The following is a 127982-nucleotide window of genomic DNA, read 5'->3' as shown; positions in this document are numbered from 1 at the left end:
ATAAATAACCTTCCTCATCACAGAATGCAGGGAAACTGACAGAAAAGAACCCAATCAGAACATGTGATCTTCTTAAAATATTCATTAAAATTGTAGTGTTCTGGAAGGCTTGACAGTCCTAGGACTAAGAAATTAATACTGCAATTGTCCCCTCCCTCTCATGCTCCACTATTTTGAACTCTTCTCATGGAGATGGTTGTAGGGAGTTGATGTTATGAATAGTTATGATCAGAATGCAATGCAAAATTTAAGGCTGATACTTTATGTTGTGCATCTCCAGTTGACATGAATGAAATCAGATGGCATTCAACACCTGTTTGAACTGAGACCTACAAGGACGGGTTTGGGGGTTGACTGCTGCTCAGCTACAGATCCAGCTGGTCCTCAAAGGCTTTAAATCTTCTTTTGGAAGGATGACCAGAACTTCTGGAAGCAGATCTAAGCAACACCCGTGAGTTGGCCTCTTCTCTCACAGAATATACGTGCTTCAGCACCATAAACTGTAATAATCTTCTTTCTGACATCACTGGGTATTGTGCATACATAGATATTTGTACTTTGAACTCACTACTAGTTGCTACTCAAGTGAAACTTCAGAATCTGATTTCAGAGAAAATAGTCCCAAACACGTACAGCCTAGTTTTTTTATTTGGTTTGATTTGTGCACTGCGTGTTTTGTATTTTTCCCTTTTTATCACTGTTGTTGATGTGCATTAGTTTAAAAACTTTCACAGACTCCTCAGTGGAACACAGCTGTGTCTGTATAAAAGGTAATTATCCCTGTACAGCTTGCTCTTGTATTTGCAAGAATAAGAAACCAAACACACTGTGAGGCATGTGAGCTCAAGGCTCCTTTCTACAGTCTTTATTGTTTCTTTGGAACTTCTGAGTCCTTTCCCAGAGCAGCACTTGCATGGACAGACCATGAAATGCTTTCTAATGCAGAGCCATTGGATCAGGGAATCTAGATTATTTCAAAGAACACTTTGCAAAAGGCACTTCTTTGGCCATATTCTTCTCAAAAGCAAGAATTTGAGATTCCCTCTAGCAATCCTCCTCATTGCCAATTCCCTGTTTCAGAGTAGCTGGTTGGGTAGCTTTGAGGAAGATAGAGGAGTGGAAGCATTCAGTTTGGGTTCAGTTACCTCAGCTGTACGCTGTACTTTTACATCCCAGTGGATCTGGCGTACCTTGCTTTTTGTTGTTGTTTATATTGAAATATAAATGATAGGAGTCATTTGTTTGAAAGTACATAAAATATTGCTTGGTATTCTGGTCCATAATATAGAATACTAAAACTCAGGTATTTGCAGACAGTTAATGTAGGTTATCTAGATTTTAGGGATTTCTGTCCCTAGCACTAACCAAGACTCAAGGTGCAAGAGGGTCTAGTTGTGGAGGTCAGCATGTGTTTGTAGGCTCATCTGCTAAATGGTGCTGAAGATTGCAGAGCTAAACATCTTCGCTCTGCCAGGGAGAAGAGTAAAACTTGATGGTTGAAACAAATCTGTCTATTCTTGTGCCTGCTCAGCATGAACAGATAATTTTAATCACTGAACTTGCAGGACATACGAGTTGGTATAACATCCAAAGTTACACTCCTGGTTATATTCCTGTTTATGAAATATGTAAGATCTCCTGCTCCCTGGTAAGCAACAGAGAAATAGCAGACGCGTTCCCGGTGTAACCATTTTTTCATTCTGTCATTGTGTGCTATGGGGCACGGTGTTTTCACACTGTTTATTTGTTCTTGCCAGGCATAACACAGAGCTGATTTAAAGCAAATAAACAAAACAGCACTCCAGCTTTGCACCTCAGGAGCCTCTTGTAGCCTCTCATCCTGCAATATTTCTCGTGTCATCACCTCATGCCTGGCATGGTGACCTGGGCTGTCTCCAGCTCTCTTGCTACCCGAAGGTGTGTTTTGTGTTTTCCTGAGAGAACACTGTGTGCACTTTGCTGATTCCAGCCTGGTATATGATTGCTGCCAGCTTAAAAGCAACCACTGATTTATTCAGAAACAACAGTGCTGCCACAGTCCTGGGGAGGGCTGCTGCTCCTCAGCAAACAAACTGAGTGGGGATGCAAGTCATCAAGCCAGCAGCTTGTGAAACAGGTGGGCAAACTGACCTCCTCTGTGGCACTACTCATTTTTAGGAATAAATGTCACTTGATAACAAAGGTAAATTCACTGTGTGTGAGCAGTGAACTGAAGTTCCAATGACTGAAGAGGAAGGTGTATGTGTATTGCAGCAGAGATCAAATGTCCCTGAAATTCACCCAGCCGTTTCAAAACTGATGTTTCTTATACCAACAGAGCAGCAAGCAATTGTTGGGTCACCATGCTGACCTGCATAAAGCAATTATTCTGGTTTTTTTCCAAGCTGAAATAGGAACAGTACTGAGAAATTAGGTCAAACCCTTCCATAATGGAAACACACAGCAGTGGCTGGAGGCATGGTGAGGCACGGAGAGACTAACTGTACCTTTGATCAATACGTTGCACTTGGGTGGTACTTTCCTGTAATCACTCAGTCCCCAGAAAAACTGAGCCGAACAGATGCTGAGTCCTTGACTTAAATTAATTCTGCTCAGACAAATGTACGGTACTCTACTTAAATCTGTGTCATTAAGCACCTTTGACAGCATTTTAGCAGGTGTTTAGCATGAAAAATAGATCAATTGAGGGAAGGGGAGAAACAAAGAGTAAATCCAGTGCAGTGTGTTTAATCTCTATCTGGTATAATTATATTTAAGACCAAAATGGCTTCATTTAGGAGCACTGCATGTGAAAGCAACACATCAATGTGCTCTGCTCTGACTCTCAGCTTCACTTACATCAAAACTAACGCAGGTGTACAACAGCTCTCATCTTAGTCCTAATGAAGTCAGCCACGAAACCCACACTGACGCTAAGAGAAGCCAGATGTGCACCCAAGTCTTCTGTAAAGCTAGCAAACAAAATGGGTAACCAGACTGATTCCTAGACCTGTAGGCTTTTTCTCCGCTAGGATGTGAGCTGCAAAATACATTGGCAGCTACCAACTAAACCTCTAGGTGGGCAAATTTTGCCGTTTTTCTTTTTTCTTTATTTTATCTGACTGCTAAACAAGATCTTTATTCCTGAGTTTACAAGGGGGTTGTTATGCCTGCGGAGTGAAATTAAATGCATATAAGTCTTTAGTATTATATGGTCATTGATAGTAGTTGCTTATAGATTCATGACAACCCACACTTTATTGGTTTGAGGGAGGGATATTAGTTACATTTCCATTTGTGATGGAATGGTTTTCATTGTAGCAAATGCAGTCAGAATATGAAGACTGATACAAGGTCCGACTTGGTGGGTTTTTGGTTTTTTTTTTTCTTTTTTGCACAAAATATCCTTAATTTAATTGTATGATTTATGGGAAATAAGATTACACATTGCTTCAAAGCAGTGCCATATGGCAGCCTATACCATTTATCTACGTAACTCAGTGATGCTTGGTGAAAAACCATTACGAATATATCTTTTCAGTGCCCACTCAAATAATATCTTGTTGCCAGCATAAGCACCACTTTTCTCTGCGCATTGATTTAGTGGCATTCTTAGGACTTGGATTTGGGATTTAAGATTTGGATTGAGCTTCTAAATTTGCAGCCTACCGATAATTCAGCAATTAACTTTATGCTATAGTTTAAATCATATATAATGAAAATAGTGACGTTATATTTAGCTATCTGTCTCTGGAGAGATCTGATTCATAGTGCTGATAAACAAAAAACCAACCAAACAAACAAAAAAAAACCCCACATTATTTCTGATGTGAAGAGAAGATTTTATTTTGTGAGAGGGTATTGGGCTTTTATATTATTATTTGCTGATTTATAGAGAAGCTGAGATGGAAGCATCTGGAACAGATTGCACCTGCTTTATACTTCAGTTAAGGCAGCCATGATTTTTGGTTTTGATAATAAACAGTGAATTTTGTATTCCTGTACATTTAAAAATCCTCCCCAAACCTTCTGTGCAGTGGCAGTTATCTAAAGGTTTTCTGAATGCATTCATGAATATTAATATGGAAATATGTATTTCTTCAGTGACTAAATAAGTGATAGCAATAGGAATTATGCTTCTGCTAGAAAATCATTTATGAGCTTTTGCAAGCATGTGTGTAAGCCAGACTGCCAGACCTGAAACTACTATCATGGCTACTTTGTATATGCTGCATATAATGTTTGATTCATGGACAAGCCTGTGAACTACCCAGGTCCTCTGTGGCAGTGAACTACTCCATGTACTCGTGTGAGTAGGAGCTTAGGCTGATAAGGAAGGACAATAATGTGAAGTTCTTTAACTCTTTGTGTGGGTACACACATACAGCCTGCTTACCCATTGCAGCAATGATGTACTAACAAAGCAGCCACGTTTCCTTGGCTTCCGTACTCAAAGCAAAACTCAGCATCTGAGGGACTTTGAGTTGGGACTTGTATGTGTGGCTCATGTATGGGAAACCCTAAAAGCCTTTTCCCCTCTGCTGTATCAACATGAGGATGTGTCTCCAATAAAGCTCTGTGAGGAGCTGAGCACCTTTCATTAAGGTAAAAACAGCTCTTTACTGTTTTCACTGTTTTCAGTATGATGTTCCTACATGTAAGGTCAAAAAATACTTCAGTCTTATGAACGCTTCAATCAATGTATTTTATTTTAGACCTCTGAACTGCCAGTTTAATTTAGTAGGAAGATTCACCTTGATCACTGGTGTATTCTGCAAGCAAGTTTCATATGTGTTGGTTTTGTTTTGTTTGGTCATTTGTTTCTTTTCTTGCTTTGTTGTTGTTGTTGCTTTAGCTTGTTTGTTTTAAATTTATAGTGAAGATACAGGATTGGACCCTTCCAAATGGAAGTTATCTGGACCCAAAATAGGATGTAAGTTGCTTGAAAGCTGCATAGTTTGCAACTAAGTGAAGTTCATTTACCAGGTTGAGACAAAAGTCTTTTGTGTTTTATTTTTTTCCTCAGCAATGTTGTGCTTGAAATAAGAGGATGTTCAAGTTTTCTATTATATTTAATTCAGAAAAGTGAAGATGCTTAAGCAACTTTATTGTTTCCTATTCTGAGATCGCACAGAAAATAGACTGTGTCCAAGCTTTTGAGTTCATTTCAAAGAAATAAAATACTGTGACAGTACTGCAGCTCAGCACCCGAGCACAGCAAGGAGTGCCTTTGCCTTCCCCAGCTTGAAGCAGCAATGAGCCATGCAAAACCAGGACACTGCACACTGTGCAGTGTGCAGGTCATGCAGCCTGTGACTGTAAGAGTTGTCTTAGTGTGAACAATCAGGCCCAGAGATTCAGCGTTAAGGTATATAAATGGCATTCTTTATTTATTTGGGCTCTTACTCATGCCTTAGGCAGGCAGCTGTAAATAAGGTTTTACCTTGTTGCTTTCAGGCTGTCGTCCTTGAGGAGCGGCTTGGGAATTCCTGGGCTGTCTGTTCACTTATGATTTTGGAAAGGCAAATTGTGTAATTGAGGAGCTGTCTTCCTCATGTCTAACCAATGCCTTCAGATCATGGGAAGGAAATCCTGCTTCCACTGAGATCAACTCCTTACTGGATGAGGACATGGTGAGCTTCAGAGCGTGGGAAATGCCTCTCATTTCACAGTGCAGGCTTCAACTGAGGGAAGGAGCTCGAAGGCATTTTGTTTAATTGATAACGACTGCGACGAGCCAACTGTTTGCTTTTACTATTCTCCTGCCTTCAGCATCTAACCTCTGTTTCACTAAGCAGGCAGTAAACCGCAGGAGTGAAAATAACCCCCCACCTCACTTCTAGCCACTTTTATTTGGGTCCGTGGCACGGTAGTGCTGTTGTGTCTGTGGGGAACCAGCTAGATAGAGCTGCAGCTTCCTATGGGCTTTCTGTCAGCTCTCACTGATGTTTCTGTCAGAGGCAAAATAGAGAATGATACCAGATCTTTCATTTCAATGCCTGAGTTTGTTGCTGTTTATTAAAGAGGACCACCTGACTGAGTGTTTTGCTTACCAGGTGCACATCATTCAGCAATTCTGTAATTTGTTTCAGTCAAAGCAGCGTTTCAGAAAGTTAAATATGCAGTAAAAGAAGCCTTCATCTAATCGGCCCAGATTCATGTAAAGGGATAAAGTGAGGAGAGACCACTTGAAACACTGGGGGAATTCATTTTTTCCTCTCAGGATGAACTGAAAATCTTGCTTGGTACTGCTCGAGTTGCACTCAGAAAAATCTGGGGTGTGAAACACGTAACAAATCACCACCATCCCAGCAAGAGAAATGATAAAAAAGCCCTTCCCCTCGAAGGGAGCAGCACAAAATTGGCCATAAAGTATGTAGATGGTTTGTGGTGGTGCAGACCGTGTACAAACACAGGGAGGTGCCTTCCTGCAACATCAACGCCGATGTTTCTCAGGCACCCCCCTCATCAGGTGATCCGAGAGCAGCTCCTTCAGCCCTTCGTTAGGCTGCGGGATCTACCTTTGTCCTGTCGGGGATGCTTTCTGCCGCCCCTCGCCGAGCACAGCAGGCAGCTTAAGCCACAAAGCGTGCTCCTGGGTCACATCCCGCTCTCTGTAGGGAGACAAACCCTCTCCCAATCGATCATCAACAGGTGCTGCGCGCACACGCGTGCCAAACTTTCCCCCAGCTGCCGCAAGTAGCCGCCCACGGGGAGAGTGAAGCCGCTTGGCTGCGGGGAACAAAGGCCCGAGTGGGGCACAGTCACAATGAGGCATGGGGGCTCGGCCGCGGCACGCCGACCCCTCGGAGGGAAGCCCCACCTGCGGCCGCACCCCCAAGAAGCCGGCGGGCTGCGGCTGAGCCCCACGCCCGACCCAGGGTCGGTGTGCGCGCTGAGGGGGAGGCGGCAGGGGCGGTTTTTAACCCCTTCCCCGCCCGGCGGCTCCGGAAGCGGCGGCCCCTCGAGGCGCGGCGCTGTGTCCTGTGCCCGGGCGGGGAGGGCTGGCTCAGGGTGGGGGCGAGAGCGGGGCGGGGGGGCCGCGGGAGCCGCTCCCTCCTCGCCCAGCCCGGCCCGGCAGCGGGAGGAGGGCGCAGAGCGCAGACATGGCGGCCAACATGTACCGAGTAGGAGGTAGGTAGCGGTGGGGCAGCGCCCGCACGGCGACCGCGGCTCCGCGCCCCGCAGAGCTCCTCACCCGCCGGGCTGAGGAGGGGCTGCCCGGTTCCCCTCGCCTTCCTTCTACGGCGCCGCGGCCCCGAGCGGTGCACCCGAGCCCTGCTGGGGGGAAGCGGAGGACGCAGGTTCCTCCCCGCAGCCCCGCGCGCAGGGTGGGAGGCCGCCCCGCGCCGAGCGGCACAAGGGCAGCGCCGCCCTCCGCAGGGAAGGAAGGAAAGAGGGAGCGGCGGCGCCGGCTTCTTCCCGGGCTGTGCATGGCCGCCCTTTGCGGCTCTCGCGGTGGCCGTGCGGGCTCGGGCGGCCTGGCGGGCGCTGCGCCCCCGGCCCTATGGCACAGACGGGCCCGGCCCTGCTGCGGCCTGGCGGGCCCGGGCGGCGTGGTGCGGGCGGGCGGCGTGGGGCTGTCTGTGCGCGCTGCGCTGCGGGCCGCGCCTCGGAGCCCTCCGAGTTCCTGCGCGCCTCCCTGCATCTCCTGGAGATGAATTACGCATCCGCACGGGTAGATGGAGGGGATCTGCCGGCCGGGCTAGGTCGTTGGTAGATGGCCGCTTGGCGTACGGCGGGAGCGAGGAGTCGCTTGGGAGCAAAACAAGCATTGGGTTTCCCACCCCCAACCCGTGGAAACCGACTCTGATAACTTTCCACCCCCTCCCTTCTCCCCCGCCGTGGAATGAACGTGGCTCCGTTCCGGTGCTGCCGCTCAGGTGCAGCGTAGAAGTTCGCTTTTCGCTCCTGGCTCCCGTTCCTTGCCAAGCACGATGCTAACAGGGAGCCATGCCCTCCCACCCATCTCTTCAGTCTCTTTTGTGTCAGTTTCAAGGTGTGCTGACATACCTACCGCTCGCCCTTCTGCACACTCCTTCATCCAGGCGTTGAGGCTGTAATCCCATCAGCCTTTACTCATAGCAGTAATCCCCTCCCAAGCAATGCTGTTGACGTCTTGGTTGGGTTTGTTTCTTAGGTCATCACTGAGTCTCCGTTTTTTTTTGCTGTGATCTGAAGGGTGAGCGATAACCAGAGAATCTTACTCTTCCTTCAGTGCTGTTTGAGCTTCCTGAGGCTCTGCTTGGCTTTAACCTCACGTCAAAGCATCGCAAAAGGTTTTATACATCCATATGGTTCCTCTCACTCCCTATTCTTTTTAAATAAAACTTGCGAGACACATCATGCAAAAGTCAGATACTGAGCGCAGTGTGTGATTGTCATTCAATGGCTACTTTTTTGTTTGACACAGGTTTTGAGAAACCTACAGTAGGGAATGTTTTGTGTGTTGTTTTTCTGTTTGCTTCTTACTTGGTAGTAGCTTTAAGGATATGAGCAGATTTCCATATATTCTGTGAGAATACTCTTATTGTAATGATCCTAGAAGAGGTTTTGGCACAGGAGAACATCACATCACAACTTGAGGCTCTGTTACTGTTGAATGTAGTTTACGTGTTACTGAGCAGAGATGACAACAAAACCAAGTATCATAAAATGCACCATTACTCATTCAGACAACTGTGTTGGTGCAGCATGTGATAATGGATGTGAGGTAACATATGTTACACAGGTATTATTCCTATAATCTAGAAACTCGCTAAGACCTATCTTCTTAAATCTCCCCTAACGACAGAATGGTTGAGGTTGGGAAGGACCTCTGCAGGTCACCTGGGGGTCACTCTAGCTTCAGAAAAACTTTTGCGCACAAAAAAAATATGTGTGTTTTTATCTGTATTATTTTTTGAAATAATACAATGTCTTTTTTTTTTTTTTAATTGCAGATTATGTTTATTTTGAAAATTCCTCCAGCAATCCGTATCTCATTAGGCGAATTGAAGAGCTTAACAAGGTATGCAAACATCCAAGTTTCCTGCTTAGTTTTCAGCAACTTTCAATGCGCTTTAACAGAACTGAGGGTGACTTAAACATCCCGAGAGATTTCAGTTGGTAGAATTTCCTGCATCTTTTTTTTCTTCTTTAGGATTTGTTATGCATTTGTTTGTATTTCAGGTATTAAAACCCTGCTGTGTGATAAGTTGCGATTCCACCCTGTTATCAAAAGAAACGCCCAGTTTATCATTCGCAGTGAACAGGAGTTCCCTGTTGTTAAAAGAAAAAAAAAGAAAGAAAAAAAAAAAAAGAAAAAAAAAAAAAAAGAAAATCCAAATCAATTGTGTGGATGATTGAGGAAGTTACTAAATTTAATTCTTTTCATGATGATGAGGCTGAATCCATCTGGAGTGATAGCAATAATGTAATGTGTCTGCTTCTGGATATGTAGGTAAAGACTTGTAGGTGTCAGTGAGACTTTTCAGTGATCCAGTAACAATACGCAGCTCCTGTGGATGTTTCTTACGTTGCTTTTTGTAGCTTTCAATGGAGGCTTGTGCATTGAAATTGAGACTGTATTCTCTGTCTTTATGCCGTGTGTATTTTTATATAGGGTGTGGAGCTTTTTCAGTGTGTGGGAAAGGCATGAATATTTCCTAGTTCTGATACTACTATAACTATTAAAAATAATAAAGCAGTGTAGTTTTTTTTTTTTCCTATTTCAATAAGCAGTGTAAGTAATTACTAATAAACTGTTATGTAAAAAGTTAAGCAAAATGCTTATCATGATGTAAATAAGGATGATATATATGTGTGTGTATATATACATATATGGCTAATTTATCTTGTAAGCTGAAGTTAATTTTTAAACACACCATGTCATATAAAATACGACTGGAAAAAAATGTTGAAGTACTCACTTGTTGATGTAGACACTTCAGTCTATAACTACATCGTATATATGTTATATATTTAAGTCTTCACAACGTTCTACTGCTTCTTATGTATTCTTATGTTAACATGCTATTGGTATTACGTTCCTTAGTAGCTGAGTAATATACGTTACCATATGACTAAATAGTTATAATCAATACAGTAATTTATATCAAATTGATTAGTCCACGTCAGGAAGCAATTTCTGCAATCCTATCTCAGTCCGGGTATTCATGTAAGAACGGCTTAATACAAGGAAAAAATGCAAGAGGGGGATGTGCAATCTGTGTTACTCAGCTGAGCAGGGACACACTCTGATTGAATTTATCTTCCATAGACTGCTAATGGAAATGTGGAAGCGAAAGTGGTGTGTTTCTACAGGAGAAGAGATATTTCCAACAGCCTCATAATGCTTGCAGATAAGCATGCTAGTAAGTAGACTGCATGGGCATTTTCTCTTTTTATCACAGCCTGTTCGCTGTTTGCACTTCAAATGTCTTTGGCATGAGTAATGTGTATTTATATTAAGAATTAATTAATATCCTGTTAGATTCTTATTGTTATCTGATATTGGCCCTGTTTCCAGTGGTTGTTTCTTGGAGTTTTAAACAGTACCTAAAATGAGAGGAACTCTCTTTTTCAGTGCATTTATTTATTTATTTTTTAATCTCAAATACATAACCGTATTTCTTTTTTATGTCAAACGTGCATATTGGGCGTAAGTCGTTTTAATCTTTAGAGCATTGACTGCAATTTGATTTGACTTGGTAAATGATGGGGTGATGGGACTCTTAAGGAAATACCTTACAACTGACCTAAGGTCAAATTCTGGTAATGTTACTTGTGTGTACCCACCATGAAGAGATACAGCAAGGTTTTGGCTTTAATTTGTTCTTTCACTAGTCTTATTTAAATCACCTCCAATTCATTATGTAGCATGAAGTTCTAGCTTGGTTTTAAAGCAAGAAGAAATCACATACAGAGTAATTTCTATTTCTTTTAAGAATGGCATTTTCTACATGCAGCACAATATTTCAGTGAAAGAGTTCTTTTGAAAATGATCTAGAAGGGTGATTTAAGTTCTTTTGCATACACTTTAGGATTATTGTTGACCTATTTATGATAGTCCACCTCCAGTCCTTTCAGTTCTTCTATGTGAAATGTGTAGAAATGTGGAGCTTAAAGTGAACCTCGCTAAACTTTCCCACACTTCTCTTTTCTGTATGGGGGAAGGGAAGGATGAAAAAGAAAGGTATTGTATTGGAAATATAAGTTTTGAGTTTGATTTTTGAAACAGAAATCTTCAATTTCTGTTTTAAAGGAAAAAAAATAAGTAAAAGAAATGTTAGTTTTCTTGGCATCATTCAATCCGAAAAAGTGAAGAATGATTTTGTCTCCTCTGTGAGGCATAGATTGCCATTTTGTCAGCACTTCAGCACAAAGGACTTGCTGACGGTCTGTTCCTCTTTCTCTGCAGTATGCTAGCACTGCTGTGGGGTCAGTAGAAGCATGAGGGAGTGTTCTGCTGTGCTTTCCATATTGAGACTCCCTTGCTGTTTTTATGTGAGAAAATAAAGATGTGATTTCTATCTGATCCAACAAGCCTCTATAGAATGCCTCTATGTTTTACAGGTAGTAATTCTTAGAACCATTATTCTTAACGTTTAATTTTCTCCATGGGTGCTTTCTCAGTACATGATGCTTTTCCTTCTGACCAATCTGCACAGCTAGATTGTCTTATGAGATCTTTTTTTCATTGTAGAGGATGGCACGTAGTGTAAAATTGCTGGACTGGATCTTCATGCAACTCGCACAACAGATGTATTTAAATGTCAAATCAATTTAAATGTTTTGTTTCTGAAATATCAGTGTTCTGCTTAAAAAATACGATGTACGTAAACAAAATATTTGGATATTTATGGACAGAATGTTTGTATGACTGAACATGCTGGTGCTTCAACATTCCTACCTGGATTTGTTTAAAAATGAAGGTTGAAAGACAGGGGTTTCTGATGAAATGGAAGTTCTTGTTCAACCACTGGTTACTCCAGTATGCATGTCCAGAGAAGTCTCAAGTATATGCTCTGCTTGAACTTTTCTAATGGCGTTTTTCTCTTACAAGTGATTGTTACTTTTCCTTACTGAATGTTGAAAACTATCCTGAGTAAAACATGTTTTGAGATCTTTAGTTGGGTGAGGGGTTGGCTTTTTTGAGCAACACCGCAGTTTACAAAGGTTAAATTTGGTAATGTAGACATAGGTTCTATCTAATAAGCTAAAATGCCTTCATAAGAAAATAATTAGGAACTTCAGTCACTTTTTTTTCAGTAACTTGAAAACGTTTCAAACCTATTTTAAACAATATTTGGGAAAATTGAGTGAATTAGGTCTGTGGAATGGTCACAGGTAGGGAATTCAGCATACTTCAAATCTTTAAAAAGATTTGGGATATATATATGTCTATAGAAAAACTGAAGGGCAGAATAGTTGACCTGATACTCAGGTATAGAGGAGTTCCCTTAATTTGAAATCATCTACCACTAACGTATGGGGAAGTTGCTTTCCTTCCTTTTTTTTTTTTTTTAACCTGGTGTTTCTGGTGAAACTTAAGAGGTAGCATTTTTATTTCTCTACTAGCATTGTGTTTGCCGTTCTTGATCTGGAAGTAATTTCATTAGCAAACTGTAGGAACTTGAATCTAGGGGAAGGTGTTCAGTGTTTTATGAGCCCTTGAAAGTAGTACATTTTCCCCTTTGACTTCTGCTGACACACTGATAAAACTGTCTGATAAGGCCAGCTTGAAAGCCTACACAAAATATTGGCAAGATGTACTTCTTGATCCTCAACAGTCTTCTAAATAGAGAAGCTGAGTTCCATCAAGGTGCAGTGCCCAGCAGCTCTTACCTGGTAACTGCTGCTGTGGGGTCATAGGGAAGGGGGTCTTTCCTTCCTCATGCAGAGTTAAGGCTGGCTTTGCAGGGAGAAGAGAGCAGGCAAGAGCTATTGCAACAGATGACCAAAGTGCATAAGAAATTAACTTGGAGAGATTGAACAAAAACACAGCTCATTAAAATGGGAGAAGCAAACACAAATGGGTGGCATAACAATGTTTTCTTACCAGTGTGGGAAGTTGTAAAAAAATTGCCAAATGTAGTTTGATCTTTGAGATGTAATTGATTCTTTAGATAAAGTGGGGTTGTTATAAACATTTTAGGGAACGGTTTTGATAGCTGGGCTTTGCTGAGCACGAATTTTGGGTTACAGTGAAGTGCTTAACTTGTTTCCTTTCTTTGTTTTTTTTAAGTGCTGTTATCTTTATTTCCATTTTATAACTCCATATGCTCTTTGTTGAGATCGCTTACTGTCTGTGCGTCTTATAGTTGCACTTTTTAAAGGTCTTTTTTAATGCTTTCTCTCTTAAATGGTCAGGTTCCTTGTCTCATTGCTATACAACGTGGTATTTCTCCTCCAGGATTTTGTTTATGCTGTAGAGATTTCTAGGAACAAAGAACCAGTGAGACTAGTGATCAGGTGGGTTCTGTGGGACGTTTGAAATCTCTGCTCAATTCTTGGTCTGACTCTGATGTCTCATGATGATAAATCACACGTTCTCTCTATGCTTTTCTTTATCTGCAAAATAGTACTTATGATGAAAGTTCTTATGTGGTCTGAACTGATAAAAGTAAATTAAATGTAGCTACACTTGTACATTTTTTTTTGTCATCAGGTTTCTGAGTATGTGGTTGCTGCTGCATAGTGCTCAGCTTTAGGTGGAGCACATGAGAATTCTTTAATCCTCTCCAACCATTCATGAAACACAGCTTAAAGATTTGCTTTTCAGTATTTTTATCAAGAGTAAGTGAAACTAAAATAGGAATAAGGCAATTCATATATTCAATTCATAGAATAATTGTATGTGTGTAGAAACCCTGGGGTTTTACTAAGGGACTCGTAAGCAAAGTGCCTAAAATGCTTTGTGCTGTTGTTTTTTCTGGGATATGTATTTGGTAGGATGTAATTCAAAACTTTAATAATCCGGTATTTCTGGATTAGTTTTGTCCAATCAGGTGATAACGGCCAGAAAGGTTTTTTTTTTGGTGGTTGTTGTTAGTGTTGTTTATATCCTGGTTTGTTTCCAGTACAGTACTTTTTGTACATAAAGCTATAGAGCTGCTAGTAAAATGATAAAATGAAATAAAGGATAAAATGACTCTTAAATCAAAATCCCTGCTGAAAAATCATTTCATAGTGTGAGACTTCTTGTTACTAACTTTGTTTTAATACATTAAATGATTTAAATTGTCTTTTGAAGTCTTATATGACAACTTAAAATTGGCTATTTTTGTCCTCTTAGTTCCCTTGAACACCTATTTTTTTTTCCCAGCATAAGTTTACTTAGAAGTGTGTTTTGTCGAATGAATGCCAGAGATGAACGTTAATTCTTGCATTGCATGTGACCCATTTTATCCACCTTTGTGGATCCACCCAAATCCTTTTGGGTCTTACTTATGGTTGCGATGTGAGGGAAAATGGGTATTCAGAGTTCAGGTGTTCTGTTGGTTTGTTACTTTTGCAGTAGTGTGTAACTGTTCTTTTTCCACAAGATTTAGTAATCTACATTATGTTTTCTGTGAGGGTGCATCTTATATTTTTAATTACACTAGGTGAGAAGGCTTATCTCTTGTTGCTGCTAAGAAAATAAATCTGTTGGTGTTACCTTATGATGAAGTATACCATTTTTCTGAGTGTTAGGAGGAAGATGAGCTCAAGACTGGGAGGGCAAAGTTGGAAATCAAGGATAAGGAACATTTCTCGAGGAGGAGGGTTGGCTGCTAGATATGCCTGAGGAGTGGGTGTGCAGACTTGTGTAACTGGTACAGTGAGATGCTGCCTTTATAATTTGAAGGCTTCTGTAAGCGTAACTGCTGTTTGTTTGCAGATTAGATGTTTTCTCCTTCTCTAGTACCAGAGAAGGAAGAGAAAATGATTTTTTTCAGCCTAGAGTTTCTGCCCTCTTTTCTTTGAGAAGAAGGCAATTTTTTTGCTAGTGTGTCTGAGCCAGCCATCAGAAGACTCAGGCCTTTGCTTAGAAGATGAAATGGCAAGCGGGTACAAAACAAATGTGGTAGGCTAGGAAAGCCTGGGAGAATGAGCTCCAGTGGATCTCTTGCTTGAGACTGGAATTTTACATGTTATGCTTGGTTTACATGTCTCCATAAGTTGACTGTAAATAAACGCTAGCTAAGTTAAGTATGTGATGTTGCTTCTGGGTATCCTCAAGTCTGTGATGTGGTAAGACACGCCTTAGGAGGACTATTTAAGAACGATACCAATAACAAATTCTTAAATCAGTGGCAGTGTAGCTTTTATGCTAAGGTATTTTTGTATTAGTTTAACTATCGCTTTCACTAAAAATTAGTTTGAGGGAAAGTTATTTCAAAGGAAGACGTGACCTTTTTGATCTCCAGAAAAAAGGGAATGTGAAGTTTTCCTTCATTTACCCAAGAGAATTACTTCAGGTTTAATTTATTGGGGAGGAAGTGCAGAACTCGCTTAAATAAAGCAAGCCTTGTCCAAAAATCACGTCCTTGTCGCCAAGGAGAAACTTGTCCCAAGGCTCCCAATTATCTTTTTCAAGGGTGCTTTGGATATTCTCATAAATAATGTGGTTTTTTTCCTTCCATTTTTGTGCAAGAACTGTGTACTTGCCTTTTTTTGGTTTGTTTGCTTTTTGTTTTTCCTCAGCGATAAAAACAATAACGGAACAGTAATAAGGAGCTCTTTGCTTCTGACAGTCTTCTTTCTGTGAATGACATTTTGGAATTAGTAGTTAACTGTACTGAATACTGTCTCATTAGCCAGCTTACTGTCAGCTCTAAGTATAGTGTGGAATTACTGACTTCTGTGGCTGTTCAGTCAGTTCCTTTGGTGCAGAATGTTTCATTAGATTGTGAATGTTCATATTCTCTTAATGGAGTGAATGGGTTATTGACCAAGTCTGTAGTTGCAGGAGATTGTAGCTCTGACAGTAGACTTGCAAGAATGTGTATTTTTTTTTCACTTGAGTATGTTGGATCTCCACTTGAGTACATAGGACATTGTGTGTTAAAATTATTGTATGTCCACTATGTGTACTTTGTGTGGCTGATCTAGAAACTAGCTGCTAGCTTTAGGTGTTAATCTCTTACAAATAGACTCATAATTTCAGACAGCCATACTTAGAAGTGTTTGGTTTTTCTTTTAACTGTAAATTTCAAACTCTTGTTTTCAGCACACGCAGTTTAAAGGGCTTAAACACGTTGCTACCAATCTCTATGCATGTAAAAACAAACAAAAACCAAAATCTGGATTAACTTTGTGAATTTGCTGCGAAGAGTAGAAAGCTGCAAATTACCAACTTCCGTGTATTTGTACTGAAAAAAACTTCCTGTATTTATTCCTTGTTTACTGAAGTTATTTATTTAGTAGGGAGTGGCTCGCTTGGTCACAAAAGAAGGAGGCACTTCTTTAGCTCTACCCACAAAATAAATTCTTCATGTTTGAGTTGTTGGAGGGGAGGCAGCGTTCACAGAGAGCAGTCTGAGCATTGTGCGTTCTCTATATCCCAGCTTCTTTTAGTATTTGTTCCCATTTGGCCAAGCTTACATGTGTGCATCAGTATTGCCAGACTTACTGTTTTTTGCTTTTTCTTTGATTTGTGAACTGTTGTCTTTCAGATATTGACTTCTTTTTACCACCTTAATGTTAATGTTGCCGGCCAGTGTGTGATCCTACAGTTTTCTTAATGACCTACAAAATATAGTTAGTTTAAATTGTTATTATTAGTCATAATTGTTTGTCTCCCAAAGGTAAAGAGTGTTTCACACCTTCTAGAAACATTCAAGATTGTGGAAATCTACTGTTCCCATCTTTTCCCCAGTGAGAAAAAGCACTCAAGGCATAAATTTTAGTCTAAAAAAATTCCACATTGCTAGGTTATCTGTATCTTTAAAGCTCCAATTAGGGACGCATTTTACATCTTCAAAGAGTTCTCTGATCATCTATTTGAATCAGTAGTGTGTTCCTTACAGATCCAAGCGGTGTAAACTCACTAGTGATATAAAATGACTTTTTTCCCATCTGACAGTGGCAATTAGGTGTATGAATCATGGGTGAGGTCTGGTGGTTTAAAGGCTTCTCAGCAGTAATTCTTGCATATGCCTACATTGCACAGTGAAATGAAGTCTGTGATAGCTGTCCTCAGTCGTACTCATGCATGCCTTTAAATTCACACGGGATGATAAAGACAGGACTTATTAGCTTGGGAAAGCTCTGTGTGAGAAAGGACATGGTGCTTCCTACTCAAGCTGACAGCTGAATTTGTGCAGCACTGAATAGTTTGGTGTGAGGTATTACAGAAAAGGTAAAGATAGCAGATAAGATTAATATGTAAAGTAATTCTGTGGTTTGCATTTTTTTACTTTCTTTTTTTTTAATTTTATTTTTTAGGTTTTTTTGGTTAAATGTAGCCTGCATGAATAACAGGATATGGGCTCAAAGTTACCTTGTATGTTGAGTTTGATGTGCCCTGGACCGCATGGAGTGGCAGAGTGGGTGTCTGGAATAGCTGTGCTATTTAGAGACGTGATTTGCCTGTCTGATCGATACTCTGTTTTTCCCCTCACTGTTTGTAGCCCTGCCTTCGCAGGGGAGGCTTTGTTGTGTGAACCTGTTTATATGTGCTATGCAAGTGCTTCTGTGAGGATCCTGGCAGAGAGATGTTTTATTCTAATGTGGAATGTATCACGCCCATGAGCAAAACAAGTTTGACTGGTGAAAAGTGCAGTTTTACCAGTAAAAGCCTGTTTTACATTAAGAAATTCTTTAAAGAGTTCGGAGAGCTGAGTAGTTCATTTTGGCTGTCGCAGGCTGTCTGAATCCAAAACTTGTTTGCAGATTTACCATCTTTGTGCAGATTGCATCGCTGATGGGATATGCATAAAGTGCTATGTACTCATACATCCGGAGGTTATGTAAATACATGTGTTTTGCTACTCGTATAGCAGGTTAAGCATCTATCAAAAACTAAGTTAGCTGTCTTCCCATTTTGATGTGCCAAGTGATGGACTTGAATTTTCATTTGTGTTCTTGGTTCCATTAGGGATTGTGAACAGTGTACAGTGTTGAAGATGGTGACTTGTTGCAGCTTCCTGTATTAAAAGTCCAGCCTTGTTTTGGTTTAAATCAGTGCCGAAATGCAGTGTTGGCAGGGTTGGTGGCCTATGGTCTGGTCCTACAGGTCACTGTACAGGCCCTGTGCTGTGTGACAGTTCCTTTGGGCTGGGTCCTTTGTTGCTGCCCTCAAGATTAAAATACTGATGTTATTGTTCTCTATAAAGCTTCAAGGGGCCAAGAATCATAAAGAAAAAGGGCTGTGACAAATGGACAGCAGTTGTAAATTCCTAAACGTGAAATTTTAGTGTGTCTTGATTAACTTTACTCAGGAACCGGATACACAAATCCCTTTCTTTCCTTTTTTTTTAGTTTTTATTTTTTGTTTTATTTTTTGCTATACTTTCTTTTTCCCCCTGAAAAATCAAACAAAAATTCAGCCCTTCTGGAAGGAGGCAGTGTAGAAGATAAATAATTTGTGTTTTATAAGCAGAATCATATGCCATCCTGAGTAGGGGGAGGAAAGTGCTTCTACAATCTGTGCCTTTCCTCTGCCAATAGATTTTGAAAAGCTGTTCATACCTGCTACTGCGGATATAAATCAGCTGTTGGAAAAACAGTTTAAGTCTCTGAAACTCTGCGGTTATTATCCTAACTTGATAAAAGAAAACACCTGTATAGATCTTAGATATGAACTCTGAGTTGGTTCTTGCAGAACACTTAAACGTTTTTGTTGCGAGTAGTTCTCTATGTGATATGTGTTGGGTGTTTTGTTTTTTTTTTAAATGTATTTATTCTGTGTTTTGTTAAGGAGAAGCAATTATACCACTTGGTAACTGGTTCAGTCAGGCGATCTTTAGCTGTTTTTAAAGGAAAGGCCATCTAAAATGGTCTTGCGAGCAGGTGGTTTGTGTAGACAAGTTTAACTGGTGGGAAAAATTGCTAATAGGATTGGTCTCATAGAAATGGAAGATAGAAATTTCTCCCACTCAGTATCTAATAATTAGTCATAAAGGTGAAGATTTGATACGTGTCCCATGACTACCTTGGTATCAAATGATTTGTATAGTGTTTGTGCTGCTCTGGAGGGATTATTGGGTTGAAAAGAGCAGAATCCTACCTACGTGATGACATTGCTGCAGTTGGCCTTCATATTTCTTGAGCCAGATGCTAGACTTGTATTTTTGTTCTTCTTGAAGAGCATCAAATTGCCTGCACTTTGTGGGTAGTTTGTCAGCCTGGATATGAAGGCAGAACAGAAACTTTTCACTTGCCTTGCTGCCACAGCCCTAGACATACTCTTACACTTCAGAAAATTTACCAATTGGCCTCTGATTCAGTTGATGAGTCTGATCCAGTAAATGGTCACTGGAAATGTTAATCATAATGCATGTAGCTTTGTCTATGGCGCAATGTTGAGTGTGCTGTTTTGCAAGGAACTGCTAAAGGGAATGCCCTGCGCAGAACTGTTGCCAGCACATGCTGCAACAGGTTGTTGCAGTTTATAAAGGTGTATACATGACAAGACACTTTTTGATTTCTGTAATAGCATATTTTCCTCTTTTGAAGTAGTTACTATTTGAATAAATGAAACAGAAACCAGGTAGGCGGGGGGAGGGGTTAAAAAGTCTACCTTTAGGTTTTTGATGCTCTGTTGCCAACTTTATTTCATCACTTCCTGCATATTACCATTTTCACACTTCTTTGAAACCTTTCCATTTTGAGGTGTAGTCATAAGCTATTTTGCAGCACCGAATAGCGCTGTTAAACCATAGCATGCTTACTCCTGCATTTATTCATGTAGCATTTAACTTATCATTATATATTTCTTCACGTAGCACATTGTGATTCATACTGCTTGTAAAGGTAATCCTTCTCTGCCTTCCACCTACAAGGTCCTTGCTCTCAAAACCTCCATCCATCAAGTTTTGGAATGGGGAGTTTTCTACTAATGAGAATAGCCACGGTTTTCATTATGCTGGAGGACTAAGATAAACATGAAATAGTTACATGTGACTTTAATCCTGGGAATTGCTACGGTAGTTACTATGTAACATAACACTTAGAGATATTGAAACAATCTTGTCCTTGGGTTTAGAAATATTTTTCTACTGGGGAGTAGGTGTGGCATCCTAGTTCTTAATGGTTGTGGAACGCAATTATTTCTGACCTCCTTTAGAAAAGTGATGATATCGTTGTGTGGGAGGATCACTTGGTTCATTGTGTAAGAAAAATGGAAAACCCCGTATAGACAATGAGTGTATATCTGTGCTATCCAGCAGGAATTAAAAGTACACCTGCTCCTTGTAAGCACAACCAGCCAGTGTTTGTTTTTTCTACCTGCTAAATTGCTAAGATGCACACATGAGGTAGTAGTATGCTATCAAAATGATTCCCAGTCCATACACATTGTGTTTGAGATTTCGAATCCTACCTGACAGTAGCAGCAAATACCAAGTGGATGTCACATACAGTCTGAGGGCTGCACTAGCAGGCATGGTGTAAGCAGAGCTGATTAATTCAGCTTTGGTAAACACTTTCTCAGTCAAACTGACTGTATAACTGTGCATCGTCTAGCTCCCAAAGTTGATTAAACTGCTTCACTCCAGCACTAGGGGGCTAAATATCACAACCAAGTTAGTACAGCACAGCATGTGGTAAGAAACCTCATGCAGACTGAGCAAATTGGCCAACTGCTCACTTAAGAGAGCACTTCATTCACTGTAGAAATGGACTCGTTCATAAAGTTAGTCTTAATTTTTGTCTTTTGTATTCATTTTAACAGGAAACAAAACTACACTCTATTCTCTCAAATCTCTACTTATATTCCTTTCTCCTGTAGCGTCCAACTGCCAAATGCATGCTTGATGCTTTTGCTGCAACAGGCTGAGACTCTCACACTGCTATCTTTCCTTTGATATGTGCAGTAAACTTGCTGCTGTTCAGCATTCTCAACCTTTTATCTATAGGTTTCAAAATATGTTGGTGATACCTATCATGTATATAGATTTTGCTCTACTTACACCATGCTTATAATACAGCCTATGCAAAGAGAAAAAGGTGTATTGGAAATCATGGAATTTTAGAAGCTGTTATTGAAGTCCAGCTGAACGGCACTCTGAACTGAATTTTACACTGATTTAATACATTTTTAAAAGTATTTTAAACTTGGTGAAGCTGTTGTAACACTATAAATTGCTTAAAGTGATTGTTAATGCCAAGTCTGGCTCATGGGAAGGAAGAGGCCCTGATTGCAATACAGGATGGAGATGGATAGGCTGGGAGGAGCAGCTCTGCAGGAGAGGCCCTGGGAGTGCCAGCAAACAACCGGGCACTATCAATATAGGTGGCATACCAGTTCTCTATACTGTATTGCCAGGCACATAGCCAATAGATGGAAGGAAGTGGCTAGAAGTGACTTTCCCCTGTGATAACTCAGCACTCCAGTTCACTCAATTTTGGGTTCCTGATATAGGAAATTTAATGATCTATTGGAGGAAGTTCAGCAGAGGCCACCACAGTGATGGAAAGGAGGCTGGAATGCTTTCCCTGGCAGGATAGATTAAGGAAATTGAGCTTGTTCCACCTGGAGAAGTGCTCTGCTAATATGTGTGAGGAGGTTTTAGGGGTGATGAAGTTGGGCTCTTTGCAGTAACTAAATTGTAACAAGTGCAGTTCAGATTCAGTACAAGGAAAACCATTTACACCATGAGCAATTTGCCAAAGAGACTTTGTGGTCTGTGTTGTGTATCCTGGGCTGACCTCACAGCCTGTGCCTGCTTTGTGGAGAAGTTTGCGCTGGAGACATCCTGAAGCCCTTCCAGCCTGAATTATTTGTGTTTCTGTAATTCTGTAGTTCAGCTAATCTCTAGCTGAAACTAACAGCAGTTTGCTGGCAACAGAGAGAGAACTTCTTCCTCTTGAAACTAAAGACTTGCTCCTGATGATAACGTCCAGTGTTCAATATGATGTCTTATTTTCTGTTGCAGAAGACAAGTGGAGTGTCTTCTGGGTGTGTTTTATCTTAAGTTAGGAGTAATAGGTTAGGTGAAAGTAATGTTTTCAAGTTCAATTTTAATCACGGAACATTTTGACTTGCACTTAAACCTTTTTAGGTATCTTTAAGAATTTTAAGTCATTTTTTAAAAAAACATTTTATATTAAATGGGTTTGTTGTATTTCTAGAGGCTTGCCCTGAATTTGATTTGATTTCAGTTGTAAAAAAAAGCAGTTCTTGATGGCAAGCTTGAGTCACCACACTAGCAATAAACAAAGACACCTACAAAGTTTCAGGTGGCATGAAAAAGTGTCTTCTAAAGTTTACCAAGAACACTGTTTTCTAATGTTTTCGTCCAAGAACTGAAGTGGGTTATGTTGTTTTCAAGATCTGACTGTATTTGTCTTCGTACTCATACCTAAGACTTTAAGTATACTTCTATATATTTTCAGCTGAATGGCTTCAGAGAAAACAATTCATTTTTCTCTTGGAGTGATGAGGCCTATGTGTGTCATTGTCATAGTTTTCCATTAAAATGCTTGTTCACTTTGAGCCTTCTTCAGCTCTCTTCCTTAACACTGGAAGTGTGCTCAACTTTAGCACTGCTTTATGATTTCATAGAATCATAGAATTACCCAGGTTGGAAAAGACCTTGAAGATCATCAAGTCCAACTGCAGCCTAACCAATACCCTAACTCTAAACACCCTCCACTAAATCATATCCCTGAGCACCGCATCCAAACGGCTCATTGCTATCAAGTATATTGTTTAAATACTCAGTTTTCTCACTCTTTTGTCCAGTGTTCACTTTTTTCTTCTTATTACAAGAGAGTTGTAAAATTGTCTTGGTGATAAATAGTGCAGTACGAGGTTGAGCTATGCGGTGTCTGGAGTGTCTGGCTGCTATTTGTCCTGCTTTTGGAGCTTCTCAGATTTTCATGAGCAAGACAAAAAATGAAACTACACATCATGTATTTTTTTCATGTTTGGGCTTGGAATATTTTAGAAGCTGCGTCTAAGATTTTATTTCAACTACAGGCTCTGGTATCAACGCAGTCTAGCCTTATGTAGCATGAGTACAATAAACACACAGTCTTATTTCTTAATGTAAAGTTTCTCTCTAAGGGAGCTATTATGCTACTTGAGCACAGGTATCTAAAAAGCTATTTTAAGCTCTCCTTGATACCATTCCTGGCTTTTTGCTGACACTTCAAATTGGCATACATTCTCCTGTGTTTTGTACCATGCTGATGGTGAGATGTTTTGGATGTGTCGAGCTAAAATGGTCCTGGGTGCCTGTGTTTGAGTGTCTAACTTGCTTTCTAATGGACTATTTATTGCCAGTAGTTTTCAAATGGTTACAACACTGGATTACTTTGTGCTTTTGATACCTTTTAGGAAGGAGAGGAAGTAAATAGCCAAATGAGAACTTTGGACCTCTAAAATATAAGCAGGGCATATATTGAAATAAACAAATGAAGAACCAACAATGGAAAAAAAAAGAAACAAACTAACGACAAAGACCCAGCAGAACCATAATCCCAAAAACCTAAACACTGACACACCTGGGTATTTTAAGAAATATTCATGCTTGAACTTTGAAATACAAACATAGCTCACATGACAATAATCATTTATTGTAGGAAGCAGTCATAGTTATTTTTTTTTTGCTTGAAACATAAACCTTTTCACATTAGTTCCTATGTTTTTCTTTCTTTACTTGCTTGATTTAATAATGCTTTGCATTTGCACAGGATTTTTAAGCTTTATTTATAGTCAACATGACAGATTTTGAGGTAACTCTGAACTTAGTTGTGGTGCGAGTTGCACTTGTAGATTTGTTAGGTGAGACTGTCAGGCTTTGTTTTTGCTGAAACTGTCCCTACAGTGCATGCCAAAACAGGGATGGTGAATGGTGCCCTACAAGCCAAATAGATTTATGGTGGATGGAACTCAATTTGAAGAATTGGCTATGAGATCATGCTGTTTTATCACTGCTGTGGGAAGAAGTGAAATAACCTACAGGAAGGGTGTGATTTAAACAAACAAACAAACAAAAACCCTGGAGTAGTGTTGCATTTGGATAGAACTGGGTTGCCATGAGGATACAGGCAGGCTTTGTTTTGAGGTACTGTGTAGGTTGTTTGAGAAAATGTTTCTTCTAAAAAGCAGATGAGATGATTTGTTCTAAGGCTGCTTTATGAAATGCTAGCTAAGGCTGAGGTTTTGCTGTTTAATTTCTTAAGACATACTGTCTTAATACATTTGTTTTGCAGTTGATGGTTAATACAGCAGGTAGAAAATTGCTAAATCTTTTTACAATTTATTCAAGTATCTATGTTTTTTGCATGCTGCGTTTCTAAGACTATGTCCACTCTGGGAAGTTAGAGTAGGAGTTCTGCATGACTCTCAGAAGGCATATTTCAGCCTTGAAGTTCCCAAGTAGAGTGTGTGCTTGTCCATATTAATATATTAGCACCCACTGTGAACACTGCTTTTTAACTCTATGTGGGATGCTTTCTAGTATCTGCTTTTATTTCTTCCTTTGTGTTGGTATATTATAGATGGTTTAAAACTTTAAAAGGAGGGTTTATTTTGTTTATTTTTTTTCCCTTTGGTTTTATCATATTCAGTGTAATATTGAACAATTTCAGATTAGAACAACTATAAAAGATAGATTTCAACTGCAAAAATCCCCCAAAAATATATCTTAAGACTTGCTGGTTTTTAGACACCAGCTTCCTTTAGACAAAACAGTGCTGTATTGCTTTAAAGAGGAATAGTTTCAAATCTTGTGTAAATATGCCAATAAACTGTATTTGCAGTTAGTCTCTATTAAGGTTAATATAATGGAAGATGGTTTTCCCAGACAATGATTTGCCAGTCTGCTACATTTCATAAATTTCTGTTTCATAAAGTGCTTTTCACTAGGACACTTGTAGTAATGTGAGTATCGGTAACAGAATGTACTGGTAAGCAAGGAAGAAGCATACCTAGAGGAAAAAAAGGCAGAAGATGGTGAACAAAGAATGAGTAATTTTGTTAGGATTGTCTTTCACACAGCTGTAAGAACATCAGTGCATGGTACAGTAAGAGAGGAACTTGTAAAAGGGTATAAGTAGAAGGTACAGAATTCAAAATACTTAATATTCTGTCAACTTGCATAAACTAGTCTTGTTGAACTCATCTTTTATTTCAAATACTAAAGGAAGTTGCTGAGGGGTGGGAGAAATGTCAAGTGAAATGGCTGTGAGTGTATTATGCAACAGAGTTAATTTCGACCTACGCTCTGCTTCTCTGCAGAAGAAGTTGAAGAAGAGTCTGAAACTACAATTGAGGTTGACTTGACTGATAAACAGAAACATCAGCTGAAACACAGAGAGCTCTTCCTTTCTCGCCAGTATGAGTCTCTTCCAGCAACTCACATCAGGTATGAATTAAATATTACTTATCTGTATTCTGTAGAGCTGGATTGCCTTCCAGTAGCCCAACTGTTTGAACACTTCAGCCTTAATCTTACAAAAGGGAGTGATTGTGTACAGCTGAGTTTTGCCAGGTAGAGCCATGAACTGATTTGGTACCGCTCTGAGTATTGTCTTCTGTTACTTCTCATTTGAGCCTTGAAAGGGACAAGAGTCACAGATAGAACTCTAGCTTGCAAATTGAAGCATCAAGTGATTGTGTTGTATGGAGTCAGATTGTGCATACCTTGAAGACGTGTTCTTGATTCTTCTTCTGCTGTCCAGAGGAAATCTGACCATTTTGTTTGTCCAGGGAAACCACAGATGGGTTTAGAAAGGAACAGTGACTCAGTGGTCAGATCTGCATTGTAGTGCTGCACACATTTAAAAATAAAATTACTTAACTTACTTTAGTAAATGGGAAGAAGTAATGATTGAGTTTGGCTAAATGTTGCAGAAGCATTTCAAGTATTGTTTTTGGATTACTGTGATACTATTGTAAGAAGAGGCTCGATAAAGCTCCAAAAAGTTTTATTTTGAACGTCTTTCGGTAAATATTCTAAGTGCTCAAGTCATTTTTTATTTAGGAGTTGAACGGTTTTGGGGGGGGGGAGGGAGGGGAGGGGAGAGGAAGAGGAGAGTGTACCTGGTATTAGAAGAGAGTAATCAGGAGGAGCATAATGGAATAGGGGTGTGGTAAGTGTAAAAAAAAAAAAAAAAAAAAAAAAAAAAAAATAATAGAATTCATACAGGTTTGCAGTCTGAAGGAATTTTTAGTTTCTCGGTACATCCACCTCCCCTCAGCCATTTCTGATCACTTTCTTCAGCTAGAAAAAACAACAGTTAAATGCTCCAGTAAAAGAGAATATTTTTATGTCCGTATGTACTTCCTCTTTGTCAGACGTGGCTTTTTGTCTTTCTTGCTACCAAAATAAAAACTGGAAGTTGGGAATTCTTAATTAATTTCCTGTGCTTGATTCGTCCACTCGTTCTCTGACTTGGAGAAAGTCATTTAGATATCAAATCTCTGCTTTCCCAACTACAGCATAGAGGTAATAGTTCTCTGCAGTTTCTTTCTCTTACTTTGACATTTAGGTATTGAGATAAGGTATTCTCTATCCAGAGTGAAGATTACAGAGAAGCAGTATTGTAAATGTCTTCTTACCTCACAGCTCAGGGAGGCAGAAGAGATTCTTCAGTAGACACTTCAGAGTCCATAAAAACACATTAATTCATGGTACATGAAGCATTGCACAGCAGGCAAATACAGTGGCATGATTTGAATAACTTTTCAGAACATTTAAATGCTGTAGTGCTATACTGTCATTTGCTAATGAGACCTTTACCAGTTGCATTCTGCAACAACTTGTATGTAGTTTAGTGAATTTTTAACAAACACCTCTCCTACAAAATACGTCTCATTGAGCATATTAACCTATCAACATTCACAGACTCTGCTCTTCTTGATTGTTTATGTAACTTCTATTTGTGATCCTTTCCTGTAGAGTGAGGATAGAAATATTGTGAAGGCAGTACTCCTCCACTTTTCTCCCAATGGAGAAAAAGGTATAATATAATAATATGCTTTTGAAGGGACATCTGTGAAGTCATCTAGTTCAAACTCCTGCTCTAAGCATGACTAATTTAAATCAGGTTGTTTGTGATGTAGTCTGGTTGAGTTTTGAACATGCCCAAGGGTGGAGGTTCCAAAGTCTATCTTGATGTCTGTTTCTGTGTTTCCTGACACCTAATTGGGACTACCATTTTTTGAACTTCCTGTTGGTCTCTTCTTGTCCCATCACTGTGCTTCCCTGAAAACAGCCTGTCTCTCTTGCTTCTGCTTCATTAGGTAGTAGTAGGCAGCAGTAAGATCTGTCTGTTTCCTTACGAGTGCGTAAATGATTACTCTTAAGATGTGAAACTGCTGGCCTTTGTATTAGCACTTGGGGAATGGCGCCAGTAATCAGCTTTTAGTTGGACTTTGAACCAATCATTACAATCTTTTCAGCCTGATGAACCAGCTAGTTTTCTTCCAACTTTATTGTCTGCTTATCTACCCTGTATGCTACTGGTCTGGTTAAAAGTCAATATAGGACATGCTGTAGGCTTTGCTCAAGCCACGGCAAAGGACATTTGTTGCTGTCACTGGTCCACCAAACCAGTCATCTCCATGTGGAAAGCTAGCAGACTGACACACTAGAAGTCTCAGTAGCTCTGCTCTGTGTTCTTTAGTTAGTTGTCACAATCTGTAGTTTTTATAAGAGAGAATAAGGAGTACAATAGAATGGAATGGAGAAAGGACATCAATTCTCTTGAGTAAGAAGGAAAGTTCAATCACTTTGGAAGGAAAAGGAGAAAGCTAAAAGTGATAGAGAACCGAGGAGGGTGAAGCATCTGCAGATGCTCTTGATAAACATAGATCTTGAACTTTCACTGGCATCTTCAGCAAAGAAAAGAAACTGAGTTTAATTCTCTTTATGTGTAATTTAAGGCAATAAAATCATTTTAACTTTATTATTTCTACGTATTTTTAACCCAGATGGCAGAGGAAATGAAATTGTTTGCCTTCCATCCTTCCCTCTGAAGAAACTCACCCGTGACTAATTTAATTCATAATTAAAAACTCAACAGTGTCTCTTTTACATACTCCGTGATATCACTTTAGAGTTAATGTGCTTTAAAGTTATAGCAGATTAGAATTATTTGTACAACACAGAAATTAGAAGTTGTATGACCTGTTTGTGTTTTCTGTTAGGTGATGCTAACCATGCCATTTTCAGTAACTTTATGAAGTGGCATACGTTGACACTAAAAAAAAAACAACACAAACAGATTTAGAAAATATGCAGAGACAGATATTTTATGATTCTTGTATCTAGGGAACCAGAAGGATAATTGATTCCAACTCCTGGCTTCACACAGGACAAAACAGATATGGCAGTGTTCTCTTGTAGCCTCAGTGTTGATGTGGTGGAATGTGTTGAAGAATATATAAATGCACTGACTTCTGAAATGATGGTATGCAGTTTAGGACAGCATCAGGATGTTCTCATTTGGGTTTCTAGGGCAAGGCTTGTTAGCTTTGTTCCTACCTGTCAAGTTACAAGTGAAACTATTCCTTCCTCTACTTTCTCAGATGTATAAGATTAGTAGCACCCCTCCAGTGATAAATTGCCTCCATCCATCCCAGTTCTTGCTTATTACAAATGCAGTTTTGCCATGCCCTGTAATCTCCACATTTTACACTAGTATTATACTGCTGTGGACTCACTGAGCCCTCTCCTTCATTGAGTATGTATACACATCACACAGTGAATGCACACATAATTCATAGCGCAGATAGTTCATCTAAGCAATGTCAGGTTTCAGCAAGGGACTGAGTTGAGCCAAGTGCTGTGTATTTTAGCTTTGATTTGCAGAGATTTAGCATTACTATATATAGCGTGTTGGAAAGTCATGATAAGTCACAGGGAAAAAATTGTTTAAAAGTTGTCATCATGGTGAAATTGTTGGTTGACGTTATGAAATGTATCGTGCAACTCAGCATGTGGTGAAAAGGATCTGCCATGGATTTGTAAAACACTTTACAAAAAAAAAATCTCTTTGGGAAGATGCATTGGTTATCTTGGTCTTTGTATTTTCATTGTACATTGCATTTACATTGTACATTGACGTTTCAAGTGTTAGTGTGCAGTTGTTGTAAAAGACTGAATTAATTTCTTAGATTACTTGTGCTTGCTTTTGAGTTGAATGCTTCATATAATTTGTGTAAAAACTTATTTACTGATTAGGGTTTACCTTACCATTTCATTATCTTTGCTTGCTACCAGCCAAGTTTTACTTGCTATCTAACAAGTCTGTGTTTCAGGCTTGAGGTTGGCTTTTGGATTTTCTTTCTAATAAACTCTCACTTGCCTTAACTTTGCATAATGAATCACACAACTTTCATTATACTGAGCTTTTCTTTATGATCTTGTTAGATCTCACCCTAGTATTACTACTTTAAGCTATGCAGGTACAGAGAAGTGCTTTTTTTTTTTCTTCCTTTGTAGAACACACCAAATGGTATGAAGCTCAAAGATGGGTCATTGGTAGGATGGGACAGGTCATTTTGTTGTAGTATTGTGAGTTTTATGGTATGCTAGGAATTGATTGTATTACCTCAGGATGTTGTCGTTCTCAGCAAACAGGAAGCTTTCAGTGTACAGATGGGTACAAATGCATAAGCTACAAAGTTTAGATAATTTATAAGATATATATATATATATATATATTAATCTTCTAATGTGAGTCAGACAACTGGATAAAATGAGTGAATCTGCTTTGAGTAGGCATGTGCTTGGTCATTTGGATTGCTGAGCAGTTCTTCCTTTCTGGATTGAGTTTATATAGAGCAAGGTGGCTTTTGAAGCATGTTTGATGTCTGTTAGTTTTGTTGTTTTGTTTTCTTTTTTTTCTTTTTTTTTTTTATTTGGCAGTAAAACCTGGAGAATTTTTACACCAGTAAGATTCTGGTTTAGATTGTACTTTTGTCTTGTTCTCAGTATTGCTCAATAGCCAATACCAATAACAGAGTATTAAAAAAATGTATGTTTATTGGTAGAAGGTTGTCAGTTAAATACCTGAAAATTATAGCTTTTCCCACAGTGACCTAATTGCAGAGTCAGAATGTTTCCTGTAGTGCAAAGCTTATATAGTTCAGGAGCAATGAGTATGGGCTAGGTGACCCTGTAATGTCATGCTGAAAAATCATTCCTAACCAGCCTACTGTGGCTTTCTCAGATACACATGTATTGCTGCCTCTTTCTTAAAAAGTAATTTATTTTCCTTTTTAGACTGAATTAATCCCTAGAGGGAAAAAGGTATGATTTGAGTTTCCTATTATAGTCTATATAAAGTATATGTACTGTTGTGCTAACTGAGATAAGAAAGCACAGTTTTGCTATGCCTAGTTCAAGAAATTGTTTCCATATTGTGATTTGGATCTTGTTCTTGGCATTGTTCTTTCTATTCCATGTATATTTTCTTAATGAAAACACTTCTCAGCAACAGAACTCAGTATGCTATCAGTGATTTAAACTGGGATGGTATTATTGTAAACCCAGCCTTAAGTTATAATTTCATAGAATTGTGGAATGGCTTGGGTTGGAAGGGACTTTAAAGATCATCTAGTTCCAACAACACTGCCATGGGCAGGGTTGCCAACCACCTACATGCATGCTTTCATTGATGTAGATATTTTTATCTTAACATCTTCTACAACTGTTCAGTAAGTTTCTATCTTAGTATTGCTGAATGCTTCAACTCTTCTGCAAATTATGTAGTAGTTTGTGTGTACAAACTGTATAAACTGGTACTGAATGGAAAGTCTCCATATTCCTCTTTTAAAAATGAGGTTTTTCACACTGGATATGTTTTTTCTTCTGATTGGGTTGTCATTAGGTAACTGCAGTATGAGCACTGTAAAAGTTGGAATTCGGGAGTATTTAAGCATATGAAAAAAAAAAAGTAAATTGAACATTATTTATAAATTAATCTGTGGAGTTCTGTCAAGTTTTTGTCATTTACAGTGTCAGTTGTGCACAAGCATTCCAAGACAGACTTAACCTTTAAATAGCATCAACTTGAAGTGCTCAAAATCAGGAGTTCAATTTGAATTAAGATTAAAACATTGAACTTTCAGACTAACAGACACACACAGCATAAAAACTCTGGATCATCCATGTGATCTAAGCATATATTCAGATGCCAGGCATTTACTGCTTCATTAGGTGTACATAAATCAGTTGGCTGTACATTGATGTTTTAGTTGCACTTTATCAATTGTGTGTTTAACAGCTAAATCTACATTTTGGCAACAGGTGCATAGCATACATGTGGTCTTGTACTTCGTGGGCAATTAGTATCGTTTTGTTGGAAACATGAATCCCAGTAGTAGTTATTTATCAAGTGGGACTTTTCTCCCCCCTTATCTTTGAGAGAGTTCAGTAAATGTCTGAGGTTAAAATCTGCCCAACAGGAACCAATGCAGGGCAGATCTTCCTTCTGTCAGAATCCATCTTCTAGATATTGACTGAATATCTAAAAAAAAAACAAAACAAAAAAAACCCAAATTCTAGCTGGGGAGTTTGATGTGGATTTTAGTCACTGCAACATTCCCTTTATGCTACTCAACATATTTTCATGGAGCGCAATATCTTGCACTCCATTTGTAAATATCTATGCAATTTGGAGAGCTTGAAATTTGTGATGTATTTGTGTCTGTTAGCATTGTTCCATGCCCCTTGATCTTAAAAGCAAAGTATACAAGTGTACTTGGTGCTGGCTTCCCATAAGTGGGGAACCAATTTTATGTAATTGGAGGAAAGTCCTAAAACTGTATGGTTCCTAGTATGTGATTTGTTGATAGACCTTGCAATTTAGACTTTTTGTAAGGGGTCACAATTTTGCTCAAAGTAGTTGTTTGGAAATCTACAGAACACTTTCGCATTTCAGATAGTTCAGGAAATTCCTTGTTCATTTAGAGTAGCTGTCTCATCCTTTACTCTTTGTGCCTTTATTCCCCCCCTTTTTTTTTCTTTATTACTCATTGGAGAAGGGTTGCTCTTGTGGTCTAGTTTTGCTTAAAACCTTACAGCTCCTCTCAGTTTTTCACTTTATCTTCTCTAGTTGTCATTGAAGCAGCAGCATATGTTAAAATCAAATCAGATTTTCCTCATAAACATAACATTTCCTAATATTCTTTGCAGTTCCTTTGTTCTTACTATCCAACTAGTGGTGAAGTTTTGTATTTCAAATTTCTACTGACACCAGCATTTTTTGATAAAGATCAACAAGAGACAATCAGTTTACCTGCATGGAATTACCCAGTGTTATCTTGTCAAATTCAGAAAGGCAATGAGTAATTGTTAAGAGCAGAATTTCAAAGTCTGTGGGGTCACCTCTGCATAAATTATCTTCCTTCTTCAAATAGCATCATTATGACTAATGCACAGCAAGTTCCGTTGACTTGATAGGAACTCAGAGGAGTGAGTTCTGAAAGTTCATACTCGGTGCCAGTCTTACCCAAGATTCAACTACATTACAACAGGAAATTTGTGGGATATAATACTATAACCATCCGGCTGCCTTTTCCACTTCTGTGGCTTGTGCTGCTTAACAGACGCTTAAGTATTGCATTTCTTTTGTAATTTATTTCTGTAATTTTGCTGGTATATTTCCTGTCTGAATAGATAATTATTAAAACAAGGCTTATGTCTCATGGGCTGTCTTACTGATCTGGTGACAACAGGTAAAGAATATAGCCTGCAAGAGTGACAGAGCAAAAACTGTGGACGTTTCTATTGTTTCAAAAGGATGGACTGGGCCGAAATGAGAACTTTAAATGATGAAAATAATTGTTTATTTTTATTCATTCTGGTACTTTTAAGATCTGGTTTTCAACATTTTTTTAAATTTTTGTTGAGGAATTGTATAAAATATAACTACAATATTGATTACTTTAAGAAAAATCTTATGAGGTTTGCACTGTTCCTATAATCACAAACAGAACAGCTCCCTGAAAAAAGGAAGAAAGTCTCTTTCCATTCACTCTCTTGGGACTGCTGCGTACCATGATAGCCAGTATTTCATTCCATTTATTTATAACTTTCACTAGTTTCCCTGTGTTTATTTACTGTTTTAGTTGTAAATTGTTAGCATTTTGGTTTTGGGACTATGAGGCTCTTTGTTTGGGCTACTGAAGAATTTATTTTCTGCAAAACTGTTGAAGCATGGTTTTTGTTCTTGTTTTCTTTTGTTTCCCCTCCCCCCCCCCCAAAAAAAAATACTGGTTTAGGGTATTAATGTGAAATGTGCTTGGATTTCAGTTCTGTACCAGAATAGTGCCATTGAAGTAACTCAAGTAGGTTGTAGGCATGAAAAAAAAAAGGAGATTGTTAGGCAACCTTTAGCTGATGTGTGTATATGACCAAGAATTGTCAGATATTGGTGGAGTTATCTGAACGATACAACAAAAGATTTAAAAAACTGGGCAAAAACTTGTAAGACTTTGTAATGGACAAAGTGTAATGTGTGTAAAAAAGCATTCACATGGTTACTGGTTTCAAGAAAAAAGTTGAGCTACAGATATGCTTTCTAGAACAGGAGAAGTAATTGAATCCTGACTTGTCTATATAGTAGAGGCTGATTATACCATAAGCATATATCTAGGTAAGCTTTGTTATTTCCTTTTACTGAAAGATCTGTAAGTAACTTTTCTTTTTTGTTTGCTGATTTAATACTCTGGCAAGTTATGTTGCTGTTGTTGTCAGATAAATGGAGCAACTTTTTATCTTTTATCAGTTTAAGTACATTTAAGTACCTCTGAGAGTAGAAGAGATTATAAAGGGGCAATTTTGTCTTATCAAAATTAAATTGTAAGTGAAAACTTAGCAAATGCTAACTTATTTTTTGTTTGCTGTTATTTGTATATTGTTGAGGTATCTGAAAGATCCACTTGACATTCATACCAGATCAACTTTGCCGAAGGCTATAATCCATACATGTGAAAAATCTTAGAAACACATAAAATACTAGTAATGATTCCAGCCATTAGATGGTTAAAATGCTGTACAAAGAAATCTAACATCAAATAGAAATTCACTCAGTTGGGAGATGTGCTGTGGAAATTAATCTTTTCTCTTAATGAAATAAAATGAGGCTTTGTTAACTTACAGCGGTAAGATATAAGGTCAGTCAATACTGTGCCCTTTCAGCCACAGTGACAGTGAAGGAAAGCCATAACTGGAGTTAAATAAGGGTAGGCTGGAGTGGAGAGAGCGTGCTAGAGGTATACAGAACAGAAGTAAACTGGAAAGGTAAACTATTTAGCCTTTAACACTAAAAAACAGAAAACCAGTTAAAATTGATTAACTGTCTTCATGTTGTAGCATATAATTAATCTTTAGACCTTAGTGTTCTGGAATTATCAAGGTCAAAAGCTTTAAAAAATCTTCAAAGGCGTAATTGATTATAGGTTTTCCTCATTCTCTACTACAGGAATCTTCTCATTTGCTGCTGTTTGCTGTGCTCAAGTTTTTCAACCTCATTTTCCCAACATTTCTCTTTGGAGTTGTGGTTCTCCTGACAAATAACGAGACTGATAGAAATTCAAGAGTTCATGTATTAATGAGTGTTTTAACTCTGTTTCCATTGATATCCAGCAGTAATGAAAGAGATATTAGCTGTGGGCTTTTTTCTGTGTGTGTGTGTGTGTGTGTGTATGTGTTGTTGGTTTTGTTTTTGCAGTTAACGGTTGGCATGTAATATTTGCAGTGGAATTTAACTGAGAACGTTCTCTGAAATTAATGAAGGATTTTTGCCATAATATCTTTGAGTGTTATCTTTAAATCCTAGAGGTCCCTAAAGTACTTTATGTCTTTTCTAGTGTTTATTTGTGTGCTAATCTGTGATAGATAGGAGAATAGGTTTGTGGAGAAAGTCCCGTTGTATGTCTAAGACCACTAGGACCTCATGGTAAATACTGCCCAAATTGATAGGAGTAAGAGTTAGGTGCCTGAAATACAAGGAGTAATGCATTGTTACAAAGAAATAATTGAATTGAAAATGGTAGCATAAAAAAAAAAAAAGAAAGCCTATTCTAGCGAGATGATTCAGCGCACTCAAAGTTTTGCATCCATATCTATTCATGTTGCTTTATAACAAAGTTAGATTAAAAATAAATTTGTAGGGTTTTTTTGACAACGAAAAATTAGCTTTTAAAAGTAACAATTCTACCTTATGTTTGTATAGGGGAAAATGCAGTGTTGCGCTTCTGAATGAGACAGAATCCGTGTTGTCGTATCTGGAGAAAGAGGTAATGTTTGTGATTTCTGTTTGTATAAATATTGGGAATGGTTCTATTTTTGTTCTGCTTGGTTTTGTTTGTTTGCTTTATGTCTGTGTCTTCAGCAAATGAGCAAATGATAATTTAAAACTGCTTTATTGAATGTTGTGTTAGAAAAATGTTATGAAAAATGTTATTTTGAAAGTGCTTTGGAAAAATAACTGAAATGGCACATTACAGGTTTCTTAGAAAATAGTTAACTAAAAGTAATCTCAAAGTAATTCACATGGTACCTTACAAAATAAAAGTATGTAGACTTTTTCATGTAGGGGATACTTAAAGGGAAATTCACAATGCAGGATTTTTGTACTGTTGTTCTTATTGTTCTCTTGTGTTGTTATTATTTTTCTATCTTGAGGTGTTCTAGAAAGGCAGACCTTCCAGAGTCAAACTATTGTGTTGTAAAGTCAATGGGATGAAAGAGGGATGTCTACCAGAGGGTAGAGTAGCATAGGGGCTTAATTGTGAATTAACTCTGAATTACTGTAAGCAAAATGTCTCTTTTCCTTTCTGGTAGAAGAAAATTAAGATGTTTAGCTTTACTAGAAGGGAAACAGATTATCCACAAATTTGAAAGATAAGCCTTTAAGCTAGTTTTGTAATGCAAAAAACCTTTAAAAATAAATGTATTTTTATTTGGAAAGTCTTAATATAATATCAAGCAGACGGCATTTTGGTTTTTTTTTTGGTTGGAATTAGCATTTCTTTATTTTTATATTTCTACACCAAACCAGTGATAATGTGTAGACTGGTTTTGAGAGCAACGCTTAACCTTTACTACAAATGAGTGTACAAGATATGTCAATACTATTTTTGTGTAAGCCCTTTTCAGGCACTTCTAGTTTGAGAGTATTTATAAAAAGTCAGTATGGTGAAATATTTAGGAAAGGAAACATTAAATTTGGAAAATGGTTAACAGTGTTTTTTGTTTTTTTTTCTTAATCTGTCAGTATGTTTTATGAGCATTGATCCTTTTGTCACTGCTCTATTCTGAAATAACTTCTAGCAATGAGAAAAGCTTTGATTAACCGCATAAAAGTATTCACGTGAAAGATCGGCATTCTTTAAAATGATTAACGTTTCAAAATGTTTATTCATCTTCCAAAGCTGTAGTCTGTAAAAGCACATGAGAGGGGTTACTTTAATTATTTTCACGTGGAAGGTGAGGTATATCTACAAAGCTAATTCTGAAATTCATTATGCTACTGCTAAATGTGTCCTTTTTTTTTTTTTTTTTTTTTTTTAGGATACATTTTTTTATTCATTGGTGTATGATCCATCGCTGAAAACACTTTTGGCAGACAAAGGAGAAATCAGAGTGGGGCCTAGATATCAAGCAGATGTGCCTGATATGCTTGCAGAAGGTAAATATTTGCTCTTTGTATAGTTAAAAGATATTCTTATCATGCAATATTATTTATGTTAGTATTCTGAATTGGTCAGTAAACTGGTCAGTAAAGTAAAGCATTAGGTATTGGAAAATTGTCATACAATATCTATGAATATCAGTAGGTATTATGAAGAAATAAGGAATGCTGCTTGAATAGCTCTTGAAAAGGCATTGTTAACAATTTACACATTCTATGTTTTTTTTTTTTTAATGTAATTGTACTGTCCAATTAGATCTTTGTTGCAGGTCTCATAGGAAAAAAACATTGAGGTCCCACCCATTCTGTAGAATAAAAACATGGTCACAGAATAAGTGAAATGTGTATTCTTTCTCCTTGTCTTAAAACAGACTCTGTTTATATAATGTGTGTCATTTTGATTACGTATTTAAAAATATTAGCTTATATCAAGCCATTCTCTGTTCTTTAGCAGAACTGAACAACAGATATGTGTGCCTTACTCTTTACTACATAGAGTTTAAAATATTCATTTAGAGCTTGGATGTTGATGCATGAGCAGCTGTCTGTATTTTGAATTACAGTATTGCTTGCTTAGTAAATTTCAAATTTTCTTCAGCGAAGTGTGCATTCTACATTGGTCACTGACAAAAGAAAATGTTTCCTGAGAAATATATAGATATAAATATTATTTTTGGGGACATTGGTATATATTTTCTGATATTAAAAAATAAAAAAATAATAATAAAAAAAAAGATTTTGTACCACTACTATAACTTAAGTCAAAAGAATTCAGAATGCCCCAGATTCATAGATTTATAACTTTAAATGGGGTGTTCTCTATTAGGGATGGACTTTTTTGCATGCTATACTTGTCTCTTGTACTGAATTTATTAATGTACTATATAAAAGAGGAATTATTCAATTTCTGGCAAGCAGGAGATTAGATGCAGTTTAGTAGCTCATGTGTTATTTTAATATTAATAACAAAAAATAAGCTATAGGAAGACTATTCTAGTTTTGTTTATAAAGAGTACAGACTTATTTAGGAACAAGGCAATGGCGAGAATATTATACACTGCTATTCTTGCAATAAGATATGCCTTTCACAAAAAAGCAAATAATTATGTAGATGTTTTTATGCTCAAGAAGAATGTTCCTCAGAGGATTAAGAAAAAGATGATCTTAATATACTTAATGAAGAAACCAGAAATCATCAATGTTATCTGAAGTGTCTGACTGATTTGTGAGGGCTTTCAGGATGAGTTGGCATTGTCTGCCAAATAGGCAGTCTTTATATAGCAGAATATAGAAGGAAAAATTATTAACAATAGAGACTAATTTGGGAGCAATAAATAATACATCAAAAGTGAATGTTTTTTTTCTGTGGAAATTTTACATTTAGAAATTTCACTTTTAGAGGAAAAAAAAAAAAGAGTTACTAAAATCTGGAGTTTACGTTTAATAGGAATCATATGAGGTCCAACAATGGCAAGTGCAGAATCCTACACCTAGGAAGGATTACAGGCATCAGTACAGATTAGGGGCTGACCTGTTGGAGAGATCTACATAAAAGGACCTGTGTGTCCTGGCAGACATGTTGACCATGACTGAGCAATGTACTCTTGTGGCCAAAAAGGCCAATGATATCCTGGGGTGCATTAAATAGAGCTTAGTCAGCAGGCTGAGAGAAGTGATCTTCCCCCCTGCCTTGGTGAGGCCACAGCTGGAGCACTGTTTGCAGTTCTGGGCTTTTGGATCAAGACAGGCATCTTCCAGTGAGAGTCTGGTAGAGGGTCACAAAGCTGACTAAGGTGCATCTCCCTTATGAGGGAAGATTGAGAGACCTGAGGCTGTCCATCATGGGGAAGACAGAAGTGATCTTATTAATATGTAAAGAGTGGGAGTCAAGTGGATGAGATCAGGCTCTTTTCAGTAATGCCCAGCAAAAGGACAAGGAGCAATGAGCATAAACTGAAACAAAGGGAATTCCATGTGAATATGAAGAAAAACTGAAGGTTGTAGAGCTCTGGCCAAGCTGCTGGCTGAGGTTGTGGAGTCTCCTCTGGAAATATTCAAGACCCATCTGGACACTTCTATACATTACGTTTTAGGGAACCTGCTTTAGCAGGGGTGTTTTGGAGTAGATGATCTCCAGGTGTGCCTTCCAAATCTTAAGAGTCTGTGAAATCTTTGCATCTCTTATATTAGTAGATCTTTCTTCTACTATCATTAATGCAGAATTTCAGTCTGCGTTACTATCTTTTTTTTTTCACATTTCTTAATCCCCATAGTGTAGTAAGTGATGCAGTCTTCTTGATATACTCAGTGAGAGTCCATCAGTTGTGGATATTCAGAAGCACAAGTTGCCCACAAACCAAAGGTCTGATGGTATTGAAGACCTTTTTGTCACCTACACATATTTTCAGTGGCTGGTGGAAAAAATAATTTTGTTTTGGAAAGATAAAAATATCTAAAACACTGTGGATTTGGCTGATTGTGAATTTATGTTTCTGAAGCCTTTAGACCTTAAAGGAAAAGATGATTCAGCTGTTGCTGTGTCTCTGTATAATTTGGCAGCTTGGATGTTAATCCATTTTGATATGAATGCATTGGTAGATTCCAGGAGACTAAAAATTTGAATACTTTTTAATTATTATTATTTTTATTTTTTTTTTTGCAATCACCATATGTTTATTTTCAATAGGTATATGTACAGGTAACATTTTCTTGAGGTGTTCTGTATGGGAAATTGGTAATCACAGCCTGAACATCTGATTAATCAGCTGAGGCAAGTGTCAGGTCAGCTGTGAGAGCACAGGTGAGAGTAATTTAGCTGTGCTCCCAGAAGTAGTGGAGCTTGACTCCACCTCCTCTATACTTCATTTAAGGGCTGACCACCACTAAAGTAGCATCTCTTGGAGATTGCTCCCTGGTGGAGATTGCCTCAGCATTTCCCAGTGAAGGCATCCATATTGGTGAGTTTTTCCTTATAAATAACCTTTTGATTATCTGTTATCATCTTTGTATCGTTCCACCTTACATGTTCATTGACTGGTGTCATTGTAAAACAGCTTTCCAAAAGATGGAAAGATGGAATATATATATATATATATATATATATATTATATATATTATATATATTATATATATAGGGGTTGGACTCTATGATCTCTAGAGGTCCCTTCCAACCCCTACAATTCTGTGATTCTGATATGCTTTCGAATGCTAATATATTAATTTTCTTATCTGATGAATGGCTGCAATACTTACCTGTCTCAGTATCCCAGTGACTTCAAAAGGATTCAGTCTTTTAAAAATGAAAAATAAAACAAAGTTAAACTAAAATAAGCAAGAAACAAAACTTCTAAATCAGTGTTTATAGCAACTCTATTTACTTCCCCTCACCTTGTGAAAGGGACTTCTGTTTGTGTGTGTTTGAATGCATGTGTGGAGGGTGCTCAGATTTTCTGGGCCCTTACTGGAGGTTGTGTATTCCAGAACAGCCTGCATGAGAATGTAACTTTGACTGTTGGGTCCCCAATACAAGCTGGAATCGTAATTTGGGATAGTAGACTAAAACATAGGATCAGATTTGCAGAAATGCTGGACTATTTCACTTCAATTGATACGAATTTGAACAGTATTTTGCCAATCAAAACATTGAAGAATGTTGAAGTATGTGTATATTTTGTCTTCCAGTTCAAGTATAGTTCAATTATAGGTGATTATTTGTCCTATAATCAAATTAAAGAGTAATGTTTTCAATTGTAGTTTAAGACATATTTCAACAGATGTATGGTAAGTTAAGTGGTGGTTAGTCATAGAATCCCAAATTTTCTTATAAACATCCTGCTGTCGCTTTCCTATATAGCTTGGTTTCCCTATCAATATTTTTTCTGCCTCTGGTCTCCCTTTGCCTGTTGTTGAAATCATATGAGTTGTTTCAGGATGTCACCTAGTAAAATTACTATTTTAGAGGCAGAGTTTTCAGGGAGATGCAAAGTAAAGAAGGTATGGCTTAATACTTTGAAAATACAGCTGCTAAATGCTGATAAATTAAGTTGCAGATATCTCCAATTGGATGTCTGGGTAGTCACAAAGACTGAGTTGCTTATGCGTGTAAGAGGAATAAGTAGAGGGAGTGTTTAAAAACCATTATTGAAGTGTGGTTTTCTTAGGTATTTGTACCATAGAAAGTCATATTGAAGAGAGAAATCCTTTTATTTTGAGTGTTTTAAATAACATTTTGGAAATATGACACAGGGATACAAATATAGGAAGAATACAAATGGTTGCTTGATGAGCTAGTGTGCAGAATTATGTCTGCTGTGAATCAGATGATGGGTAAAGATGTCATTGAGAATTGACAGTGTACAAAAGAAGGTAGTATTAGGTAGACTTAGAAGCAAACCTACCTTTTGAAATCCTTTAGAAATGTTTGTGCTTAAGAAGAATATGAAGAATGTAATTTATTTGTAGAATAATCTTCTACACTCTTGCAGCAAATACAAACTATGTTAAAATTTCATCATAATAAATCTAAAATATCTAAACTTTGTATCTACACTGCTTTTATTCATAGTTGTGAGTTATAATTAGTAAATACTATAGTTTTGCATAAAGACCAGACCAGATTTCAACAGTCTAATACTACTTCTATTATAAGCATCTTTGAGTAAAACTACAGTAAGTCAGGTAAGGAATAATGTGGTGATTGAGTGAAACCTTTCCCTCTCTCCATATGTCATGTGTCAATTTGAAGATTGTGTGTCTTTTTAGTTACTCTTATTGTATTGGAGAACATGAGATTATGCACTACTGATTTAATTTCTTATGAGAGTGATACTAAATAAGGCCCTTTCTGTTTTAACCACATGTTCAAGTACTTTTTCTGTTAATATAATAGTTGTTTATTTTCAGATCAGTTCCTGTTGTGGAATAACATTCTTCTCCTTTGTACAATGCTTACCTCAGAGAGCTGAAACAGTCACTTGAGCAAAGTGCTTCTTATATCAAGCATCTCTTCTGTACAGTGCAGGAGCAAGGTGCCTGGTCCTTTGATGTAGAAGGGTTTTGGTACAGCTACCAATTGTCTCTGATCAGTAACTTCAAAGTTAAGTCAATAACCAAAACATACACTACTTCCTGGGGAAAAAAACAACAAAATACACCCCCTACCCCCCAAAAAAACCAAAAACCAACCCCTAAACAATCAACCATTATCTTTGTCTTCATAATGATTACTATTATTTAGTTAAAAAGCATACTTTCATAAATTGTTCCGAGTATGTTCAAATTGTTCTAAACCTTGACAGATTTTTCTTTTTAGCTCTGTTTTGTATACCAAGGTCTGTATTGCTCTCCTTTGTGATAAGTTTGGATTTGTTTTGTTTTGCTTTTTTAAGAGGAACCTCTCTTTCCTCCTGTAAAGGTGCTGAGTAGTGAATAAATTCTTAGTACGTATTCGGTTACATGCTTAATATCACCTGACTTTTCTATTAAGCCTAGAGACTGCACCATGAGCATTTAGCAAATCTCAGCCTAGGAACATAAGGGAACACTCAAAGTTCAGTAAGTTCAGACACTAATGTGAAGATAACAGCATTAATACTTAACTAAAAATCTTCCGTACACTTTGATTATGCAAATGGTAATATGCTAAGAGGCTTTACATGTGCCTTCTGTGTGATTCAGGTTACAGAGCAAGCAACAACCTTTAAAAATGTGTTTTTTCTCTTGTTAAAACATGAGCTGGTCCTGAGAATTAGTACAAAACCATTAGCCAGAAAGGAGGTTATAGAGTGTACTGGCCTCTGAACTTTCTCTGCTTGTCTTAGTCAGAGTAAGCCAGAAGCCGGGAGGTCTCTGGGGGTCATTGATTCAAATATATGATGACAGTTTCCTATTACACCAAAGTAAGCGATTTTATCAGAATATATCTGGAATAAAGAATGCCACAACCAGATTCAGGAGTTCCTGCTTGTGGGAACTGCAGTAGAATGCTAAACATAAAAGGTATTGTTTTGCTAACTCAGTAGGATTTCTTTTATGATCAAAGCACAGAAATAATGCTGACGTGATTCATCTCACCTGAACATAGTTACCTAAATAGATTAGAGGGTGTTTAAGAGCAGATCTGATGAATCTTGACAAAGGCAATAAATACACCAAAATGAAGTTTCTTTTTAGGTGTTCTCAATTATGTTTTGTTCTCAAATGAAGTTTCTCTTGGTTGAAAACATCAAAAGTTTTTCTGTGGTATTTTCTTCAGAAGGAGCTGTTTCTTAGCAAGCAAGTTTAAATATGGTAATTTTGTGTATGATTTGTAGATTATTTTTTATTGTTATTAAACTCAGTGTGAAATAATATTTATGTAAGTAAAATGTCAAATCCATGATCATCTAAAGTAGTAAAATACTCTTTTACAATGTTGTGTCAAACTCTTACAGGGTTATAATACAACTTACATCTTTCTTACTAGTCTCTTTCTTGACAGCTGTGTGATTTATGTGCTGAAAAATTAAATGTCTATAGGCTTCTGATCAGTTTTACTATGAACTGAACAAACAAAACACATGTAAATGACCTCTTTTTGCCTGTTTTAGGTAAAGGCTTCATTTACTTTTGCTTACCTTCAAGGGAAATCTGTACTTCAGCACTGCAGCCACATATAGTACAGAAACCCAATTAGGTATTAGTACATTTTGTTTTATGAAACATGGTGTTTTATGGAGTCTTGTAAGGAATGTAAAACGAGATTTGAAACAAAATGTCTATCTGTCTTTAAGGTTACATAATCATTTAAAAATATTTCTTGCCCTTTGTTATAATTTTATGGTTTATTAACAGCATGCATAATTTTAATGAAACAAGTAGCTATATTGATTGTCTCTTCACTTTGTTCAGTATTTTTATGTTATATAATGTGGTACTTGGACATTTCTGAACTTTGATCCTCAGATAATTCACAACTTCTGTGTTATCAGTCAAATGATAAATTAGAAGTGTTGGAAATTAAATCTTATAAAAACCATTCAACAGATTGAAGGCAGTTATTCAGGTGTTTCTGCTTGGGGATGGTTGGAGTGGTCTTTTTTGTTTTTCCCCCCTCCTATGAAAGCAAGATTACTTTTGTCAAGTTTGTTTTAGGCTTGGGAAGTCAGAGTTTTAGCATTCATAACAAGAGAGCTATGATTTTCATATTAAGGAGATTCACATCCGTTGTCATTGTTTTCATATGTTTTTTTATGAGCATCTTGTTTTTCAAGAACTTGAAGGAGGTGGTCAAACTGCTATTTTCTCTTGGCATACTGGTTTCAGCCCATGGTGAATGATCTGTTCTGTGTTGATATGGAAGATTGCACGTGATTGCTGTTGGAAAGATATCTTTATTATGGTTATGGAGACTTTTCTGAGGCTGTTCAAATATCAAATGAGTTCTGTGTGGTAGTCAGCCTTACAAAGATACTACTTATGTATTGTATGCTGTGTATGTGCTTATTATCCAAAGTAATGCCATGCAGTGAGCTTACAAATTGCCTTTCAAGTCACAACATCTTAGGATTTAATTGACTTTGCTGTATTTTTCTACCTCAGTAACTTTGCCTAAGTGGGCTTATTACATGTTCAGTTTTTGTGTCCTTTGCCATTTTACTGTAACCATATTTAAAAGTATGATTTTTCTTTCAAGTTTGTTTTGTAGGAGATGAAAAACAAATGTCAGAGGCAGATAAAATGTGTTTTACACTTGAATAATTCAAAATATATTTCATCCTAAAGAAAAAGTAAAAGTTCTTATCTGAGTTACATATTTGGTTTAAATTTATGCAAACAAATAGTCCTGTTTTATCCTTAGCATACTGTAGCCAGATATTGCACGTATTCGTAACATTGTTTATGTAAAAAATAAATAAATTGCAGGACTACAGATTTTATTATAATAAAATGGTGTGGGATTTTCTTTGTTTGTTTCTCTTGGAAGAACACAGTGTCTGTGTGCTGTGTTGTCACTCTTCCCAGAACAAGTATTTAAAATATTGTTAATTCCTATATGCAGTATGGTAATGTTTTTATTTGTCAATAGTATAGTTTTTCACTGTGTTTTCCTGACAACTGTATGATCTCATGTATTGTTCCTTCAGGAATTCAGGAAAAATTGTTGTAGCTACTAGTGTTAGACCACTGCATGGTGTTAAGTGGAACAAAACTTCAGGTGAAATGCAGGCAGGAGAGCAGGAATGTTGCTATAAATCACACTGTTGAGGTTTATTCATAGATATCAAAAGAGTTCAAGAAGATGGTTCCAAAATAAAGGTGAATTTCAGGTATCTCTAGCATAATTGCCCTCGTCTTTGAACCAGAAGGTGCCCTTCTGATTTTATGCACTATGCGAATGTGCTTATTACCTTTACGACGGCCATAAAAAGTTAAAATGAAAGGTCTATTTTTTTAAAATGTGGCTTTAATGTAAGGACCGTAAAGTGGGGAGTGGGCTGTTTTGAGGTTGTTATGCCTCTGTTTTCCCAGATCCATGGAAGTCCATTTTTCAATACTGATCTGCAGGGTTTTGGAGAAGTGACAGTATTATTAGTTCCTTCCTACCAGCCCTGAACAGACATTCCTGCCATTGTTGATGCAGCATTATGGAGAAGTTGGTCATTACTGCCTGGACACGGCTGAATGTGTTTTGAGTCCGATAGTAATTCTGTTTAATTCATCAAGTTCTAGATTTCTAGAAATAAACTTCTCTTGAGTGCTTTGTGAGGCTTGTCTTTTGTTCACCAACATCTAATTTATAAGCGCTGCAAGACTAAGCACTGGGAGAGCTCTAAATTCTGTGGAGTTGAAAGTTTAATTTGGAAGGGATTTCTCAAGTGACAAATGACTGAAAATTTCTGTAGTGTGCAGCTCCAGAGAGTAGGAGGCAATTGGAATATATGTGGCTTGCTGGCTTAAAAAATGCTCAGCAGCTGTTTTAAATTGCCTACTGGAGACCAAGAATGTGCTTCTATCTCCTCATAACTTTCCTGTGAGGTCTCTATACATGTAATCTTTATTTGGACTGTTTTTCACTGCTAGTGTTCTTATGTGTGTTATCTTAACATTAAGTTTTAGAATACCATTTCTATAAATTATAGACCACATTATCTGAAGGTCTAATTAATAGCTTGCATTTACTGCTACTATCAGACAAGTTAATGAGGTCAGGAAAAAAAAGGTTTTGAATCTTTTTCTGGATGATTTTTGACTATCAATACTAGCAGCAATCAAGTCGTTAAAAAAAGTAAGTAAAAAGAAGGAGTAATAAGAATTGTCTGCAGAGCTTTTATGAGAAAGATTGTGATTCCCATTGGTTAAGTTCAAGTCATCTAGCTATTTACAATGTATTCAGTATATGTAAAGTGTCAGTAAAGTTTATATAACAGTCTGAAAGATGTCTTTCTCCTATTCGTAATGTAAAACTCCTTTTCTCAGTGGTAGTTACTTGAAAATTTTATAGCCTGTTTTCTCTCCCCTCCATCCTGCTGTCAGTTGTTCACAAAAAGTTGTGTGATGTCTTTCGATAATTAACCTCTGTATATTCATTATACACATGAGAAATGTGCTGGCTGCTTAAGAGTGGAACTAAGGAAGTTTCTTTGGAGGCGAAAGTTTAGATTTTACTTTAGACAAGCAAGTTTGATATCTGGAACTTCGTTCATTGCTAAACACTGCCAAAATAAATAAATCAAATGTGATACCATTTTTCTTCTGTAAGTTAAAGAAACTTTGTCGGCAGTCTTAAATGTCAGATTAAGAAGGTGGTTGAAATCTCATTTTCAGTGATTAGTTGTCTGTTTTTGAAGTGTTACATTGCATGTGAAGCTGTGTTCAAAAAAGCGTGGGATTACCCGCAATTAATATACTTCCCAACAGTTCAGACAAGAATCTGCTAAAAGCTGTATCTCCTAAATCTGGTCTTGTATTTCAGTAATGGAAATTTTATTGTGTTGCACACTGTGCTGGACTAAGGGAGGTTAAGGTATGTTAAGTAACTATCTTCCATATCCTTGCAATATAGCTAAGAAATATTGTACCCATTTCACAGATGTAAAGCTGAAGAATAAAGAATGAGAGTTCACTGAGATTAATTTTTTTTCTGAAATGCATTACAAAGAGCTTGGCTAGTGGGTTGAGGGCGATGATGGCCTCCTCTGCTCTGGTGAGACCACATTTGGAGTACTGTGTCCAGTTCTGGTCTCCTCAGTTCAAGAAAGACAAGAATCTTCTAGAGAGAGTCCAGTGGAAGGCCACAAAGATGGTTAAGGGCCTGGAGCGTCTCCCTTACAAGGAAAGGCTGAGTAACCCGTGTCTGTTCAGCCTGGAGAAGTGAAGGCTGAGAGGGGATCTCATCACTGTTTATAAATGTATGAAGCATGGGTATTGAATTGATGGGGGCAGCCTCTTTTCAGTGGTTGAGAAGCAGTAGAACAAGGGGCAGCTGGCAGAAACTGGAACGCAGATAGTTCCACGTGAACATGAGGAAACATTTCTTTGAGGGTTACAAAACACTGAAACAGGCTTTTAAAGGAGGTTGTTGATTCTCCTCTGGAGATAATCAGGATCCATGTGGATGCTTTTCTGTGTAACCTACTGTAGGGAACCTGGTTTAGCAGTGGAGTTGGACCAGATTATCTTGAGAGGTCCCTTCAAACTCCTGAAATTCTTTCTATGTTTTTGAGTGAATGCATCTGAAAAGAAAATTAACTTGTTTATTTTGTGGGATCTTTTTAACTGATTTGTTCAGTACATGTGTGAAATTTTTGTTCCTGAAGAAATGATTTTTAGCTGCGCTGCTTCACTGCGATTTAAACTATTTAGGTTCATTTTCTTCCTTCTGAAGTGACAATTCCTGCTATTTTGGCAAATAATCAGAAACAAATAATATATAAAAACATATATTGTAACTGCTTTTTGTTTTACTACAGATATATTGGATACTTCCCTTAATACCATATTTGAAAAATTAAATGTCACTGCAACAATTACATTGTATGTTGTATGGATTCTTCTGGTATAGATGCGTTGCTTTTATCCTACCTACATATACTGCCATTGCGAACTATCATAGCAGTATTTTGGATTTACTTTTATCAGCAGTTCAAACAAGATTTTGTAGTAAAAAAAAGTTAATTATCTCTAATTGAAGTAGGACATCTGTTAGTCAATTTTAAATATCTTTTTGCAGGAGAGTGACGTCTTTTGGTTGAATATCTGTGTTATGTTTATGTGAAGTTTTTCTTTTTGTGAACCATGGTCTATCCAAGTATGGGTATTGTCATGCTTCTACATTTAAGGTCTCCAGGATATGATGTCCTGAAACAGTTAAGTAATATGAAGGGTACTTTAAAACTATATTAACAGATTGAAATGAAATGCTCTGAGGTTATTTATAAAATAAAGAACATCACCCACAACGTGTCTGCTACAGATGGAATAAATGAATGTATTGACAAGTGTGTTGTCCATTGAATAAGTTTATAGACAAAAAAATCCTACTCGAGAGTGTTAGAAATCTTGTCTCTAGTTCTGAATGTGAATTAACTTAAACAGAAGTGTAAGTCCTATTAGATGAACAAGACTTCATTGCCTATGCATCAGAAAAAGTTAGTTTGATTAGTTTTTCTAAGAGTGTTCCTGACGCATTAGCTCAATATCGTGATGCAGTTCTAACTTGTGCTTATAGCAGGGATGAATATATACCAGGTTTTCCTTGCAGAATTGATGCTGTACCTAATAGGATTTCAGAAGAACTGGTTCTTGGTTTGCAGTCTGCTTCCAGACTCTTATGAGTACAGTCTTTTTCATGTCTTAGTGATAATATTCATTTATAGACTATCCATTTCCATTAAGTCATGAGAAATAACAGAGACTGAAGTTATTTTCTCTGTGCTCAGAGATGGGAAAGACCTACACAGGTTAACTTCTTGAGGGGAAAAGGCAGGCTTTTTATTCTTGCAGTATCTCAAAAAAGCCAGAGAGAAGCATTAGAAACTGAGCACTAGAACTCCTCACATCTTCACTGAAGGGAGAATATGCTTGTATTCTATAATACCAAAGGTGAATGGTGATTTGCTCTTGTCATTTCTTGTGGTTCCAACTGTGTTGACTATGGTGCATAGGCAGATATGCTAGTAGATTGTGTCTTGCTTATTTAATCAGCCTATTTTGTGTTTCTCATTTCGCAGTAGAAGTTATTGATATAGTAGTGAAGAAAAGATTTAGGCTTCAGTATGAATGTGAATCATCTTAGCATTTTCATACTTTGTGTATTGCTTGGAAGAATAGTGCTTTTTAATAATGAACAAAGTACGCATTAAATTTCTGAAAACTCCATTGTTGTTTCAGTCGTGTGTGTGTACGCAGATTGCTCTGTTTAGACAATTGGGCTTAGAAAATGATTATGTAGTATATGGTAACTTTATTGTGCTGTAGCCTTATTATTTTGTAAGTGGGTTTAAGTAGCCACTATACACTGCAATTGTAGGAGCATGATTAATGTTAATAATACAGCTAACGTAAAGACCGAGAGTAGGAGATGAAAAAGTAATTAAAAGTAGTAGGTAGCATAGTTCCATAATGATTTCTGTTTTAGAGTTGTATTCAGATTACAAATTGGTTTTTTAATTGCTGTAGCTGGTTAAGTGTAAAATTAATTTTAATGTGACTTAAGTGAAACTACCTTTGATATAGCTGAGAAGCAATTTAAAATCCCCATTGGTTATTTATGTTTTGGTTTCAAGCTCGTGATAACATTTTATTAAAGTTCTCTGATACTGTACCTTTTAAGAATGTCTTCTTAAAACAAATTAAAATACTGATGTTAAGGGAAGATACTTATTTTAAAAATGTTTTAGTATGGAATTTAGATGAATAACTGCTGATTATTAAGTACTTCATATGTGTGTCTATATAACAATGTACAATGTCTCTTTTAAAAGTAGTTCAAAAAGCACGCAGAGAAAAACATTGTGAGTAATAAGTGTTTTGTCCCATCTACCTTTGACAGGAGAATTAGATGACAGAGAACAGGCAAAGCTGGAAGTAAAAATATGGGATCCAGATAGCCCCCTTACAGACCGTCAGATTGACCAGTTTTTAGTTGTAGCACGGTAAGATTAAAATCCTCTAATAAAAAAAGAATCCTTTTCCTTTTTCTACTGATTATTTATTCCCCCTTTATCATGTTACTCAACTTGTTTACCATATTGTGAGCCCTTCTGTTTCCCGCAGTTAGCTAAAAGAGAAAATCAGAATATAAACTTCTGAATATTTATCGAGTTTACCAGTACAGAAAGAGAGAAAAAGAGTGAGTTGTGCTAGACAGCCTGTATTTCAGACTGTAGTAGATGTTGATATTTAAATGTAGACATCATTCTGTTTTCCCATTAGAGTAATTTGAAGTAGGATTTCACTGCTAATATTTGTCTTGTACTGCAGTGTTTTGAATTTCATAGTGTGATATAAAGCAGAAATAAAGAAGGTGTAAACAAATGGAAATAGATGCAAAACTTGGCAGATTTGCATATAAGTTGACGAAATTTCAGATAAACGTTGAAATTAAAGTTGTGAAGTGATGCTTTTTATTAGTGAAAAAAAATTGGTCAGTTCAATTATAAATTAACATGTGATTATGCAAACTAATGTAAGGAACATCAAAGCCCTTGGAATTCATAAATACTCTTTAAAATAATTTCTCCACTTCACAGAGTTTTGACAGATTTTGACAATGTTTTTACTGAAGGATGATTCTACACTTGCACAGTAGAGCATGTTTCAATTCACACTTAGGAATATATTACAAAAGTTCTGTTCTCGCTTAGAATAATGCTAACAGTACTGTTGATTGTGGCTGACATAGAGATGTTATCCTGATTCGTTCTGTTTCTTTTTTCTTTTTTTTCTAACCAGATTGCAGAGCATATTCTCAAATCTTGCTAGGCAAATAATTTTTTGATGCTGTTTCCAGTTTTTCTCCCATGGGAAAAAAAGAAAAACAGTTAAGGATACAACGAAAAAAAACAAAAGGAAAAATCACTCTATATTTTCCAGCTTATGAGTGCAGTGAAATGAGTTGCTGATTTACTATTTTACTTTTCCAGCTTAAATGGAGCCACAAAATCATAGGATGAAATGAGTTGAAAGGGCCCCACAAAGACATGGAGCTGAACTCCTGGCTCTGTGTGGGACCACCCAAAATTCAAACTTGAAGAGAGCATTGTCCAGATGCTCCTTGAACTTGTGCAACTCAGAGCAATGCCCACTGCCCAGGGCAGCCTGTGCCATGCCCACAGTCCTCTGGTGCAGAATCTTTCCCTAATGCCCAGCTGACTCTTCTCTGGCCCTGCCCCTTGCCGTTTCCTCGGGCTCTGTTGCTGTCTCAGAGAGCAGAGCTCAGCACTGCCACTCTGCTCCATGAAGCTGTAGCCACCATGAAGCCTCTGCTCTGGGCTGAACAAACCCAGGGACCTCAGTGCTCTTCACACACCTTGTCCTTCAGATCCTTCACCATCCTTGAAGCACCCTTTTGCACGCTCTCTGTAACCTTATGTCCTTATATTGTGACTCCTATACCTACAGGCCTAGGGCACCTTAAAGTGTGGTTGGGCTTTTCAGCTGCCAGGGTACACTGCTGACTCGTGTTCAACTTGCTGTAAACCAGAGCACTCAAATCTCATTCCATAGGGCTGTGCTCCAGCCTGTCATTCCTTAGTCTACATGTATATCCACAGTTGCCTTACTGCAGGAGCAGAAACCAGCACTTGTTGGATTGTTGATTGCCCAGTCCTTTAATTTGCCAAGATCTCTCTGCAAGTCTTCTCTGCTCTTGAGTCAGCAGCTCCCTCCATTTTATCCCTATGGATTTATCAAGTGTACTTTCAAGTTCTTTATCATTGTCATTGATGAAAACAATGAAAAGAACTGGCCCCAAAATTGGACCACTGGTGCCTGGCTGCTAACCTGGTGTAACTGCATTTACTTTCACCTTTTAAGCCTGACTTGTCAGCCAGTTGTTCACCCATGGGATTGTGTACTTGTCTAGCTTTTTGTTAGATGTTTTATCCAGAATGATGCTGTTCAAAAGGATATCAAAATCTTTGCTGAAATCTGAAGATTGCATTAGCTTCCCATGGTCAATAGAAGGTCTTATGTTCTAAGATGAAGATTTATAGAAGAATGAATATGAAGAATGTATGTCTTTGCAGAGTTTGTTCATTGCCTTCACATCCCTCCGTTTCCCATTTTGCAGCCACCCTGGGGAGTTTAAGTAGTACACGGTCAAGTTGAGAATGTTCTTCTTTGCCTATTGGCACAACTGTTTCCAATCTACTGGGAAGTAACAGAACAAATGACTGAAATTTTAAGAGGAAATCTCTTCTTCCCCTTAGCCATGGCATCATATGCAGTGCTGTGTATGCCCTTACAAATTCTGCATTCATGTAGAAATTGATGAATTTCAGAGGATATTTTTATTGAGAGAACAGGTCTTGGTTATAGTTGCTTAACTGTAACTATCAAAGATCTTGTGGTAGGTGACATCTGACTAACATCTTGTTAGAGACAGTCACTTTATTGATATTCTTCCACAAACTTCCACTCATCTTTGCTGCTTTTGGATTGACAGGAACACTTCCCAGGTTTCTTTATGCGCTTGCTTTTGCAGGCTTCAAGATCAGATAATTTTTTTTTTGTGTGTGTGCGTGTGGTTCTGTAACAGACTTACTGATTTAAAAATACTCCTGTGGTAATTAGGGCAGCTTTAAATCAGTATATTGTGTGCTTGCAGGTTTTCACTGTTCTGGACCAGTAGAAGTTGCTTGAGTATGGAATTGGTATTATGCTCTGATTAATCTGTTCCTGCAGACTCAGAAGATCCCTCTGCTATATCTTTATTGCAGTTATCTGGGCATTGGCTGTGCCTGCTGGGTTTCTAGTGAGATGTTATTTCTCTTTTGCCTTGAAATTGATTTTGCAAATTTGAAATTCTGTCAATAAGACTGTTTTCCTAAGTGCTTTCTTATTTGTAATTTTGTTTAAGAGGGCATTTAAAACACATTTTCATATTATGTTTTTTAAACTTGATGTCCCTGGTACAGCATGTATTCTCTGGTGTTATTTTTTTTTCAGTCTGTTTTAGGTGAAAGAAGAGTTGCTCTTGACCTTAAAGGCATCAGCTTTTTCAGTCACTCAAGCATACTTAGTTTTTTTGAAGATGATAAAATACTCTTTTTGTGTTGCCCATTTGCAAGAATATGTATATTTGGCCTTGTGTATGTAGTCTATTGTTTAGGCTGCTTAGATTTGTTTAGCGCCTCAGGAGCAAAAAGCCTTTTTTCTACATTTATATATTTCATTGAATCAGAAACATCAAGGTTTAAAACGACCTTCAAAGTCAGCCAGTCCGACTATACACCTATCACCAGTATTTTTCCACTAAAACACATCCCTCAACATCTAAACATTTCTTGAACACTTTTGAGGCTGGTGACTTGACCACCACCCTGGGCAGCCTATTCCCACTGCCTGACCATTCCTTCAGAGAAGAAACTTTTCCTAACATCCAACCCTGGTGCCATTCACTTTTGTCCTTTCATTAGTTACAAGAGAGAAGTGGCTGACACCCACCTTGCCACAACCTCCTTTCAGGTAGTTGTAGAGACTGGTAAGGTCACTTCTGAACCCTCTCTTCTCCAGACTAAACAATCCCCCTTTCCTTTAGCTGCTTCTTATAGGATGTGTGCTCCAGACCCCTCACCTGTGTTGTTGCCTTTCTCTGGACATGCTCCCAGGCCTCAATTTCTTCCTTGTAGTGAGGAGCTAAAACTGAACACAGTACTCAAGTATGGCCTCACAAGAGCCATGACGATCACTTCCCTGCTCCTGCTGGCAGCGCTGTTGATGATACAAGTCAGGGTGCTGTTGGCCATTTTGGCTACCTAGGCTCACTGCTGATTCGTGTTCAGCCAAGTGTCAACCAAGACCACCAAGTCCTGTCCTTTTCTTCCATAGTTTTCCAGCCACTCTGCACCTAGCCTGTGGCATTGCCTGGGGTTTTTGTGGCCAAAGTGCAGGACCTGGCACTTGTTTTTATTGAACTTTATCCCATTCTTGTGTCAGAATAATCAATAGATTTTTTTTTTTTTGCAAAGTTTATGAGTACTTGTCAGGAAAGACCCATAACCCTGGGTTCTCTAAGGAGTCTTACTTGATTTTGTGGATTTAAAAATCTTGAAAGCATATTGCATGGCTTGCATGAGGGGTCTTACTTAAAGTACCAAAAGTACCTGATAGAAGAATCTTGGGGCCTCATGCTGATCTATTCCAGGTTTGTTTGTTTGTTTTTTGATAGCGTGGTGTCAATTATATTCTAGCAAAGACAATTGCAACACCATTTTACATTCCATTCAAATAAGATAATGCTTAAATAACCAATTTTTATCCTGTTGTGTGGCAACAATTCTTTGTCTACTAGTTTCAAAGGACAAGATCTGAGAAGCTGTAGCAGCCACTTAGAGATTACAGATTTGTGTACATCAGCAGATAGTGCAGTCCAGTAGAAACTGACTTGCTGAATGAAATGTCTGGTACTTGTGACCTAGCATCCACACTATTATATATACTTCTTCAACAGTTTTAATTTTAGGCTAACTTTAGTCTGGTCTTGTGGACTAAATATCCACTAGTATGTGATACTGCTGTTTAATCAAAGAAAAGAAAAAATTTCATGTGTTTAAATGGAGTTTTTGGTGTTTTGTTTTCTGCTCGTTGCGTTTTCTTCTTTCATTGGGTACTGCTGAGAAAAACCTGGCTCCATTTTCTTCATCTCTGCTGAAGTTAAATTCTCAGTTAAATCCTCTCTGAGCCTTCTCTTCTCTAGGCTTGATAATAGCAGGAATATTTTTAGTTATCTTACATTAAAGAATACACTTAAAGGTGGGGAAAAAAGCAAAAACACAATCAAACAAAAAAGAATAGAGTTTGGTGGCTTAGGCTACTTTGTTTGAACAGTGAAATTTGTTTTGCTAGCAGGTAGGTACAGGCAATAGTGTGTCAATTGGGAAATGAGCACTGATGAGGATTTTGTTCTTTTTAAGGTTTCTAAATCACTCTCTCATGGTAGCATTAGTAAAACATCACACAAGGAGGAAAAAAAAAAAAGCATAAAGGAAATGTATGAACTTGATGTCAATATATTCCTCATGTGTGTGTTTTCAATAAAAACAAAACAAAAAAAAAATAGCCAGATTTTTTTTTTTTTTTTTTTACTATTTTTAAAGTAGATGCTTGTTTTCATTTTGACTGTGTGACTAGTTTATATGTAGAGTGCAGCATATTAGTGTTGTTAAGTTCTGATACTAGGTAAATATTTAACAATCAAATGCTCTAGAATTTTATACCTTTTTGGGTTGTCTGAAAAACTTGCTCTTTGAGATGCTTCCAGGAAAGTTGACCTAGATGTTGATTTTGAAATACAGCTGCAGTTGGCCCATTCTTTCTCATTAAAACAACACATTGACTGTGCTTCATGGCATTTCTGGGATGTTTTGCACTCACATAACTCATAGTGAAGTACAGAATCATCGTGATTATGATCTTCTCCTACTCAGTACAGCATTGGAACCAGTTCTTCAATTCTTACCTTTTTATCTTGAAATTTACGTAGTGCTATAACATCTCTTTATTTTGATTTTATGTACTGGGCAACATCATCCATACGCATTCTATCCTGAAGTCAGCCTGGAAATTTTGTAAGCAGCTTAATGTGATAGAAACAGACATCTTTGTAGTTTTCTTAATGTGCTCCCATCTAAGAAATATGGTTAAATAAAGTAGTGTTAGTTATGCAAGAAAAAAGATAAGCTAGTAGGTAGCAGCAGAAGGGAAATACAGTCATGCTGCATGTTGCCTTAGTGGTTTGAGCAGTGGCAGCAGAAGAATTGCAGCAAATATTGTTGGATATAACCCTTATCAGAGCCAACATGTTTAAAAGGGGTCGACTGACTATCAGGATGTATGTTCCCAGTAGATTCTTGGGACTGATCTGTGGACAGATACTAATTTATATATAGCCAAGTATTAAAAAGAAAAAGAAAACTGTGTAGATGTTTGTCACAGATTTGCTATCACCGTAAAGAAGGAGTAAAGATTACAAAACAGTATTTGAATATCACTTATTTACTCCACAGCCCTTAGAAATTTAAGGAATTAATGTCTGCAGTGTGTGAATCACTGTTGTTTAACTTTAATTGTGTCTTAAATGTCTTTGGTAGTGTACTGAAATGTGTTCAATATTAAATGTTTTCAGACTGAGGATAATATTTCAGTAACAGATGTTGTTACTGGTTTCTCCACTGTCTGTAATAACCCATAGTGAGTAAAACTCTTGATGCTTATTATTTTATCACTGAATATTAGGTTTGTAGTACTGACAGTTTACGTATGTTGATATCTGTTGAGGCTGACTTACCTCATTGATGTCATTCTGCACTTGTAACTTGTGTGGGATATAATTACTGAAAGAGGCTCCAGTCTTTAGTCCAGAGGTTTACGCTATATTAAAAATGTTAGCTATTGTAATTAGATCTTTCAATTTAGAAAGATTTGCACTGTGTTATATTTGGAGCAAATCATTTTCTCAAATATCACAGTGCCACAATGCACCTTAAGAGTGTATTTTCAACTCTAAGGGTACTGGAGTGATTTGTTTTATTAATTATCTTTCTCAAGCCATTGCATCTTTGCTCACTTCTGTGATGGGCTGAGCCCAATCAAATTATTTTGTAGATCTTTCCCATCACCATGAATAATATCTGATGGATGTGCTCTTAAGTGTGCAGTTCAGACACACTGTCACACTAATTCTCCATCTCTGTGCCACAAAAAGGTAGAAGTTTGGAAAAAAATTGTCCCATATCAGTATTACTAGAAGACTTTTATTAGTTAGGGTGACAGATCTGCTTGTTCATTATTACTTTACAGCTGTGACAAAAGCGTGTGTTTTGTTTACTAGTGGAATCATAGAATTACCCAGGTTGGAAAAGACCTCAAATATCATCAAGTCCAACCACAGCCTAACCATAGTGCCCCAACTCTAATAACCCTCTGCTAAATCATATCTCTGATCACTACATCCAAACAGCTCTTAAACACATCCATGGATGGTGACTCAACCACCTCCCTGGGGAGCCTATTCCAGTGTTTAACTACCCTTTCTGTAAAGAAGTGTTTCCTAATGTCCAACCTAAACTTACCTTGGTGAAACTTGAGGCCATTTCCCCTCATCCTGTCACCAGTGAGAAGAGAATTGTCCCGCTCTCTGTAAGCACCCTTCAGAAACTGGTAGAGAGAGATAAGGTCTCCCTTCAGCCTCCTTTTCCCCAGACTAAACAGCCCCAGTTTCCTCAGCCTCTCCTCGTAGGGTTGATTTTTCCAAGCCCTTCACAAGAATTGTTGCCCCATAAAAATAGAGGATATAAAGATATAAGAAATAACCAACATTTGTTACTGAGGTGAATAAAATGCTACTAAATTCCTCATAGTAATATTGTGGTGAACTGCTTTATGAAATTATATTATACAATGGTTTGGCTTTTTAATTTGGAAAAAGTTGTCAAGTTTTCACAGTTGCAAAACCCAAAATAAGTCTTTGGCTTCTAAGTCGATAAATAAGCTACATAGAATGAGTGTTTTTCATTTCTAGATGGTTTCAAACAAGTTGTTCTTAAATGCAAGATGTTACTTTTGTGGGAGAAGGTCAGAATTTTTACTGCAGTATTCGGTAGTTTGGCTTTATAAAATTAGCGAAGAACTGAGATCTTGAGGTATAGTATGTGCCTTTTTATTTTAAAATTACACATTTGTGGATGTTGTCTATTCTGGCCATAATTAATAAATAAGTAAATAAAATGTATAGATCCTTAACATCTTTATGCATTTACTGTCTACTCTTTTTCTGTTGCAGTGCGGTTGGCACATTTGCTCGGGCATTGGACTGCAGTAGTTCTGTCAGGCAGCCTAGTTTACACATGAGCGCAGCTGCTGCTTCCCGAGACATCACTCTGGTAGGTGGCTTGTTAAAAACCCTACAGCCTTTCTACATCTGTGGTTTCATTAGCGTGCTTCTTATTGCTCCCCTAGATGTTTGAATTCACCTAGATACCTTTGCGGATTTTTCCATGTATATGGTAGAAAATGCTGCACGTTTTCTATAAATTGTTAGTGCTGCCACTGTAATTGTACTGTAAATCACTGGGCTTCAACTGAAATCTGTTTAAATGTGATAATTTGTGCAGGAAACAGGATAGTGCTTGTTGCATGGAGCTCCACTGGAGTTGATGAGTAGTGTAATTTAAAATACATTGTAAGAAAGCTGATTGTACCTCCGTGTCTGTAAATTTTGTAGAGTATAAGCAATAGAATTTTGTAAACAACTTCTCGAAGAATGTTTTACTTTCAATATCCTTAGGATGCTTACTTAGTTTGTTGAAGTAGTCACTGTGATATAAGCACCTATGTTTTTTAGAGGAAGTTTAAAAGTATATTAATTACAGACCCAAGTTTATCGTTGCATATTCATAGTAGCTGAGATGACAAGATGTGCTATGGGGATTAAAGCATGCCCGGAAAGAAGTGTGAGAACAAAATCTTACTCTTTCATAGAAATAAGTTTGGTTTTAGTTCCCAAAGGCACCATCAGGTGTTCATTATTTTAAATATTTGTGTACAGAGAGATAATACACGATAGCAGGCATATCCAATTGGTGGACCATGTGTGGCCCAGCACAGCTCCCCATGCAGCCACCTCCTACTGTGCTGTAAAGGCAGAAATTCTTCCCCATTGAGCAGCCTGGGCTGGTGCCAGATGCACACCCATCACTTAGAAGCATCCACACCGTCAGTGTGCTATTAACAGTGCCTGGACTGATACCAGGATGCAGGGGAAGGCTCAGTGTGGTGATAACGCAAGTAGTGGCAAATGATTGTATGCATTTTAATACACTGGCTACACACAGTCCTGTGATTGGCAAAAAGCATGTAGCCCCACTTTCCATTCTGATAAAGGAATCTGAGGGTAGGTTTCAAGGTTTCTGGAAAAAAATAATCAACTTTTTTGTACATTTACGTTTCTATTTTCAGTTGCAGTAAATGAATTGCTTGTGAATTTTCAAATTGAATCTATAGAGTTGCAGTCAGATGGTCAATTCAAAGACAAATTTGATATGTCTGTTTACCAAGCTTTTATAAAACCTCTCTCACCACAGAAAAACATCCTTGCTTCGCAGTCATGCCTTGTTCATGCCATCACTTTCTCGCAGTGTGTACATTTATGAGCAGCTTTATTGAAGGAAGAAGGGCTGGAAAAGTAGTGTTTCATCAAAAATCTTTGACAAGCAGCTTGAGAATGCACTAAGAGCAGCAACAACTGCAGTCAAACCAGACTGATCCATTAGGTTCACACACAAAAAAAAGGTCAAATATTCCACTAGCTTTATGGTTTTAATGTTTTTTTTGTGTGTGTGTGTTTTGTTTTGTTTTTTAAATTACTTTAATCAAAATAACAAAGAGTTAAAATATGTTACTTATATATTTTACAAGGGCTGCTCTGAAAGTTATGCCTCCTATTTTACCGACTCACAAGTCAGAGGCAGATGTTGGTGGCATGGCAATAGAGATTGAACCTTCCTGCCAGTGTTCTGTTACATTTATTGCTGTGTGACAGATGGCAGCAGAGAAGCAATCTGCCAAATACCCACTGACATTCCACTGATGCTTGCTGGATGTTTCTGGAGACCAAACAGTGGATGTGAACATACTGAGATGGTGGAGGGTGCATTTCAGCAGTGGTAACAGTGACTGTGGGTCACCTCCACTGGCGCAGGTATTGACAAGCATGACATGCTGGCTCTTGTTCATCACTAGCAAAAATGCATAGCTCATGGTGGTGACTGTACTGAAAGATAGAGTTCTGTAGGTGAGAATTTGCTCTATTAAACAGAGTTACCATGCTTATTGCATTTACTGCAGTTTCCGTGAAAATAAATAGGAGGTATTGCATTTGAGTGATCTACGTTTATGCGGCCCAGAACAATTCCTCTTTACTCATTGTGGCCCAGGCAAGGTTGGACATCTGTGCAGCACAGTATAGAGAGGATATTAAAGAAGGTCCATTACATATCAGATAATTGAATGTTTGAACTAGAGGACGCTCAATGAAACCATCGCTTGGAAATCTTGAATTGAGGTATTGCCTTATACAGTAGAGCACCTCTGCTATTCAGTGCCTCAAGATTTTGACGGAACAAGCAATGTTAACAGGAAAAAAGGAGATTAGAAATCTTAGACGATGGATTCATGAGTTGATAATGAGCCAGAGAGAAGCTGACCGTCTAGCACTTGTAATTCCCAGGACTTATTCTAAGAAGTGATGTTTTCTAGTTCTGTTGGCAAGGACAGAACACTTCAATGCGTGGTTGACTGATCTGATTCATTAGGGCACTTCTTATATTCTGGGTAAATTATATTCATTAGTATGATGAGAAAAATATTAGATTTCTTACATTTTACTTTGTACTCTCAAAGGCGATTAAATGTGAACGGACTTAGTCTGGACTGCTGTGGTGTAGTAAAGGCAGTGGCAAAAGGGAACTTTTTCAGTAATACTCAAGAGAGTTTGTTCTGCATTCTGAAACCGCTTGTTGTTTCATGCTTGCTGATATGGCCTCGCTGACATAATTCCGTTCACATTAAATACTTCAGTTTTTCCATCATAACAGTTCTTCCATTTGACATTTTTTATTTTATTGAGATTGCACTGGATTAAGAATTTGTAATAAATCTCTTGCAACGTACATCCTTCTTAACTGCATTCAATGGTTAAGAGAATAGGTTGATTCTTATAGCAGGTTCTTTCTGTTTGAAAGTAAATGTGCTGTGCTGCTAATAAAGGGATACATTTAGCGTTTGAGTGCCATATAAATGTTTCTGTATTGCAAATGATCCATTAAATTCCATTACACTTAATGAAAGGCATGTCTTATAATGGGGCACTAGAGGAACCTCCCCAGGTTTAATTATTGTGTCTGTCTGTTCTCTCTCATTTTCCTTCCCCCACAAGCCTTTTAAAACCCTCTTTTGCAATGTACTTCCTTCTAAGTTAAGACATATTTGTCATTTTAGTAATTATTCTTTCATATTTTCCCATGTTAATTGGGAGCATATTTTGAGCAGCAGTTAAAGTTAGTACAGACGTTTGCAGAACTTGCGGTATATATCATTTATGGTCTGGAAGAGATGTAGGTGCCTAATACTAAGACAATTAAACTGTCAGTATTCTTAGTGCTAGATAACCCTTGCACCTGAAGTTTTATTAATGGAGATTCTGTATGCCATGTCTGTGGGATTCCAGTATTTTTAATTAGTTGTTCCAGTTAGAGATGACTTTAAGCAATCTGATAGCGTAGTTTATAAACATAAGTAAATTCAGGGTAGGTGTATGCAATTAGGAAAGGTCTTGTGAGCTTAACAGTGAGAGGCTACTTTCAGCCTTTTTTATCTTGCAGATCTGGGGAAGGTAATGAGATAAGGCAGGAAATTACCAACTTATATAGAAGACCTTAATGAAAGACACAAAACCATGTGAATTTAACTTCCTAGACAGTAGTGTACCTTTGTTTTTTGTTTCTTTGTTATAAGGATACACAACTAAAGGCTGTGTTTCTGGTGCACCCAGAGTGTTTTCTTTATAATGAAATCAGTCTCTGAGAAGAAAGGTCTCCTGTATCCAATTCCAGAATGTTGCAAGATGTGTACACTGATGAGTGCCCTTAAAGCAGTGGAGGTTGACAGATTCAGTTTGTGTGCTGGTTGTGAGGGTCTTGTTCTGGTGAGCCCATGTTACTTTACTATAAAGTAGATCTAAGCGATATTAGAAAAAAACCCAATACCTTTATAGAATCAGTTGTTCATTTTAAATGGAAAAAAGAATATAAAGCAAGAGCAAGGATCTATTATTTTGTAATTTTTAAGAACATTGATATAAATTATTAAATATGGATTTAGCAGCGGCTTAGAAAATTTGTATAATATACTGCTTTTCCTTGAGGGCTGCAATTCAAACTTAGATTTAAATCTTAACATATATATCATAAGAATTCAATATTTAAGCTTGCGTTACTCATTGCCCACATGATGAGCCATAGATCAGTAATTTAATTCTCTAATCTGAACATTTTGGCTTTTAAACTTTAGGCTGCAGTGTTTTTGTATTAGAATACTTTATGTTAGCAATGGCTTCTTCTCAAGGCTGGTGAATATGGCTTGAACCATAAGTGACTTTACTGTAGGATAATGGTGACGTTGCCTCTTGCAGATTAAACAGTTTGAGAATCTTGTCTCTGATAGTTTTGAAAGAGGTATATGGAGAGCTGGAGCTTAGCATCTTGTAGGGGACAGAAAAAGATAAGGAGAATCCATTATTTGCATTTAGTATGCAGAAGCTCAACTGCAATTGTAGCATTCCTTCCTTGAAAAGTTCCAGTTTTCATAAGATGAATTTAGGGCTATGTGAGGTTGCCTGCTACACTTAGAGTTCACTGCCCAACAAGTGGCAGATCAATGACATGCAATCACACACAGACAGTACTGCACTTAATATCTCTTATGCCACATTCAGCACAGTTTAAGATTTAAGGTTGTGATGATGGGGCTTTCAGGATGCTGAGTTAGAAAGGCTTTTTGCATGTTGCTCATTTTCCATGAAGGTGGATCTATGAAGTAACAGCTTTCTTTTAATGTTCCCCATAGTTTGTGAGTGTCCCGTGTTACCTGTAAAGTTAAGAATACTATATCTTATTTGTTTTCTTTTTCCTTTCAAAGGCAAGGTGAAGTAAAACAAAAACCTAATTTACCCAATGAAAACAATAAATTATCTCCTTTTCCAGAAGTGAGAACATTTAGCACGTGTATGTCTGAGGAGCTCTTCAGCTACTATTTAGAAGTTTTGCTAAGTAAAATTACTCCTCAGTCAATATAGGCCATTGTCTCTACTGAGTTACTTGAAACCAATTTCTACCAAGTAAAGATTCTGCAGAAATGTTTGCCAGTAATTTGCAGGAGCTAATTATCTAATGTTATTTTTAGCAAACGTTTTATTAGGATGTTTCCTTTCCCAGATTTAAGTAATAAACAATTTATTTTCCTCGTGTGTCACAGTGGAAATCCTATGATATCAAAATACATTCTAACTTAGCACTAGTTGATGCTTGTTGCACAGCATATAGAAAATAGCACACTGAATTTTGTTAATTGGACTACTGTCTAATTAAACAAGCCTGTTTGTTTTTTTTTTTCCCTCTCTCCTTCTCCTTCGTAGTTTCATGCAATGGATACATTGCATAAACATAACTATGATTTGAGCAGTGCCATCAGTGTTCTAGTGCCACTTGGAGGACCTGTCTTGTGTAGAGATGAAATGGAAGAATGGTCAGCATCAGAAGCTAGTTTGTTTGAAGAAGCATTGGAAAAATATGGAAAGGACTTCAACGATATTCGACAAGACTTTGTAAGTACTGAAGTAGATTACTTCTTTGTTACTATGACACAGGTGAGCGGATCTACTTTCTTTGTGTTCTAAAGATTAACCAGAGGAGAAATTCTTGCAGCTAACAGATCTAATTGATGTGTATGTTTTATCCAGATGAAAGTAAATATTCTTTCTTGTTTGGAATTCTTGGGAAAGATGTTGGCAGAAAATAATCCCCTGGCCAGATAGGGTAGCTCATATAGAAATGTGTTTTGTTCATGAATTTTACAAGGATTTTACGAAGATTTGTTAAAGCTCCAGAAGATTTTCAGAACTTCTTCTCAATTTTGAGTGGAATTTATTAACTGTACGCTTCACTCCTCTGAGTGGTTTTGGAAACTTTCTAGGGTTCCTTTCTAGGGTTATCAGAAAGAAAATCATATTCAGATAGCTTTCAAGTCCACTATAATGAGTAACTTTGACACACCAGATATTTTGACATTTTCCAATACCTTCTAAATAGAGGGTTTTTTTTTTTATAATTAAGCATCAGACTATAGGACAGCAAAGCTTTAATTTGCAGCATTCTCCTGCAGAGTAATGAAATGAAATGAACTCTGACACTGAAATTGTTACTAATTGTAAGTTCACAGCTTTTTTTCTTGTGTGTTTCTCCTTTTCAAGAAATAGTATTTCCATCATTGTACTAAATTGTTCAATTTGGGTTTTGTGAAAAGGGTTAAGTTATAAGCCGAAAAAAAATTGTAAAGGTTGAATTTAAGATTGAAGCTGAATGAAACATTTTCATGGCAATTTCAGTCTGAGAATTCAAAGTTTATTTTTTCTTTGTAGATGTTACTAATCGCTTTTGGAAAGGAAAAGTAGTACAGTATAGTACAATGTAGAAGTCCTTTTAAGTTAGCTTGTGGGTCACCAGGAGGAGGCTAGGCACTAAGCTGTGCTGGAATGAAACAGAGAATTGATTAAAAGCAGGAAGGGAAGTCCATTGTTTTTCTGAAGAGCTGACATTTTAACAGGTGTATTCTATGTGTGTGTTTAATTACCTGATTTCTAAGGGAGAAAATTCACTGTGTTCATCACGTGAAGTTGAAAATTTCATTGTGGAGAAAAGGGCTCTCTTAAATTTGAGAAAATTTGAGTGGAAAGGACTATTATAGAATTCTAGAACCTAAATCAACGTGAACTACATTTGGTTGTTAATTATCAATTGGATAAGTGGGTCCTAAGCTGTAATTGAAGAGTGGCTGAGTAACTATGGCTTCTAACTTCTCCTAATGCATGGTATTTGGCTAAGGCACCTTCTATGTATTTTATTTGCTGTTTACAAGCTATGTCCTAATGCAGCTTGTGAGCAAGGAAATCTAAGCCTTTTCTCTGTTATTTATGGAAAAGAAACTTTTGTATAATTTTAATGTGTTATTACATGTAATTAAATTCTGTTGACGTACATGTGTTTAATTGGTACAGTGCAAGAATATGTTGCAGAAATAGCTTTTTTGTTTGTCTTAGTGTTCAAATATAGCTACTTTAGTGAGTTTTAAATCTATTTAAAATAGCTTAAAATCTACCTGAGTTTTATCCCAGGTGGATATTTCCTGATACCTTCCCTCCTCCATCAAATATTAGTTCCCAAAGCATGGATGCTTTATTTTCTCTTGCTTTTCTTCTAAAATGTAAGAAATCTAAAGATAGGCTATACAGGGCATATTAATGATTAGTCAGAGTAGAGCAGAAATCGATGTGGAGTAGTAATCAACTACAGTCCCTTAGTTAAAACAGGAATGTTATCTACCCTTAGTCGCTTTTCTTTTAATCTTTGGAGAAATGACTTGCCATTTTTAAAGCACCATTAGAAGAAGATCTATTTTACATATCACTTTATACAGTGTTGGTAACAGTGCATACAATCTTGAGATAAAATTTATGTAATTTGGAAGCACTCTACTGCAGTAATTGTGTAACCTTGTGAGATACTTTAATTTCTCCAAAGTGAAAGTTATATATTTTCACTTGCTTTGTAATATTCTAAAGTTGGAGAGTGTTAAAAACAAGCCTTTATTTCCAAGTAATCATCTAAATTAGATCTTTAAGATTTAGTTTATGGATAATATGTAAAGATTTTTTCAGGTGAGGTAGCTTTACCTTTCTAGTGCTCAGCAGTTAATTATTCATTAGAATACATTTATCAATTACCAGTTATTGTACCTTGTAAGTTAGTCTTATGTATGTGGAGAAAGCCTAGACAAAGAAGTTAAAACACTGCTGGTCTACATGCTAGCTTGTTTCATCACCTATTTTGTATCTAATCTTACACTGTCTGAGAACTTGGAATTTAAGCAGCTAAGTTGGCACTGTGGTGCCACTGTGCAGGCAAGACTGCCCAGGGGTTGGTAGTAAAACTGTGAAGAGTGTTATGCCATACCCCTTTGAGTCATTACATGCCAGAGGAGTTGTCTTCTGAATCAGACCATGTATACAAGGCAAGATGCAATTGCAGCCCTTATATTATAGTTCTCTAAAGGGCAGGCTCATTTACTTTCCAGCAATTAGTAAGAACCAGCACTGTTTGACATTAAAGTTGCAGCTCAAACTTTGTGCTGTAAACATTAAATATTAGCTAGCAAAGCAATTATTATAAATTAAATGGTATAAAGGAGTTAACCTTTTTTATTAGATGGGAGCAATTCATTTATTATCAAATTACAGTCTAGTCATTGAATAATCATTTTCATCTGCTGTTGACTCATCAACTGTTAAAGGAGCTCATTTGTTGAGGTTCTGCTGACTTTAAGGAGCTGTGTAAATCCTAATCAACCTAAAATTTTTAACTTAATTAGAATTACTTAATTTACTTGAATTACTTCACATCCCATGGTCATAAAATGGGGAGAGAGTGAATATTTTGTGTTTTCCTAAACAGCATGTTAACTCTTAGTTTTTCATGACCATAATTTTTCACAAATATGTGACGTTCATATCTCAAAAAACATGGGAAATGCCTTAAGAATCACACTCAAGCTATTTGTATAAAATAGGAGCGAGATTCTTGTATCAGAAAATCATGGAAATATGCTTTAATGTTAACACATTCATTTAAAATAACTTCGTCCTATGTTTTTCATTCTGGCCTGATCTGAGTGGTCCATTTTTGCCCCCACAGAAAACATGGGAATCAAAAACTCCTCCTGGTTTAGTAATGCTAAGAACTTATTGTTAGTTGTGTCCTGCGACTATGTCAGTAATGTGGTCATTTGTATGCTTTTGATTAATTTCCTATTATAATTTCATAGCAGCAGGACATTATCCTGTATCTGCTTATGGTTTCTGTGGCAGTTAAGAGCAACCTAAGGAAAATTCTTGTGCCTCTACAGCGTGTTATCATTTTGGTGTGCAAGTAAACAGAATAAAGGCAATTCATACTCAGTGTGTCAAACAGGTTTTCTGGGATGTGTTGACTCAGTGTAAAAAAGGATTATGGTTATCCAGTTCAACCACCTTAGTTATCTTTCATTAATTGCAGTAGCCTATTGAGTGAACAAACACATTCATGCCACAGTCATAGTTGTAGCAGATGGAAGTTTAGAGAAATGGTAAACACATTCTGTGGCATGAATGTATTAGTAGGAGAAACGTTGAGGAAAGAAAATAGATATTGAGAAGTTAAAATGGACTAGTTGACCACAACCGATAGTTGGGGTTTCACCTAGACATCATGAAGTGTGTGGACATGCTGAGAAGCAGCTCATTTGTCAACTCACACTGAAGGTGTTTACTACTCACCAGCCTTTTCTTGGGCAGATTTTTCTTAAGGCGTCGTTTACCTGAGGAAGTAAATGAACTTTAGTAAACTGAATTGTTTTACTGTTTCTTTACAGCATCAATTTATGTATTTGCTGTACTACTACTTGTTAGTTAAATGCAAATAGACAACCTTCCTGTCATTTGGACCAGAGATTTATACACTGTAGTATACTGTCTGAAAAAGAAAGCACAACTAAGTCTGAGTCCAAATCCTAGCTCCTGAAAGTCAAAATGGGAGCTAAATTCAGTTTGTCTGAGTGCTTGCAAGCAAGCAGAGTGAAAAACTGTCGGTAAGCTCCTGTATGCTGGCAGCGGCAGTTTGCTACAGTTTTGATTCTGCTGCTTTCAGGAACACATTAAAGGTACAGGGATGTATTATTTTACCATAGGACATGGTAAAAGCCCCCAGAGTCGAATAAGATTGCAAAGATAAGTTTTCACAGCAGGATTATTATTAGGATTCATGTGTGCCTCCATAAAATACTGCACACAAAATACTAATGTATTTCCAGGTTATAAGTAAAAATTGCATTAAATCGGCATGGGTCTTAGTAATTTAAGTAATAGAGAATTGATGGAGTTAGTATTTCTGTGAAGTAGATAATTCAGTATTAATTAGAAATAGCTGCTCTGTGCTTAATTTTTTCTCACAAACCTAATTTACAAATCTGAGATTTCAGGCTCATGGATTTTTCACTTTACTGATAAATTTGTGCACCCAAATTGTTAAGAAGGTCATAATAATAATATTCAACTACTCTGATCTTGCTCAGAAATTTTTGCAAAGTACTCTGTGTCAGGTTTGCTCTTATTGCAATGTGTCACTTGCATCCTTTTGTTTGGTGCTTATTGGTTGAGTACGTAGAGGTTGATGCAGAACCAGCAGTATTATAAGAGCAGCTGAGCTGTTATGGCACTTGAAAAATGTGTGAATTAAGTTCTACAGCCGGTGTATTTATTTTCTTATTTAGAGTAAAACTATTATGAGACTTCAACACACTATTGTCAAGGTGATTTATTTTAGTCTTTATATCATTCTTAAACTGATGCACTTCATAACAGAGATTTAATTCCGTGTTTCCAGATGCACCTGCTTTTGTTTTGATCATTTAGTTTAACTGTCTGGCTTAGGCATCCGAACCCATATGTCATTTATTTAGTTTAATATTGGTGCATATGCTGCATCTTTGTTTATTTTAAAGAAGGATTGTTAGTATTAGTAGTACATGCATTTATATGCATATGGATTTTTAAGGTAGGTATTTAATGCACATACGTTTTAAAATTTCTACATAAGCTATACATGATTTTAAAATGTGTTGAATAAAATGTGAACACTGCAATTTCTTGGAACTATTTCATTCTGTAACATGTTTTTCAGCTCCCTTGGAAGTCACTGACTAGTATCATTGAATATTACTACATGTGGAAAACTACTGACAGATATGTGCAGCAGGTAATTTAATAGTTATTTCAGCACGAATAATTCTGACGCATTCTTTAAAAAAAAACTAATCTCAACTTGCTAAAGAATAAAAAAATCGTTTGTGTTCTTAAAAGGACACGTGGCAGGAGGCGTATGGTAATATTTTAGGATGCAGAATACTGGTTTTGTGCTGTTCACAGGATGTATTGCCAAATCTTAGAATGCCTACTGTACACTACGTAGCTGTGAAGAGCTTTTTAAGCCGTTTGGATTGTATGCTCATTTGTAGCAGCATGATTTCTGCATCTTGCTATGGTGTGGAGGAGAGAAATGGGCTAAGGCGCGAATACTTTAGGCTACAGAACTGTGTAAGGAATCAAAGGATAAGGAAACATATATTGTATTAAATGTGACACTTAATGTTTTGAACATTTTGTTGATACTTCATGCTAAAGTATTACTTTGGCATGGCCAAGATAGAAAAACAAAGTTGAGAACATTCTGCACACAATGTCTATGTTCATCCTTATGAATGAATGTCAGAGTCCTCCTGAAGGAGAAGAATGATGATGTAATTTTGGTTACCTATGTTGGGATATTTGAAACAGACATAGGCAAAAAACATAGGACTCTTATATACTGCACTATTTACCTATTTACTCCTTGATTTAGATACTCAAAATATTTCAAAATACTTCACTGTAATTCACAATTTAACATTTTAGTTTGTAGCTCATTCACTTGTTGTATAATTAGTAGAAACATGAAGTACAGAATGTGGAAAATAAATTTTTTGCTCTAATGAATGATGCCAGCTGTATTGTTAAATGGGTGTCTGGAGTTGTTCCAGATTTTTTTGTTGCCGTATGTCAGAGGATGATTACTGCTGCTTGTTCTGTGGTTTTTGTTGTTTTCCTTCTGTGTGCTTGTGTGTTTTGGGTTGGATTTTTGTTTGCTTGGTTGGTTTGGGGAATTAAAATTACGGAAAAAGGTGTTTGATTGTTTCTGATGTTTGGTTTTTTCTTTTAGCTGTATAATTGAATTTTGAATTATCTCTAGGATCTTTTAGTTCTATTGATAGTACAAAAAGAAAAAAAAAAGACTTGTTCTGTATTCAAGCTTTTTGTTCTTTTCAATTTATTCCTATTTATTTTTTGCACTATTCAAATTTATCTTAAAAAGGCTTTGCCAGCAGAGTTTTGCTTTGCTGTTTGTCAACTCCTGAAGAATGGTTGTTGGAGGATCTTGAAGAATCAGATTAAAAAGTTTTTATTGAGACTGTAAGGCTTGGATTAAGGATAAATTGAACTGAAAACTTAGTTTTGCTTGCATTCTTAGGTTGCTCAGGGCTGATATGCTTCCTATGAAATTTTTCTGAAATATTTTCTCTGGTTTAGTTGGCAAATGACACTTGAGACTTCTTTTCTAAATTGCTGTAGGGGTTGATTATTATTCTGCTGCTACAACAGTTGAGATGTGATGCATTGAGCTTGCATAATAAAGGTGTAACGTCCTAACTCAGAGCATGGCATGACACCTCAGGATTTATTGTTTTTGACTATGTTTTTCAAAGTCATGCATGATTATCAATAGCAAAAACAGTGTTGTGGAAGACAATAAAGGATTCAGCTTAGTAAATAAAGAAAGAAAAGATTTGTTAAAATTGTATTACTTAGAACCACCATTCTGGTATCGAAAGTATGCTAAAATTTTGTTATGCCGCTGTTCTTTTTTCTTGCTTGTGCAAAAAACTGATTTACTCATGTAGACCATAGCATATTTGTATGGATTTGTATTTTTGCTTTGGGCCCGTGGAAGGTTGATTGGTACTGACGAAAGACTGTAACTGCACCAGATGTGTCAGTAGAAGTCACTTCTGTAGCTCCAAACATAAGGTGATGACAAATGTGAAGGGGGAAAAAGTTGTTGAAAGAAACCTATCTTGGAAGAAAGTGAAGACTACTTTAATGTTGAATATGAATTAATTCATGGTGGCATGGACTGCTTAGAAGTCTCACTATAGTCACAGATTGCTCCCCAAAGATGCAATATTTACAAAAGAGAGTTAGGGTCATGGGTGTCAACTTTGTGAAATTGAAGAGTGGTGGTTTATATGTGGATGCTTACTTAGCCTACTCAGCCAGAAGAAAGCTGATAAAACCTCTAACTTGCCTCATGATTCATATAAAAGACTCTCAGAGCAGAGTCTTTTGATGATATTTTTCTCAAGGTGAGAAGTATATTTCTGGATTATAAACCTCGTAAAGACTGGATATAAAAAAATAGGAGTTCAGCAGAGGAGAGAAGTGACTGTTGTAGGAGAAATGGGATGAAATGGACACCTGCAAAAGAAAGGGACAATCTTGGGAGACAGGAAAATAGTGTTGACGTATTGCTGAATATCAGTCTTTTTCCCCTCTGTAATAAAATTGATTTTCTCAAAGCCAGTTTTATTTTTTGAGCGATCAGGCATAGTATCCTGAATACAGGAAGAACAGGAAAATAATATTTTTCCTTGATATTTTATTTAGAAACAAATACTTCAGATATCGAGTGACAGCTGAACTCTGTATGTCTTGTTCTGGTGCTGAGAAAACTGTTCTTTGTCATCCTCAACTTTCCCACTGTTCTCAGGCACCTGCAGAATGGGTACTACCACTGACATGATGAAGGTTACAGATGCAAATAATGACAAAACAGTGAAATCAAGGGACTCCAGATTTTACTCTATAGACAGTGACGTGTAAAGCATGATTTTGAAACACACTGAAGTGTCTTCTGTTAACTTTCAAAGATTTTGTGCCATTGTTGTGAGGTTGAAACATTCGAGAGAAAATTGTCTTCAGTATAAATACTTTCATAAGTGTCCTGGCAATAACCTCCATGTGTAGAAGTTCATTCATAAGTCCATTCATTCCAAGTAGCACTAACTTAAGTAAATTAGCAAAACACTTGGAGTTAAGTTAATAATAATGCCTTCGATGCAACATGCATTTGAGTTTCTTGAAAGGAAGTCATAGCTTAGAAAAATCACAGATTATCTCTGTAGCAGTGTAGCTTTCCTTCTACTGCTGTGTTCTTGACAGAATTTTAATGACACTTAGTGATCACCGATGCTTGGTGGACTTTCCTGTTCCACTTCCTTGTACTGTTTATAAAATATCAGCTTCAAACTAATAGAACACACAAGAAGTATTGAGTTACTTGACTGACTCATCATGTGCAGTTTCACTCACTCGCTTTCCATCTATTTTGTGATGAAGGTTAGCTACAATATCATACTTTTTTTCCCCAAAAAATGTAATTTATATACACAGTCATTGTTGTTTCTACAGATTTGTTATCATGTGCTGAGGATTTCGAGTTTTACCAGGAAGGACAGCGTGCTGTAATTCCAAACCGATAATAAAAATAAACAGCTCTATTTTTTAATGACTTTCATCTTCCACATTTCTACACTTTTTTTGGAGTCTTTTGTAGAACTGTGGAATAAAACACAAAGAATTTAAGGTTGGATTATGTGCAGTTTTATGAGTTTGTGTACTTGAAGATAATAAAGTATTTTAATGTGTCAATTTTTCATCTAGAAACGTCTGAAAGCAGCTGAAGCAGAAAGTAAATTGAAACAAGTATACATCCCCACCTAGTGAGTATAACAATAAACTTCTTTATTAAAAACTTATAGGTGAAACTGTAATGTGTATCAACACACATGATATTCCTTTCATTGTTGTCCTGATACCTTTATCATTTATATACAAGCAGGATATATACATGTAGAAGTAGAATCAGAAAATGCTATAAATTCTTCATCTTTATTTCAACTTTGACCACTAAGCTTTCTGTTCTGGAAAGTTGAGCACTTCTGCAAAAACTGATAAAGTGCTACATGAACTGCTCACATGCAAGAAGTTTCTCGTCATCTAAAAGCAGCTTTTCTGGACTAGTTGCTTCAGAATCCCTGTAGGTCTACATTTAATATTTGTGTAAATGCAGAATTTCAAAATAGAGGCTGTTAATATAGTTACATAAAATCAGATACTCACTTTGGTTACATTTTTATCTTCTTGATCATCTGTTCTTGAGTTAGAGACAGGATGTTCTGGCTATAAATTAAAGGTAGCACTCAGCCCAAAATCTTTTGACTTTGATCAGTTCTTATTAATGAATTCTGTTTTCCTCTGAGAGATTTGTATTTTACTTCTTTAGATTTAAACTTGGTTCTATATTTGCTTTTGTTAATGTGTGGCTTATAGAACCAAGATATAATCTCTATTTCATATTTATAATTTCCTAAAGATTATGATAAGACAGGGGATTACAGATGACATTCTTTAAAGGTTTTTGTGGATAATATTGAGTTTATGTGTGAATTTATCCACTAATACCAGTGTTTATGTAACAGAAGACTACAATACCAGATGAAGTACTTTGAAAATCCATTGTTGCCTTTTTGAGTACATGTATAAACTGGCCACGATAGGTCTTAATTTGCATATTTCATACAGACTTTTTTTCTCTCAAATGGATTTAATAGAAACAGCAGACTGTTAATTTCAGTCTTTTAATTTCATTTGTGAAAAGCATTCTGAGTTTTACAGCTCCAGTCTCTAATAAATGACATCTTTGGAAAAAATTAACAGATTACTTTTGCAGTATGGATATTTCTTGACATCGTAGGCTAGAGAACTATGCTGAAAAGTTTTGTATGAGTGCTCCCTAACTCTCAGGGAAGTAGCTGATTTAGAAAAATTGTTAGGGATTAGCTGTATAGCTTGACATAACCTGTTGTCGAAATACAGATGCTTGCCTTCATTTCGTTCTACTACCATCTTTCACCTCTGTGTCAAGACAGAATCCATAGTCACTTTGGTAACTGCATTCTGAGGCATGTGTAAGCAAGCATAGTTCCATAATGCTCTATTTCAAGACATTTATTGTATTTGAAATCTGAGTGACATTGGTTCTTAGAGTTGAGTACCTTTTTGATTTTGTTGTAAGTTACTTCCTGTAAAAGCAAGATTCTGTCCTCAATAACCAAAGAGTCCCTTTCAATTCATGGTTGCTCTGGAAGCAAGAGATAGTAAGGTAAAAAGAGACCTAACTACCTCTTGATCCCTTCTTTGTATCTTTATCTCAGTGTACTTCCCTAGAATACGTTGGGAAGATACTTGATAAAGAGTATTTGGAAATTGGAAAGAGTATCACTGGATATAATGAACAAAGGAGGAGGTGGGAGTGCACCATAGAGGAGTGGTAAAGAATAAAGGATAGCTCTGCAGGCTTTTCTTTTAGTTACTTTTGCTGAAGTTGTATATATTTTAAACTACCTAACATAGTGGATAATCATCTTAGGAATTAATGTATTCAGTCTTGCATTGAATTATCAGTATAGTTTGTCAAAGGACAAATCATACGAACAAAGTTGAATCTTTAGAAGTACTGTACTGTGAGTTAATTTGGAGTGAATAAAGTTTGACTTCACTGAAGCATTAGGAAGTAAAATAATCATCATCATAAAATATATCACACAGACGCAAGTGTTGTGTATTTCACAGAAAGGCAAACCTGATCTTCTGAAGCCTTTCAGAGGGGGTCAGACTTCTTTCAGTGCTTGACATTGAGGCTTTGTCTTTAGTAGCTTGCTAAGCAGGTTTGACCATTATACAAAGACCTGTAAATGTGCACTGTGTGGTACTGAAACAGCTCTTTATGTAACAACTCTGTACTGTAAATACTGGAGAAACATAAAAAATAGTCCTCTGCTAATTTCTGAAAAATGACTTATTTTATTTTACTTTGAAGCAATAAACCAAATCCCAATCAAATATCCAGCAACAGTGGGAAACCTGCTACAGTCAATGGAGCAATGGGAGCCTCTTATCAGGCGCAAGCCCCACTAATAGGGAGGGCTTGTGAAAGCTGCTATAGTAAGTAAAATTTTGTTTAATTTTGGAATAATTTAGGAGATTTGTCTCAATCTTTATACACATTAAACAACATCTACATACTTTTATTTGCATACTATAAGTAATCTTTGATCAACTGTGTGGCAGAAATAACTTCAGACTAGAACTGCTTTCAATAAATTGATTGAATGTTAATACTCAAATCCACTTATTCGTTTTCTTCATCAGCAATTTAGTAAGTATGGAACAATCAAGTATTGAATGATGTGATTCTGTTACCTTCAGGTTTCTAAGTCTATATTTACTTTTGTCCTTTAAATTTGTTTTTAAGGGTTTTGTTGCAGATTTTTGTTTATTTGTTTTATTTTGGTTTTTAATTTGCTGTTGTCAGTGTTGGGTATGAAATGGTTGAGTAATTTTGTTTGTTTTTTGTTGTTTTTTTTTTTTTTAATTCTCTAGCATTTTGTGAATTTGTGATTGTCCTTTCTTGAAATAACAGTTTCTGATATAGTTAGTTACATACATCTGTTGTTTTTCAAGTTATGTTTTTAAAGAGTAGTTTTCTGATAAAAGTTTGATTGCAAAAATAAAAGACTAAATTAATGTTTCTAAATGAGATTCAGTATGCACGAGATAAAGATAGGCATGCATTTTCAAAGCTAGCAGATGTGCTTACCCTTTTCTTAAGAGGATCTTGACTTGTAAGTTCTGGCTTTGTGTAAGTTGGAGGTCACAGAATGGAAACGGGGATCTTAAATAGTTTCTTTATGTAACAAGTGTCCTAATGAGACACTTTTCCACGTTAAGTTGAGAAATCATGGAGAGTGAGAGCGGAGGGGTTTATTTGCTTGGGATTTTTTTTTTCTTGATAGGTTTTCTTTTGTTCTTGAAGATTCCTGGAAGAAAATCTCTTTTTGCTTATAGGGAGTCCTGAGTTTGAAAGTAAACGCAGAAATACTTCACTGTTCTCACTTTGGAATTGACTTTGAGGTGCTTGTAAATAAGTTGCTATTTTCTTCATATCAAATGAATTAAATATTTTTCTTGATAGTGCTTTTGAGGAATGCATTACAGCATTTGAATATACTGTTCTCAATGTAGCATATAATTTATTTGTGGTGTTCTCTCATCCTTAGCTTCACAGTCTCACCAGTGGTACTCTTGGGGTCCTCCTAATATGCAATGTAGATTGTGTGCGTCTTGTTGGATTTACTGGAAGAAATATGGTGGCCTGAAAATGCCCACACAGACAGATGAAGATAAACTCTCTTCCAGCCAACCTGCAGAGGTAGGATTGTATAGATAAAGCCTTCCTGAAATGAAGTGTGACATCTTCACAACACTATTGTGGTTTGAATGCATTTTATATATGTGTTGAACCGTGATGTTACAAAACTTCTCTTATTAATCTTTTTCCTGTCTTTCGTACAGCTAAGCATTGTGCTAGTCCTGACTTTTCTTTATTTGACCAAGACTTAGAAAGGTGGACAAATGTCCACCTCATGCATTTTTGTTAGATAAATGTTGTCTTGTCAAGCAATTGGTTTATTAACTTTAAAACATTAATTTCATCTAGAATAGTATAATGTATGTTAATTCACACCAGAGCTCTCCAGTATGTTGCATAGCTTCGTATACATAGCCCCAGTTTATTGAATAGCATTTATACATATTAGTTTATTAAACTTGTGAATTTATTCAACTTTTGGATTATTATTATTGTTATTTAATTGATTATGAGGAAAATATCTTTTGTTCATTTTCTTCATTGGCTGTTCTTTCAACTTGACATGACAGGATCTAATAACACCAGATAATTCTTCTGTTAAACATAATTATTTCTGGTACTGCCTGTCACTAGTAGGGAAGATTCAGATTGTGCAATTCAAAATTGTGTTATTATTTTTTTGTTTTATTTCTGTAGGAACCCCATGTTAGAACTCATATGTCCCGGCAGGCCACACAAGGAACTCCAGTTCGTAACACTGGAAGTCCAAAGTCAGCTGTGAAAACACGCCAAGCTTTCTTTCTTCACACAACGTGCTGGACAAAACTTGCCCGTCAGGTCTGCAAAAATACCCTTCGGCTGCGGCAGGCAGCAAGACGTCCCTTTGTTCCTATTAACTGTGCTGCCATTAAGGCAGAATGTAAGATGTTTTTTTAATTCTTAAGTTCTGTGTGCTGTGCTTCCCACCCATTTTTGTCTTTTAATTTTATTTTCTTTTTCAATAAACATCTCTTGTCTATATGCTTTTGCTTTTCATTTTTTTTCATTTGTCTAGCACATCACCAACACATTCATGAAATCTGACTGCCTTGCACAGTTTTCAGACTATTTCAAAAATAGAATGTTTTGGAAGGTGCTTGATTAGGTGGGGGGGCTGGGGAAGGTGGGGGGCATTTCAAACGAATTAACAGGGACATAGCCATTGCCTAATTCACTCGTAAAAAATGTTGTTTAAAAAAATCCTGTGGAGGATCAATGTTGTGACAGAAGTCATGCTTCCAACTAGGTAACATGAAAGAATTCTGCATTTATATTGTTGTTTATTCTTTTACTAAGTAGAAAGTGTAGAACTGTACGTATTCTAGTTTTTCTCAGTGGAACTGGCCAAGGAAGAAGTATTATTGCTGTGGATGTGTAAGAAGTTAGATGTGGAGTGTAATGCAACACTTTATCACATGATCAAGTGGAAAATGTTAGCCAAGTTTATCATTTCACCATAGTTGCTTTTATTTTTTGTCTATTCTAGTTTTAAATTTTAGTTTTAAATAAAATACAGTGTCACGTCTTTTGTGTTTGTAATCAAAACAAAGAAACAATTAATTGAGTGTTAGTATGACAAATGGTTTTGGGTGTTGTTGATAGCATCAGGATGTCACTCTACGTTCATGTGTTTTGGTTTTGTTCTGAAGTCCAATGAGAAGTCACTCACTATTTCAGCAGGTTTTGTGTCTCTACTAAGAGTGTAGTTTTACTGCTCACGCTGCTTGGTTCTATTTCAGTCTTCATCAGTGCAGTTCTCCAATGAGGCACTTGATGTTACAAAATAAGCTGTGCTGGCATGCTACCAACTGTAGTACAATTGAAGAGACCTTATATTCTAATAAGATTGATTTTATAACCATGTTCACTAGATTAGTGCTAAATGTTTTCCCTGGATGCTAATGATATCAGTGTTAATTATAAGAAATAATAAGAGGCTTAAAATCTGGTTTTGAGTATTTTTCCCTAATGTACTTTAACACCAACTGTTTCTCACATGCACACTCTTTACCTGCTTCTGCCAACTTCCAGAACTCTGTTCATTGTCCTTATTTGTTTACTTGTCCTACTGTACAGCTTTGAAAGAAGAAAGAAAACAGCCAAATCAAGAACAGCTTACATGTTTAAGGAAACTGGATGCCCATTGTGCCAATAAAATGGGCTGTACTTTCATGGGACAATTGTTTCCAAGGCTAAACTGTGCTTATATCTTTAACCCTTAATACAAAATAACTACTATTTTCTGAGAGGAAATGATGGTACTTTTTAACCCCACTCTCTCTGTAAGCACCTTTCAGATATTGGAAGAGAGCAATAAAGTCTCCCCTCAACCTCCTTTTCCCAAGACTAAACAGTCCCTGTTCCCTCAGTCTCTCCTCAGAGGGCATATTCTCCAAGCCCTTCACAAGCCTTGTTGCCCTTCTTTGGACCAGCTCCAGCACCTCAATGTCCTTTCTGTACTGAGGTGCTCAAAACTGAGCACAGTACTCGAGGTGAGGCCTCACCAGTGCTGAGTACGGGAGGAAAGCTTGTTCACTTGAATCTTTTATCTATAGCCCTATTTCTTCTTTCTGCAGAAGAACTTTCTGTTCAAGAAGTTGAAGGGGGAGATTTCATCCAAGCATTAATCATCATAGTAGAACAAATGTTATAGTCACTTCTCAGCTTTTAAAACAAAGGAGGTAAAAAGCTGAGCTTTTCAGCATGGAAGAGTCATTCTTGTATCAGACTAAAAGTGTCTTGACTGTTTCATCCTTGTTCCTTTAAGCAAACAAGTGCCACATCAGATTAACATCAGGAACAATTTTGTTTGTTCCTGTAGCTTCTATCTTTTATTATTCATTTTACGTAAAGTAATTGGACCTTGCTATTACATCTTTGCGAATACTGCTGCTTCCAGCTTAGATCTAATGTAGATTGGAAGGAAAAATGTAAATAAATCAGTCATTGATGTTTTTTAAGTACAACATTCAAGTTAATTTATTGTAGTACTGCAAACAAAATGATGTCTCATGAAATGCAGTTAATATTTATGTGTAAACATACACGCATACATATTTTCTTCTATTTGCCATCTTTGTATTGAATTTTAGTGTTACCTTACCTGCATATGATTTTTGTTATATTCATACTCTAGTAAAGCCCCTTAAGGAAATTGTTGAGTAACTGTTCTAGTTTCATTCATGTACTTACATTGGTGACCTGTGTTCAGTGCACTATGTGGATTTTACTGTTATATCTAATTTTTTTTTTCCTGAATGCCATGAATCTTTAAATGACAGCTTGATGTTAATGAAGTACTTAATTAGCAGTAATAATTTCATATGTTGAATACCACTGAGTATTGAATGAATGGTTGTGTTGGTGTTGCAGTACTTGCATTCATGCTTAGAAGATACCCTGGCCTAAATAGGTTACAATATAGCATGAGGTGGTTAGAATTTGTTTTCTGTATTGGTGCACTTGAATCTAATTTTTTTAAGACTCTTTTTAAGACTTACGTAATTCTGTGTGTGTGTGGAGCAAGTGCTGGAAGCTATAACTGCATTTCACAGCTATCTTGAAGTAGGCGCCATGCCAACATTATTACTCTCTCAGAAATCTTAAAATCAAAATATAGGAGGATGGCGGGGCACTCTAACCCCAGCAGCATATCAAGTTTTGTGCCTTCTTAGTCTTAGGCAAATTGTTCAAGTGCTGGGTAGTTGATGAAATTAATTACCTGTTATGAGAAAGGAAGTCTGAACTAGTCATAAAGTGGATTTCTAGCTTTCATTTTCTAGCTTTTACTGGATTTCTCATAAAGTAAAATGTTTTGTTTTGTTTTTTCATTCTGCTTGAATTTGCAGATACTGCTTTTGTATTGAAGGAACATAGAAGTGCTAAAACAAACAAACAAATGAAAACCCCACAGATTTCAGAGCATTTACTCGATTCCCGTAATTCTACCCACATCATCTCCCTCAGCCCATTACATCTGCTAGCGGAGGACAAGGCCCTATTCTGTGTCCTTCATTCCTTTGCTTAACTTGAAGAATAAAATTTTCCCCTAGTGAACCATGCGACTCCAGCTCTGATGCCAGCAGGAGGTAATGGAGAAGACACATTCACATCTCATTTTAATCTACAGGTGGTCACCGGAAGGTTGAGGGAGCATGGGGTCTCTCACTAGGAGTGTAATCCATCATGGTAACAGCAAACTTTGTTCTGCCTAGACAAAATAGACTTGCATTAGTTGTTGACTATAAACTTGTCTGGTGGATTTACAGGAATAATTAGAATTGGTGAACTGTTTCAGTATGGAAACTTCCGTGCTCTGAATCAGGCAAAATATCCAACTTTTTTGTTAGTTCACAAGTTTTCAGAAAGTCAGGCAAAATAATTCTGTCAGTGGGTTTAATTAAAGGAAGCTGTAGTAGGTTTTCTCCTCCACTGTCAGGGATCAGCTGGAGTTGGATCCAATCTTACAAGTTGTTGATGCCTGACAGTGAGCCATGTCTGTGTGAACTTCATTGCTTCAATGTGAATTTTAAGTCTAGCTGGTTGTTTTTTGTTTGCTTGTTTATTCCTCCTCACATACAGTTTTATTGGTACAATTATCTGTAATAATCACAGTAATTTAAATTTGTGCAGTTACACTGTCTATACAGGTGTGATTGACAAAATGTTCTCAGTGGACAGTCTGTGATCAAAGTATACGCCTCTAAGTCTACGGATTTAATAGCAGACATTGGGTATGTGATGGTGTGTCTTAATGATACTGTTGGTTAAAGACAAAAATTAAGTAGCGTATGCAAAGGTCTTGTTACCGATTGGTCTTTCTAAGCATACAGTCTGTGTATTTGCAAAATGCTATCCATTTGTTTCAAGTGAATAACATTTACTAGTATCGAGTCCGAAATCATTTCCTTATCTTCTTGATTTTCATAGCTGCAGAAGATCTTTTGGTTCTATGTAGGATAAAAATGTTTGCTCTACTATAATCTTTGAGTTCTCTTAGCCAGCAAAATGATCAAAAGAATGTGCAGAATATTTTTCCAATGTTACTAGGAGGAAGAAAATTCAGAGAATATCTTCAGTAAAGTTATTGGATATTTGTTAGTGTTTTGGCAGAAATAACTCACAAGTCAGAATATCTAAGTTTCAGAGGTCTACAAATCTAGTAAGTACAAAAAAAAATGTAAACCCCTTTTGAATTTAAATGGACAAGCTCCATTCAATATCATCATCTCCCTAGATTGCATGATTTCCTTGATATTCACAGCAGTCATCCCTTTGCTAGGTTGAGAAATTACTCTGTTTAAAACCTCATAGAGAATCCATTTCACACTGTGGTTTGTAATGTTGTTCCCTATAGCTTTTCTAATTGTACCATATCTTTTTAAGGATTGTAGTATCCCACATTCCATGCACTTCAAAATAAGAGTTTCCCATAATTTTAAGATAGTGTTGTATGTTTTCTGTTTTGCTCAGTATTTTGCTCCTGGTTTCAACATGGACAGAGCTGATTTTCATCTTATAATGTCTAGTATGATGTTGTGTTTTGGTTTTAGAAGAAAAACAATGCTGATAACATGATGATATTTTAGTTGCTGCTGAGTTGCTCTATACAGAACCAGCGGCATTTCGGTTTCTCAGCTTCTTGTACTGCCCTGCCAGCAAGGGGACCAGGAGGCACAAGGAGCTACATCATAGCCATTGAAAAATAACAGTCTATTGTGACACATTTTGTAAAATGCTGTTTGAAATTCTAAGTTGGATGCCAGATCGGATGTGTGTGAGTGTATCAAGATCCTTCAGACGATCCTGGCAGACCCCTGACACTTGAAGATGGTATTTTACAGAAGATGTGTGTAGGAAGGGGGCCTATGAATGTCTGATTCTACCACCTGAATAAATCTCAGGGCCTTTTGTCGATCTCTGAGGATGGAGATGCTACAGCCTCTCTGGGATAGCTGCAGGTGGTAGTCAAGTCTTCCCTTAGTCTTTCTATCTCAAGGCTGGCCAGACCCAGTTCCATCAGCCTCTCTTTATGTGCTGGCAGTCCACCAGCCTGGTGACTTTACAGTAGCTGGATCTGTTCCAGTATATCCATCTCTCTTGTGCAGTGGTGATTCCAGAAATCAATGTGTTGTGTTTTCACAACAGCCAAGAAGAGGGGAAGGGTTAGCTCCCTTTCTCTGCTGGCTGCACCCATGCTATTAAGGCCTAGCATGCAGTAGTCATTGTTGCAAGGGTACGCTGCTTAATAATGTGAACACAACAAAAGTATTTTCCACTTTCAAGGTCATTGTTTGCTCTTGGTGTTTCTGTATTTGATCTGTACGCCTCTGTTATTAGCTCAGCTCTTTTGCCAGTCTACAACACTACTTACTGAAGAATGTTATCACATTCACCACGGCTTTGTTCCCTTGAAATGAGAGACGTTTAAGTAATAACTGAACATCAGTACTGTAGGTGCTCAGCAGTTTCTGTCTGGATGAATCTCATCTGGCCCCAGAAACTTGTTTTTATTCATTACTTTGTTTTGAAATATTTCCTGTGGATACTTTCATGTGAAATTGTTTTCATACTTTTCTCATAAAAGGATTTTCTCTTAGAGTTTCTCAGCAGTGAACACCAATACAAAGAATTAGTCTTCTTTTTTCTGACAAATCTTTAGCTGTGTTGTATATTTGCATCACACTTGGTCATCTCATATTGCTACAGGTACTGTTGCCCTTCTTGTTTTTGTTATGTCTGAGAAATACACACTATCAGATACAATACTCCATTTTTAAGAATTTTTTTTTTTTTTTTTTTTTTTTTTTCTTAAGCCTTATTTTATTTCTCATCGCTTCCATTATTTCACTGATCTTATTAAGACTTCTGGTGTCTACACGGATAGTCGTGTTTGATGTTAGGACTTTTTTTGTTGTTTTTCACAAGTAATACATAAGGATGATGAACTTTATTACCTTTATCATGGAAGTACCATACTGTGGGTTAAAGTCTGCCATCATTAAACATGTTTCATTGACAGCAGTGCTTTGGAATAACCACCAGGCACCTCTGGTGAAAACGTTTTGCCTCAAGTGTGGAAATAGCGCTCATTCTACTGTCCGTATTCTCAGTCAGCCTATTAGCATCTCACAACATGTAGTTAGGAAAACTTCTTGCTGATTTCTTCGTGCTCAGTGCTTTACTATTCCCAAACTATAAAATATTCACTGCATAGCCTGTGCTTGTTTTACTGAGAGTCAGCGGAGATGCTTCTTTCTGCTGTCTCTTAAAATAGTTCAAGTGTTATGGAATGTTAAAAATATTCCAGGCGCTAGCTCCAGTGCATTTTCTTCACTGAGCACAGCATATGTATTGTTACTTATGTTATGAAAAAATAACATTAAAACAAGCTGGGCATTGTCTGCTGGATTTGAAACACCTGTGAACAGACTCACATGCTTATTTCAGTCATTACTGTGGTTACATCACCTGCACGTTTTTTACAGATCTGGATAGAGTGTATATAGATGGTAAATGTTATGTTTTTTCTCAAAGATAAATTGTTCAATATAGCATCTTACCCATTTCACGTAGGTGTATTCATTGTATGTAATGTACTGCATTGTAACCTGTGCGGGACTGAAACACACAGGAATATTTTAGTAACACGCACTGTGGGTGCAAAGTACAATTGTAATTACTATAATCTATTTTTAATATCTAGTTCTTGTAAAGCTTGTTAGAAAATGCAGATTTGTGTGCACGTGATACGCATATAAAGAAACATGCACATGGGTGTGTGTATATGCGAGACGAAATTCTATGGGAGACAATTCTAGATCTCCAAAGTCAAAATGTGGATATGGTTTCGTATATCTGGGTTCTTGGGGTACTCTGTATGGGGATTGTTTATATGCTCTTGTAAAGCAGATGACCCATTCTTTCCAGGGTGTTTAGAAAGAAAGCTGTTCCAGTAATATTGAAACTGCTTAATGAAACTTGGTGTCTCTTGATTTTTGCCTTGGGTTGATAGATCCTAATCCCTAAGTCTGAACCTCTTCTTAGTAACACTTCTGTGTTTGGGGCATGTAGAAGTTTTGTGTTTGGGTATTCTCGGTGCCTTTCAGGTGTGAGATTGTATTCTTAGCATCAAACTTAAGTAGTTACTGAACTGCTTATTTTCATTTTGTTTGCAGGAATTTATGGTCTTTGAAACCTTTGAGCTCTGGCATGCGTACTTGGCTATGAACTGGCCAGTTTGCTCAGATGTTACAGTAAAGGTTTTTTTTTGTTTGTCTTTTTTGTTTGTTTGTTTAAGGTTCATCTTTCCACAATAGTCACAGTGGGATTATCTGAATCACCATACCGTGGGAGTAAGACGTGACGGAATTCAGACTTTAGAATTATAAGCCTTGAAGTTCTGTATTAGCCCAATCAGAGCCAGACAAGAATGTAGAAAATACTGAAGTGAAAAAGTCGATGTAAATTCTTGCTAATAGCCACGACTGCCTTTATTTTTTTTCATTTGCGTTTCATTTGCCTAGTTGATTGCACCCAAAATGACTCTGTAGGCAAAATGGAATTTCTGCTAGATCTTGGGTTAACTTTTCAAAGAATTTAAAGATCATTTACATAAGTGAAGACATAACCTACCTTTAAATATCTGTCATTGTTAATGCTGGTGGGGAAAAAAAAAAAAAAAAGGAAAGAGATTCAAGCAAGCAATCTGTGGTAAAAGTCTAAGTCAGAAACTGGCTGGTGTGTCCTAATTATATTTGTAATGATGAAACGCTTAAACTGAGTTTTATTCTTTAAAATTCTCAGATGCAGATCGGCATTATGAAATCACTGGAAATCCTCTGAAGATCAAAAGCACCAGAAAACCACTGTCATGTATCATTGGGTATTTAGGTGGGTATCTTCCTCCAGTGTAAAATAAATGTCTATTTGTTATTTACTGATACATAGAAATCTATAGGCATAAAACGAGAGATTTTTGCTTTTAGTAACAAGAAAACTATGAAGTGAATAAATTAATAAATATTCTGGTCCGCTGCTTTATTCAGCTGGAAAATTGTGTGATTGATGATGGAAAACGTAGGCAGAAGGCCTTCTGATACTGCTTTAAAATGGCAGAGTGAAACCTGATGCAGTTTACAATGGGAAAAACAGTCTGGTGGTTTGAAGACATTAGCACTTAATGGGGAGATGTTCAGTATGCTGCATGCTGTTCTGTGCTTCTTGAATCCACATGCAAAATTCCCATCCACTGATGGAGCAGACTTCAGCCAACCTAAAACACTGATCTTCTTTTAATTTGGTGATGTAAACTGTACTGAGATTATAGCCAAGAGGATGAGTTGCTCACCTAAGATATTGAGGAGAGGAGGAATTCCAGTCATTGTGATTTGTTATTTAAGAAAAAAAAAAAAAAATGGTCCTCTTTTAAGGAACTGACAGTTAAGTATTTACATTATCATCTAAGAGATGAAATACCGGAGAGGCTTTTAATTTATCCTGAAATAAACACAGAAATCAATCCATTGACCAGAAGCAGGGAGTAATTCTGCAGGGTATTATCACTGTTCTACAGAAGTAGAGCTCATTTTAGATGTTCCTGCTCAATATTTAAACCTGCTTGTTGTACAACAAAGTAAACAATAATGATCTTGTGACTTACTGAAACAGAAATCAGATATAAATGTGGTTATGACTGTTCTTCCAGAACACCAAGTTTAACACAATCCAGGCTTCAAAGAATGGGATAGTGAAGAATTAATATCCTCTGCCACATAATTTTGTTTCTTCCTCCTCTGGAGTTTAAGGAAAAAGATAGTGCATCCCAACCATGTGTTCTATGTTACTGATGTACAGAAGGGAGAAGAGGAGCTGTGGTTGAGGGGGGGGGGATGGTTCATCTGGCTGACCGCATTTGTGCAGCCAGAAGAAGAAAGGACAGCATGAGTATTTTAGGAAATTTTGTATCTTTTTAATGCTGCTTTGTCTACGCTGAAAGGGACTGTCTTAGTACACGTGGAAGCACGGGTCTATAGATTTAACGGGAATAAATGGATGGATGATCTTATATAGCATTGTGCACTTAGTTGATGCTTTTGTGAAGATGATTAACAGTGCTAAAATATGCAAGGTATCTGTAGAGTCCAGTTAGCTTCTGAATGAGAAGTGAAATATCTCAATACAACAGAAGGCAAATAATGCCTGTTATAGGGATATGAAGTATACCTAACATAGTTCTGGATGTACATCTAAGCTTGCTTTTAAGGGATGGCTTGAAAATGGCATTTTATGGGTGGGAAGGCTGGGAAGTAATAACACGTTCCAGTGAATAAGTAGTGCTTTCATTATTTATTTTAAAGTTTAGTGTTAAATGACAAGTGATACCTTACACAGTTGTTTTCCTTTTTAAATCCAGGCCATGCCCACAAGCATTTATTGAAATGCTGTTAACTGTGTCTCACAGACTCAACTCTTTTGAGCCCTACTGGTGAGGTAGAAAGGATATCAACACTCTGCACATTCTAGGTCATTGTCTTCCTTTGTCTCTTCTGCTTCAGGGCCACCATTTTCCCAGGTGGAATAGGTTAAGTATTAAAAGTAAGCCCTGTCCTCAAGAGAGCTGGGGTTAATCCCCTGTAATCTCTTCAGTCTTTACTGTACTTACAAAACAAACCCTCCTAAGGTGAGCCCCTGGATAATTAAATGCCCTATATTTCCTCTTAGTCATCAGGAAACCAGTCTAGAGTTTCCAGCAGAGTTGCATGCTGAGAAGAGATGAGAGAGATCCAGCTGCTTAAGCATGTATGGAATTCAGGCTGCTTAGTTAAGTGACTCAGCAGGAGACTTCAACTTTTCTTAACTTGCTTTGTATATGTATATAGTACCTCAGTGACATTAGTGAAAATGGGAGTTTTTAGAGTTTTTATTGCTGTTACTTGAGGTTTCAAGCCAGTCTCATAACAGAGGTTCCTAATATGTAATTGGAGTTTTGTTTCTTTTCTCATTTCATTTTTATTTTAATTTCTGAAGTGATCATAGTATCTGAATTGGGCCAGTTGGTTATTTGTTCCATAGCTATTGGGATAATTTGGATTATTTGTATTTTATGTTTACTTTTCTAAGCAGAAGCTGCAGGTGGATAGGAGATTGTCAGTGGAAAAAAAGTACTAGTCAGTAGAATAAAGGTAATAGCAGTGGGAATAAAAAGATCCCTAAAAGTGCAAATATTTGAAGCAAGTCTGTAGGTAGAGCATGAGAGTAGACAGTGTAAAGACCCTAAAGGAAGGACTCAAGGTGTTGAGAAATGGTCCTGACTGATTAATAAAGTTTCTTTGTAAAACTTGGTCCTGCTACTTTACTCATCTGCCGAAAGAGTAAAAACAGTCTTAGTGGCAAACTGGGGATTAAGGACCTCTAAACTGAAAAAACATCAGAGGAAGGAAGTGCATCCTTTCTCAGCTGTTAGCTCTTCCTGGAAATACAAAATTATATCTCCTTTATAATGTAGACAGGAGTTTGAGTTCTAGTCTGTTGATCCAGCTCTGGGGATTATTTTGTTTGCTGCTGGAGCTCTTTTGCAAATAGATAATGGTATAGTGGTATTAGCTCTGAATATTAATCATTTCCTTCTGAAAATTGAAAGAGATTGCCAAATGAGCATTTTAGAATCTGAGCTCTTAAGTAAACAGTGACAACATCAGAGATAACAAACTCGCCTTTACATGTGCAGCCTTACAGGACTGTCTTGCAGATACCAGCACCCTGCTTTTAATATCATTTTAACAACTAAAAACATGTTATCCTGCTCTACTCTTTTTAATCTGAATCTCTTGAAGCATACAGGGTAAGAGTGCTCATACTTTTAAAAGTAAGATTGTTCTGTGACCAAATCATTGATCAGTGAACCATAGTCTTCCAATGCAAAGTTTGTTGGTGCTGTCCTTTCTCACTGTGCAGCCTGACTCCCTCTGGCCATCATATTCCTTTCTATACTTAAAACTGTTTGGCTCTCCCACCTCCCGTTTTCTGTCTATTAAAGGTTATAGTGGCTGCCTCAGAGGTTTTGCTGAGCTCCCTGACTCCTGGTGTGGGTAGGTGTGAAGGCTTGCAATGAAAATGGGTGTGTGGTGCACTCTGATATTGGGCTATAGTACTTTAGGAAGAAAAAAAAAAATGCACTATTTGTGTGGACTACTCCTGTATAATGGTTTCTCCTGCATAATTACTATTAGGAGCAGAGGCTGAGGGCCCTCCTCCTTGGACATCATGCCTCCTTTTAGATGTTGCATATTCCCAGCTCATGCTCTCTATTTTATAAACAAAAAAAAGCAGAAAGGAGCACTCTTCAGGTGCAAACCTGGGCTACGGAAGTACTTCATTTTTATTTTTTCCTTCTTTTCTTGCTCTCTGCAGATAGCTGACTCCTGATCTGCTGGCCAGCTTCCCCTGCCCTTAGGGTCTTGCTCAGAGGGCATCTCTGACTGGTGGGGGATTCAGGTGGCAGGCCTCAGCTGGGCCACAGGCCTCAGGCAGCCTGCGTGCCACTGGTTGCTGCTGCTCAGTGCCTTTGCCAGCTTCATTTGGCAGGTTACTGTGAAATTTCCACACAACTGCACCAGCTTTTGGCAAACACAGCAGCTACCTGCTCTGAATCACATTGGGCAGATGAGTTTCACTGCCTTTTGTGTGCTGAACTTATTCCATCTCTGAAATAATACTCCTGCATGAATTCTTTCAGATGTTCTCGAATATTTGAATCCATAATAATGGTTCTGTATTGATGTTGCAGTATTGGAGTAGTGCTGTAGCTCTCTCCCTGATCCTTGCATCTAGCAACCTGTATTTCAGATGATCCTTTAAAGCTTGCTTTTTTGACAGAAAAATTTGAATAAGTTAAGACACTGAGGGGGCTTCACTGATGTAAAATGCTTCTGTTTCCTTGACAAACAATTTGTAGGTGTGTAGCTCCTAATACAAAACCCAAAAAAAGGAGGAAAATGAAAACACAGAACTGCTTCAGTTTGATCTCTATTATCTCTTCATTTGTGAATACCTTACACCATTGCAGTAAGCTCAGGAAATCTAAAATTAAATTGATTCTTCCTTATCTGGAGGAGCAATAGGTATGAAGAGGTGTTCAGATCGTTATTCAAGGTCCTATAAACACATTCATGCTGAAGAAAGCCACTTGTGTTTTGATAGAAATCAAAGTGTACATTTAGTAAACCAAGTAGACTAAAAGCTTTTTAAATCAAGTCGGTGTGTGTGTGTCTCTCTCTCTCTGCCTTTTGTCTTAAACAGAGATTCACCCTGCGGCGAAACCCAATGTAATCAGATCAACACCAAGCCTTCAAAGTCCAAGTACGAAACGACTGCTTGCACCCTCCAGTCACTCTTCACTAAGTATTTTGGGAAAAAGGAACTACAGCCATCATAATGGTCTTGATGGTAAGTGAAGGAATATAAAATATATGTTCTGTAACATTTCTGAATTGCACAATTTCCTGTGGACCTGAAACAGCAAAGTTTTATGACTTTTCTATAGGGTGTATGTTCTTAAAAAATGACGTTAAATAAGAAGGCACAGTCATAGAAATTAAGGTGTAGACAGCGTATTTTCAGCATTGACTCTTAATGCAATTAATGGTGATGCTTATTCACTGAACATGGGTTTTCATCAATAACATTAATGCCATGTCTTACAAAAACCTATTTGTACCATTTTTCTTACTGATCTTTCACCTCTACATAAAAGCATAAGAAAGAAAAAGAGCAAGTGTAGTGAAAAGAAAGATGCTGCAAAAGCTTTACTTTGCCTTATTGCATTTTTATTTGAAGAAATATTTTGCAGAGGCATGCACTGCATTTCTTAAATTCTTGTGAGATGTAACTTCTGTAAGCAATTAGATTATTTGCTGTGTGGTGTTGCAAGCAGAAAATCTGGAAGAAGTTATGTTCTGAAATAGGCTGTTGAGATGTGATTAGCACAAAAGAGGTGACTTTCTGTTTTCATGTTTAAAGGTCAAGGTAGAAATGAGAAAGATTCTTTTTAGACAAGATAATAGAAATGCTATTCCAAATACAGGAGGGAAAGCTCAGTCCATTATTTTACCAGAACGATCATGCTTTCCTGTCACTGTCAATGTCATTTGTATCTTGCAGTGAAAATACCTACTGTGCATTTAATAATACCTAGAAATCACTACATTTTTTGGAAAAAAAATAAAATAAAATATAATACAATATATGTATGACAGGATCACCTGGACCTTTGCTCGCTGTGCAAACAATCATCACATGGTAGGCAAATAACATGTACGGCAATGCAAGCTATTCAACGGACTAAGATGACAACTGTGTGATAAAACAATGATATGATTAATAGGCATAGCTATAAGTGCAGTACGTTTCACACAGCAGAATTTTCACTGTGAACATTCATTGTGAAGTACTGTAGTGACGATCTGGTAGTTTCTGCATGTGATTGTGAACAAAAGCTGCTTTTTCTCCTCTCTAATGCTGGCCATTAGACTGGACTGTTTTTGTAATCTTTGACCGAAGAATGAATTTCACCTGGAAATAAAGATTTTTCCACAGCAAAGAAAGCTATAGCAATAAGTTCAAGGTAAACATTGTTATGATAATACCCTTTAAAGAGCTGAGCTTCATAACATTTTTCTTCCATCTATTCTGAATGTTCTCTTCAACATAAAGTATTTATAAAGCTTGTTATTAGCCACATTGATTCGTTTGTATCAAATACATAACTGCGTTAAGGCAATTTGCACACACTAGCATCTAATTTGAAAAAATTACTATTGAGAGCTGTAAATTGTTGCTTTAGGAGTTAATTATTTCTACTTATCTATTTTCTATTAAATCATAAAGGAAGCATATATCCATGGTAATAGAAATCTGGAAAGTGTATTTTGTTCATGTAAGATTGGCTATTTTAGTTCTTGTACTAGTTTTACCTTTAAGCTTGCAAAGCATGGTCAGTGCAAACTGCAAAATAATTTCTGACACACTGGATGTGATACAACAGTGATCATGGAAATATAATTTTCATTAGACTACTTTGTTCTACCAAGTCAAACAGAACTTGAATAAACACTAAACTTAGCTGCTGGCCAAAACTTACTCTTTTGTTGACATATCCTCAAGTTTTCTTAACAGTTTCTTCAGCCTAAAATCCCTTGCATTATCATCTTCTGCCACATATCAACTTTAACCATAGCTTTTATTTTGGATCATTGCTGGCTGCGGTCACTTGGATCATCTTAATCTCCATTTTTCAGTACTGGCTGTGGTCCTCTTGGCTTTTTTGTTTCCAAAATACTATTGGTTGTTTCTGGTTTTATGACATTGCATCAATTAACAGATTCCAGAAAGCCCACTATGAGATGGTGATGTATTCTGTCTCTCAATTCATGCTTTGATGATATGAGGACACAGAAATGAGCACAGTGAGCTCATTTCTGAGCTTCAGTATTGGAAGATATTTTTAAGCCATAGAAATATGTTTATTTAAGATATACAGTGATTTACAGTATTCAAGTAAATGTCACTTAGGCCTCTGTAAATATGTATTTAGAGTAATGTATTTCAAGTCAATTGTATTCCCCAGGTGAGTTGCGTGCTGTATTTTGACAGAATTTTTTACTAACCAATCTCTAAAAGCGAAGAAGACTGAGGAAAAACCAGTAATATTTGGTTTAATGCTTTTAAGTAAGTTATGACTGAATAAGAACACGATTACTATTTTATAGGGAAGTCTTACGTTGGCTTCAGTCCTTAGTATGGCCACTGCAGTACAAGATTCTCTTTCATGTACCATGTATGACTAATTCTCTGCAACTGATACAGATGAGGCAACGTGTCATTTTTTGACCATTATTCCTTGCTAAATGAGGGAGCTCATTTATCTCTTTTTGGAAGTAAGGAGGCTTATGCTTAAAGGTCTAATTATCAGTCACATGTGGATGGCTAAGAGTTCTAAGAGACTAGATCTAGTTCTATTCATCCACACGTAATACATACACCTGAATATAATGACACTATGTAAGTGCCATTTATGGCTGTTATTATGGACTGTTAGTGTTTTCAGAAGGAAGGTAGTGATCAGAGGCTGTTTTTATCTTCAGAGTTAAAGATCTTCTAGCTGTGCTCTCTCCTGTAGGAGGGAGAATTTTTCTGAGTGATCTTAGAAAAGTGGGGGGGTTTTCCGTCTGTTTTCAAAGAAAAGGAAATGTTGCATTCTGTAGGGTGGAGAGAAAAATATTAGAGAGATTATTTTCTATTCTGGAAAAATACACAGCATTTTGGGTTTTTTTCATGTAATATGCATGTGGTGCTTTTAACTACTCTGAGATACAGAATTTCCATTGCTGCTGTAAAGGAAATCAGCATGAGATGTTTAAATGGTTTTCAGTCGTGAAGGCAGTCTCTTTTAAATGGGGAAATTTATATCTTCAGAAGATCACAGCATTGCAGAATGTTGCTTGTATCCTATCTTATGACTGGAGTTGATAATTATAAGACTTAGATGTGACTATGAAGTGCTTTGTAGATATTTTGAGTCTGATCTTTAAATTACTACGTCTGACATGATTCCAAATGATTACTTTCACTCAGAAGCTGCTTAACTGTGCGCAACAATGCATCCAGCTTTCACATCAGGCTGTTGTTTTGGGAGGATGAGTAATGATGATTTTCCATATAATATTTGGAAAGATCAGGTAAAGTTATTTTACATTAACGTAATCTTTGTCACCTGGCAGCTGTTTTCTTGCTTTTAAATGCATCAGAACCAAGAATATCTACAGGATGTCCAACATGATACAGTCACTGATGAAGTGTAGAGATTGTTCTGTACCCAGTGATACCAATTTCATTACTCATGGGCAGAAGTAGAAGAATCAGTTGTTAATAGCTGAAGAGATTTTAATCAACAACTATGATCCCAATTTCCTCTTTGAAGACCTTCAGTGCTGTATTTCAGCCTGAGATGTCTTGATAACTTCAAGAGGATTCTTTCAACAGCCACACTTCAGTTCCTCAGGGAATAAATTACTGAAGGATTCAGTTGTATCTAAGAATGGGAAAGCAATTTTATTGGCCCATTTTTGTAGGAACCCATGCATCTCTATCATAGAAAGATAAGAAAGTGACATGAGCAATTGGCAATGTGAGAAAGACCTCAAAAAATTGTACCTTCTCTTCTAGGTGCTGTTTTGGTCAGTCTCTATCACTCCATTTATTGTTAATAGGATTGGCTATTGAAGAGATAAACAAGGAAAGAAAGCTTATATTTCACTCCTGTTTTTGTGGTTTTGTTTGTTTGTTTGCTTGTTTGTTTTTTGTTTTTCCATTGGGAAACTGAGACTCTCCTTCATCAAATACATGAAACTCTAAGGTGCCTAACTGACAAGCAGAGAATCTGAAGTCTTTCCTGCTCAAAATTTTCCTGAAACTGAAAACAAACAAACAAACAAAAAAATTAACATGTGTTTCCTTGGAATTTATTTCATATAATCTCGCGTGAAGTTATGTTAGAAGAAGAAGGTATTTTCACTGTTGGATTGAATTTCTCAGCAGAGAGAGATGTCCTTTCACTCTGGTGTCTGCTTTCTTTGTTATGACAATATTAGCCTTTTGTAAAGTTGGAGAAGTTCTACCAAGGGGGCAGATTACAACCATAGAATGTGTATTGAAAAACACCAGATATTCCATTCATTTTAAAAATAAGACCATTTTATTTTATTTTATTTTATTTTATTTTATTTTATTTTATTTTATTTTATTTTATTTTATTTTATTTTATTTTATTTTATTTTATTAATTTTTTTTCCCTGCATATACTTCACATTAATAAACTATATGCTTACCTAAATTGTTTTAAACTTTATTTTATGTAACATTCATTTCAAGCTGAAAGGGAAGAGATGAGATGCGATAAGCTGTTGTGTGAATCTACTGTAACCATTCCTCCCGTGCTGAAACAAAACATGCAGTTAATATTGAATTGTGTACCCATTTCTCTGAAAAGTGAGAAAAAATGCTATTTATTGTTTTACAACCAGATTTTTTTTACTCTGAAATTTACTGTGAAAATGTGTGTTCCAGTTTTGATCTTTGCTATAACTAGTAAAAGTTTTGAAATACTTGGCTACGTATCACACTTCAGTAAAAAAAAAACCTGAAGTATGTGCTCTGAAATTGATGGAAATATGAGCACAGGAAGTAGATCTCTCTGAAGATATGAGTATTTCTGTAATGTTACTGCTATTTCTTGGGCAAGCAGAGCGCTGCAAAAGAGTCATTCACAACTCTTTGTTGTATATAACTCATAGCTTTTATTTATATGAAGATAGGAAATGCTTGATTTGTAAGTCTTCTTTACTTACTTTCAGTTCTGAGAACTTTAAAATGGATTAGCGTTCGTACCTTGATGCCTCACTTTGAGCATTCTATACATCGCTTCCATCTTGTTGGACTAAGGAAAATCTGAAAGCAGCAGTTGAATAGAAAGAGTAAGCTAAGTGGGATCACAAGGGGAGCTGAAAGTATTCCACAGCGATGTGCCCCCTGAGCTGCCTACAGTTTCTGCTTTTGAAAGAGGATTTATTTTTATACATATAGATAATGCTTAGACATTATTTTACAATAATGCACTCTTTTGTAATTGGCAGAATAGACCAGCTGTAAGAACACTAAACAATTAGGACAGCATTCTAATCAAATTAGCTTACAAAACAGTGCAGGTGGTCATTCCAGGAATTAGGTTCTGGTTACTTTCCACTGGTAGTGTTTTAAAGAATTAAAGTTGCAGGAAGACTATTCTGTCTGTTCGTTAACAGGGTCAAGAGCATAATTACCTCAAAAATTACACGTGCTGGAGCTGAGATCTGGAGTTTGCACCTAGTAATTCTGTGTATGATTTCTGTCAAGTGGATTGATTATTTATCGTAAGCTATGATTGCAGAGTACAAGATCTATTTTATTGCATAACGAAATATGGAAGGCACCTTCATAAACTGCTTAAGCAGTTTAACTGGAAAGTTCCTGCATCTGGGGAAGATGCTTTTTGGATACATTTGTATGTTTCTGTGCTCTTTTGCTTTTCTTGTGCATGTGTATTCTTTCTCTAGCATTTCAGATTTTGATCTTGGAAGACAAAGAGTCATCCTGTCCCATGAACATGTGTAAGTCCATGGGACTGGATGATATCCATCCTAGGGTTCTGAAACAGATGGCTGATGTGGTTGCTGAACTGCTCTCCATCATATTTGAAAAATCCTGGCTGTCTGATGAAGTCCCCGGAGACTGGAAAAAGGGAAATATTACTCGCATTTTTAAGAAAGGGAGAAAGGAAGACCCAGGGAAATACAGGCCTGTGAGTCTTACCTCAGTGCCTGGGAAGATCATGGAGCAGATCCTCCTAGAAGCTACGCTAAGGCACATATGAGACAAAGAGGTGATTCAAGATGGCCAGCAAGGTCTTGCCTGACCAATCTGGTGGCCTTCTATGATGGAGTGACAGCTTTGGTGGATGGGGCAAGGGCGATGGATGTCATCTACCTGGATGGTTTGTAAGGGCAACTCTCACCAGCTAGTCTTGCTGATGACCCTGTAAATATATATATTTAAAAATAAAAATAGAAAAATTTCGGTCAGCAGACTGACTAAAGACTAGGACATATAAACGCATATAATCTGGAAAAAGGCTGGTGTAGTGCTAAGGATGTGGCTTCTTACCTAGTTAGAAAAGACTAAAGGAGAAAAATATATATGTCATTGGGGAATTAAATGCAAACACCATATTTTATCAGTAAAGCATCTTGAAATGTGAGAATAGTGTGAGTTTGTTCAGTTCTTTCCAAGTTCAAAGAATATTTAGTTAACAGCGTGCAAGAGTTTAAATTGTGCAAAAATAGTGCTTTATTAAGTAGCCCTTGCTAGATCTAGAATCTTTTGACTACATTTATTTCTTAAAGAGATCTTTCAGTTAATTTTTAATTTATAAATCTACTCAACTATTTCTAGAAGGTGGTTCACAATTGAGATTATATTTCAGTATTTTCAGCACTTTAAACTATTAAAAAAAATAATAATAAATATAATTGAGTGTTTCTTTTACAGCGTGAAGTTTGTATGTGTAACAAGTCTTTCCTTAGTTCTTTGCTTGGTTATTAATAGGTTATCGAAGTGCTAAAATCCCAGAATCAACAGCTGTTGGCATTGTAAGAGTGTAAACATATTGTTATCCTTTTAACAACCTCCACATCCATTCTGCTGTTTCGTGTTGCAGTCCCCAGTTCTCTCAAAGAAGATATTTTGGAACATCAGTAATAGAATCATGACTTTTATAGGATTAGGCATATAAATCTATACCAAAAGGATAGTACCTCTGGAAAAGAGTGAAGGTATCCTTATTTCTGGAGTATCTGAATATAGAAAGTATGTGCTTTAGTTAGTTCATTTGGTATGAGTGGAGGTGCTCTGAAATGCATGTTTGTATTTCAAGAAACAACATTCTTTTTTTTTAACCTGATTTTCTGCTCTTCAGGAAATGCAGTTGTGCTCTTTTAGGTTGTGTTGTCGTTGTTGTTGCTTTTGTTTTGTTTTGGTTTCTGGGAAGTTGCACTTGTAAAAATAATGAGTACTTTCTCAAGAGTTCCATCCTACTGCAAATACAATCTCTGGGTTTTCTCAGGAACATTCCTGAAATGTTTTTTGACTGGAATGTCAAAACAGTAAATAAACTTATAATAGCAAAAAGAACTTCACTGTAAAGATATGAATTGTGCAGATCACAGTTTCTTCACTCTATTCTACTAGAAAGAACACAGTAGTAATACAACACCTGTAGTATTATAACACCACAAAGGACAAGTCTCTGTCCCCAGTGAGAATGGTAAAAACAACAACAAAGGAAATGTACTGTAAATTAAGTAACAGGATTAAGTCTGTGTTGGCTATTGGCCTGGTCATGATTTCTGAGCAATATTATGTAAATGTGTGTTCTATTGACTGACTTTATCATATATGAGATAGTAATTAAAACTTCTGGATGTTAGAATTCTCAATCTCCTTTTGCTATTTAAAATAAGAAACTGTGAAAATTCTTGTATAAAGGAGAATGTAGTTTCATGGAGCTTTTCAAAATGGGAATAGTTATGGAGTTATTTTGATACTGTTTGTATTTTTTTCTACAATATTGATCATTCACACAAAATGTTGCCACAGTTTAAAAGCAACATGAACAAAAATTTTGAGATGAGAAATATGAATTAGTTCTATTTTTTCATTTTCTTGCAGAAAAGGACAATCAATAATAGAGATTAATGAGTACATGTAACAGTATATTTTTATCTGTTGTATGTTTTCAGTGATGATTCTCATGTTTGTTTCATGAGACATCTTCCCAGTCCCTGCATTTCTGATATGTTCCTTGTTGTAGCTATGCAGAAACATCTTATATTTCAGGGTAAATGTAATAAGATAAGGTTTTTATGAGTAAAGACAATACTCTAATGCACTGTGGTTCTTCTGTTTTCCAGAGTCATCCAGCCACTCTACAAGAACAATAATGGTAAGCATAAAGGAAATTTTAGGTATAGATCAATCTGTATAAATGATTTTTCCTTTGAACACAAATTAGGTATCGTAGCATTGTAAGTCAGCTTCTTAGCATGTTTTCATATGAAGCCCAGTATCGCTGTTGTGTTCAAATGAGTCATTTCATGGGAAATCTTGGGGAAAATGTGAGGGTGAGTAGTAAAAGAAATTTCATTGCTGGCAGTTTAGATAAATGAATATCTAATTACAATTCTGGTAGTGTGTGTTTAAGAGATTTTTTTTTTATTATTATGTCAAATTAAAGTCAATTAAATCTCTTTTGCTGTATGTGTATATCATATCAGAGAACGTTTAAAGTTGAAAACATGTTAAGTAATGTCATGTATCGCGTTCCTGTAAGATTGGTTTCTGACTTAATCTTAAATTTGATAGTTTGTGTTCCAGGAACAGGGAAACACTTAAACTGACTGATAAACTTCTAAAAAGTTAGATTAAAAAGTCTTGTGCATAAAAATGTCATTGATTTAGTATCTGTCCTGGGTTTTTTATAGAGTGAGACGTTTTATTCATCTCTTTCTCTTTCAACCTCCTAATAAAAGCTAGATAAGGACTGAAGAAAAATTGAAGGAGAGGTCTGACTAGGAACATGCCTATCTAGCAGGGATTTGGGGTAAGGGCTACCTGCTTTGGGAAAAGACTTTTTTTGAGGCAGACATGGACATTTTAAAACAACCTGAAAAAGAAACGGTGTCTCTAGAGCCTTTGTTGTCACTCCTACATTTTTCAGTGTGCGTTGAAATCAATTACCTCTTAGGCATGTGCAGCATTTGTGGGACATGTGAATTCCCACATGGAAACTTGATTCAACACAGAGGAGAGGGTAAATGCAATTCATTGTCTTTATCATCAATAACCATTAATAGTCTAATGGATAATAAATTGGTTAAGAATAAATACCACAAAAATTCAGAGCAGTGGAGACATCCAAAAAGCGACGCTTCATTTTTCTACTGGGTGTGATATAATCCTTGCTGTGATTAATTGGGTTTAAGTAGACTTGTTTCCACATTAGAAGTTTAATCAGTGGAATTTCTCTGCTATAACATGTTGAAAGGGATTGAAACATTTTTTAGTATTTTTCAAATTCTGCATTGGTGTCAGAAAAAGAGCTAAAGGTTAATGCTGAGGCTGTTGAAAAAAACATTCTTCATTCCCCTGTAATTTTTTTCCCTGCTAATTTTCCTCCAAAGATAACACATATTTTGACAGTCCATCTTTACAGTGTATCAAAACAGCTGTAAGAACTTAACCAAAGAAATGTTCTTTTCCTATACAAGTGTGTCCTTACACAAAATATGGCAAAACTTTTGAAGGAGTAAGAGAGGTTTTTAAATAGCTTGAGTTCTCAGAGTTCTTGCATTCTGGGCCTCCCCAGACCTTTTTGCTGAAAGCTCAGACCTCTCTGACTAATGCTGTGTGACCAAAGCAATATGCTGTAATTGTCCATTGCACTTAAATAAATAGAAGTGCAATTAAAAATAAGTACGTTAATTAGATAGTGTCAAAAAGCTATGAGAGTGCCCACTCTTCTCCTCTAATAAAATAACTGAATGTGCAATGGAAAATTTCTTACAACTCAGTGGGGACATTATATCACTAAAGCCAGAAAATATATTATTCAGCACATAAGAAGTAGTATGAGAGTGTCTATTCAACACAGAGATAGTAAAGCATTACTCTTGATGTCCATTTTTGAATGACTACTGCAATAAATAAATTACTTTGAAATAAAGTCCACTTCTTCTGACTGATTATAGTTAATTTTCTAACGGATACAAAATTAAGCATAGGATTTAATCAAACAAAATGAACGAAAAATAGCGTAAGTCAGACATTAAATCTGATCTTTTCTCTGGAGTTTCAGATTTGCCTTTAAATCAAAGCCAGTGTGGAATAGAGTGTACTTTGCTATGGAAAAGAGCACACAGCTTTTCTGAGAACACTACCTCTATATTTTTTTAAAGATCAAGAATTCTGCATTCAAATACAATCATTGTCCCCTATTGTTTGTTTCAGATTCCTGTTCATAAAAATAAAATACCTGAAAGCTGCTTAAGGATGTGTTTGCATGTGAGGGGAATGAAGCGCTTCTCCATTTTAAGTATAAAACACACTCCTTGTTATTCTGTGACTAGATTGCTGGGATAGTGTTTTGTTACTAATTTGACTATATAAATAAGTATTTACTTCAAAATGATGCATTTAAAGATGCGGTTTATTCAGAAGTTATATAGCTTTTGTGTAAATTCTGTTAAATGCTAACAATGTGGTAGTAGTTTAGCCTGGCTGCTTTGGAAAGGATTTTCAGAATTACTTTCAGTCTTGGCATTTTGTTGAAGATTAAATGGCAATCAAAATGATCAAAATAATACTTCTATAGACTATTTGTTTAATTTCTTGCATACGATCTGTTGTTTTGATTACTTTTCATAGCCTTCAGGTTTCTGAAATGAAGTTCTATACCAAAAGTGAGTCCATATAAACATGTTTTGTAATTTTTGCATTCATCTCAAGTCTCCCTGAATAAGTAACCTAAACTAGCTCCAAACCTTGATTCTATTGAGAGAGAGAGAATGCCTGAGCAGGTAAGAACTGCTTAGGTGTGGCACGAAAAAAAGAATCAATACCTAATTTAAACTCAGTGTCTAGATTGGTTTACATGGTATCCTGTATAATTTGGTCAATTAAATAAATTGAAGCAATTAATATGAATTACTGCCAATCTTCTTAGGCATGTGTGATTTCTTCTAGTGATTTTTTCTCTTTGTCTAGAGTCCTTATTTTACTGTTGGATTTTGTTTGAGAAAAAGAATTTATATGAGAAAAAATGTAAACCCCAAGCAACCAAAGAGAACCCACTGATTTAGGCAATGGAAAAATGTCCTTTCAGGGTGGGAAGAAGGTTAGATATGAAAAATGCAAAGCTAGTTAGGATTTTACAAGAATCCAGGTAAACATTCAGTCACAGCCAGCATAGCTATTCCTCATTAATTTTTACATTTCACTTATAGTGCCTGCTGTTGTTATGTGCTTCCTTCAAACACTTTTTACACTTCTGTGTGAAAGAGAGCATTGCATTCACTGAGAATTGGAGGTGTCTCACTTGCGCTCATTAGGAAATGAAGAGATATGTACACAAATGGGAAAGTCATGTCCCTGCCAGGTGGGTGCTGATTAGCAGCACTTGCAAGCAGCTGCCAAAAATGGAGCTGCATACCTGCCAGTGTGTGGATTAAATACCAGAGATTGGTACCCCTGCAGAAATGTTGTAGAGGGGGACAGATGGCACTGTGAAGCTGTTGTGACGAATATATGATCATCCCATAAACTCCTCATTGGAGACTTGGTGAATACCTTCAGAAGATGATTTGTTTTCAGAAGCCTCTGAGAACTTCTCAGAGTCCTCAGCATGGAGATCTCCTTCCTGGCAGGTGAAACTGTTAGATTACTCTGTGCTAACTGCAATCTTCATTGACTGTACCGTGTTGCTTTAAAGTTGTGATGGGGATTTTTTTGTTCCCTGCTTGGATTATAAGGCTGACTGGTGAGAGCTTTGTTTTCTCATCAAACCTTCTGTGCATGCATTTATTAACGCACTGAGGCAATACATGATCAGGACATTTTTCTCTATGGGGCCTAACATCAAACTGTGGTGTGGAAGTGCCTTTCTATGCATCTCACATAAGCTCAGAAATGTGTTTCAAGGAGTTATTTGTTGTGACACATGGGCAGACTCTCAAAATCGATATCCTCAGTTTACATCTAGGAGGCTTTGCCCAAACCACACCTTCTTGTGCTTTGTGATTCTCTTCCAGTTGCTCTCAGAAGTTTTCTTATAGTGTCTTTGGGGTGTAGAACAGTTTCCTTATAGGGATACAAGACATCTGAATGAATGGCTTCAGACTGTGTTAAGGAAGAATGTGTGAGGAAGTCATCGCTTAGTGGTAGATTTGTCCAACGTGCAGCTGGCAGACTCCTGCTGATCTGCGATTTCCCACTGTTATGTGGACTCTACATACCTGTGGTTTTGTTGAAAATGGTAGCGTGACTTATTAGTAAAGTAAATACTCAACATCAAAATGGCTGCTGCTAGTTGCAAACAGTAGCACTACGATGAAATTATCATAGTGTTCTGTGTGCATGGCATTTGATTGAGTAGAGCTTCTGTGGTAGTACCGGTGGTGTTCCTGAGGCTTCCATAATCCTACAATTGTGTATGCTTAGAGGAAGAAAAAAAAAAGGAAAAGAAAAAGCATTTAAGTGCTTAGTAAGAAAGGTCTTTTTGCTCTGGGTATTGATGTCAGTATGACCGTTTCACTGAGAGCTCATTTTAATGCACAGAGATAAATACATTTTTAGAGGAAATAGTTGAACTGATTTTTCTACGTTTAAATTGTTTGAGAAATTCAATTGTTTCTATTAACTGGAAATAAAAGATAATGTGGTCCCTTGCACACACAGACTGGTCTTTAAGCAAAGCATAATTAATTTTTCAGAATAAATTGAAAGGAAAAGAGAAATACAAGGAAAAACAGTAATTATTATGATGTGAGAGAGAGGAGATGATATTGTAACCCTTGCACTATTTTCTGTAATGCTATATCTTGCCTGTAATAAGAGTTAGATTCTGAGAAATAGAAACAAAACAGTTTAGAACTAGTATTGACATCTGTCTTTACTATGGAAAAAGTCTAGGGGGGGGGGGGGGGGGAAGCATAGTTTTTCTATAAGGCTTAACTGTTTTACAGAGTTTTTGCTGTAGGAAATGCTTGTATGTTGTATGATTCCTGAGCATACTTTGCATGTTTATGATTGTCTTGAGCGAAAGAAACATTCAATGGCATATTAGAAAGGAGAAGATACTAACCATTACATGTGAGAACTTAAACTTGTTTCTGACTGGATAAGTAAAAAAAAAAAATAAAATTGCTCTTCAATCCCTTGAATGGTCCTCTATAACGTATGGCACTGCCCACTGCCAGGTAAAAATAATCACTTTGAACACAGTATTTAGCAGAGGGTTGTTAGAGTTAGGGTACTGTGGTTAGGCTGTGGTTGGACTTGATGATCTTCAAGGTCTTTTCCAACCTGGGTAATTCTATGATTCTATGAAATCAGTACATCTGGGCTGTATGACTGTGTTTTCTATGTATGAATTATTGCTCACTTTTTTAGCAGTATCCATTTTGTGCACTAAGACATCATCACTTAAATAGCTTTTGGATTTTTAATTTTATCCAAACTTAATGTATTTTATCCATATTTTACTGTAAATAACAGCTGAATTACTTCTAGCAGCAGTTTCGTTGCTTGTTTCTCCCCAAGAAAGCCAACAGAACAAAATGTGAAAATCAAACTGCAGTCTAGGCAGTGAATGAAAACCTGGAAAAATTTAGGGTCTGCAAAGGAACACTTGTCTTTTTGTGTGCAATAGCAACTAAATTCACCATAAACCTTCTTTGTCTCTAAAACAATGGTAAATAATTTTGCTCAAAGAAAGAGTTATCTGTGACTCACTCGAATTGTTGCTTTCGTTGTTGTTTTTGTTTCTTCGCGCCTAAGAAAACTTAGATTGTTCAATTAGTAACACTAAAGTAAAGAATGTTGGAAGATTTGTTCTACTATAGGGAGTAAGTGGTCTGGATTGGGACGTGTCAAAAATCGCAGCATAGTATCATCATCATAGTATCATAGTATCATAGTATTGTGCGAGTTGGAAGGGACCTTAGAGATCATCGAGTCCAACTCCCGGGATTCGAGCCCTCTGTGTAGCAGAGCGGCACTTCTACCCCCTGCTCCACAGGGGGGGATTCGAACCCGGGCCCCCTGGTGTTGCAAACGGGAATTCTACCGCTGCGCCACTGGAGGCACACAAGTGGGAATGAAATACATTAAATGTAAGTGTAATATTTGGCTGTTACATTTTTGTGGCACGATTTAAGAGATCAGCTCTAGGCTGTGTTCTGCCAACCTTGGTACATGTTACCAGCTCCTTCCTTTCTCAAGGACTGCGAACTTTCTCCCCATAATTAGAGGCTACTCCCACAAGTGCACAGAATTGGGCATGTTTTATGAATATTACAAAAATACAATCAGTAATGAGGAATACTTGGTTTATTTCAGCAAGAAATTGCACTTCTTTCTATGAGAACATGATGTTGAATCCATGCGAGATAAAATAAGCAAAACTTTCAAATTCATATGTCTAACATGTCTATTTATATCAAATAGAGCAACTCCTTAATCCTGCTGATAACTGGTTGCACAGCAAACAAGACTCTGAATTCAAGAATTAATGTGTTCATTATGGAATTTTCCTCCAAAATGTTTCTTACAGGCGGTACAGAGAACACTTGCACTCTACTTGCACATATATCAGAAGGCAGCTTTTCTCATTAGATGTGAACACCTGCTGTCTCTAAATCTTGCTAAACTATTTAGTCCAACTAAACGTGTAGTGATGAATCAATATGCCATTTTATCTTTAATGTAATCTGTGTTAAAATGAAGGTAGAATTGTTGCAGTCAGCTCTACGATATATATAATGACTAGTGGGTCAACTTAAAAACTGTGGCTACTGCCCAGATGATGTAAATTTATTTATTTTTTTTACAGCAGTACCAGTGTTCTTGTCCTGTTCAGTAATTGTTATTTAAAGTAAAGCCAGATACAGTAAGGAGCTGCAAAGTGAGAAATGTGGATTTTTTTTATTGTTTATTGGATTAATGCAATACTTGGATCAGAAAACAAATAATTGGTTGGGATGCTGGGTTTTGATCAGAAAAAAATTGCAAAATGAATTTGCTCCCAAAGTCAGCAGTTTTCTGTTGCAGACTTGCTTGCTTCATGACATTGATTCATGCTTCGCTTCTCTTTTTACAAGTGGGTTTTAAAAAACTTCCAGTTGTGTAGCTAAAACATGTCAGCGTGCACAGATGATCAGGAGATGTTTTCTGATCGGTAGGTACTTGTTTGAGAAGAGTTAGCTGTTTTTTGAGAATGAACCCGTGTGTGTAGGCTGCCCTTTACTGCAGAATCAGTTAAGAGAACCATTCTTGTTCTCAGGCAAATATTGTTTGTGGTTTTTCTTTCTGTTATGATTTCAGCATGCTGCTCCCCGCGTTCACATAACTAATGGTAAGACCTTGCAAGCCAGTGCAAGTACCATTAAGACAAGCGCCATTCCAGTGATCAAGAGACAGAGGCAAAATTGGCTTGATGCTTCAGATGATGGTTTCTTTATAGCCACAGAAGAGACCAGGTAAGAGAAATGAAATTGAAGCAGGGAAAGAGGCATAACTGCATACATGTTATTGATTCTCTATTTGAATAATGATTTTTGTCATTATTATTTGAGGTTTGTGTTACAGTGAAGAGCCATGTTACATCAAAATGGACACCCAGTTTTCCATCTCTTGCATATTAATGTTATCAGTGTCTCACTTATTCAGTCTTATACTTTTGTGGCAGAGGTTAGAACTTTTTAATTGTTACTAACTGTAGTTCAAATACAGTGAAGCTTAAGGCACCTCCGATCGCTCAGTGAAGTGCATGTGTATCCACAATGGAGGCTGCACTGAAATTTTCATAACTAGAAAAATATATACCACAGAAGAGAGAAATATGTAGCAGTGAGTGTCTTTTCTGGCATACTAATTGATTTCCAACCAAGGTAACAGTCTTCTTCAGTCTGTCACTTCCAAATTAATTGGTAAAATTTAATTAATGTTTACTTTTCCCAGAAGAGTATGATATCACAGAGATATTGCTTGTGGAGGCTCCTCTACTCTTTTTTTTTTTCCCTCTGCTTAGATCTGTCCTTTCCCAGTTTTAAACTCAAACTATGAGAAGAAGTTATTTTTGTAAGCTGGACCTCTTATTTAAAAAGCAATTTAAAATAATCCTTAGACTGATCTTCACTTCTGTGATTATTTCACAGGCCTAGAGAGCTACCAGTCAAAGAAAAATGTCAATAATAAAATAAAAGTAGGGAACAATATATGTAAATATAGAGCTAACCAAGAAAAATATGCATACTTAATTCAGTTTATAGTAGATATGTGATAATTTGGTTATTTCAGGGTCACTTGAACGTGGTACTTCATTTTCTTTTTGCATGAGAGGTTCAGCAATTCAGAGATATTAGCAGGAGAATGATAAGCCCTTAGGCTTCTGATGTCTACCTCATTGATAAAATTCAGTACTTTAAAACTCGTTTGATAGTGTCTGTACACACTTAGCAGTATCAGACAAGTCCCTAGTAAGTATATCACCAAAATGTGACAGGTAACCTAAGCCTCTGGTTTAGAAGTTTCAGACATTTTTATTCCCATTTATTATAGAGAGATGCCTGTCAAAGTATGAGTCTTACACTGACAGTGGCTGTGTCTCCACTGATCTCAGAGGTAGCCCAGACAGCTAGTTCAGATGTGTAAATTCTAAGTGACTGAAGTATGATGATGTGAATCTTGCCTTTGTAAAGCACTCATCTGGGATTGCTGTCTGCTCCTGACGTTACAAATCTCCCTCTCCATCTCCATGGATGCAGAGGCCATTCCCTGCCAGGGCTAAGGTAGAATAACTTGAAGTGGAAAGCCCTACCTGATACTGCCGCTAATAGTGTACTGATGATCCAGACAGTTATTAAATGTTCTGCTCCCTGGGAGAGAAGAAGAAATAGGCATTAGTCTCTGTCAATTGACCTGCCTTGTGATAGGAGTTCATACATTTGGGCATGGCTATGACATGGTTGAATGCAACACAGTTGCAATGGGAAAAGATATCTTATGCATGGAGGAGATGACTGTGAAAGCAAAACAAAATTTACCCAGTCCTTCCATAGAATGGAAAAGGAAAGTACTTCAGTTGCCAGTTTGCAGCCATTAAAATGTGCTGAATGCTCAGCTCAGAAAAAAAATCATCACATTTGAGTCAAGATACCAACTTGTTTTTTAAGGCATGTGTTTTCCTATTGTTTTACATCAGAGTCCAGTGTGTTTTATCATGTGTATTTGTTTAAAAATGCATGTAAGAAGGGCATGTGCTAATTACAGGCTGCAAAAGAAAAATAATTTTTCAGTATAATATTTGGATTGGTGTGGTACATAAGTTTTCATTTCTGTCCAAAACCATTTTTGCTTGTGCAGTGAATTAAGGTTTAAGGTAGATATTTCTATAAAATCTCCAGCAGTGAGTCTAGCTTTTCTTAGGCATCTAGCTAAAAAATCATACCACAACAATGTAATCCTTTTGCTGCTAAACTAAATGAGGTGCCAGTCAATTTCATTCTAACCAAGTCGAAGATGTATAACATAAGCATGCAAAATGTTATTGTCATCTAGGTAAGATGAGCATATGTTTTTATGCCTATACTTTTACGTTAAATGATATCTTTAAAGAAATTATTATCATTATTCCCACCTCTGAATTTAAGCTCCAATCACAGTTCTGTAAAGTTCAATACTGTATGTCAGATTGTTCAGATTCCAGGGTATTGATAGTGATGGATGAGAAGGATCCTGAGTATTCAGAGCATGGAAAGTAATGATACAAATTACAGCTAGTCTAATTTTTCCAAGGCAATCCTTGAAGTTATTCTAGAATTTTAAGGCCACAACCTGAATGCCCATTAGGCATTTCTGACACCTGTGCGAGTTCAGCTCACTTGGGATTCTAACATCTGTGTTCAGTCGCAAGATCAAAGGAGGAAATAATCTAGTTGACAGTTCAAGAGCACTTACTGTAAAGTTACATCATAATTTTATGTTGAACTTTAATGAACTTCATATTTTCATATTTTTCTTTATTCACCTCCTGAAAGAAAAAGGAATTCTCATTTCCTACTCAAAAGTAACTTACTCAAGTTTTTATTCGAAAGTGCAAACCTATTTACATGCTTCACTGAAAAATCACTCTATAAAGCGCCTTACATTCATCACTACCCATGAAGGGAGTCTACTTATTTCCTTTTAATATATTTTGATATTAACTGCTGGGATTGTCCTACCACAATGTGCAGAATTGAGATCAGACAATAGTCTCATAACTATAAAAGAATTTTATTCAGAACATTGTGCTAAATCACCTTTGCCATAAGGAATCTTTTTGAGCTTTATTCCCATTTTGTTGACTAGCTGTAATGTAGGAATCTGTAATTGTAGGCTCAGTTAGAGGTTAATGCAAAAAATGGCTACAATGTATGAAATTAAATTCTTTGTACTGAATTACTATTCTGGGACTTATATAATAATGGGGTGGGGGGGGGGAAGGGAAAATTCTTATTGTGGTCTAGTGAAACTTAATGAAAATGGAATATATCAGCTTAATATCTGTTGAGTTATATAAGATGATCATTGAATAAAATTAGTAATTCAAAATAGCTGCTGGATGTCAAGGAAAATTTATCTGTAGACTTTAATTTTTCTTAGCAGTTCTAGGTATGCAATATGCATGCTGTTCCTATACATACGCTCTGTCCATAACAGAACATGTTTGTGTGCTGTTGATCATATTTGTAAAGGGACAGCTAAAATATTGTGTGAAAAACGACATTTTTTTCACCATTCGCATTATAAGAAATGTCTGGAAAGGTTTGACTGGAAGGGTTATAGCTGCAGATTCCATATGCTTTCCCTTCATGGGCCAAAAAGCATATTTGCATATAGAACTACAGTTGAATGACTCAATGCTTGTTTCCTTTCAGCGCTGAAGCAGTTAGAAACCTTCTCACGGTAAGTGCAACTCCATTGGGAATGAGTTAACTGCAACTGTTAAAATTAGAATGTGATCTTCAGCTGTTACCAGCAGACATTGCTTCCTTTTTGCTGATAAAATGATTTGAGAGGCATCCCTGTGGCAGCATTATACAGGCAATTTTCATATTCTTCACATCGTGTTCTTCCTCTAGAACAAAAGAGCTTCCCTTGATTTTTTGAGTTACTGTGTAAGGATATCACAGTGTTTATGATAATTACCTGATCAAATGATAAATTTCAAATGATCACTCATTTTTACTTATGCATGCCTCATAGCATACACAATAGCTTAAAGCTATTGTCTAATCCTTGTTGATGGGATTGTAAATATTGATTTGATGCATGTGAATACAGGTGAGCTCACAAACATTTCTAGTACAATACAGCAGATGGGGAGTTTGGAGAGGAATTGTCCCTGCTCCAGATAGAAGTCCTACATGGCTAGGTACTATTCAAAGTTGTTATATTTGGTCACTTTCATCAGAACAAAAGTTTGTTGTCTAAGACTTTCAGTGAACTGCTATTTTGACCTTATTTAATGTGGAATAATCGGTGGATGTTATGTATTGTTGATGCCTTATAAGTGATAATTCTCCCCTGAGCTCTAGCTGAGGTGCTGTGATGCAGAATCCTGATGGGTAATACAGAAAGGTCATAACCTCTGTCCCTTTGTCTCTCTTTGAGGTGTTTTCATGGATCTAAAGATACTTTCCAATGCTATTCATCTATAGGTGCTTTTACTCTAGCTCACTTTATGATACCTTCTGAATCAAAGTAATATTGCTGCAACAGGTTTTAAGAGCAGAATTTTTCCATGAAACTAAAATCATCATCATTTCAAATGAAGATTTTTTTTAATTTTTTTTTTTTATTTTTTAACATGTTAAAGGAATAATAGATACCTACACAGAAAACAATACCAGAACTGCAGTGTTTCACCTATTCTCTCGTTTAAGGATTAGTTTAGTATAAATTATGCCATTCTTGGTTGCAAATGGGCTTGAAGAACATATGCTGTGAAGAATTTTGCTTTGATAATCATCAGAACAAATGAAATACAACCATGTTGGCTTGAAGCTTTGTTAAAGTTTCTGTGATGTTGTAGTAAGCTACTCACCTTGTTTAAAGCTACAACCTAAGAGGAAGATGTTGGCACTCTTAGGCAGAACATGAGAAAACTGGATTTAGTTTGCTTCTCCCTCACAGGCTTCTGTGAGACCTCAAGCCTGTATCTTTAAGCTTTTAGATGCTCGACTCCTCATAGCAAATTTCATAAGCTGACTAAATACTTCATTGGAAATTTGAGTATAATTCTGTAAAGGTCTGTTCTCCATCTGAAGAATCAGATGAAGACCACTTTATTCTTCCGTAGGGCTGTTATACACAGAGCAGGTCAGAAGAAATCTCCTTTATAACACTTTTTACCTTTATTGGTAATGAAGTCTCATGGAAATGCTATCCACAGGAGTCCAGAAGTTGCTGACTGAGGCTGGGCAATTTGTTAGTTTCAGAGCTATCTCTACTGATTAGAAGGTGAAAATTAATTAGTCCACGGCTTTAGTGATGACAGCAGGGAGACAGAGGGCTATGAACAGATGGTTGTAAATGACCTAGTTACTGCTGCCTGAAAAGCCACGCAGTTGGATCTTGTAAAATGATCTTGTAGAATTCTACCCTGTTGTGAGCAGAAATTCACATATGCAGCCTCTCTATGGTGGCTTAGATACCAAAACATATTTTGCAATTGCATTATAGGTAAGAGCTCATTTGTGGTTAATTCACATGACCCAGCTATAGAGCAATGACACATTTAGAAGTGTTACTCAACCAGAAGAGTCATTTCATGTTCAGACAGAAGGTATGGGAATAGCCAGTGCATTTTATGTTTGGGAAGGGAAATATAATTCCCAAAACAAGACCTTTTGCAAAATTTAATTTTCCTAGGAAACTGGGGGATGAGGGGGGAAGGAGCTGGAATAAAACACAGGGATGGTAAGTTCATTAATGATTGTCTTAAGCACATATGTTTGTGGAGAGGTTCCTGTAAGGTTATTTAACTTTTCAAGGAACTTCATTTGTTTTGTTAGACCTTCTAATCCCGGTTCATTAAAGCTCTTAAATGCATGCCTGGATCCCACTGTGTGCAACCAAGGAGCTTGAGTGTGTCAGACAGTAACTTAGTAACTCACTTTATGTTAAATTAGGATGTCAGGCTTTTTATTTTCCACCTGTTTTCTTACAGTTTTTTATGAACTTTGCCTTTCTTGCAGTACCATTGGCCATTTCTAAAGGTTTGCTCTCAGTAGCATTCTTTTATGTTTGTGTGGTAGATTTGATGTAGCTGAACCCAATCCTCTTTACAGGATGTTTTAACTAAAAGTCTTAGGGCTTACATTTTGTTAGCTTGCTGCTCAGCTTTTTCCTAAATCCACATCCCCAGTGGAAATGTGCTGCCTTGTAATTCTTGGCCTTATTCTATTGTGGGAGTTAAAAACTATTTGATTTTGAATAAGAATTTATTTTCTATAGGGAAACATATTTGTATGTGAAGCCAGTTTCCATTTTAAAAGCACTTTAAGAGAGCCTTGGAAAACATATAAAAAAAAAATAATAATGAAAATGCTAATTTGTCAGACCAGTGTAGTCTTCCACATACTTCATTATCAAAGAAAAGACAAGATTGATTATGCAGATTTTATCTATAGCAGTGCTCAAGTAACACTAGTTCAGGAGTAAAAGCAGCTTCCCCTCACAATTTCTATGCCTTAACCACTGAGCTTTATCACAATTAGTTCTCTTCTATTGATGGCCTTTATCCTTGAACACTGCTGCTAAATTTCAGTCTTCAAAGATTACTTTTTTTTTACTGATAGAAGATTTAATTCTGAAGTAGTCTGTATTTTAGAGTATACATTCCATCATTTATTATTTGTTATGCTCTTCTGAGTACTTAACTCCTTAAGATCTGTTAAACGCAGGATTCTGTAGCATTAATAAGGCTGTGAAGAAGCAAATGTTTGAATCTTTTTGTGAAAAAGCTTGCGTAAGTAACTACATGAGGATTTTAAATGTAAAATACTGAAGAGAACACAATAACTGTGAAAGGCAATCACAGAGATAACTGTCAGTTCTTGTCAGACATTTAAGGAGACAAGATGGGTGGTTGATTTCATTACTTGTGCTATGAATAGAGGTTAAAATATTTACTTGACCAAATACAATAGAAATATTGTGTGAGTAGTAAAAGCTCAGATTTGTGCTTCACAGTTCCTGTTGCACCAGACAAGGCATTTAAGTAGCTGAGTAGCTCCAGCTTTTAGTCTGTAAATTTGAATAATATTAATATGCAACTACTCTTGAGGATGTTCTGCACTTTTTAATTAAACAGACCAACAAACACTGTGCAGTGCTGTCAGGAAAACTGCTGGCTGGAAGACTGGAGAGCTGAATGAAATCTTCTGAGTGTGGTCAAAAAACGAACTAGAGTAGACCCTCGGTACTATGAATGTTAAATAAAAATTAGGATCTTAAATGAGGATTACCTTAAAAATTAGCATTCTAAATCATTTTATGGCAAAGATTTCCTTTATTGAGAAAAGAGATAGATGCTGTGGAGTAGGCCTGTGGGGGGCAGATTCTTAAGGTAAATTTTGGTATTCAGCTCTCTCTGGTATGAAGGATTAATTCTGATTTTCTTCCTTTGCTTAATAGCAAATAGTGCCAAAAAGCTTCTCCAAACATACTCTATCAGTACGTGTATTATTCCAGGAAAAGTATATGCATTATTGATAAAGATAAAATATTGCCTTTTTTTTCAGCCTCAGGTAGTATTATAAGATGTAATATTGTAAACACAGAGTTCAGGCCACGAAGCTCAGATGAAATAATCAAACAAGGTAAGAAAAGAAACAAACAAAAAGGCTAATAAAAAGTCATATGAATTATTCTCCTAATAAATAAAATGCTAAAGTAGTCATGATGGAGTGTTTGAAGCGTATCAAAAGTGGAAAAGATAACAGAGTGCAGAGTAGCTTTTTTTGTGAAATGTATCATAGAAAAATATTTTTCATGTTCTTCAATTTCTATCTTCAGCATTTTTTTTTCTTAAATTTTTTTCCTTGCTTTAAAGCTATTCATTTGTGAGCTTAAGTATGTCTTTGGGAATTACGCTGCTAGACCTTGTGTCACCAGTAATTCTGACCAATCTATACCTAATTTAGGAGACAAACCATTGAAGTCAAACATCATCACAGAATTGAAATCAACCAAAAAGAATATTTCTGAATCTGAATCAAAATGGTGATACTAGTCAGGTAGGGTTTTCTGCTGTCTGTCACTAAGGACGCCACACACAGTGTTTGTAGATCAAGGCCAAAACTCAGTTGCTGTATGTTCTTAACCCCTTCTTAAAGATAAATATATATATATATATATATATATATAGTATTCTGGAATAACACAGGAATCATGAATTACTATGCAAGATGTTCAGGAAGGAGGTGAAAACCATTCTTCATTTACTCTGCCAGCTCTGATGCATTTTTTTCTCAATTTTTTTGTCGATGAAAGAAATGTATGCTGTCATGTGGGATATATTTTCATTTAATAGTGGGTTATATTTAATATACCGAGTGACTATTCTTCTTAAAAATACTAGATGGTGATGACAATTTTTATTGGCAGAGTATAAAGTTCTGTAGTGTGGGAATTCACCCACATCCTGTAGGGGAAGAATAAAGGAGCTGTTTTGAGATCTTCTGGCTTTTGTGCCTATGGAAACTTTCTGGCTCCTTGGATTCACAGAATGCCGACATATTGACAAATGTGTTGGTGATCTTCTAGGTTTGCTGATAGGGAAGGAGAGGTTAAGCAACTCTTCCTTCAGCAGAGCATAATTCATGCCATAAGCTGTCTGAAGTCACTGTTAACTAAGAAGAGGCTAATTAATTTCAAATAAGGTTCAAAGCAGCTGTCCCAAAGCTCAGGTTACAGGTCTGTTGAAGCCTGAGCAGTTGTTTTAAGATGTATGAATAATTTACTTTTTACCCATTCCATTGATCTCCTTTTGCTAGGTCTCATTCCCTCTAAGGTGAGCACTGTGGTTGAATGCCATGCCTCCACAGGCTGGCCTTTCTCCCTTCTTGAGGGAAACTGAGAAACATGACTCTGTGCATGCTTCTCCAATAGGCACTTCTTTTTGGCCTGCAGCGGGGAATAATGTCACTGCTGAGTTAGCAAAACTCCACCTGAGATATAGGGCAAGTCATCATCTTCATAATCCATGATGAGACCTGCGTTGTCAACTATATTTAGGTTTATCTTTGAAATGATGCTTACCATAAATTGGAGGAGACAAAAGGAGTCACAGCCCCCATGCTGCTGGCATTGCCAAAAAGTGAGCAAGTCCACGTTGCAGTGAAACTGATGTGCTATCATTTTTGTCCTAGCCATCTGCAGTGGGTAATTTTAGTCTCTTGGTGGTATGTACCAGGCTCACAGATGAACTGCGAGAATAATTCTATCACTGATCGTTAAGGTTTAGTCATCGTGTGATGACTGCTTTATGACAGCATCTATTTAGAACGTTTCTTAGGGGTTAACAGATAAGTTTATCTCAGTTCCAGCATGCAGCTGAAAAATGAACAGTAATGCTGAGAATAATACTTTGCACTTCTTTAATTCTTTCTCTCAGAGCACTTAAAACCACTTTACAATATTGATGAAACATGCCATTTTCAGAGTAAACAAAAGCATGGAAAAACCTGCTGGATTAGATGATTTTTTCAGAAAGCCATGCCAGTTGTTTGCAGTAAAAGTGGTATAAATAATTTCAGTAATGGGCCAGGTCTCTGTTGTCCTAGGAGGCACTCTATAAATGTACACGAAGGGATGGTTTCTACTCCAAGGAAGTTGAGTTTTTTTAGTAGATTTTAAACCATTAGCAAGTAGAAAGAGATAAAAGGTGGCTTGTGCCATGCCACAACATTATCGTAGGAGTCTGTACTTTAGACATTCGACCTGAGTCTGTAATGAAATTGCTCAAAAACATTGTTTACAACTTTATACATTCACAGTAACTCTTAACTGTTGCTCTGAAACACAAAATGCCCTCAGTGTGGAATGGTGTTTGAAAAATAATATATTAAGGAATATATGCCTGGAAGACCTGGCACCATGACTCTTAACTGATGTGTCTGTAAACTGTTCACAGAGAACAGTTTTCCTCTAAATATTTGTGCCAAATTGGAAGTTAACCACAAGCAAAGGAAAACACTTCCTTGATAGGAGGTAAAAATAAGGCGAGCTCTTAGAGCATTTATATGAGTCTCAATTGTCTACAGCAGCACTTCTTTAATCTCATAAATATTTTAGCACGCTCTGCCACCTGTATTAGTTTTATAATGTAAAATAGTGACTCAAGGCAAGTGTTTCCTGTTAGCCTGGTACGTAATGAAACATAATTTGTTTTATAAATGAGCATTTCACAAAGGGGCTTCTTGTCCTAGTTTCTGCAATTTTGAGGTTAGCTCAAAATTTTAATAGGATATAAGTAAACTTGAGCCTTAACGTGTCAAAGGGAAAAAAAAGCCTACATCACCAAGCCAAGTAGACAAATAAAATATAGCATTCCCACTCTGCATTTCCACACAGGTGTAGAAATGAAGGAGGTGGTGTGAGTTACCAGGTTTTGATGGATCTGTATCTGCATGTACAGGTTCACACCAGTTAATTTTTATTTTATCAGACTCAGCATTGCTCACTTTTTTGCCTTTCACTTAGTTTAAAAGCCTTGTTGAAATTAATGGAAAGACTGTCAGACTCCTAAAATAGTCCCCTTTCTTGTAATTTAATCCACTAAAGAGTTATAGTGTACTTCTGGATACAGCAAGCCTTTAGGGAACTAAGTGGTAATTAAGACTATTATGCCACAAGGAATCATGGTTACTTATTAAATAGTTGTGTTTTGCTAGGTGGCCTTGAGTTTGCGCTCAAAGAGTTTAGATTGCACACAATGTTTTCATTGCCCTGGAGCAGCAGTAGCAACTTCACTTGTCTTTGTTGCTTGAAATATAGAATATGGCAAATTTTTTTCTCCCCGCATGTCTTGATATTAACACTGATCACAAATTTTGCATAAAGAATATATAGAACTGCAGAATTCTGCCTTGCTGTAGTCAGTGTTCAAAACCACTTTCTTCTAGGGTGGCAGTATTTTGTAAAGCTGGCTGGTTTAACTTTCTGTTTACAATTAACAAGTCACAGTGAATACTGAGCCCCAATCTAAAGAGTCAGGGAAAATTCAGTGCTGGTTGTGAAGCTAATCCATTATTTTATGCTTGCTGCAGACTGGTTCAGATTATCTGTGCTACCAGCAGAAGCAATGTAATAATACTATGGCTGCTCCAAAAGTAATGTTTCATGTTTTATTCTGTTGGCTCGCAGTGTCAGAGGTGGATGTTGGTTGGTTGAACCTTCCCACTAATATTCCATTACACATTGTGCTGAGTGACAGATGGCAGCAGAGGGGCAGTCTGACAAACTGGTGTCTGACATGGAAATCTCTGCTCATGAGAAATCTAGATATCATAACAGGTTGTAAACTTCAGAAGATGGTTAGTTAGAAGAAGTGCAGAATCCAGTTAAATTCTAAAAACAGATTGGTTCAATGAACTTGTTTGTCTAATTATGCTTAAGCATGGCATAAATGCCCTACTTGGTATAACCATTAATTCTACACAATGTATTACAGTCCCTGTATGGAACTTGCATAGAGAAAATACATCTTAATAGTATGCAGTACTTACATACATTTCCATAGTTCTCTGAATGGCTGCTGGGTGCCTTATTTACCTTTAACTTTGGTACTATCACATGGACATAAATAATTTGTCACCTTCTACATTTGCAAAGCTGCATTGCATCTGACATAGAAATGAGTGCGCTGGGCTTTGTATACCAATCCCCTATTTGAAAGTTTGATTCATTTTCCTACCTTTGGTCTCAGGAGGACTAGAAGTACAATGCAAAGGCTTTACAACGCTTTTTAATTAGCATTTCAAATGAAGTCTTTAACACACCATGCTTGAAGCACAGTACAAGAATCGAAAGAAAAAGGAGGTGAAAATGGCAATTACTCTTTCCTAACAACTGCAAAGGATGTTATCACCGCTACAGATATTAAAGTCATTTACTTGCCAGCACCAAATAAAAAGCTGTATGTAATTAAAACGTATGGCTGGCATTAACTGAAAAAGGGACAGGAAATTGAACATTAAAGGTGACTGTGCCCTTAATTTGTTATATTGCTTAGGGAGTGAGGAGATTGTGTTGAAGTGCTCTGAGAGAGAGGCACCGACAACCTTATCTTTGAATTTCCTACCTTTTGTCAGTTACCATTATGACCTGATTACTCAAGCGTTTAAAAAAAAAAAAAAAAAAAAAAAGCCCGATGAAGGGTTGTAAAACACGATCTGTGGCTCTTTAAGTTTAAGACAGTTTAACTGTTTTAGGCTGTTTTAGATTCTTCAGTGTAATGAGTCGGTTTCCTCCACCCTGTATATTTTTGCTATTAAAAGAACTGTTTTGAACTTAGCAAAATGAGTTTTCAAGTAGCATGTTAAATGAAGTCTGGAAATTTCCATCCTTCCAGTCTTATTTCTGAAAGCTAATTTCTAGAAGCGTTTTCATAATCCTGTTTGAATAGAAGTTCTGGATTGTCTTTTCAGAACACTTTCCAGATTAGCTCATCTGACTGCCTGTATGGAGCTACTTCCATTTAAGATGATTGAAGGGCTGACCAATTGGTTCCTGTAGTTTGCATGATGCAATGCTGATGACCTTCTTTTCAGTTCTGCCATTCTTTGTGCTAGTTGTTAAATACATCTCTGGATTTAACTGTCCTTACATAACAATTATAAATCACGGATATTTTACTATCCTTACATTTAGTATGACCTCTATATTTTTTTTTCATTGCTAGGAACTTCTCGACAGTTAATGAAGTTTCCATATTATAAAGTCAGAATGGTGAACTATTATATAACCATTTATAAACTGTGGTCTTTTCATGTTTAATGAGAACATCAGTTCTTTAAGTAAATACAGATTCTGCAAACAAATGTATTAATAAGGGGTCCAGTTCTGTAGGCTTTTTCTAGAGCGATCCCAATTATAATATTTGTGGGAAACAGCTCTTGCCTATTAAAATAAATTTACAAAGCCTTCCTCGCTCATTGTTTTAGAAATACATATTTCTAACATTTTTAGGTTCTTCTTCCTTCTATGATCTTACCATTCTGAATATGATTTCTTGTCAATTTATTTGGTATCTCCTTAGGCTTAAATTGAGATGACCATGTAAAGTAAGTACTCAATGAATAAGTATGTGTTTCTGTGAGACTGCATGAATTGCCAAAGTTTTGCTTTTTGGGAGTTCATTTCCGTTTCTCTTATTACACTTAGTACTGAATGATGTTAAGTCCTAGCTTGGTAATCCAGACCACGAGATGCCGATGACATCCTGCTTTCAGGCAGCTAAGACAAATACCGCCCTATGCTTTTCAAAAGCATAAACCAAAATAGGTATATTTTTCAGGCTCCCTTAATCTGTAAGAGCTCAGTAAATTCTCCTGATTTTTCACTTATTGTTTTGACCTTCATTAGATTCTCTCCTCTGGCTCAGTTACTTGGTTGATAGCTTAGATTTCTGAGGAAAACTCCAACAGCACCTAAATATGTGCTCGAAAATTTAACGTGCAAATAAGAGCCATTTTATTACTCAATGGAGTACATTTTAAGCTATTCCTGTGTTTTCAATTTCAAGGACCACCATTTTTCAGTTTCAGAGTTAGCAGCCCATTAAGTTAAAAGGGAAAAATCGCTTCTTTGGTTACTGTGTCAAAACTTTGATGCACTCTGATGCACATCAGCACTGTATAATTTGCAATCAGGTCAGATTTTCACCTTTGTAAGTCTGAATTAGAAAACCTTGTCTCTCTAATTGGTAAAGGGCAGCATTCACTGTAGTTCATTTCCATAAGCTCAAAATCTTTGTAATTTATAAAGTGCCTAACTGAAAGCTGAGATAACAAACTTGAGTGAATTCAGAAAATAAGTGATTTTCCACCAACAAGTAAAATTCTAGACCCTAACAATGAAGATGGTTCTCAATATGCATCGTATTCATCATTTCCATGTTTTCTGCTACTTTACTCTGTTTATAGTCAGCATTATGGTTTTGATTTGTAGAAATACAGAGACAGCTGAGCAGCTGGAACTTAACAAAGCTTTTTCTGTAAAATTAATTATCCTTGTATGCATTAGATTACAATACAAACAACATGACCAACTCTAGTTAATATTTGACTAAAATTAAAGTGAATTAACTGTGCCTGAAAGGCACTAGCACAAAATGCCCAAAGTCTCAGTCTATCCGTTACTTGCAAAATTGATACAGTGAAAACAACCACACTGAAAATTGTTCCCAGTCTATCACTTTTAAAGAAATAACACGTTTGTTCTTTCTTCCATGACTCTTCATTATTGTATTGAAATCACACAAAAAGATTCCCCATTTGAGTATTCTGTCCTAAGATTTCACATAATTGTTATCATCCAAATATTGCCTAACACTAGTTCACTTTTCACCAAGTGTCAGTTACTAATTGGAGACAACTGTGAATCATCAGTTGATGGCCAGGGCTTGCTTTAGTTGACTGGAAGTCTCTTTTCTAGGAACTAGCCTTCCTACTCTGGTAAGTGTATGTGTTTGTTTGTTATTTATCTCTTCAGCAGCCAGTTAAAGACTGAGATTTATCTCTGCTGTTGTCTCTTTCTTCCTTCCCTCCTTTCTTCCTTCCCTTCATACAGAAAAATCCGTAAGAAGTTTACCAGGTTGCAACTGAAAAGAGCTTCCAGAACACCTTGTTCTCCTATTCTTGCGAAGACAAAATCTCTCATGAACAATAGGCAGGCACGAATAGAGCCAAGAACCATCACGCAATGAAGACACAACAACATCAGCAACATAATCATGTTAAAATCTTGTTAATTGTGAACACAGATACAATGGGACCTTCCACATCTTCAGGACCTATGCGGACCTATATAGTGGCTGTGTTCTATGTTCTGGGCAGGACTCAACAGTAGCCCTTGTTCTCCTTTGTCTCTGTAAGGGCTACTTCAGGTTCGCTGTGCAGGCCTATTGATGATTGTGCCACTATTTCCCCCACTTCCCCCTGCCAGACTTGAATGGTCAGAGAGGCACTATTCATACTGACCACAAGAAAGAAATTTGGATGCGGAGTACCCTCCCCCCCACCCCCCCTAATTTTGTCTATGCCTTCTAGTGGTGCGATATAAGAATAAGCAACTTTTGAAACAATTGCCATGTCTTTGTAGCAGGATTTAGCCTTTAGGGGTCAGCATCTTCAGAAAGTGCTGCAGACTTCAGATGTTTGAATTTTTAATATTGGCTTGAATCACTTTGGATTTGATTTTCTGATCTGTTGAACAATCAGAGGCTGAAACAAGGAGTTGTTGTTCAGCAGTTCAGAAACTTTGACCAAATTAGGTAGTACCCAGAATTAATGGCCAGTTTTAAAATGCTGACCATATTAACTTTGGTTAAAATCCTGGAAAGTATCATGTGTGGCCATGAACATCTGGCTGGTCTGATTATCTATATATTTGCAAGCATCCACATTTTTCTTTGGGGATTTTTAGCATTTCTTGAAGTCTATTTTGAACAGTCAAAACCAGCAGAATGCCATTCCCAGGAAAACATGAGGAAATAAGAGTATTTCCTGTTAGCAATGACTCTCCACTAAATAATTACTACATTTTTATACATATGGACAAGAAAGTTGTCTTGCTGCAGAATGCTTTGAAATTCATACTTGTAAGGCTACAGGTGAAGACTTACCATGGAGAGATGATGTGCCTTTTGTAACTATGTGTAGGAAGCTGTCAGTTCCCCTGAAAGTGGGAATGGCAACAGAGGCAGGTCTTTTTTCTACTCAGGTACTTACAGGTGAACAATCTCTGCCCTTCTTTGAGATCAAGAGGCAAGCAGTGTGTAGCACTGCTGTGTAAACCTAGCTGAGATACACTGATTATCTTAAGCAAGTTATGTCTTTCAATGATTTTGTTTCCATATGGCTTTTAACAGATAGTCAGACACTGAACATATCACCCATAAGCTGGGATAAGCTTCAAAATGTTTTTTTCTAGTTCTTTACTAGGTAACTCTAATGGCACTGTATGGATGTCAGGTTATTTATCTGGCTATGGATTTATGCCCAGCTCTGTGGTTAGAAAGATGAAGGTGTAAGTAGTATCTCATACCTCTGGGTGATTTCCCCTTTCCCGAAATATATACTCACAATTTATTTACAGTTTCAGTCTGAAAGAGCATCTGTGATACCAGCCTGTAACTAGCCATGCTGACCATGTCAGATTTTGAACTCTTGAGACAGTCATCCAGATGCTTCCTCGGAAAAGAAAGCACAGTGACCTCCCGAAGGGACTTGATTTTACAGAGTGATGGATCCAGGTCTTGTCCACTGTCCTTCACCAGCAAGCAAAGGGTGAATAAGGAGGAGAGATTTTGTCCTGAAATGCTTCTAGTACCCTGAGCACCCTACTGAATGTCACTGATTGGGAATCAATTGGAGAAGACCTGGGATTCATCCGCTTACAGATTTTTCCAGGAGCCACTGAAGTGTGCAGCCCTAGGATTCTCTTCTATCCACACGATCTGCTTTTTCCTCACAACAGGAGAGCTTTTCATCAGATACTGAACAGACACAACCCATTCTTATTAGCAAGAATTGCCTTTATTAACTGCGACATATGGAAACACCTTCTGCATAATAGCTTTCTCACCCATTAAAATAAAGAAAACGTGATTGTTCAGCAATCTCTTTGACTGAAAGTATGAAAAACATGAGCAGAAAGAGCTTTGTCTCCCTCAGGCACCACTGAAATCACACACAACAGACTCATTTTCAAAGTGTCTTTTGCTGTGAGGTGATGGATATTTTTTTTTACCCTGCCTTATTAAGCTTGTATTCAAATGATTTCTTTCAGTCAGTGTGCTACAATGTCTAGCCAGTATTTTGTAAAATCCTTGTGTGTTTCTGCCTTTGACGAAAGTATTAGTATTTGTACCAGTCTCTTGTGACGTCATTTTTTCTTCTTTCCCTCTGAGGAGCGAGAGATTCATAATATGACTCCCTGTTATGCAGCTTGATGCAGTTATCTTCTGCATCAAGCATCCGAGGTGAGGAAACGTCCTCCTTTGCAGCTTCAAGCTGAGGGAATTCATCTGGGAGCACTGGAAGTAATGCTGTGACCCTGCCTGGCAGAGTTGTGCCTCTGGTTGCAGTAGCCAACAGCCAACACTCGGGGTGGGTAATGCAGTAGAGACTGTTAACTAAAATAACTTCTGGTCCGTCCTCAAACTGCTTTGCATGCAGCTGCATGGAGACCTTCCTTCCTTTAAAATGCACACAGTGCACATAGAAACTGCATGCTGCATATCGCACCTTTGTCTTTACCTGCTCTCTCTCAATCTTATGCTTCCTGCGAGATGTTCTCCAGGGCTGGATGTAGAATTTACCTGTGAATTTCAACAGAAAGCATTGATCGGAGATTAGGTGGAAATATGTTCCTGCTTGGTTTGACTTCTTTAGAAATTGAGACAGTTCTTTCCACAGTGTCTTGCAATTCCACGCTGCCTGTTGAGTTGAATTTGGGTTGTTTTTCCTGCCGACCTTGAGCAAAGATGGCACATTCCTGTGTAAGTTATAACAGTGTATCCACAGTACTGTTTTTGTCAAGCTTTTGAAGCTAGTTATTTTAAACCTAGCTAACATGTATCAGTCATCAACAATGACACTGGGTATAAACATATGCCTCAGAAGCACGGACAAGACATTTGGTTCTTAGCATGGATGTGAGCAAGATGATCTCGGCAGCTTCAGCACTGTGTTTGCAGTATGATTTATTTTCTCGTTAGCTAAATAAGAAAGTTATCTGAAAAGCCACCTCTCCTTTTACAACTACAGAGTTCAAACAACATGCAAAATTTGTGCTCTTTTTGTGTCCAGAGGTCTCATATAAAGAGGAAGAAGATTTTGTTAAAATTCAAAATGTCCGTGTTACCAATTTGAAGTATGTAGCTATTCTGCAATCTTGAAATATTTTTTCAGATTATTTTTCAAGGTTATAACTTGGTCAAGGAAGCTTTGGTTATGTAAGATGGAAAAATGAGGTCTGGGAATACTTGAAATATATTGGCAACATTTCAACTACATTCTAAATTGTTTCTTGTTTTGATCAGAAGCAAATCTTTGTTTCTGTAGTTCAAAACTTACAGCATGGTATAAGAAAACGGGGTTTGAAAATGAAATGAAGACCAAACAAGTAGAAAAAGAATGAACCAGAATCTGCACTTACAAGATGTGCACCTTTTATTAATCTGAAGCAAGCCTTTTTTTTTATAAATATCATTTTAACCTAGGCACTTTCCTAATTATAAAGTTACAGATAAAATGGAATGGCTGCGTTGTAGTTTCTGGTATAGTCACAGCATAATATCCTACGGCCTTGTGTAGAGAACATTTATACTCCTTCAGAAATATTATATTGCAAAGTACAATATAGCAGACACTGTGTATTTGTATATGTGCAATGCTATGGTAATGGAAGTGTTAGAATCCTCTGGAAATGTCAGCAAAAATATTTTTGTTTTACATTTTTTCTTGAAGGTCTTTTATATAAACCCGTGTCTTCATAAACCAGAGTGGGTGTCAAAAGATCTGAGTTTATGTAACTGCAGAGTGGAATTTTTTGGAGTAAATCAGGACTTTTTTATTCAAATGTTGCATGTAGAGGGAGGAAACCTAATTTTGGAATACATGGGGTTTGGATAAGAGTTTTGAGATTGTACTATGCAATGTTCAACACAGATTTGCAGAGTATGCTCCTGTTGCTCATAAAGGCTTAACAGTTGTTAAAATACAGTGTTGAAAATTAAATAAAAAAGAGAAGCATAAAAAGCTGTCATTTTTAACATTCTCTTCTTTAGGTTGCAAGTGAATTTCTCAAAGTAACGGTAAAACTGGGAGGACTGATGCTGAATATTTTGAGGTTGTGGAGCACCTTAGAATGAAATATATTACTGTCTGATTTGCATTAAAGTGTCTTTGTGTACAAGCTTTGTGACTCCTGGTCCTTTTTGCAGAGAACAATTTCTACATTGACACTATCTTATAGGCTGTTTGGTAAACTACAAATTGAAATGTGATGAACTTTTAAAACTGTGTTAAAGAGTCTTCAGCACTTTAAAGTGTTAAAGGCACAAATAGTTGTCTGTGGATAAAGAGAAAAGATTCAGAAGACAGAGAGAAAGAAAAAAACATGAGGTATTGTTTATTGTTCATTGTATCAGTACTAGAATAATGTCTATGAACTGAAATCTAGGTGAAAGGTCTACATACTAAAAGCTACAGTACGCATTATAGTCTTCAGTGCATTGACATTGGCATCCAAACTTTGCAGGTCAGTATTAGTGTCAAAAATTTACACTGCTTTTTATTTGGTAGCTGCTAGAAGTCTGGTGACTTCTATGAGCATGTAGGAGGTAAGCTGAATGGTTTTCATTACGAACAAAAATAAATGATTTTATTTTGCAAAATAATTTCCTCAGATATGTTGGATAGGTGTTTTGGTTTTGTTTGTTGGTTTTTGGTTTTGTTTTTTTGCAGAGGAGGATATCCACACGTTGGGATTCTATCATGACTGCTGCTTCACAGGGTTGTCCAAGGCAATTCTTTCCATCTCCTAATTGCCCCATCTATCCTGGAATCATCTGTAAATTTTGTTTCAAGTGCCTGAATTAGAATGAATATTCTTTTGTCATCATTTCCTGCCAAGAGGCATAAGCATATTCCAAGTTCTATGGTGTTTGGGTTTATTTGGGATGATAAATTACACATATCAATCCTTCTGGGCAAGCAACAATGGTAGAGAGGAGGAGATGATCTCTGGACGTAGTTCTTAGCTGGAGTAGCTGGGATAATTGGCATCTCTTTAACCAAGCTTAGAAGAAGCCACAGGCAAAAAGCAGGAAGTCTGAGATACTCATCTGCTCCACTGATGCACATTTTTGTGAGTGCGGCATGCAGGCTCTTGTTCATGACTGGTGAAAGTGCATAGCAAATGGTGATGACTATGTTAAAAAGTGTTTTGTAGCAGAGAACTTGCTATATCAAATAGTGTTATTGTTCTCTTTGTATCTGTTGTAGTTTCCATAGAAATAAATAGGTGTTCCTTTTGGAGAGACCTACAGACATCATATGTTTCCATTTTAAAAGTGCATTCTTTGTAAGCTAAGCAGGGGAACTTTATGAAAATGAAATCTATCTGTTACTAATATTATGGTAACATCTAGTCATCAGGGCAAAGCACTGCCTCTGACCAATAAGTTTCTGATATAAGCACTCAAATCAAAGTCCAGTTTGTGTAGCTGGAAGGCTCCTCCAGCACTAGAATTGATATTATGGCAGCAATATTGTGCTATGTGCAGTTTGTTTTCAACTGTCCTGATAGAGCCTAGTAAAGAACAAAATCTCCTGCATGAAGTAAATTTAAGTCTCTATTGCCTAAAGCAAAAGAATGGGAGGAAAGAATTAGAGCCAGATTTTGATGCTGCTTCACTTCCTATTGAGTTAGAGATTCATGGCTGCAGAATCTCCTCCCAAAAGCTAGTATTCATTGAGTCCAGAAAAATATGATGACTCCCTAGTTTGTTGGAAGGGTTGTTTTCCTCCTATCCCCTCCATGAAACTTTGTTATTACTTTGGGAATTTTCTGCCCAGTAATGTGAATCAATAGTTTCATTAATGTGGAGGAAGCAGCTGTGTCTCCTTCTCTAGTATCTTCTGCTTAGGCACATAAAAGAACATTCCAGGTAATCGTAGCAACAAGGGGACTTCACAGGTGTGTCTGTGAAGCTAAAAAGTAAGTAAAGCATGTACAAGCTTAAAATAGCATGGCATAACATAATAGGCCACTGGATATAATTTTCTTTTATTACATGGCCGTAACTGTCCGTGGCTGAAGGATTGGTCTGTCCTTCAAGCAGTCATTTCTCTTTCCAGTTCTCTGTGTTTGCTTTTACTGCATTCATCAAGCTGCCCCACTTGTGCCATTTCCTCAGCCTGATAGTTGCACATTGGGAGAAGGAGCTGCTAAAATAATTTATTGGAGCAGATGCAATGAAAATTGAGGGATGAATGACTTTACATTTGTTTTCTTTCCTTCATTTGGCTGAGCACTTAAAATATGTGTGATTTTTTTCCTCAAAGTTTTAACTTTTCTGCAGTCATTAAAAAACAGAGACAAAGTAGACTATTTCCCCACAGAGCTTCCAGATTTGGGAGCACTGGTTTGTACAGAGAAGTGCATTGATTCAGGAGGAGAGCTATCTGGATTTCCATTTGCATTTTAGTCTCTTATCAGACAGTGAATCTAAACAAACTTACCCTGATTGCCTTTGATCCTTAGGAAATGCACTTAATCCATAAGGCAGCTGTGTCCATGGTCTGCTTGCAGGAGCCTGACTGTTCTAGCCATTTGTTAATCCAGCCTTAGTGCCTATTTTTCCTATTTGCAATAGTAAGCAAAGTATTGATTGGTCTTTCCAAGGGGGCTAGACTCCATCCTGCAATTTGTACGCAGTTAAAGCGTGGTTAAAAATGATACTATAAGCACCTAGAAGTTTTTGCTCCCTCTTCCCTCCAACGCTTTCAAGTTTAAGGCTGTTTTATCTTCTGTTACTCTTTCCCTTATACCTTTTTTTAAAATTATTTTGGTCTTTACTGATGAAGATGAATCTAATATGCTCAGGTCTTACTTGAAATCTCAAGTTTCTACCTAGCAGTGTGGAGGGCAATGAACCCAGATCATGTGCTGGCCAAATAGAGTTCTAATCCAGACTAATATTTTAAATCTCTTCAGTTTCTTGTGTGTTTGGAGCCACTATTGTGTACTGTCTGTTCTAAAGTCAGGAGCTTGCCACAAACTTGGGATCTCAACCTATTTGGCTTTTTATCCTTCCCTGAGGCTTAAAGGAGTTCTGCTTCAGGGTTTGGCTCAAGTGCATCTATTAAGTGTGCCTTGCCAGACTCTAATTAGACCTGCTACTTGAATGCTAAGTAGCTTTCTTCTGTTTACTATTTGTGTGGATTAAATTTGATAGATTTCAGTAGAAGAATATAAATGAAGTGACTGTCTAGCTCTGGATTTTCTCCATCTTCCCTTGATGCACTAATAAGAATCAATTGCAGTTGCTTATTATTTTTAAGTAGCAGTTAATTTGAGAAAACCTGATTCATTAGCTCTTTTCATTTTGCTGATTTGATTTCAGCCTTCTGCCCATCTGGGCCAACCTACATACATGGTTCTAAAACCAGGGTGAAAACATCACTGAAATTGAAGACACAGCCTGACAACCCAGCGAGGTGCTGTCTGTAACAGCAGGCTCTCAACCTCTGTTCTTAAGGGTACAATTCTCAATAAAAGGAGAGATATTATTCTGCATTCATTCTACTATTCAATCATTTGGTTCTCTGTATGCTCAAATCTGGGAACAGTGTGTGAGACTGTATAGTTACACAGAGAAATTATTTCCTGAGCAGATCAGTTATCCTCTCTGGGGATGTTTCAGAAAATCCCACTCTCACCATAGGAACTGTAGAATTAATCTCTGTGGTCACATGATGTTTCTAGAAATGCCCTTATGGTCAATGTCCCATATCTGTACAAATCCTCTTGAAGTTAATAAAGAATCGTGAATCAGGATTGTAAGCTAAGCTTCTAAGCTCTTTACGTTAGGGCTAATATCTTCCTGCAATTACTAATATATAGTAATTTTAAGATGTATAGCTTTGCAGAAGTGCCTGTGGTGTTTATTTAAAAAAAAAAAAACAAAAGAGTGGTTCAGAACCTGGTAGGAGACATAGGGTTGTCTCAGCCCTGGATGCAGGTGTCACCATGGCAGTATCTACAGGTGTACATTGGGAAGAAAAGGGTGTATTCCTCTGTTCTGAATCAAGGGACAGAGGAGGATGACTATCTCTTAGTGGTCTCCCTACGTTTAAATCTAGGCTGGTTCCTGTTCACAGCTTATTTATTTATTTATTCACATCATAGCAAAAAGACAGTATAATACACTGAAAGGTACTGGATGGTTCTATGTGGATGAAACATTGCTTTTTTTTCATTATACAGACAGAGGAAAGTTGAAACGTTATTTGTAGAGGATAAAGGTGAACTTTGCTCATGATTCTATGAACTTCTTTATTGCACAGTTCTCCTTGTGCAAATAGCCCTTGATACTCTCTTGCCTTTTGTTATTTCCAGCAGATCAGAGTCATTTGTTTGTTTCAGCTGAACTGTGACAAAGCAGCAGATGAGAGCTAAAAAGTACCAAGATCACTTTCAGGTTTTGTGCAGATATTTAAAGGGACTTGTGAAGTTCAGTAAAAATCAATTAATTTACTTAATTGGTTTGCTATTCTGGAAAAGGCATTCTAGAAATTGAGCTGGTAGCTTTACTAGGCTATGGCTGTGGGTTTGTGTTCACTTTAACACCCATGCTGACTGAAGATGTCACCCTGGAACAGCTACTCACTACTGATCTTCTGCTGGGGATTTCTGCCCTCTCTCAGCAGGAAGAATAATGTGGACTCTGCAGTTTTCTGCTTCAAAATCAGCCTGAAAATTAGGATTGACTACATGGTATTTTCTGAAAAGAAAGAAAGATGATTGAAGTGAATGCGCTAACGAGGA

General features: G+C 36.9%; 1 protein-coding gene across 4 annotated transcripts; it reads left to right on the top strand.

Moving 5' to 3' along the window:
• The first annotated feature begins 6920 nt into the window (after positions 1 to 6920).
• Positions 6921 to 123346, top strand: MTA3 (metastasis associated 1 family member 3). 4 transcript variants are annotated; one of them, XM_072331898.1, is made up of 21 exons: positions 6956 to 7113; positions 8922 to 8989; positions 10241 to 10334; positions 25355 to 25481; positions 35305 to 35368; positions 36645 to 36762; positions 49796 to 49898; positions 57749 to 57848; positions 63158 to 63346; positions 68511 to 68585; positions 72143 to 72201; positions 74361 to 74485; positions 75601 to 75752; positions 76389 to 76611; positions 84537 to 84623; positions 89031 to 89177; positions 97292 to 97323; positions 104478 to 104632; positions 108074 to 108101; positions 117463 to 117487; positions 118995 to 123346. In XM_072331898.1, the coding sequence occupies exons 1-20, from the start codon at positions 7086 to 7088 to the stop codon at positions 117466 to 117468; spliced, it is 1980 nt and encodes a 659-aa protein (XP_072187999.1). In that variant the 5' UTR covers positions 6956 to 7085; the 3' UTR covers positions 117469 to 117487; positions 118995 to 123346. The 4 variants fall into 4 exon arrangements, 3 of the variants coding, with proteins under 3 accessions (XP_072188000.1, XP_072187999.1, XP_072187998.1); XM_072331897.1 differs by lacking the exon at positions 117463 to 117487 and having other exon boundaries at positions 118995 to 123342; XM_072331899.1 differs by lacking the exons at positions 108074 to 108101; positions 117463 to 117487 and having other exon boundaries at positions 6921 to 7113; positions 118995 to 123339.
• The last annotated feature ends 4636 nt before the right edge of the window (positions 123347 to 127982 follow it).

Source organism: Excalfactoria chinensis, chromosome 3 (genome assembly GCF_039878825.1).
Source record: "Excalfactoria chinensis isolate bCotChi1 chromosome 3, bCotChi1.hap2, whole genome shotgun sequence".
NCBI classification, from domain to species: Eukaryota; Metazoa; Chordata; class Aves; order Galliformes; family Phasianidae; genus Excalfactoria; species Excalfactoria chinensis.
Note: the sequence above shows the minus strand (reverse complement) of the source record. Positions and strands in the feature narration are given on the sequence as shown.

Coding starts and splice junctions, on each gene's coding strand:
- MTA3 (XM_072331899.1), top strand. CDS start 7,086: ATGGCGGCCAACATGTACCGAGTAGGAG. Junction 10,335..25,354: donor GCTTGCAGATAAGCATGCTA/GTAAGTAGACTG, acceptor GCTTCTCTGCAG/AAGAAGTTGAAGAAGAGTCT. Junction 97,324..104,477: donor ACTCTACAAGAACAATAATG/GTAAGCATAAAG, acceptor TTATGATTTCAG/CATGCTGCTCCCCGCGTTCA.